The 144,179-nt window shown below is 40.2% G+C and overlaps 1 protein-coding gene across 2 annotated transcripts; it reads right to left on the bottom strand.

The window, feature by feature from the left end:
• Positions 1 to 57,780: 57,780 nt before the first annotated feature.
• LOC126251668 (calcium-independent phospholipase A2-gamma-like) lies at positions 57,781 to 138,265 on the bottom strand. 2 transcript variants are annotated; one of them, XM_049952239.1, is made up of 9 exons: positions 137,825 to 138,265; positions 136,858 to 137,263; positions 110,782 to 110,919; positions 108,966 to 109,120; positions 103,821 to 103,939; positions 103,536 to 103,741; positions 97,468 to 97,659; positions 84,067 to 84,268; positions 57,781 to 59,070 (listed from the first exon to the last, which is right to left on the bottom strand). In XM_049952239.1, the coding sequence occupies exons 1-9, from the start codon at positions 137,878 to 137,880 to the stop codon at positions 58,814 to 58,816; spliced, it is 1,731 nt and encodes a 576-aa protein (XP_049808196.1). In that variant the 5' UTR covers positions 137,881 to 138,265; the 3' UTR covers positions 57,781 to 58,813. The 2 variants fall into 2 exon arrangements, with proteins under 2 accessions (XP_049808196.1, XP_049808197.1); XM_049952240.1 differs by lacking the exon at positions 137,825 to 138,265 and adding an exon at positions 137,442 to 137,719.
• Positions 138,266 to 144,179: the final 5,914 nt, after the last annotated feature.

Genomic DNA, 144,179 nt, shown 5'->3' with positions numbered 1-144,179 from the left:
CAGACGATAAATATCAGCAACGATAAAAAAATATACCACTAGTATAAATAATACAGAACGAACATTAATTTCTCTGTCTTCTTCTTGGAGTTACGGGAGTAAGATTGTACATGCTAACGTAGTCTTCTTTTGTCATGGTCAATAGATGTACGCCATTACGTACTCATTTTTAAAAAAGGTGTGTATTGTAGCTAAGTTAACGTATTTGAATGTTTTGAATAGAGTTATTTAATGGAACCTTGCATTATTATTTGTAGTAGCTTGCTTAGAGTATTATCCCATCCTTTTAAGACATTTTCAGTTATTTAAATATTATCCGTGGTGCAGAGCTGCGCTACGAACGAACGAGCCGCTGCCGCGGCGCATTCAAACTGCATTAAAAGAAATCGATCATACCGCAAAGAAGCGGGAAGGTAATAGTGAAATAAAATCATCTCTTTCTGCTTCCGGACTTGCAGAGCAGAGCAGCAGATTTTATGATGTGTTTTGCAGGTTGACGCGGGCTGCTGATAATATATTGCTAACAGTACAAAAGAGATAATTTACCTTCGTAACATAATAGGAATTTTGCTGTGCTTAGTTCTGGTCTGGCAAACCTTATAGTGAAAACGTATTTTTCTCCGACAATAGTCTCATGTTCTTGTGCTAGTCGTGGTAATTATTGGTGTTTTACTCTTAACAAAAATCCACTGCAAAATTTTGATGTTGAACAATCTTCGTGAACTGTAACATCAGTATTTCATAACAAAGTAATTTTCATTTCCAATAGCTATAAAGTAGGGAAGATACGTTGACCTTTATAGTGAGTTACAGTAACGGAAAATGTTCCTTTAATAGAAAGCCAGATACAGAACAATAAGAATCCAATATATTCTGTTTGTTGAAAATTAATGATTATAAAGAAATTCAAGGCACAGCATTACTGAAAGGTATTTCGCGGCTCTTTTCGTATATGCGTTATTACGCAAATAATAATAGTAATAATCATAATAATAAAACAAAACAAAATAAATAGTAAAGAGTAGTTACGAGTCGCGAAAGTGACTAGGAAGGAGGTTGTTCTGGAATCTGTCGAGCATTGTGGATGGTAGTGTTCAGTAGCAGTAAGGCCATGGGCATTAGACATGTTAGTGTAAAGGGAGGTTGTGTCAATAGTGATGATCAGGGCGCCGTGAGGTAAAGGAACATGAACTGTGGAGAGTTGGTGGAGGAAATGATTCAAATCTTTTATATTTGAGGGCAGATTGTGGGTAATAGGCCGAAGCTCTTGGACTATGACAGCAAAGATTCTCTCAGTGGAGGCACAGCAACTGGCCACAATGGGACATCCTGGGTGGTTGGGTTTATAGACTTTAGGAAGTGTGTAGAAGGTAAGAGTGTGGGGAGTGGTAAGGGTGAGGAGGGAGGAGGGTTCCAGAAAGAGTTTGTGGGACTGACCTAAGGATTTGAAGAGAGACTGGAGATCCTGCTGGATTTATCGAATGGGGTCACTGTGGCAGCATTTGTAGTTGGATGAATCTGACAGTTGGCAGAGTCATTCTGGCAGATAATCCTTGTGGTTCAAAACAACTGTGGTGGAGCCTTTGTCAGAAGGTACGACTGTAAAGTAGGATGTAAGATTAGTTTGTACATTGAGGGATCTGTGGAATGATGTTAAGCTGGGTTCCATGTTAAGAAATGCTGGAAAGTTCACAGAGGTTAATTGGGGGCAGTGGGGTGGATCACAGTTGGATGGAGTAATGAACTGAGTCAGGCAGGGGTCAACATTGGTCTTTCATTGAGTCTGATTGATAGGGTTGGTGGCGAAAAAGTGTTTCCATTGTAGGAGCTGTAGAAGGAGAGGTCTTTAACAAGTCCTGCATGGCTGAATTTGGGGGGGGGGGGGGGGGAGGCTTTGGGAATGACTTAAACTTCTGTGGTGCTATGGCTTTTGGAGGAACGGTTCATGACTGTGCTTCAGGTCTGTTTAGGTTCTGGATTTTGTATGGTGAGAGGAAATGTTAGGATGGGGCAAGTGTAGGAGGTACGCAAGAAAGCGTTTGACAGCTATGAGGGCACATGGGGGAGGTTTGGAGGTTGTTGTAGAGGTGTGCATGTGGGAACTCTCCCTGCAATATATCCTGCATTCCTGTAATCCTCCTGACCTCAACCTTCTATAGCCATTGTTCTTACCAATCTAGCCCTTTACTTTTTCTGATTCCTGCACTACACAGCCCTCTGTTCCAGCAACGTACCCTCAGTCTTTTTAAATCTGTCATTGTCCGCTACCCCTCTGCCCCCCCCCCTCCTCCCCCGTCCACCATCTAACCTGCCAAGTGCACGTAGCTGCCCTACCCTCTCTCCATCATTCCTGTATGCTCCCACATGCAGCACTTTACCGTCCATCACCCCTACCCTGCAGTCTCTCTCCCTCCCAGTGCCTTTCTCCTCCTTACCCCCATCATGCAGCTGCCTCTCCCATCATGCGCTGCTGCTTGCAATCTGCAGTCATGTTTGTGTATGAGTTGCATTTTGTGTGTGTGTGTGTGTGTGTGTGTGGATGTGGATGTACACACCCGTTTTGTCTATTTTTGATGAGGGCCATGCTGGTGCTGGCTGAAAGCTCACTTTCTGACAGTATTTTTGTTGTGCCTATCTGTGGCTCTGCATCTCCACTGTATGGTGAGTAGCAACTATCCTTTTCATAATATTGTTACACCAGTGTCCAAAATTAAAGCAACAAACTGCTATTTCTCCATCCTGTGTTTATTTCATGATATAATTGTACAAACTGTCAACAGATGTCCATACAGTCATGTTTTGCATGGAAGATGGCTATCCAGTCAATGGAGAACCACACCAGCGATAACGTCAGGGCACCTACCAAACGGAGTAGTGTTTGCTGAGTAGTCCCACATCAACCATCACTGTGTACACAGTCACAGATGGCACAGTATGGCACAGGGAAGATGCTTACCAGACTCTCTGTGGTGAAGGGCCATAGGAAGAATGGAAGCAGAACAGCCAGAAACTGATGTCGCCCGATGTCTTAATGTGAATCATTCTGTTGTTTCTTGAATGTGGTGACAGTTTAAAAAGACCAAAACTATATCATGAAAACCAGGGCGGGGCTGACCACATGTGATATCAAAAGAGAGAAACATTATTTGGCTGTAAGGGCTCAACAGTACCATCGAAGTACTGCATGGGAACTAACATCTGACATCTCAGCATCCACTGAACATGTTGTACCAAGGCAAACAGTGTACAGAAAGCTTCGGCAGAGTGGCCTTTATTGTCAGAGGCCTGCTGTATGTATCTGTCTGACGTGTCTTCACAGCAGGGAACGTCTAGAGTGGAGTCGTCAACATGCCACCTGACGGTCGAACAGTGGGTCAATGTTCTTTCAAGATGGGTTCTGATTTGGTCTGGAGAATGATTCTCCATGGATTTGCATTTGGAGGGAATGTGGAACATGATTTTGGGACCAAAACATCGTGGAAAGAGACCAATATTGAGGAGGATTCCTAATGGTGTGGGCAGGGTTTATGTGGACCACTGGAACATCTCTTCCTGACATTGTCTGGGTGAATCGGCAAAGTTTAACTGCTATCAGGTATCATGATGAGGTCTTGGGACATCAAGCGCAGTTGTTGTGAGATGCTGTGAGCCCAGACTTTGTATTGATGGACGTAATGCTCGACCTCATAGAGCACAAGTGGTTGATATTTTCAAGGAAATGGAAGGTAATGCATGCATGACGGGGCCTGCTGCTCTCCCAATCTGAATCCTATAGAGTATGTCCAGGATGCTTCACATCAGCATCCACCAACCATTCTCCAAGATTTGATTGCAGCTTTGCAAGAAGAATGGGCAGCATTGCCTCAACAAGAGATTGACTACATCATTCAGGGCATGCACCATCGTTTTCAGGCCTGTATTGCTGCCAGATACTGTCACATCCCATACTGAGCGCATTAGTCAGTTTTCAGAATGTGTGTGCAAATTTGTGAAGTTGGGAAAAAATGAACATTTTTGTTTGCCATTATGCATGTTGCAGTTGTTTGTTGTTGTTGTGGTCTTCAGTCCAGAGACTGGTTTGATGCAGCTCTCCATGCTACTCTATCCTGTGCGAGCTTCTTCATCTCCCAGTACCTACTGCAACCTACATCCTTCTGAATCTGCTTAGTGTATTCATCTCTTGGTCTTCCTCTACAACTTTTACCCTCCACACTGCCCTCCAGTACTAAATTCATGATCTCTTGATGCCTCATAACATGACCTACCAACCAATCCTTTCTTTTAGTCATGTTGTGCCACAAATTTCTCTTCTCCCCCATTCCATTCAGTACCTCCTCATTAGTTATGTGATCTACCAATATAATCTTCAGCATTCTTCCATAGCACCACATTTCGAAAGCTTCTATTCTCTTCTTGTCCAAACTATTTACCGTTCATGTTTCACTTCCATACATGGCTACACTCCAGACAAATACTTTCAGAAACGACTTCCTGCCACTAAAATCTATATTCGGTGTTAACAAATTTCTCTTCTTCATAAATGCTTTCCTTGCCATTGCCAGTTTACATTTTATAACCTCTCTACTTCGACCATCATCAATTATTTTGCTCCTCTTACTTTTAGTATCTCATTTCCTAATCTAATTCCCTCCGCATCACCTGATGTAATTCGACTACATTCCATTACCCTCATTTTGCTTTTGTCGATGTTCAACTTATATCCTCCTTTCAAGACACTGTCCATTTCGTTCAGCTGCTCTTCCAGGTTCTTTGCTGTCTCTGACAGAATTACAATAATCATCGGCAAACCACAAAGTTTTTATTTCTTTTCCATGGATTTTAATTCCTGCTCCAAATTTTTCCTTTGTTTCCTTTACTGATTTCTCAATATACAGATTGAATAACATTGGGCATAGGCTACAACCCTGTCTCACTTTGTTCCCAACCACTGCTTCCTTTTCATGCCCCTCGAGTCTTTATAATTTCCATCTGGTTTCTGTACAAATTGTAAATAGCCTTTCGCTCCCTGTATTTGACCCCTACCACCTTCAGAATTTGAAAGAGAGTATTGTCAAAAGCTTTCTCTAAGTCTACAGATGCTAGAAATGTAGGTTTGCCTTTCCTTAATTTATTTTTCAAGACTGGTCGTAGGGTCAGTATTGCCTCATATGTTCCAACATTTCTACGAATCGAAACTGATCTTCCCCGAGGTCTGCTTCTACCAGTTTTTCCATTCATCTGTAAAGAATTCATGTTACTATTTTGCAGCCTTGATGTATTAAATTGATAGTTCTGTAATTTTCACATCTGTTAACACCTGCTTTCTTTGGGATTGGAATTATTACATTGTTCTTGAAGTCTGAGGGTAATTCGCCTGTCTCATACATCTTGCTCACCAGATGGTAGAGTTTTGTCAGGGCTGGCTCTCTCAAGGCCATCACTAGTTCTAATGGAATGTTGTCTACTCCTGGCACCTTGTTTCAAGTTAGGTGTTTCAGTGCTCTGTCAAACTCTTCACGCAGTTCATATCTTGTTTACATTTTGTATTCTTTACATGTGTCTACTTTACTTTCACCTGTTTACATTGTTTCATGGCAAAATAACTGCAACCTTGCAACATTTCCATTTGTTGCTTTAATTTTGGACACCAAAGTACGTTCCTCTTCACATTATTTTAGATCACTTTCACGTTTTTTTTAAATGCTTGGCTGATGAACAGAATGCCACTGACAACACACCTTCTTCACAAATGAAGCAAGGGAGATGAAAAAATAATAAAGAAAAAAAGGATCATGAAGTACATGGCAGAAGTCACTTCTCATTTTACCACATATCAGGGTTTCTTCATCTTCCATTTAAGTACAGAGTGGAAGTAGAAAGGCTGCTTTGGTAAACACCTCTATGTGCCAGTCAAATATCTAGCCTATACATTCAATACAGGAGCAGTGTACAAGAACTGTTTGTCTATTCCTTCTGTTAATAATGACTCTTGAATTTTCATTTGTGGGATAGCTGGTGTCTTCTCCAATGGAGACAACGAAGTGTTGAGTATAGATTTCTGATGAAAGCTAGCCCACATGTGCCAGTAAAGAGGATCCCACAGTAAATGTGCCAAGGAAATCAAATTCTCTTTTGGCAGTGGTGGGGCCTAAGGATGGCGGTAGTATGCCGTCAAAGCTAGTTGTGTGATAGAATGAAGACATTTGGAAGATATAGCTGTTGTGGTACTTTTTCTCATACATATCATCAGCAGAAGTTCCTTGTCCATGCAATAAGATGGACATTTGTAAAAGCTACCAATTGTTCCATGCAGATATTTATATGAGTTGACTAAACAGTATTGTAGTCATAGGATACTGTACTATGTTTCTTCACTCTGTGCAGTGTACAGTTATTTCTGAACATTTAATCAAAAGTAACAATCTTGCACCACTTTGAAATCTTATTAACATCTGATTGAATATTTGTGCAAACTTTTTTCAGAGAGTAGTCCATTACAGATGGATGAAAAATTTGCAAAGAATGCATTGTTACTATTAATATTGAGTGCTAGATTATTAATACATGTAAGCAGAATGGGTCCCAGCACACTTGCCTGGGGTCCGCCTGAAGCTACTTTCATATATCTAAAAACAAAGATGATTTGACTTACCAAACGAAAGCGCTGGCAGGTCGATAGACACACAAACAAACACAAACATACACACAAAATTCAAGCTTTCGCAACAAACTGTTGCCTCATCAGGAAAGAGGGAAGGAGAGGGAAACACGAAAGGATGTGGGTTTTAAGGGAGAGGGTAAGGAGTCATTCCAATCCCGGGAGCGGAAAGACTTACCTTAGGGGGAAAAAAGGACGGGTATACACTCGCGCACACACACACATATCCATCCACACATATACAGACACAAGCAGACATATTTAAAGACCAAGGTAAGTCTTTCCGCTCGCGGGATTGGAATTACTCCTTACCCTCTCCCTTAAAACCCACATCCTTTCGTCTTTCCCTCTCCTTCCCTCTTTCCTGATGAGGTAACAGTTTGTTGCGAAAGCTTGAATTTTGTGTGTATGTTTGTGTTTGTTTGTGTGTCTATCGACCTGCCAGCGCTTTCGTTTGGTAAGTCACATCATCTTTGTTTTTAGATATATTTTTCCCACGTGGAATGTTTCCCTCTATTATATGAAGCTACTTTCAGGTGTATTAACTCTCCACCCAATCCAATATGCTGTGATGTCCCTACCACGAAATCTTCAGTCCAGACTACATTTTTCATTTGATAACCAATATGATTGTAGTTTTGCTAATAAGCTTTTGAGTGGTTCGAAGTCAAATAAATAGAGCAGGTCATTACATTTGAGGGCAGAACATGTTCCAACAGCAGGATTTCATGGATACCGGACTGCAGATTTCTGGATTACTCTATTATCCTTGTTGTAGGCTGGTGTGACCACTGGACACCGTTTTCTGTGCAGGGTATCTAAGTATATTATAGTTAAGAGGGGCTAACTCAGCTGCCATTACCTTGTGTAATCTGACTTTTATTCCATTAGGTGAGGCCTGATCCAGTTTTTAGAATTTCAGCTGTTTCCAAACATCACAGACACTACTATCTATAACACTTTTCTTTGCAGTGGTGCAATAACTGATCTGGGGCAATACTCTCAGATCTTCCTTCACAAAGGAATGTTTGAAAACTGAGTTATCACTTTACCTTGAAAGACATCTTCTGCTGTCAGAAATGAAATGTTAGGCAGTAGTCTTACACATCATCCATGGCCTAAAAGGCCAGAAGTTTTAATTGAAGATGATGAAGAATTCAATATTTCATTGTGCCTCTTCATTTCAGTTCCGGTGTCATCTGTTCGTATTCAGCTAAATGAGTGCGTAGTGTAGGCTTAACTATACTTCCACTCGTTACATGAAACTAGAACCAAATTCCTAGCTGAAAAGATACTTTTTATTAACATCAGCAAAGGAAATGTTTATTAGCAGTCAGTTTCACGTTGGCACAAGCTGCGTGGTGGTTTGTTATACTTCACCTTTTGCACCAGTCACTTAAATAAATTACCACCTTAACACTCCTCTTATATGTATTGAATGTTGTTTACTGAATATTTGGTCACCATTAAGTATTATTAATCAGGGTCCAGCTACTCTGTGCCCTGAAACCATGTGCCTTCTTCCTCCAATTTGGCTTAGACTTTGCCTCCGTTCAGGCTGCAGATGAAGCTGCTGAAAATTAACTTCGCGTTCTAATTTACTCTACTACATAATTAAGAAGTGAGATGTAATTCACCTTCTCATATTATATTCAAAATTACAACTCAATACATGATAAATGAGGACACCTACAACCTCGTATAGTCTCTCTCTATACTATGTACATAACAGATCTTATATTCAGCTTGATAATTAATGATTACAATACATTTATTATCTTTGATATTTTGTGTTCTTGGATTTTGTGGAGGTCTTTCTTCCACAACATCCACTCCATGGAATTCCTATTTCCACCTCAGCAGGTAGGATCATCTGACTGCTACCCACTTCCATACAGTCACTGGATCATTAGCTCTGGTATCAGCACCCAGGATTTAAAACATCTGCCAACAGTGGGGTGCTCATCACTCATCAGCTACTCTCAGTCACAAACATCTTTTCTCTGACACATGTATTTAAACACGTCATAACTCCCATTCAAGGAATTGGATGTCTCACGTCATAACTCTCATTCAAGGAATCGGATTTCTCACAACACACCTCACAGCCAAAGTGTTATGTCCCAACCTCACCTGGGCCTCAGGCTAAGCTACAAATCAAAACCAAATTTTTCGCATTCACATTTGGTTGCCTTGTCAATTCACAAGCTGTTATTGTCCAACCTAACCTACACTTCATATTAGGCTACAGATAGTCTGTTGTCACAACCGGGATTTTAGTGTTCCAATCCCTACTCACAATTTCGTGGTACTATCGAATGGGGTGACTTAGGACACTTTTTGTGATTCTTTTAGCTTTTCTCAGGAATCATACAATGTGTGAAAAGAATATGTATATTGAAATGTAGGAATGTAGGTCTGTGTCAGTAGATTACAGTGTGGACCTCTTTTTCATTTGGCGACTGGCAAGAAGGGAGGGGGGGGGGGGGGGGAGCACCAAGTCATGTGACTTGGGATACACATTTATTTTATTCAGAATACTATATTTACCCTATCAAATGAGTGATGTGTGACAGTGAAAGGATTTTTTTTTTTTTTTTTTTTTAAGTTTTAAATATTTGACACAAATTTTACTGCTCTTTATTGTGGGAGAATCAAAAGTACTGAAAAGTTAAAAAAGAAGCATAAGAAGTAGTGTCATGCTATTTATTAGGTAGTATAATATAAAAATATTTTCCACCTATAACCAGACTTTGTTCATATAAATTGGCTCCACTCTTCACTTTCACTTGGAATCGTCAGTAAGATTGGTTTTATCATAACTAAATTTTGCTGAAATTCAGGCACACTTCTTTTGATACTAATACTCCATCACTTTGATAAAATTTGCTTGTGACATTTTACAAATGATACAATCCAGTCCTGCCTTGGCAATGGTTATTAAATTTTTTTCTGTCTTCTGTTTCTGTTTCACAATTATTCTAACATCTGTCAAAGTCAATGAAAAACCCCACTCACTTCCAGTTACCAAATCTTTTACTGTAATGTTCCTCATTAGATCTGAGAGAAGTTTTGCCATCAGATTTCTTGGGTAGAGAATTTTCTGATGATACCCATCTCTGAAGACAGTCTAATGTTTTTGACGGTGATTTAAAGCGAGAAGTAGATGTACAAATTTCCCACTTCTTTTATACGAGGTGACTTACTTGAGATTCGCAGACGATCTTCAGTGCTGGCTGCTGGAAAACTCCCTTGACTTCATCTCCGTACAATCATGCTAGGTATGGGAATGTTTAAGCCTCTCTCTCTACATGTGAAATAAGTAGATACGTGAAATTTACTTTTAGTTAACCAATGGTATATTTGAACTCCATACAGAATAAAATTACTTTTCACATACATATATGACTTCCAGTAAGTCACTTGCTCTGTCCAACATCAGAAACAAATATAATTACATTTATAAAAGAGTTGGCTTAATAACCATGACTCTACTTCACATGAACCATAAAAAAGGTCATGCCTCTAACAAGGCTGGATTAAGAATTTTCAAGATTACTTTTTCAACTGTTCTTCTATGTCTACTTCTACATCTATCTCTACATCTACATGGTTACTCTGCAGTTCAGACTTAAGTGCCTGGCAGAGGGTTCATCGAACCATTTTCACTACTTCTCTACCATACCACTCTCGAATGGCACGTGGGAATAAGGAACACCTAAATATTTCTGTTCGAGCTCTGATTTCTCTTACTTTATTATGATGATCATTTCTCCCTATGCAGGTGGGTGTCAACAAAATATTTTCACATTTGAAAGAGAAAGTTGATGATTGAAATTTCGTAAATGGATCTCGCTACAAAGAAAACTGCCCTTGTTTCAGTGACTGCCACCCCAACTCATGTATCATACCAGTGACACTCTCTCCCCTATTGTGCAATAACACGAAATGAGCTGCCATTCTTTGCACTTTTTCAGTGTCCCCCGTCAATCCTACCTGATAAGGATCCCATACTGTGCAGCAATATTCCAGCAGAGGGCGGACAAGTGTAATGTAGGCTGTCTCTTTAGTGGGTTTGTCGCATCTTCTAAGTGTTCTGCCAACAGAGTGCAGTCTTTGTTTTGCCTTCCCCACAATATTATCTATGTGGTCTTTCCAATTTAAGTTACTCATAATTGTAATTCCTAGGTATTTAGTCTTTCACATAGCAATAGTCAATGACACAGTAGGCTCAGAGCTGCATAAAAACTCCATGGTTCTTTCTCTAAAACGTTTACATGATGCGCAGTAGGTAGGATTTTACTATCCCACACTTGTATCTAGAATATCATGTGTTTGAGACGGTAGAAGGCTGAGTGGTTCTAGAATTTACACAGAAATTCTCGAATCACTACATATCCCCCCTTAGATTGAGCACGCGATATTTTATACATAATCATTATGCAAGTTATATCATCCATAATAACATTTCATATCTTAACAATAAACATTTTTATATAGGTTTATATACATCTCTCTCCTTTCTATAACAACAATCTTTCTGTTATTGTTTCTCTATTCTTTTCTTATTTTACTTTAATATTAAGACATGAGCATTCACTTGAGGTTTTAGTCAGCTTTTCTAATATTTAGGAATTGTGAGGATTTTTTCTCTTTTCTTTGTTTTCTTTTTCATTTAAAAACTTCAGGTGTTTATGACGCATGAGTAATCTATTTTCCATTCCTATCTTTTCGCACAACCTTTTTCCTAGTATGTACTATTTTCATTAGTTGTAGCTTGGAGTAACTCTGGGTGAAATAAAAGTGTTCTTTTCACACCCATTTACTTCTACAAAACGTAATAATGCTAATCATTCATAGAATTTATACTTTCCATTATGATTCTTATAAAATTTGTGACTTTTGTAACAATACTGTCCCCTTCTCCTAGGATCAGCACCTATTCCTTACTTGTGGGTTGACCTTAAGAGAGCACTTCCTCTTTCCATTTGGTAGGTACGCCCCTTGCAAAACATCCCTGTTTTTTTAGGCCAAAGGTCGTACTATCTCCACATAGGTATGCCTGCCCTTTATACTTAGTGAATGCTGGGTATGCCCCCCTTATCCTTTCTGACTAGGCCTCACAGTTCATTACATTAGTATACATTTCTATGTATAACATAATTAAGTATTTTCTGGTAAAGATATAAATCTATCTTAAGCTTCACATTTATTCTTTAATACATCATTTACACCCTAGAGTCCTCCTCTACTTATCAACTTCTATACTTTCTATAGATACTATGTCAACATGTACTATTCATGTCCTACTGTCCTTCAATTTGTTAGAGTATTTATTATACTGACATTTCTTATTTTACCCCCATTTTCCACTAAAACACTTGGCGGTACTCATATCATGACAGGCTTTCTAGTCTGTAATTGTATGTTTGTGTCTAAGGGTATACTTGTGTATATGCAGATGTGTGTTCATGTAGTCTGATTCTTCGGCCTTCTTAACTAAAGATAAGATGTAGGTTATTAGAAACCATGGAAATAAGGAAGGACTTCAACAATAGAAGTTTATGGTTATGGAAATAGGGAAAAAATAGACAGGTGCTCAAATGAGAAGTAAGAAAGGAAAAAATAGATATGCATGCTAGATCGAAGAAGAGAAAGAAGATAGCCCCAAAGACAGGAAACCCTTCCCCCCTCCCCCCTTTCCCCAGAATCCCTACTTCTCAGGTACGTGAGTGAAATGCTGAAGGAGGTTTGGTGCTAAATAGTCTCCAACTGAACAGTATTGTCCCATCTCACCATCGAGGTCCCCGAAGGAAATCCTAGCAAGCCTATGGATACGGCAAATGATGAAGAGTGAGGCACACTTGTGTATGAGGGTTGTTTGAAAGGTGTACTGTGTGTTTTGTATTAGTCATGATTTATCTGTTTGTGTAAATCATGCTCTTATCTACAATACCCACCCCTTTCAAAATTTATACAAACCCTCCCATCTATATAACATCTCATACCAGGTATAAAATACTCTATACAAAATAGAAAAGCTATAAATTTTGGTATCACCATTGCTTAACTAGTCACATCATATTATATTATCCATAAATATAATAATTTATTCGGCTTATGTTGTCTAGATATCACTTCTTTTCAGTGATTTTCTTAAGTTGTTCTCTGTTTTATAGTCATATTCTGTTTTCTAAATAATAAGACTCTAGGATAGTTTTAGATTTTAAAGAATAGATGACAAAATAATTTAAGATTTTAAAGGAATTCAGTGCAGAAAGACTATTTTGGAAGAAACACTGAAAACAACTCGGGATCCGCCCATTAACTCAATGTTAACGTCCCTGGGGGTATACAATTTTACATCTTTTATATTTTATTTCCCCTGCTCTGATCCAGTTGTGGGATCTACTAAAAATAATGTCTTAGGATGGACCACCGTTTATACCCAGTATGGTCCCTCATATTTTTGGAAAAACTTCTGGGTCTCTTTCTTCAGAGTCAAGCTTTGAAGGTGTTTTATAAGGACAGGGCATCAACTTGGTACTGAGATTCTACCGCTTTTTCGTTATGCATACTTACTCTTTGTTGCACTTTCTCAACTAAATTCTTAGAAACTATTTCTAATTCACTTCATAATTGACACCCGGTTGTTCAAGCCAACTAAAATATTTAATTAGAGGTTCTCCTATAAAAGGTTTGTCTATAACTTCTAAAGGTGTCATCCCAGTTGATAAATGGGGTAACTCATTTTTTGTTGCCCACGAAATATGTTTTTCATGGCAGTAAGAATGACATAATTTTACAATTTCCTTCATTACTCATTCACACGGGTTTGACGATGGGTTATACTTGTACATTAACACTTGTCAAATACCTTCCCATGCTAGGAATTCTCTAAATTCATTACTGACAAATTGTGGTCCATTATCCATAATAAACCGTTATTGATTTACCTACTTCTAGGAAGTATTGTTGTAAGCAATGTATAACTGTTTGTGTAATTGCTTTTTTAATGGGATATAGTTTAATATATTTTTACCGGCATTCTATGAAAACCAAAATATATGATACTCCTCGCTTTCCTTGTGGAATTGGTCCAAAAAAGTCTGCCATTGCTGTGGGGTTATGTAATGACTTAGGAATAATAGGATACATTTTGTATTTCACATGAATATTATCCTCTTTTACTTTCTGGCAGATTTGACGGGTTCTAATCAAAGATTCTATTCTATGACCTAGCTTCTTGAAATAATAAAACTTATTCATATGGGATATACATTTTTTGATTCCAAAGCGTCCATACCCTGTGTGAACATACCATACAAGTTCGTCTTCCATTACCTACGGAATACATAAATGCCAATGCTGTGGTGTTACGCTGTCTCTCCAAAACAAGCTACGATTTATAATTTTTCATTTTCCTAATTGATTAGGAGTAAATGAGTTCTGGATACACACAGAAAATATTTCTGTGAAATAGGGATCATGACAGATATTTTCTGTTATTCTTTGAGCCATTTCCTTTACTCTGATGATCGGATATTCTGCTGACATAAAATTAATAGCAAAAATAATCCCAGATCCTTCGACACGTTTCAATTCTTCCATTCCTATGGGTAGCCTAGACAAAACATCAGGTACAATATTTTCAGAACCTTTTACATGTTGTATCTTAATATCGTACTCCTGTAGGAAAAGCATTAGCCTACTGTTCAGTAATTGACTACTCATCAGAAAGAATAAAGCTTGATGATCTGCATAAATATGTATTTCTGATCCCCATACTAATGTTTGAAACTTTTGAATACGCCACACAATAGCCAATAATTCCTTTTCAGTAGCTGTGTAATTTAGTTTGTGATTATTTAGGGTATGGCTAACAAAAGCTATGGTTCTGTGTTCTACAATACTCGGATCCCGTTCTCCTTGGAAAAGTTTGGCAGCAATACTGTAATCAGAGGCATCTGTCGAAATTTTAAATGGTTTGCCCATAACTATATGATGTAATATGGGTGCCTCAATAAGTGCTCTTTTAACGTTTTAAAATGCATCATTTGCACCTTGATCCCAAGTCCATGGTACTCCCTTCTTTAATAAACATAAAATTCTTGGGTCATTTAACTCTTGCCCTCATACATATCATTGATAGTATCCAGCCATACCTATAAATCCTTTTAATTATCTTACATTTCTGGGGTGCGGACATTCTTTGATAGCTTTTATGCTTTCAGGGTCTGGTCTAATTCCCTCTACCCCTCGAATATGCCCCAAGAACTTAAGTTCTTGGTACTCAAAAAACGATTTTGACAGCTTCACTGTAATATCTTTCTCTTTAAATTTTTTCAGAGTCTTGCATAAAGTTAGACAATGTTCTTCCCAAGTAGCTGATATTATTAGGATTTCACCTACATACATTATCAAATCCTTCAATAAGTCTCTTCCTAGTGCTTCATCTAATGCACGTATAAATACAGACATAGAGATATTAAGTCCAAATGGCAATACGTTGAAATGATATGATTTTCCATCAAATAAAAAGGCTGTATATTTTTTGTATTCTGGATGTAATTTTATCTGCCAATATTCCGTAGTCAAATCCATCATGCTAAAGAATGTTGCCTTTTCAAATTTGGACAACAATTCGTCGATATTAATTGGTCAGTCTCTCTCTGTCTCTATACATCAATTCAATGTATGAGTGTCTAAGACTAACTATACACCGCCTGTAGCTTTCTTTACCACAACCAGAAGATTATTCATCACACTCAAACTTCTTTCTATAATATTATTATCAATCATTTTGTTAATCTCATTCCAAACTGCTTCCTTCAAACTCAGTGGTATTGGATATGGTTTGCAAAAGAATGGAGTGTCATCTTCGATTATGAACTTACAGGATACAGTTGCTGATGTTACCTGGACAGAAAACAGTACTTCATACTGCATTAAAATTTTATATAAATCTTGCCTTTGTTGATCGGTTAATACCTGGGATTCATTGACTTTGTCTAATATTTTAAAAAATATGTTAGTAACTACAAAAAGTTACATAGAAGGGTAATTAATCTAGCAAAAGTATTAAGTAATGATAGACTAATCAGGAAGTCAGACAATAAATCAAGTATCACATGGGAAATTGTTAAAAGAGAAATAGGAAAAAGCTCTAAAGACCAGGATATTGAACTTAAATCTAGTGATAACATTGAAATAAACGAGGAAGTCTTGCCCAATTGCATTAACAACTACTTTCTAAGTGTACCTGATAAATTAAGGAAGGGCTTTACCAAAGAAGAGAAAACAACAGCACCAAAAGTAGTCAGTAGCATAATAAGTCCCACTAATAAATATGAAATATTGAAAGTAATTAACAGTATGAAACACAAAATGTCTGCAGAACTGGATGAAGTGCCAATGACAATAATAAAAAAAGCCGCCTCACAAATCTTGGAACCACTGGTACATATTGCCAGTTTATCATTCAATGAATGTATGTTACCCCAAAGGCTGAGAATTTCTAAGGTTAAACCATTATTCAAAAATGGGGATACACATAAGATAGAAAACTATAGACCTATATCCCTCCTTCCATCTTTTTTAAACATTTTTGAAAAACTGATGAAAATTAGACTCATAAGATACTTCGACACTTTCAATCTTCTAAACTGTAATCAACATGGTTTTCATACAGGTCACAGCACAGAAACAGCTATACAAGGCCTATATGGAAGAAATTCTTAGAAATTTAGACAATAACAAATGTGTAACAGGAATCAACCTAGATGTTTTCAAGGCCTGCGATACAGTAGATCATCAAATTCTCCTTGACAAACTGGAAGCAATGGGCATCAGAGGAATTGCGAGGAAATGGTTTGAATCCCATCTCCAAGATAGAACTCATGTTGTGGAACTCGCCTCATCTCAGAATAAGCAAAAAATAAAGTGGGCATCTGATGCTAAGAAAGTGGCAGTAGGTGTCCCTCAGGGTAGTGTCCTTGGTCCCCTATTATTCCTAATCTATATAAACGACATTGAAAGGATCAACAGATCATCAAAAATTATGTTATTTTCAGATGATACACGTATAATTATAAGTGATGACAGCAAATCCTTATTCACTACAGCTGAAAAAGTTCTGAAGAGTGTGCAACAGTGGTTTTACGCTAATAAGTTAACACTCAAGTTAAATAAAACAAATTACATTCTGTATGGTAAAGTAAATGACAAGGATGATCACCATTTATCATTGAGTAATCATGAAATAGAGAAAGTCTGGTCTACAAAATTTATGGGCATGTACATTGATCAGCACTTGAGCTGGAAAGACCATGTCACATACCTATCCAAAAACTCAATTCAGCATGTTTTGCACTGAGAAAAATTTTTAGAGTTTGCAGTGCAGAGTGTACAAGATTAGTATATACGGCTTATTTCGATTCTATTATATTCTGTGGAATAATATTCTGGGGTGCAACTAAATGTCGCTTGAGAGAGGTTTTTAAATTACAGGAAAGGGCCATTGGAATTATTACACACAGCACTCTACAAACACACTGCAAGCCCTTGTTCATGCAGCTAAACAAACTTGAGTAGTTTACGTGTAAATTCAGATCTTCATTACTACAATACACATATCTATAAGAATCTGCATGTAGAAAGAACAAGAAACACAAAAACTCCAAAACATGTGAGCCACTATGGAATAAAGCTTTATAATGCTCTGTCACTCTGCATCAGGGGTACAGAAAATGAAGGAAAATTTAACTCAGAATTAAAAAAGGTATCTGATAAATAAATGTTTTTATAGCATAGAGGAATATTTTGAATCCTTAAATCACTAACTGATAGTTGCATTGTCAATAGCAAGTTGTTCTCATTGTCAGTTCTATGTCTCGTTTATATTCTTTTAACTCTAAATTGTGTGTAATATGTGTTTTCCAAAATGTACTAAATATATATAAATTCATCACATATGGTACATGTTAAAAAATCATGTAAAAGAACAACCCATTAATTCAATGTTTTAATTTTCAACATATTATATAATGTTAATTTTATGTGTCTGATAGAAATTTGTAATTTTCTGCTGTGCATATTCTGGACAGTATTATGACAATTCCTATATCATGTACATGATGCAAAGGATGATGATAAATGAAATGAAATGAAATATCAGTTTGATGTGTTCCTTGGGCCACATTATCGATCTTTGTTGACAATTGTGCTGTAGCTGTTAATCGTAGACACTGAAACTCAGTTGTTTGTTTTCAAATGTAACTATCTGTCACTAATGGTGTCCAACATCTACTGTCCCCTCTACCAAAGTTTTGTGAAAGTTTAAGGTGACTTTAAACTCTAATAACCAATCTAAGCCAAACAATACACCTCTATTAATATTATCAACTATTAATAGTGTTTGATGAAATAATATATTTCCAATACTGCAGTTCACTTGAGTTTCATATTTCACAAGTTTACATTTGTTCCTGTTATACCGACTATGTACAGTCCAGTCACTGGCAATAACAGTAAGTGCTGTTTATTCTGCAGCGAGTTAAAAAATGTGTTTGAGATGAGTGATACCTCACTTCCCAAATCTATAAATATGTTGACCTCAGAAGTTTCCACTGTCCCTGCTATTATAGGCTGTGGGTTATTAGTGGCTAAGCTTGGTTCTTCAAGTAGCAACCATTCCGTTGTGGGTATTCTGTGTGTAAAATTAACATACTTATATGGAATAAGGCCTCCTAATGTATCTCTATGACCTGGGCCCCAGCCATGGATCCAGGTCGAACAACGTTTTCCTCATTACTACCAATTACAGGTTGGTTACCAAAACGAGATACTACTTTCCCATTTTGTGTTCTTAGGTTACTCGGTACAAATTCTTAAGAATTTACTGGCTCCAAATTTGAGTGCGGATTCTTTTTTTGATAATTGCCATTACAACTTTTCTTATTGCTCTGATGTACTTTTGCTATTAAAAATTTAGCACAGCATTGGGGTATCGAAAACAAAAGGGAAGCTTGCGCAGAGCAGAACCAATGAAATGCTGCCAAATCTGTGCCACCTTTTTGAATCCAAACAGCATGTACGAAAACTCAAACAAGCCAAAAGGTAATTATAACCATCTTTGGAATGACGTCTATGGCTTAGTATCTGTAAGTAATATATTTCTGACAGTTTATAACACTGAAGACTGAAGCACCCGATAATGAACGAGAGAATCTCTTATATTCAATATAGGATACCAGTCAGGAATGGTTCGAACATTGAGGACTCTGTAATCTCCACTTATCTAAACTGTACAGTCTTTTTTCTGAACCAAATAAGCTGTGGAAGCCCATGTGCTGTTGGAAAGATCTATGATTCCCTTTGTTAACAATTCATCTATGGCAGCTTTCAGTACCTGTGACTTGTTAGAGGACAGTCACTGTGCCTTGTAAAAGATGGGAGGTCCTATTGTAATTTCAGTTCTATGCACTGTATCTCTCTTAATGTCATGGGTGGTAAGAGGTTGAGAAGCACTAAAAATACATGTATGAGAGTCTCCATTCCTGAGTGTATTATCTCTAAGCTGTGGGTGTGTTGTTGATGCAGAGGGAAGTTTGTTGTAGAGCGTAGACAGCATCACCCATGATTATATCAGCTGAATGACCCAGTATTGGACGGTTTGCAAAGCTTCTCTTTGAAAACAGCATGTGCTCTCATCACCTTTAGGATCCACCAGGTCTAAATCCAATAAAGCCTGTGTGAGCAACCCATCAACATATCTAAATTCATTGTCATCCTCGCAATTGTTAATGAAGTTTCCTAACCTCATCTGTAGGTTCCTCGTGTTTCCTCAAATTCCAATGAGGATGAAGTCCTCTAATGACAGTTAATGTTGCTAATATATGAAGTTTTTAATGATGAAACTGATGTTTAATGTCTGCCAGTCTGATGCATTCTTCGCTCAGTATCTCTTGCAATCCAAGACATTTCCTTTTGGTGCCCATGTGTAGTTTATTAGCTGCACCCAATTGATCATTAAGTGAGGACTGTAACTGCTGTAGCTTGCACACAGGGGATGTAAATGCTTCTGCAAGTTGTAGAACAGTCCTAAACAAGGTCTCCTGATCATACTCTGATACTATCACTGTCTGTTGAAGAGCACTCCTTTTTTCTAAAATGACACAAGTGAAAATAGTTCCCAAAACTGCCCCTAACAGGGCCTCATTCACATCTGCTTGCATGGGGGTCCACATAAGAGTCTGACCATTTCCAACGTCAATGTTGCGTACAGAAGAGCCATAAGTTGCAATAATCAAACGATTTGCCACCTTCACTTGAGGTGAGAGATCTGCAGCATGAGGAAGGGTAATGGTGTTTCGAATCTTGCTGATCTCAGAATCTGGATCAACAAAAAAATATTGGTTGGTACTAGTACTTAAATTAGAGACGAATTTTGTGGACAGATGTTGGTTCAAATGTCTCTAAGCACTATGGGACGTAACATCTAGGGTCATCAGTCCCCTAGACTTAGAACTACTTAAACCTAACTAACCTAAGGACATCACACACATCCATGCCCGAGGCAGGATTCGAACCTGCAACTGTAGCAGCAGCGCGGTTCCAGACTGAAGTCAGATGTTGGAAGTGAACTAGTTTGATTCACATGGTTGGAGTTTTGGCTTACTTTCATAATATCACAAACTCTGATGCCTGATGGAGATCATGAGTGGCATTTTGGTGCTTCCGTGGAGCAGAGTACTTAATGTGCGGCAGCTCTGAATCGCGTGTGGAACCAGCACCATCGGGCAATCTATTGGTACTGGTAGCACTCTGAATGGTGAGTGGTGATGGTTGGTTTGTTTTTGTCCACTGATTGTGCTGCATCTAAGTTGTCAGGGTCACCTATGTGTGGTGGGAGCAGTGGAAGTCTTGAGATGCCTTCAGTCCTGCTCAGCCACTGCCCACTGTGATGAACATCAAGATGGCTTAGACAGCTCTGTAGGTATCATGTCATGAAACACGGGATGCAGTCTGCTGTGCTTGGTAGTTGCCTGCTATGTTGAAGCACAATATGGCTGCCGAGAACACATTCCATTCGTGACTGCTGGGTCGCAAGAGTATTCGTCTTGCAACATGAAAACATTGTCTACCATCTGTAATTTAGCCTCTGGTGTGAGTCCTCCATTACACATTAAGAGCATTTGAACCTCTTGAGGCAGTATACTTGCTCATTGGCTTGCTGAGTATTGTTTGATATTAATGTAGGATCCATCAGAATTCGTTGATGGCACCAAAACTGTGAGGGTGTCTGTCCACTCCTGTGCTCCGAGATTTGTTGCTCATGTGACTTGCACAGTCTTTGAAGTAATGCTATCTTGTCTGTCTCAGATTTGTTAAAAGCAGGTGGTGATAACATAACATCACGGATAACAAAAGAATACTCTCGTATGTGACACAGTAATGCAGAGTATTCTGCTGTATCCTCAATAATGTTGGGAATGGAGAACACCAAATTTACAATGGTGAACCAGGTTTGTGGTTTCAGTGACACATGCTGATCAGCAAAAACATTGCTGGAAAAGTGTGCATTTGGCACTAACTGAGTTGATCTGGTGCTACCGTTGGGCATAACCCTATCAGTCAGCCATGATGAGGTAAAAAACCCGGAAATCTTCTGGTGTGGTTCAGCCAGCCAAGCTCCACCTTGGGTAAGAATGGATTCATCACTTTCAAAACCAGAGCACAAGCTCATGCTGAATTGAATGAAATGTCCTGTAGCGCACAGAGGTATCAGTCTTTGTTGCTTCTCTGTCACAGGTTAGTCAATCATATCCATGGGAGGCAATACAGAATGTCACCATTAAGGCTGTACATAAAATATCATATTTCTTCCAAAAAATATTGATATATATTTGCAATATGCAATATATTGTTATCAAAATGGTAATATTGAGTACCGATATTTTTATTTTATATTATATATTTATTCACAATTTTTGGTAAATATTTGACATTGTTCTTCTGAAATTGTAGTAGAACATAATTTTACTTTTGCTGTGTGATGGAGTCTTACTACTTTTTGAGTTTTCATCATTTCCAATCTTTCTCTTTGACTGTGTGAATCAAGTACATGTGGCACAAAGAAAGTAGTCCAATTGCACTGGAGTGTGACAGTGTGAATGGTATAAGAAGATTTCTGATGTGAACAAATAGTACACCAGTTGTGTTGAAAAACAATTTTTAACATAACTAGTGTGCTGTTTCTTTACAGTGGCATTCTTAAAAAACAGTTATCGAAAATGATGAACAAAAATCTAAATGATGACGAGAGTGGTCTTCGCATAGGGTGGAGACGTGTTAGGGGAAATGCTAACATAATTGGCACTTGGCTGTACCAACAGAAACAACAGCATTTAGCTTCACCATGCAATTTTGGCACTGTAGTTGCTAGGTCACTGGCATTGACAGAAATGAAAAAAAACAGGGAAGTTGACATAAAGTGTTCCAGACAAGCCCAATATGTGACAAAACCGTATGATGGACCCACTGAATGGCTTTTATTGTCCACTTACATGTGATTACCATTGGTAACAAAGTGGTTATTGCCAAGCATGAACGTGTATCATGTTCCTTTAAATTATTGCTCTAAGGGGAGTAGGCAGGCTGCTAGCTTGTTGATGTACAGAATATCTAATAATAAATCAATACTTAAATGTACAGCACTAAAAGTGGTAGTATATTTAAAGTGTGCAGCTGATATTTTTATAGGCTGGTACATCGATATGTTTTTGGTTGATATATTGATCCTTTTTTTCGATATATTGAGAGCCAATAATGACTTTATTTTTAGATATCGATATATCGGATTCCCGATATTTTTAAAAATATCAACAGTCCTAGTCACCATATGGACTCTACATATCCATTTACATTTGTGAGAAGAAGGTTGTAGCCACTTTCACTAGCAGCTTCATACTTGAGTGGCTCCATATTTGTAGTACTATGCAATCTGTGAGAAGCACAATCAAAAATGGTGAAAGGTCCCAATAACCTTTGATGGTGATATCCATTGTCTCAGTGGGAAGGTAGTGCTGCCTGTTTTGTGAGTTCATAGAAAATATATTGTTGTCATGAGTCATGAATGTGGGAACTATGCAGATAGTGTCACCGTGAAGCGTACCTCTTTATTAATACAAATCCACACAAAAAATACAAGACTTCAGTCATAAGAGTGTACAGCAAGACAACAATGAAACAGGAATACAAAGACAATAACCAATACAAAGACACACACTTGTGCAGTGTTGTACATGTCAAGTCCATACGTCTATATCAATTTCAGGGTTCAACACCACCATACACTCTTTAGTCAGCAAAATGTAATGTTTCTGCACAATCAACAACATGTCTCAAGTGACCCCAACTTTACAGTGAATTTGAAAGTTAATATTTCCAATACATAACATGAGTCCAAAATTCTTTCGTTGTTTAGAGGTCATTGAAGACGTAAGAGAAGTTATAATTTAAAAATAAACCATGTTTACACCCTTAAATCACAACAATTAGTGGTCACTCCTATTTCACTAGCATTTTTTGCAAATTTTCTGACCATTTTTTAAATATTTTAAGATAGTACTTACATTGATAATAAATTATATCCTTTAATTTGAGGGCATCAACAGGCTATCAAGTAAATATTGCTCAAGTTGCAAAATGTAATTATCGCCACCCATTGTTGCCAGCACAAAACAAAACAAAACACTACTAAACTGTTGCAAGTTACCCTGCCATCTCAAGTCTCTCCTTTGATGGTACTTTATCAATATGGATTGATGGACTGACTGATTTTTATTTGGTCCCATTTGATCATGTTATGTAAAAAGAGTACTTGTAATATATGACAGGTCAACTTAACCTAATATCTTAAAATATTTGACCTACATGTTACAATATAAAGCATCAAATTGACAATACATACATACATGCATACAAACAAACAATGCATACATATTTCTCTTGATCAACATTTAGATCTTAAAGTCAATAACATACTACAATATCTTCAAGTGATTACAGCACATATACACAAGTAATAATAGCATTCCTATTCTTTACACATATACTCCTTTACACTATAAAATTCTTTTTCAATTAAGTAATGCTTTAGAAGTCTTTTGACTAATACTGTCTTGCAGGGTTGCCAACTTATAAAAAATATTGGGGGGGGGGGGGGGGTGCATACTGGGGGTCTTGCCCTGGGCAATTTTCTAAATTTTAAGTGAAAAATGATATGGTCCTACTCAAGTCTGGATTATCGTTAAGTAGGACTGGGAGTGGTTAATTCTCAGACCTGTTGTGACCAAACACATGATTTAAACAGTACATATGTGCATAAAACTAGAAAAATGTAATCAACCAAGCAACAAGCCCAGAATACTACAACTGATGGCTGTAAGCTATCAGGTAAATCTGCTGCAGGTAAGACTATTAGATGCCCAGAATTATTTTACTTTTTAAATATTAACAGACATAGATAAAGAACTACAACAAGATAAACATTGAAGCAACAAGTAGCAGGTGTTACTATCTCACTGACAACCAGATCTGCTGCGACCCAACAATCACAGAACAATGACATATTTGGTAATAACAGTAATTTCAACTGTATGCTCATTGAACACTAAACGTCACTCTGTCGAAGGGTTCCTCTTGTTGCTTGCCATTAAACAAATTGTCATTCAATGGTGCATTTTAACAACAACAGGAAAATTTGGGGAACACTATGAGAAGGCCACGACATGAATCCCCAAGATGCGAACTTGCAGATCAAGTTGACAATATACCATTTAATGGTGAACACACACCCGCAACCACAGGCAAATTCAAACTGTCAAATGGTGAGCATCACTCTACCAGGAAGCAAATCAATCCCAATCCCGAAACGTGGCCATCCACGCAAGCCACCTGCCACCAACTGCCCACACACTAGTACGTCCTCTATCTCCGAAAGCCACCAGCGATCGCACGCTAAGCACAATGACCCCCTCTGGTGATGCGCCACAGGAAGGAGAGCACGGCTCAATCTCCTCCTCCAAAGATGAAGTGGGAGGGGGGTTCTGATGTTAGAAACTTCCTTATTCTGTATAAGAAATAGTGGTAAATAATAATAGTGATGCTGTCACTGTTCGTTGGTATTATATACTGGCAAAGTGCAACCTAACACTAGATTGCTATCCTGTGTGGCCATTTCTCAGTATGACTTGAAAAGAGAGAGAGATTATTAATTGATCACCGATGAGTCAGTTCTCGACTGTTTTCAGGAGATGTATGAATTGATTGTGCGAAGGGGTTTTCTTGATTGACCTTTTGACCCAGATTGCCTTCATACAATCAGAATCTTTGATGAAAATACCTAAGGGACCTATTTGAATATGAAAATGGAAATGAAAGCAAATTAGTGGAATTTCGCAAGAAAAAGATTAACAGATTGGAAATTGAACACATTAGTGGTCTCCCAAATACAATTGAGACACCGCGATAAAGAGTGAACCTGTAACAAAGCTCATATACATTTGAATATCATTTTTGGTTAGTAAAAGAAAAGAATACAAAGAAATTTACTACAGCATAAAATATTAATATATTTTGAACAAATTAGCTTTAAACTTCTAGACATTGACAAATACACAATAAATTCATGACTTACATCTGATATTTATTTTGTACATGGCACAGTCCAATAATTGTTGCTCTGTCAGTCCATTCCTTCTTAAAATTAAATGTCCTTGCGTGTACGTAAGTACATTATATCTTCACCTGAGTTATCGAAATGTTTGTTCATCGTTTCACATAACTTTTACACAAAATAAAAATACAACTTGTGGCAATGCTATGTAGTACGTCTTAACATGTCAGTGACCAAAAGTACAAGGTATAATGAAGTCTCTATAATATTTCTTAACAAGCGATAGATTGTTCTTTCCTCTGTTTCGCAGCTTCTTGCTATCAAGTGCTGCGGCAATGATTTTAAATATCTGCACCCAGCAGGTCATAGTGTTTATTTAGGGTATTTAAATGCTGGACGCATGTTTTGGTATAGGTGCACATTTAAAAAAAAAATATTTCATTTCTTTACTTTCACGCTGTGATGCTTAGCATTTTTACGAACTACAGCTCGTTGGCTGTCCTTTTCTTTTATGACAAATATCTCATATGTGAAGTATCTGAAATCCAATAATATTACAGGGGGAATGGCAGCTTACGCTTTAATTTGACTAACATGCACCTGAATGAACCTATTGTTAGCAAGGTTTTTAACCAGGAAGTTGACCGGACCCAATCGCTTGCAGACCTGGAACGGACCAATAAAACGGGGGGCTAACTTACCAACACTAGGTGCTCCCCTGGTTACACGGGCATTAAAGTTAGATACAAAAACCCGATCCCCTACCCTTATTCAGACCAGGACCCTACCACGGTTATAGTGCTGAGCTTGTTAGAGGTGTGCTCGCTTAATATTGCACCTAGTATTCTCCCAATTGTACTTAATTTGATGCGGATCCAAATTTGCTGGTAAGATGTCTTCGATATTCCACAGATTGGCTAGGGGAGTATTAATTGGTTACGGAAGCATGCAGGAGGCGTGGGTAGCAGCGGAAGCCTCATGCTGAGCAGTGTTTAAAGCAAGATTGAGCCATGGCAATGAAGAATCCCACTTGCTCTGCGCGTTGGAATGATAAATAATTAAGGCTGCCTTTAGGTTCCAGTTAACACGCTCAGCAAATGAAGGCTGTGGATAGTAAGGTGTGGAGGTAACATGTTTGATGGCATTATTAAAGCAGAACCTGTGAAACCCTTCTGAAATAAAGCCAGGTGCATTGTTGTTAACCAGGGTCTTAGGGGGACCAAAGAGGGTAAAAACTTTAGTAAGATGGTTAATGGTGCTGCACGTCATAATCTCACTGCGCGAGGGAGGAACCATGTGAAGTGGCTAAAGGCATCCACGATGACCGTAATATAGCAGTTCCCATTCTTGGTCCTGGGTAAGGGTCCCACATGATTGATGAAGACCTTATCCATGGGGTAAGTTCTCGGTCGGATTGCAATAATCCATGATGAATGTTATTTCCTGGTTTCCCAATTTTACAGGCCTCACATTGCTTAACTAATCGACAGACATCCTTATACATCACGGGCCAGGTGACATGCTGGCACATTTTGGCAACTGTTTTGGCCACCCCTAATGTCCGCCTAGGAGTGAAGTATGAAAATACTTAAAGGTGGGCTGAACAGCACTCTGGGGCAAGCAACTCCTAACCTTATTGGACCTGCCGAACCACCGACATAGGACTCCTCTGTGTAAGATACAACATTGGACCTCCTCCCCGTTCAACATGGCCGCCTAATAGGCCCCAAGATGGGCTCCTGCGACTGTTGCTCTTTGAGGTTAACAAATAGTTCAGGGATCTCAGACAGGACAGTTCCAATGAGGATAGCATTCTAGCAGGCGTCCTTTTTAATATCTTCCCCTTTCTCCTCAAACATGCAACTCAGCGCATCGGTGACGTGGTTCTCGGCCCCTTTAATATGATGAATCTTAATAGGAAAGGCCGATATGCATATTGCCCACCTAGCAATACGCCCAGGTTTTCTGGCCCTGGCTAATACCCAGCTTATTGCCTGGTTATCCGTCTCAAGGTCGAACTCCCTATGCTCAAGATGGAATTTAAACTTCTCGAGAGCGAACAAAACAGCCAGAGCTTCACATTCGTACATAGAGTACTTCAATTCAACCTTGGACAGACACCTAGAGGTGAAGGCAACAGGGTGTCCATCCCCTTCAATTTGCTGCAGGAGGACGGCAGCAATGCCGGTGCTTGATGTGTCGGTCTGGACAATGAATCGGTGATTGAAATCAGGGATGACCAAGACTGGGGGGTTGGTGAGGGCAATTTTCAGGGCATCAAAGGCGGCTTGTTGGCTCTCTCCCCAAATAAAGCTCACCCCTTTCTTGTGTAAGTTGTTAAGTGGGGCAGCCAGCTGAGCGAAATTCAGCACAAACTTCCTGAAATAATTGGTCATCCCGATGAAACATTCAACGCGCGGTGGGCGGGGAAAAATTTCTAAGACTGGTGGTCCACTCCTGATCGATGCAGATTCCTTCATGAGAAACCAAATGCCTGAGAAAGGAAATGTGTTCTCTGGCCAAGGTGATCTTGGATGGTTTAACTGTTGGACCAGCACCCTGCAATCTCTCCAGAATGGATTCCAAATGATTTAAATGTTCATCAACAGTCTTACTGTAGATGACAGCATCATCCAAATAATTATAAAGGAATTCAAACTTGATATCACCAAATACACCGTCCAACAGTGGCTCCAGTCGACAATCTGAACGGCCCTCGGTTAAATTCAAAAAGATTCCAGTCGGTACAAAACCTGGTAGCCTTTTTGGATTCTTCCACCAATGGAATCTGATGGTATGGCTGATTCAAGTCAGGGACGGTAAAATACCTAGTGCTGGCAAACCAGGTGAAGTGGTTATGAAGGTCAGGAAGGGGAATGGACTCCAGAACCAGCTTCTGGTTAAGTTGCCGGCAGTCGACAACAGACCAGTATTCTTATCTCTGAGCCTTTGGGATTAAGAACATTGGGGAAGTGTAAGGGGAGGTAGATGCTCTGATAAACCCATCACACAACATAGCTTCGACCTTCTGGCATAGGATCCGCATTTTAAGAGTGGATACCCGATAGGGGGCTTGGCACAACAGGACCTCATCAACCAAGTGAATTCTATACTCTATCCTACTGGTTATTCCCAATCTGTCGGTAAGAACGTCAGGATAACATTGGAGCACCTCGAACAATTGTTGAGCTTTGGGCCTCTGGAGGTCACTGAGCTGAAACTCAGATTTAACCTTGTTGACCAGCAAGGGACACTGCTGACTAATCTCACAGAAACAAAACCCTATTTTCTGGTCATGGCAAAATTTAAAGAAAAACGTCCTGATGTTGATGTCAAGGATAAGTCCAGTGTGGTGAATAAAATTGCAGCCAAGAAACAGGGTAACAGGAAATTTTCTCACCAAGAGTAGCTGTACCAGCCAGGAAAATCCCACCACAGACAACTTGATCCGAACTTCTCCTGCCAGAGGCAGCCTTTGTCCGTTAACTGTTCGACACCTCTGAAAAGTGGGAGATGGGGGTGGCAACTTACAGATCCTATGAAATTCAAGATACCAGTCCAGATCGAGCAGGGACACAGCACTTCCGGAGTCGAGGAGACCACAAACGGGCTCCTGATTGAGTAGAGCACAGACAAAGGGAAGTTTTGAGGAATTTATTGTTCTGACATGAGCACAGCCTTTCAGTAACCTAGGACAAAGGTCCCCCCACCCCCGTTTCCTCTGGCGCCATCGACCTCTTTTGGCCCCACACTGCTCGGGGCAACTCCTGACGAGATGGGTGTCAGATCCGCACCTGAAACACCTCCGATGAGGCAATTGTGCTAGCTCAGAAGAAAATTCAGGTGCCCTGATTGCGGCACTACTAAGGCCTCTCTGCTCATCAGCAACCCTAAGGGCCTCTATAGAGGTAGCCATCTCAGATAAGTGGGAGTAGGTAGCAGGCTTCCCAGTGAACTGAGCCCTTGATCGATCCTCAGGTTTCATCCCCTGCAGAATAACCTCCACACTACACTGTTTGGCAACCTCCATACTTAAGGCACATTCAGCAGTATGAACTCAGTCGATATATTGTACTAACAGTTCAGATGGTCTCTGAACGCGCCAATAATACTGGTGCTCCAATTTTTTGTGGGTGTGCAGTGAAAGTTTAGATGTAATAATAGTCCACTGGAGGTAGTCAAGGGTAGGTCGTTCTCGCAGTACTTACAAGAAGATCCCAGACAGGATCCCCACACTTAGCGGATACAACAAACACAAAATGGTAGCTTCCGGCACCCCTAAAGCCTCAGCATGTAACTGGAGACACATTGTAACGCTACCGCCCTTTAACTGACGTGCGTTAGCTGTATAAAGCCTGTACTGTAATAAGTTCATGGGCTTCACCTTATAACCAAGGATTTTAGTACATAAATTGACCGCGTGTACCTAATAGAAGCAAGATCGGACTTGTAATCAGTCAATAACTACAGTGATTCATCAAGCATATGTAAAGTATAATTGCTCGTTCGCATGGACAAGAAGTATACACAGTAGATGCTACCTATAATTAATGATTCGATCGCCAGCCTACTTAGGCAATGAGTGAGCTTTTCCTTGTACAAGTGGGTGCATGTACAAGCATAGTAACACGTAGTAATGATGTGTTATATGGCAAAGTTTGGACCCGGAAAAATCCACTGAACTAAAGCTTTCTCTTTTTGTACTAATTTGGACGAGCTAAATTCACACAACACCACACAGCAATGATTATTACGAACTGCATTTCGTATATTGATCAGACTGAGATTGGGCATAGATTTTCCTAGAGTGCACAGTTTTGAAAACACACATACAATGTCACTATTGAAATTGGGAAAACAACACTAATACACTTAGGTTCAATAAAGGACTTAAATTTACAGGTCAAATATTATCAGCACATTTCAAGGTTTGAAAGAATGAACAAGAGGAGGGGGGGGGGGGGACCCTGAAACTGTTATGGTCGTTATACTGAAACTGTTAAGTACTAAAAGGCAAATTAACACTCAAATTTATCAATCAATGGATAACTACTCTTTTGTCTTACTTCTGAATAATTTAACTGTCATTAGTTCTGTCTCAAGTTAATTAAATAGCATCGCTAACTCAATTCAAAAAACTCTCTTTCAGTTTAGTCATACTTTTGTCTTTTACCAACATTTGCAATAATTCACAGAACTTTTAAATTTCTTTATAGCAAAAGTTTGACTGCTGATAATTCTCATTTACACTAATTATAAACTTTCAGTTCAGGATACTCGGGTTGCACAATACGAGGTAAGGATCCTGTCTAGGTCAGTGATCAGGATGAGTCATGGCTAAAGCAATTCTGGTAAAAGTCACGTTATTATTGAACAGTTAGAAACATTTTCGACACTGGTCCACACAGATACACTTCTAAAGATGAAATAAATGTTTGACCTGTGCAAGTCGGTGCGGCGGTTGGCGGGCAGCGAGATAGCGGGCAGCACGGCACACATACAAGCACGGCTAAGGCTCACACTACATCGGCACTTTCCATCTTCTTAGCGTCGTAATCTTTCCAATTTTGTGCCTCAGAATATAGCCATGCCAAGTAGTCGTCGGAATCGGTTCATCCGAGGCTCAATGGAATCCACTTTTCCTGGGTAGCCGCCTCGGTACATTACGTGTTCCTCTGACCGATTCACAACTCCGACTGTTACTGATGCTCGCCTCCGACTGACTACTGAGCCCGTTGTGCCGAACCGCGCCCAGTGTGCGTTTTCCCGCGCTCGCCTGCCTCCACCTTTTCCTGCTCCCCTACAGGTAGGGTATTCACCACAGGTTTTCTACTACACATATCCTAATGCATTACCTACGTATGGACCAAGTGTTTAAATTACAATTTCCACATTTTACAATAGTTTTAACATTAAGTACACTTTCTTTTGATTATCACATCATTTGAAATCTAACATAATTAATAATATTCATTTCAAAAGTTACTCACAGTTTCTTTAACATCACGAAAAGAGCAAGAAATTAAATCAACCATTTTTCACACTAATTTAGAGAAATTCATAAAGAAAAAAATTATTATATGTACAGTTGTCGTTACACATGCCCCTGTTTCCAGAAAATTTTGCTTAAGTCCAAATTTTATGGGAACACTTAATCTTACAATTATACAGTGGTTCTGAATCTTTACTTAAATGTCCAAAAGGTTTACACTACATATGTCCTTCTACTCCCTGTATATAAGTTTACACTCTTTTAACACTTCCAGAATAATTATTTATCATTTACTCAAGTGCCTTTTGCACAGTCCAACTTCTCATCATAACATTACTAAAATAGTAATTTAATTAATTCTTCTAATTTTCTCAAAGAAATAATTTAAATTTTGGAATACAAACATTTAACTACAAAAACAATTGCATATTTTGTACACACTATAAGATAATTTGTCGCTGCTTGCTTTGAATAGCAGTCCATTTCCTTATTTACTAAACAAAATACACACACATATATTCAAAAAAATTAACTACACATATTTGCTGCCTATTGTGCGGATTTGGGCAATCCTTTTCACTTCATATTATCACATCTCCTGGATCATATTTACAATTTTCCATTGACTATTTATCTGCCCTCATTGGTATTTGGCAGTCCTTCATATCATGGTTCATACACTGCCCATTTTCATTTTTGACAGTCCCATCTTTTATCTGGCTGATAGCATTTATCCTTTCATTTCAGTCCCTTTCTCCATTTATTTTTACAGTTACAGTACAATTGGTAATCTGAAACTCACATAACTACATTAGCACACTTTCAAGGGTATACAGACATTTACAAATATTAGTTATATTTAGAATAACTTGGGTTCAGCATAAGATACAGCACAATTACTAGTTTCTAGGAACATACAGTTTCAGGTCCACAATATTTCTTACACCTAAAGGTCTTTTGGATTTTGGGTAGATTAGGTAGTAAGCATTGTCGTGTGGAATATTCTGTATTATATATGGTCCATTATAAATATATTTAAATTTGGAAATTTCATGGTTTAGTTCACTAGACTTTTCGTGGGTTTTTAAAAGAACATAATCTCCAATTTTAAATTTTGAAACTTTTAAATTTTTATTGTGTCTTTTAGATCTAGATTCAGCTTTTTGCTTTGCCCTTTTTATCACCAATTCTTTCTTTTGATCCAATCCCAAATTTGTACAAGGTGGAATCTCTAGATTTTCTTCAATTAAACTTTTACTACTTCTGTGTAACAAAATTTCTTCCGGTGGAAATCCTGTAGTTTCATGATGTAATGTGTTCATGACATTCTCAAAATCCGATATAAATCTCTCCCAGGCTCTATGATTGTGACTGCAGTATGTTCTACACAATCTCCCGATTTCTCGCATGTACCTTTCAACCGGGTTGCTTGCAGGATGGTAGGCGGCAATATATTTAACCTCCACACCAACTTTCTCCATTCCCTCCTTCCAAATTTTGGATATGAACTGGGGTCCATTGTCAGATAGTACTGCTTTGGGTTTCCCGATGGTCCTGAAGTATTCGACCATCCTACTAAATACAGCTTCTGCTGTTGCCTTTTTCAAGGGGTATAATTTCACAAATTTTGAAAATACTTCCAAATTCACCAAAATATATGCACAATTTCCCGAAGTCTTTGGGAGGGGACCATATAAATCCACCGATAATAAGTCTAGGGTGTCTTCAGGCAACGTACTTTGCATTTGTCCCCTACTAGTTTTGTTCGGCACTTTGGCCTTTTGGCAGACATCACATGACTTAATTCGTTCCTTTACCTTCTTACTCATATTACCAGTAATCACTATTACATTATTCAATTTATCTGAACACTTCTTTGGCCCACTATGCCCCAATGCTAAATGAAAATAGTCTATGACCTCGGTATCAAACTGGTGTGGCCAACATACTCTCCATTCCTCAGTGGCTAAATCTTTCCTCCTATATAAAATGCCTCTAAAGATTTTGTAGTACTTCTTAATTTGAGGATACTGCACACTGTCAAATTTTACCTTCACTGATTTCCAGGTTGAATCCTCATTCTGATGGTATCTCATATTTTTACATATCTGCTCAATTTTCCTCTTTCCTGAAACCTCATTCATATACCTTATCTGAAAAGTACCCTCTTCCCCATTTTCATTTGGCACTTCACTCATACCATTAGGCAATCGAGATAAAGCATCTGCCACATAATTCTCAGTACCTTTGACATAATAAATTTCGTAATCAAATTGTTGTAGGTATAAAGCCCAACGAGTTAGCCTACCATTTAGTAAACGGCAATATTTAAGAAAAGTTAAAGCTTTGTGGTCAGTATGTATGATGAGTTTATGGCCCCACAGATAATTTCTAAATTTCTTTAGCCCCCATATAATGGCTAAAGCTTCCTTTTCCGAAATAGTGTAGTTTCTCTCATATTTCGTTAGAGTTCTACTTGCAAATGCGATAGTTCTGTGTTCGATTTCTTCGTCATTACAGATTTCTTGGAAAATTTCTATACCAATTCCATAAGCACTGCTGTCAGTACTCATATGGAAAGGTTCTGAGAGTATGGGGTGATGCAAAATACTGTCATTCAAAAGTTCGTTTTTTAATTTTTCGAAATCCCTCATACACCCTTCAGTCCACACAAAAGCACTATTTTTCTTAAGCAGATTATTCAAATGAGGACTATTAAAAACTTGTCCCTTGACGAATTTTCTATAGAATCCACATAAACCTAAAAAGGCTTTCAACTGTTTTCTATTTCTAGGAGCTGGACATCCTGATATTGCACTTAACTTTTCTGGATCCTTTCCAATGCCATTTGTAGTAATAATGTGCCCCAGAAACTTTATTTTCGATTTTACAAATTCACTTTTCTTCCACTTAAGTGTCATGCCCCCTGCTTGCAGAGCAACAAAAACTTTCCGCAATAACTCGCAATGCTCTTGCCATGTTTCTGTAGCAATTAGTAAATCGTCTACATAAATGGTTAGCCGGGAACTTAGTTCTCTCCCTAACACAAAGTCCAGGGCCCTAATAAATACTGCCACAGATGTGCTAAGCCCAAATGGCACTACTTTATACTGATAGCATTTCCCGGCGAATAGAAAAGCGGTATATTTACGGGATTCTTTACTCAATGGGATTTGCCAGTATCCGGCGGTCATGTCCAGACTGGTTAAATATTTCACGTTATAAAATTTTTGGAGCATTTCGTCCAGATTTTCAGGTCTGTCAATTTCCTTCTTTACAATTTTGTTCAAAGTCCTGGCGTCGATAACAACTCTCACTCCCCCATCCCTTTTGTTCACTATGATAAGGGGACTATTATACTCGCTGCTACTTTGTTCGATTACCCCCCACTCTATCATTTTATCTATTTCCACTTGAACAGCCTGCCTCTTTGATATGGGTATCGAAAATGGTCTTACGAAGAAAGGTTTATGCTCTACGGTCTCAATCTGGTATTCAAAATTCTTAACTAGGCCAGGTTTGTCCGAAAATACGGGGCTATTACTATCTAAAATTTCAAGCAATTCTGCTTTCTGTTCGGGAGATATTCCCTCTAAATTTTCCACCATTCCCTTAAATTCATGCCCCTGCTGGTCACTCTCATTTAATATTCTCTGGACATGGTACACCTCATACTTGTTTGTCAACCCATCATTCCCTTGATCGATCTCCAACAACAAAGAATCGATTTCTGAATCAAACACTTTCCCACTTTCCTCAAAATTTAATTCCACATTCCTAAATGTACTATTAATTTTGATCACTCCCTGGCTACAATCAATAATAACCTTTTCTTTATCCAACCAATCTATCCCCAAAATCATTTCAGTACTCAATTCTGGCACAACCAAAAAATCGTGTTCAAAGTTCTGTCCTTTTATACTAAATTCAACCAAAATCTGGTTCTTTACCGGCTTACTAGCCTTACCAGTTGCACCAACAATTTTTACACCTGTCACTGACATAATTACTAGCCCAGGCTTATCACAAATGTGTTCGAAAAATGACTGAGAAATTGCACTTATCTGAGACCCAGTATCAAGAAGTACTTGCAATTTCACGTTATAAATTTCAACTGGTATTATAGTTTGTCTAACCGTCGCATGTTTTTCATTATCGTGGTCTTCCTTGAGCAAATCCGGGTCGACGATAACATCGTCCCAAGATATGCTTTTCACATTCACCTTGCATATATCTGGCGGTTTCTTGGGTTCCGGAAGTTCAAAGTTATTAATAACCTGAACTCTCTGCGAAATAAACCCTGAGTCGTCTGGTGGTTCTTTCTTTCTCTGTTCTGTTTCAACGTCTGGATTTTGTTTTGATACGTTGTCATCGTTAGGTACAATATCGACATTAATTGCATCCCATTTACTTTCACTGATTTTCTCATACCCTCTTTCAGTAAAAGTATATTTACTTTCGTCTACACCTAAAAATTCATCTTCACTAGAATCACCACTACTTTCTCCCTCAACATCAGATTCACTTAAGTACGCTACTTTTGCACAATAGGGAGAGTTAGTACATTCATTTTCGTCCGTATTTGCATACCTTTCATCATCCGAACTATCGTCGGAATCCGACCATTCCGGATCGCTTTCAGGTTCTAACATAAAAGCTTTTCTGAGACAGGCACTAAGTTCCTCCTCTGTATTGTCGTCAGGCTTGGATTTCAATTCAATCTCCTCTTTTGGCAATACGGCCTCATCCTCAGCTTTATTCACTTCCACTGTGACTTCATATTCGGTGTAATCCTCGTGGACTTTGATTACTTTCAGGTAATCATCTGCCCCTTCTCCACGGTGCCTCTCGGTAGCAGCTTGTATCATTGGTGGACTGTTAGCAGAAATTATTTCTTCGTCAATGCTGAGGATTTCATCCTCCAAATCCTTCCTATCCTTAATCTGCATCCTATTGGCGGCACGCGTACTTTGTGCGGCGCTATTTATTCTCTCCTCTTCCAATTCGGGCCACCTCACCTTATCGACGTCCCTATCATTTCCTTTCCTATTAACTACCTTCTTCGCCTCATACTCCTTAAAATCCTCCCACTCACATTGCTTTAGGCCCTTGTACAGATTATCGATCTGCACACGCCAATCAGTTACTTCTGCTAATTCATCCTCGCCTTTAATTTCATTGCAAACACTGCTAACCGCATCTCTCTGTGTATTCACAGTTTCCTTTATCGTTTCCTTTGCCATGGAATTATTACTCGTAAAGTTTTCATTAGCTCTGACGGCTATGTTCGTATCTACTGCTGCCGTATTTCTAGCGGCTTCTTTCCTAACAGATGTTCTGCTAGGCTGGGCCGTTGCCCTCTGATACTCCACTCGCCTGTTAACCTGTAGCGTTCTGTGCGGCAGAAATGACTCATTCTGGCTCGCAGCTGACGCTTGTTTCATCACCACACGCCGCGGTGTTCCATTCCTGTCCCTAGCCTGTCTCATTACATTACGGACGGTCCAGTATCTTTTTTCAAATCGGGGCCGGTATGTATTGTCCGCTTCCGTTTGGCCCGCAACGTTCGCGGAAATTAGTTTCCCGCGTCGTTATTATTTTGCGCGGTATACTCTCTACCGCGACCTGAATAATTTCCTCTACCTCTTCCTCTGCCTCTTCCTCTTTGTATCACATTGACGCGAAATCCATCGCCGTCATTTCGTTCGTCATTATTACGATTATTATGATGACCAAAATTTTGATAATTGGCACGACTTTCGCGCCAATGGTCTTCGTCTTTGACCCTTTCTAGAAATGCTTGGAAGCTACGATGATTGCTTCCTACGTATCTCTTTGAATCTTCTGGAAGCTTTTTGTATAGCTCCCAGATAATTTCTGAATCTGATCTTCTACCTCTTAAGTGTGTCAATTTTCGGTACCAATGCTCGCAGAAATCTTTCAAAGAATTTCTGCCCCTGTTATCATGAAGCTTGGCCATGATAAATTCGCGCCATAAATGATCCTGCTTTTGTTTGGACCAATTTTCTTCCGTAAATCTCTGCCTAAATTCTTCGAACGTCATTCGTTCGGTATTTAAATTTATTCCCCAGCGCTTAGCATCACCTGCTAAGGCGCTAATTACAACATTTATCTTTTCCTGATCAGACAAGTGCTCAGGAAATACTCTCTCACAATTTTTGATAAAATCTAACGGATGCCACCCGTTATGTTTCTTGGCTGGATCGAAGCGTTCCTCGCCTTCTAACAGCTTCGTAATCGGTGTGCCATTACAGACAACACCAGGCCTATCTTTAATTTTATTCTCAAGGTCAAAAATTTTGCCTTGAATTTTCGAAGAATTTTGTTCACATTCGGTAACTCTCTCGCCTAAATCTTTTTCAGTGTCTGAAACTGCCCTTTTCAACTGTGAAATTCCTTGTTGACATTCGTTTACGATCTCAGTTTTGAGACCGAAAACTTTTTCGTCTACTTTTGTTTCTACCTGGGGCTCTACTTTGTCTTGTATGTTGAGAATTTCAACATCGAACCTACTGTTAATGTTAACAATTTCCCCCTGCATAGTGTCCATATTTTTGTTAATGGTGTCAATTTCAAATTTCATAGTATTTACCACAGAACTTAAATTACCCACCTTTTGTTCTACCTGTTCTATTTGTTTACTAATTTTAATTCCCTGTCCTTCAACCTGTGCTTTAATCCGATCCACCTGTTTTTTGAGCTGCTCGTCAACGTGTGTTTTAAGCTGTTCGTTCTGTGTTTTAAGCTGCTCGTCAACGTGTGTTTTAAGCTGATTAACCTGATTGCCGACTTGTTTTTGAAGCTGATCATTCTGTGTTTTGATCTGCTCGCTCTGTCCTGCAATTTGTTTAGTTAATTGTTCAAATAAATCGTTCATGCTTAAAATGTTCACACTGTTTTGTTCTATGGAATCGGTGTGTTCCGATCCTACTTCAAAAGTTTCTTTCGGTTCTTTCTTTATCTGTGGTGACTCAAACATGTCAGTGGATTCATTCACATACCCACTATCATCTACAAAGTCACCCTCTACTTCCTGTTTCATTCCTTGCTGCGTTCGAGGCGATCTCGCCATTTCAATCTGTTCGTTAACGTGTTCGTGGTATTGTATGTACGCCAATTGTCTTCTGCTAATGCCATCTGTTATCTGGCCGTGTAAACTCCGGCTACTGCCAGCCGCATTCTCCATTTCGCTCGGCGCATCCTCCCTGCCTACATTCCCGTCCATATCGAATGCCAACTACAACACACTGTCGTACTTGACGTTCACTGCAGTTTACTTTACTGACTTTTATTGCTATTCGTGCCACTGAACTTCCACTGATCGATCTTTACGTTAATTTGTAACCGACAACAACTGGAAGTCCTGTCACCGGGAAGCCACGTGTAACGCTACCGCCCTTTAACTGACGTGCGTTAGCTGTATAAAGCCTGTACTGTAATAAGTTCACGGGCTTCACCTTATAACCAAGGATTTTAGTACATAAATTGACCGCGTGTACCTAATAGAAGCAAGATCGGACTTGTAATCAGTCAATAACTACAGTGATTCATCAAGCATATGTAAAGTATAATTGCTCGTTCGCATGGACAAGAAGTATACACAGTAGATGCTACCTATAATTAATGATTCGATCGCCAGCCTACTTAGGCAATGAGTGAGCTTTTCCTTGTACAAGTGGGTGCATGTACAAGCATAGTAACACGTAGTAATGATGTGTTATATGGCAAAGTTTGGACCCGGAAAAATCCACTGAACTAAAGCTTTCTCTTTTTGTACTAATTTGGACGAGCTAAATTCACACAACACCACACAGCAATGATTATTACGAACTGCATTTCGTATATTGATCAGACTGAGATTGGGCATAGATTTTCCTAGAGTGCACAGTTTTGAAAACACACATACAATGTCACTATTGAAATTGGGAAAACAACACTAATACACTTAGGTTCAATAAAGGACTTAAATTTACAGGTCAAATATTATCAGCACATTTCAAGGTTTGAAAGAATGAACAAGAGGAGGGGGGGGGGACCCTGAAACTGTTATGGTCGTTATACTGAAACTGTTAAGTACTAAAAGGCAAATTAACACTCAAATTTATCAATCAATGGATAACTACTCTTTTGTCTTACTTCTGAATAATTTAACTGTCATTAGTTCTGTCTCAAGTTAATTAAATAGCATCGCTAACTCAATTCAAAAAACTCTCTTTCAGTTTAGTCATACTTTTGTCTTTTACCAACATTTGCAATAATTCACAGAACTTTTAAATTTCTTTATAGCAAAAGTTTGACTGCTGATAATTCTCATTTACACTAATTATAAACTTTCAGTTCAGGATACTCGGGTTGCACAATACGAGGTAAGGATCCTGTCTAGGTCAGTGATCAGGATGAGTCATGGCTAAAGCAATTCTGGTAAAAGTCACGTTATTATTGAACAGTTAGAAACATTTTCGACACTGGTCCACACAGATACACTTCTAAAGATGAAATAAATGTTTGACCTGTGCAAGTCGGTGCGGCGGTTGGCGGGCAGCGAGATAGCGGGCAGCACGGCACACATACAAGCACGGCTAAGGCTCACACTACATCGGCACTTTCCATCTTCTTAGCATCGTAATCTTTCCAATTTTGTGCCTCAGAATATAGCCATGCCAAGTAGTCGTCGGAATCGGTTCATCCGAGGCTCAATGGAATCCACTTTTCCTGGGTAGCCGCCTCGGTACATTACGTGTTCCTCTGACCGATTCACAACTCCGACTGTTACTGATGCTCGCCTCCGACTGACTACTGAGCCCGTTGTGCCGAACCGCGCCCAGTGTGTGTTTTCCCGCGCTCGCCTGCCTCCACCTTTTCCTGCTCCCCTACAGGTAGGGTATTCACCACAGGTTTTCTACTACACATATCCTAATGCATTACCTACGTATGGACCAAGTGTTTAAATTACAATTTCCACATTTTACAATAGTTTTAACATTAAGTACACTTTCTTTTGATTATCACATCATTTGAAATCTAACATAATTAATAATATTCATTTCAAAAGTTACTCACAGTTTCTTTAACATCACGAAAAGAGCAAGAAATTAAATCAACCATTTTTCACACTAATTTAGAGAAATTCATAAAGAAAAAAATTATTATATGTACAGTTGTCGTTACAACATGACCAACCAGATAAAATGTTGAATTTTGTCAATACTGTCAATGGCGAGCTGGGTGACATATCGGAGCAAATGCATGACTGGTTTGGGCAATATGGAAAATTGTACCGTCACCTCTCCCTCTGGTACACCTGCATAACTTCGAATTCTTCCTCTATCCCAGTAGTACTGGCTTTGGCTTGTAACTGAGTAATTCTGCTAGCTAAATCATCTCTCTCTTCCATGGATTGCTTATCGGTTTGCATGGAGCTAAGATCACCTGATCTAGCCTGCCAGTGACAAAGTTAGGCCTGAGTTCTTGCCCTTTGTTTAGGAGTGACTTGAGTACTCACCAAAAAATTCAAGCTCTGCTCAAGCTGGTCAACAGCTTGCTCAATCAAAGGTATGACTTGGTCAACCTTCCCCAGGATGTCAGGAGAAATGACAATTGGCTCGTCTAATGTAGCCCGCAACCTATTAACTAACTCGGTTACGGTCCCCTGGGTTGTCTGTTGACGAATGGTGAGCTCATAATGCAGATAGTCAATTTTTAAGTAGGACAACCCTGGACAGCTCCTGGCGGCCACACTCGTATGAAACCCAACATGCTCCACTCGTAACCTGGAAAAAACCACGCTCTGCTACCATTAATTAGGTCCTACTCTAGTCTGGATTTATTGTTAAGTAGGACTGGGAGTGGGAGGGCTAGGCCAAGTTCCAGGGGATCAAGCAATACAGGCTCCGACAGAGATAGCGAGTGGTGCGCCTCTGAATAAGCAACTCTTTCAATGCAAATACATGCCAAAATTACAGGGTACAATATCACGGTTGGGTGCAGAACATCAGAAACCAATGTCGGCCCTGCAATGATCAGAAATACCGACGTTTCTCGTCTTCCCAAGCCTTAGGTTGTAAGAATGTATATAAAAGGATATACCAAAATTATGGTCACTACGCAATCAAACCAACTTGTCACTCAACATCTTTGCCTCTGTACTTCCGCCTCAACTGACGTCTCTGCCCAAACTCTTTGCCTTTACATATGTCTGCCCGTGTCTGTGTGTGTGTGTGTGTGTGTGTGTGTGTGTGTATACCCATCCTTTTTTCCCCATAAGGTAAGTCTTTCCGCTCCCGGGATTGGAATGACTCCTTACCCTCTCCCTTAAAACCCACATCCTTTCGTCTTTCCCTCTCCTTCCCTCTTTCCTGATGAGGTTTGTTGCGAAAGCTTGAATTTTGTGTGTATGTTTGTGTTTGTTTGTGTGTCTGTCGACCTGCCAGCACTTTCATTTGGTAAGTCACATCATGAAAGAAAGTGATGAGACTTACCAAACAAAAGCGCTGGCAGGTCGATAGACACACAAAGAAACACAAACACACACACAAAATTCTAGCTTTCGCAACAAACGGTTGCTTCGTCAGGAAAGAGGGAAGGAGAGGGAAAGATGAAAGGAAGTGGGTTTTAAGGGAGAGGGTAAGGAGTCATTCCAATCCCGGGAGCGGAAAGACTTACCTTAGGGGGAAAAAAGGACGGGTATACACTCGCACACACACACATATCCATCCGCATATACACAGACACAAGCAGACATTTGTAAAGGCTTTGCCTTTACAAATGTCTGCTTGTGTCTGTGTATACCCGTCCTAGCTTTCGCAACCAACGGTTGCTTCGTCAGGAAAGAGGGAAGGAGAGGGAAAGATGAAAGGATGTGGGTTTTAAGGGAGAGGGTAAGGAGTCATTCCAATCCCGGGAGCGGAAAGACTTACCTTGGGGGAAAAAAGGACAGGTATACACTCGCACACACACACATATCCATCCGCACATACACAGATGCTGTGACTTACCAAACGAGAAAGCGTTGGTAGATAGACACAATAAAAAACACACACACAAATTTCAAGCTTTCGCAACCCACAGTTGCTTCATCAGGAAAGAGGGAAGGAGAGGGAAAGACGAAAGGATGCGGGTTTTAAGGGAGAGGGTAAGGAGTCATTCCAATTCCGGGTGCGGAAAGACTTACCTTTAGGGGAAAAAAGGGACAGGTATACACACACACATACAGACACGGGCAGACATATGTAAAGGCAAAGAGTTTGGGCAGAGATGTCAGTTGATGCGGAAGTACAGAGGCAAAGATGTTGAGTGACAAGTGATGTACGAGGGGCGGCTGCTAATTTCAAGTTGCCGCCCTTCGTATATCACTTGTCACTCAACAACATTTTTGCCTCTGTACTTCCGCCTCAACTGACATCTCTGCCCAAACTCTTTGCCTTTACATATGTCTGCCCGTGTGTGTGTGTGTGTGTGTGTGTGTGTGTGTGTGTGTGTGTGTGCGTGCGTGCGTGCGTGTGTGTGTACCTGTCCCTTTTTCCCCCTAAGGTAAGTCTTTCTGCACCCGGGATTGGAATGACTCCTTACCCTCTCCCTTAAAACCCACATCCTTTCGTCTTTCCCTCTCCCTCCCTCTTTCCTGATGATGAAGCAACCGTGGGCTGCGAAAGCTTGAAATTTGTGTGTGTGTTTGTGTGTTTTTTATTGTGTCTATCTACCAGCACTTTCTCGTTTGGTAAGTCACAGCATCTTTGTTTTTTAATATATTTTTTCCCATGTGGAATGTTTCTTTGTACGCAGATTTCTACCATGGCATGTATTGGTTAGAAAAATGCATCGATGATGACTGATATCAGTCAAAATCAATTTGCAACAAGATAAATAAATTATGTTTCTGTGGCTGGTTGATACATTCTTTATAATTTTATACTCCACAGTTGCTGCACAGAAAGGGAACCTCGTCAGGCCCCATGGAGTCAGCACCTGTGCTGTCTTGTAGACTCTGAAGACGATGCTTTACCATTTGTGCACCTGAGTATCAAGAACCTTCTTTAGCAGGTCCCAGTCTGTGTGGCATACTTCTCACCCATCATTATTTCTTGTGTCATATAACTGACCATCTGCATTTATTTCTAGTAGTGTACTGGTTTAATGAAATTATTGACCTGTATACATACATGGATGGAAACATCAATATCTTTAGATTATGGAATTCTACATGTGTCTCTGTTTTTTATTCAAGATAGTTCTAATGGCCTGTTTTTGCAAAACAAAAATTCCTTTCATATTATTGTTGCTGGCGTTTCCACAAACAGTTACTCCATATTGTAAGTACATTTCAAATAGAACATGGTACACTGTACACAGATGTTTTCTGTTAGCATACTGAGGAACCTGTTTCATGATAAATACTACAGTGCTTAATTTACAATAAATATTGTCTATATTTTGTCTCCATTGATGCTTATTATCAACTGTAATTCCCAAACATTTTATAAAGGTAACATCTCCAAGTTTTGTTTCATCTATGAATATATCTATGTGTCTTCCTTTTCTCTATTTGTGATCACCAAGGACATTGTCTTTTTTAGATTTCATATCAGAACTAAGTATAAAGTTGGAAATAGCAATAGAGTCTATGGAAAATTGCAAGAAAGGTGGACTGTTATGGTTCTGATAGTGTTTCAATGTACCTTATCAGGAATCAATCTGAGGATCGTCTTATAAATTGCAGCAAATGAAAAGAGTTGAAAAGGATGACAGTTACAGTCTTTTTAGCTAACCAATCAATTTGTTTATTTTATTTTGGTGCTGTGGCATCTGATGTAGATATATGACAGGTCAGTAGACAATAAAGAGTTAAACATTACTAATACATAATAGCATTAATACAATGTCCACCCCCGGTAGCTGAATGATCAGTGTGACGGATTGTCAATCCTCTGGGCCCGGGTTCGATTCCCGGCTGGGTCGGGGAATTTTCTCCGCCCAGGGACTGGGTGTTGTGCTGTCATCATCATCATCATCATCATCATCCTATCATCCTCATCGACTGCAGGTCACCGAAGTGGCGTCAAATTGAAAGATCAGCACCTGTCGAACAGCCTGCCCGACAGGGGGGCCCTAGCCATACGGTTAAATAAATAAAATTAATACAATTACACAATGATTACTGTAGGCAGTTCACAGTTTAAGGTTAGATATATATCACAACAATAATACAATTTATCTTGTTTAATATTTTAGGCATTTCACAGTATTGAATTAGGTATGTGTGCTTGTCAAACAGCAGATACTTAATCAGTGTACTTTGGATAAATAAAACTGACACTATGATAATTATTATACAAAATACATGGTCACAATATGATGGAAATTTTAAGTTTTACAAATTCGTCTTAATTGGTAGAGGAATTTGGTTACAGAGAAAACAACTATAGACAGGCACAGAAGGTTTAGAATCTTTAGTTCAAGAAAAGAATGACTACATGAGCTCCGTCTGCTTCTGATGGTACATTTTTGGTTTTTGAGTATAGGTTGACCACAGAATGTGATACCCCAGAGTATTATTCCATACATGATCGCACACTGCAAATGTGCATGTTACATCTGTATCACTGTTTCTCTGTTAAAGCTTATGTTCAGTAACTGTAGCATATAACAGAGAGATGACTAATTAGCTTCTAGAGACTGGACATGTATTCCATTTTAAATGATTCTGCAGATATATACCTAAGAGTTCCATACTCAGGCAATTTTAAGCTTTTGTTATTTGTTATTAACGATTTGTCATTTGTTTCCTTTTGATGGCACATGTGAAAGTTCATGGCCATAGTGTTAGTGTTGTGACTTGGCAAGACAGCCAAGCCACTATGAGATAGCCGAAAGGGCACGCTTTTAAGCTCGCGCAGGCTGGCGTGAGGTCTGGAACAGTTAAAGGAATAGAGACTAGCAAAACAGGTACGTACCTTCTGGAAAACTTAACTTTAATCCATAATTGGTGAACATCGGTCTGACGGTACATGCATCACAAGATAAATAGCAAATGATAATGGCGCCTTGCTAGGTCGTAGCAAATGACGTAGCTGAAGGCTATGCTAACTATCGTCTCGGCAAATGAGAGCGTAATTTGTCAGTGAACCATCGCGAGCAAAGTCGGCTGTACAACTGGGGCGAGTGCTAGGAAGTCTCTCTAGACCTGCTGTGTGGCGGCGCTCGGTCTGCAATCACTGATAGTGGCGACACGTGGGTCCGACGTATACTACCGGACCGCGGCCAATTTAAAGGCTACCACCTAGCAAGTGTGGTGTCTGGCGGTGACACCACAGTTAGTTTTTAACACATGCACACACACACACACACACACACACACACACACACACACACACAAAACAAAGTGTGTTAGTTCTGTTTAGCCCTTTCACTGAGTACTGCTGTCAGCTGTAAATACAGTTTTCTGTTTGGCATGAGTAAGAGAAAGAGGATTGGCATTAACATAGATCCTTGCAGCTCACCATATTTTATCAAAGAGTTTTCTGATGAATATGTTGTCCTTTTTATCTTTCCAGTGGTTGTGTCTTCTTTAAGAACAACTTTTTGTTTCTGGTTAGTAAAATATGATCTAACTGAATAATCTGAAATACCTTTACTCCCCTCACACACTTTGGACAGGCCCAAAAATATTTCAGTAGCTGTTTCCAATTCATTTATAGCTTTTAGATCTCACGCTGACCACCACTGTACATTAACATTGTAATGAGACAGTCATAAATACGTTTGAAGTGTTTTAATGATTTAGCTGTTCCTAAGAATAATAAATATATTTGGTGGAAACACGCCATAAATCAGACAACAAGCTTTTTAACTTCATATTTATTGCTCTAGAGATGTGTCATAAATGTCTTTCCTCCAAAGAGAGAGAAAACTTCAAAATGATATGATTCTCTGCAAAGAGACTGTCATTGAATTTGTTGTTGTTGTTGTGGTCTTCAGTCCTGAGACTGGCTTGATGCAGCTCTCCATGCTGCTCTATCCTTTGCAAGCTTCTTCATCTCCCAGTACTTACTGCAACCTATGCCCGTCTGAATCTGCTTAGTGTATTCATCTCTTGGTCTCCCTCTACGATTTTTACCCTCCAGTACTAAATTAGTGATCCCTTGATGCCTCAGAACATGTCCTACCAACCAATCCCTTCTTCTAGTCAAGTTGTGCCACAAACTCCTCTTCTCCCCAATTCTATTCAATACCTCCACATTAGTTATGTGATCTACCCATCTAATCTTCAGCATTCTTCTGTAGCACCACATTTCGAAAGCTTGTATTCTCTTCTTGTCTAAACTATTTATCGTCCATGTTTCACTTCCATACATGGCTACACTCCATACAAATACTTTCAGAAACGACTTCCTGACACTTAACTCTATATTCGATGTTAACAAATTTCTTTTCTTCAGAAACGCTTTCCTTGCCATTGCCAGTCTACTTTTTATATCCTCTCTAGTTCAACCATCATCAGTTATTTTGCTCCCCAAATAGCAAAACTCCTTTACTACTTTAAGTGTCTCATTTCCTAATCTAATGCCCTCAGTATCACCTGACTTAATTCAACTACATTCCATTATCCTCGTTTTGCTTTTGTTGATGTTCATCTTATACCCTCATTTCAAGACACTGTCCATTCCATTCAACTGCTCTCCAAGTCCTTTGCTGTCTCTGACAGAATTATAGTGTCATCGGCGAACCTCAAAGTTTTTATTTCTTCTCCATGGATTTTAATACCTACTCCAAACTTTTCTTTTGTTTCCTTTACTGCTTGCTCAATATACAGATTGAATAGCATCAGGGAGAGGCTACAACCCTGTCTCACTCCCTTCCCAACCACTGCTTCCCTTTCATGTCCCTCAACTCTTATAACTGCCATCTGCTTTCTGTACAAATTGTAAATAGCCTTTGGCTCACTGTATTTTACCCCTGCCACCTTCAGAATTTGACAGAGAGTATTCCAGTCAACATTGTCAAAAGCTTTCTCTACGTCTACAAATGCTAAAAACGTAGATTTGCCTTTCCTTAATCTTTCTTCTAAGATAAGTCGTAGGGTCAGTATTGCTTCACGTGTTCCAACATTTCTACGGAATCCAAACTGATCTTCCCCAAGATCGGCTTCTACCAGTTTTTCCATTTGTCTGTAAAGAATTTGCATTAGTATTTTGCAGCTGTGACTTATTAAACTGATAGTTCAGTAATTTTCACATCTGTCAACACCTGCTTTCTTTGGGATTGGAATTATTATATTCTTCTTGAAGTCTGAGGGAATTTTGCCTGTCTCATACATCTTGCTCACCACATGGTAGAGTTTTGTCAGAACTGGCTCTCCCAAGGCTGTCAGTAGTTCTAATGGAATGTTGTTGACTCCTGGGGCCTTGTTTCGACTTAGGTCTTTCAGTGCTCTGTCAAACTCTTCACACAATATCATATCTCCCATTTCATCTTCATCTACATCCTCTTCCATTTCCATAATATTGTCCTCAAGAACATTGCCCCTGTATAGACCCTCTATAATCTATATACTCCTTCCACCTTTCTGCTTTCCCTTCTTTGCTTAGAACTGGGTTTCCATCTGAGCTCTTGATATTCATACAAGTAGTTCTCTTTTCTCCAAAGGTCTCTATAATTTTCCTGTAGGCAGTATCTATCTTACCCCTCATGAGATAAGCCTCTACATCCTTACATTTGTCCTCTAGCCATCCCTGCTTAGCCATTTTGCACTTCCAGTCGATCTCATTTTTGAGACGTTTGTATTCCTTTTTGCCTGCTTCACTTACTGCATTTTTGTATTTTCTTCTTTCATCAATTAAATTCAGTATCTCTTCTGTTACCCAAGAATTTCTACTAGCTCTCGTCTTTTTACCTACTTGATCCTCTGCCGCCTTCACTATTTCATTCCTCAGAGCTACCCATTCTTCTTCTACTGTATTTCTTTCCCCCATTCCTGTCAATTTGTCCCTTATGTTCTCCCTGAAACTCTGTACAACCTCTGGTTTAGTCAGTTTATCCAGGTCCCATCTCTTTAAATTCCCACCTTTTTGCAGTTTCTTCAGTTTTAATCTACAGTTCATAACCACTAAATTGTGGTCAGAGTCCACATCTGCCCCTGGAAATGTCTTACAGTTTAAAACCTGGTTCCTAAATCTCTGTCTTACCATTATATAATCTATCTGAAACCTTCTAGTATCTCCAGGATTCTTCCATGTATACAACCTTCTTTCATGATTCTTGAACCAAGTGTTAGCTATGATTAAGTTATGCTCTGTGCAAAATTCTACCAGGCAGCTTCCTCTTTCATTTCTTAGCCCCAATCCATATTCACCTACTACGTTTCCTTCTCTTCCTTTTCCTACTGTCGAATTCCAGTCACCCATGACTATTCAATTACCGTCTCCCTTCACTACCTGAATAATTTCTTTTATCTCATCATACGTTTCATCAATTTCTTCATCATCTGCAAAGGTATTTGGCTTATAAACTTGTACTACTCTAGTAGGCCTGGGCTTCGTGTCTATCTTGGCCACAATAATGTGTTCACTATGCTGTTTGCAGTAGCTTACCCGCACTCCTATTTTTTTTATTCATTATTAAACCTACTCCTGCATTACCCCTATTTGATTTGAATGTATCTTAGGCAAAACTGAGGCCATTCTGCTGACAGCATGTGAATGGGATTTATGTTTTGAAACATTTTTTGTTATCTGTGGAGGTGCCTTACAACAGGTTGGCTTGCTGCCTAATTATACAGCAGAGACAAAAGCAGCTCACGTTGGCTCTACTTTTGTCAAATCTCTGCTACCACTTATGTCTCTTGTTCTGTGTGCACATTGGGATCTTTGTTATTATTAGATTAACTAGTACTACTTAGCCTACTTAGCTGAATAGTTATCCAGTCAGATCACAGGCCCGATGATGACATGTTACTGGCTTATCATGGAGTGTTCCTATGTGCAGTCACTGTTCAATGGCTCCATAACTGTGACTCAAGCACAGTCACTTTGTTGCCCTTGATTGCCATTCTCCACAAAGGCAGTTTCCAAAATGAGTGCTGAGTGTTGACCCTTGACCATATTTTTTCGGGAACAACCAGTTTTTATCATCATCTCCGAGCTAACACAATGCTTTTGGTATCCGTCTTATGTCCATGTTATTGCTGACATTGTGCCTTATGGCTACAGATCTTTCCCTCGTGGATATTGAGACTGTGTAACTTTTTCAAAACTAGGATATCACTTTGCTTGAGTGGACAGTGCATCCACTGCCACCTGCTTCGCTGACAATTTTCGTCACCTTCCCACATTACACTTATATTAGTTTATGCAGCCATGACAACTGACAAAATCAAAAACAGTTTAATACAATCGTTAAAGTTACTTAATTGGATAGATAAAAAATTTACTCATCAAATGGTGACAGAACACACACATAAAAGACTGTTGTAATTGGCAATCTTTTGGAGCCAGTGGCTCCTTCTTCAGGCAGAAGGGTTTAAAGGGAAGGAAGAAAGGTGAAGGAAAAGGACTGGAGAGGTCTAGGAAAAGGGGTATATTTCAGGAAAATCATCCAGAACTGTGGGTCACTGGAGACTTACCATAAGGGATGAGAATGAAGACTGATTGTTGGGGACTGCAGTGGACGATATTTGATAACCTGAGAGCTCAACGGTGGAAGGCAGGGTAATATGCAAGACAGGGCTTACTGCTAAAACATTTTGCATGATTTAACAAGAGTGAAAAGCTATGTGCATTATATTTAACAGAGTTGGGAGAGTGGCAGTAAAAATAAACAGGAACGACAATGAAAGAAGTAGAAAACTAAAATGGACTGAAGCAAAGATAGTTACAGTGAAGAAATCCTGAGACAGAAGAAATTAATGTAAATTATGGCCAGGTGGGTGAATGGACCTCATTTCAGGGCATCTTTACCATATGGATTCATGGCGAGGCTGACCTGCTAAAATTCCTGGAATCTCTGAATTCCTTCTCCCAATTATATTTCACATGGTCCTATTCCGAATCCCATGCCACTTTCCTTGATGTTGGTCTCTTCCTCACCAAAGGCGAGCTACACACTTCTGTCCACATTAAACCTACCAACAAACATTACATTCTGACAGCTGCCATCTTTTCCATGTAAAACGTTCCCTCCTATGCAGCCTTAGCATCCGAAGCAAACGTATTTTTTCAGATGCTGAACTGCACAGATGGGAACTAGCACTACAACATGTCCTTGGTTCTCACCACCAACCAATATATAAAATCTAAGCATGATAATGAGAGATTACTGATGGCATGTGACAATGTATCCCATGAATAAACACTTAAATGACTTGAACTCTATAAAATACAATCAAGTAGGTAAATTTCTTTGGATATGGACTAGAGTTAGGGTGCATTGTGTGCTACATCAACAGAACACAACTACAATGTATGACATAGATAAAAATGGTACTTTCTTAGTTCACATTTATGTGTGTGTGTGTGTGTGTGTGTGTGTGTGTGTGTGTGTGTGTGTGTGTGTGTGTGTGCTGGAAGGTAGTGGAATTCCCCTTATTATTTGCCTGTCTTTCTGCATTACACATTAACTGAGATACAGGTGAATGCTCAGCCCAAAGCTTGGTTTGGCAATGGATTGCTTTACTAAGCATGGTTCTATTGGAAGTGGTATGATCTTGCCTTCTTTCAACATTGAAATTAACTTACCCAATAGAGGTGAAAGAAGCAATAAGTGGCTGATGAAATCCTATGACTTATTAGAGATCGAACCCCAGAGACCTAAGAATTTGTAGTCTGACAGTGTGCTACCATACCACACTCATTAAATACAGAGTATGACAATGTATATGATGCTGATCACTACTCACTAAACAGAATAAGTGCTTAGCAGCAGACAGTCCAGAAGAAAAGGCTAGTTGTTAACAATATGAAATCGTATAGCTGAAGACTAATGCATGGAAAATCCTAGACAGCTTTTATCCAGTGGTGGAAGTCCAATGAATGATGATAAAACAGTGCATTCGGTATTCCACAGCAGCCTCAGTGCCAAGGCTGATTTTCTAAAGGCAGAAATGTATTATATTCTCCATTCCAGGAAATTAAAGTGGAGCAAAGTCCATTCCAGGCAATTAAAGTGGAGTAAATAATATATATATATATATATATATATATATATATATATATATATATATATATATGTCTTTTTGTTTTGTATTAAAATTAGCAAATCACAATTTGGATTCTCTTTGTATGTTCACAATTTAAAATACATTTCATAACTGAACTGTGTTAAATTTGCTGAAGCAGATACTGCAAAGCAAGCTGCCAAAAAGATTTAAAAATAAGTGAATAAATTTAGAAGCTTTTCATACTATGTGTTAAATGTTTCCATCTACTGTGAAATAGCTGTCAACTCTCAAATTAGTAAAAGTTCAAAAAACACTTAATGTTCATTTTTACGACTACACTTCTGAACTGGACATTGGTAGGTGCAACCTCCTGAGATGGGGACGGAAGATCTTACATCAATGCCAATGGAAAATGGAAATGCCGTGAGGCTAGGGCCTTCCGTTGGGTAGACAGTTCGCCTGGTGCAAGTCTTTTGAGTTGACGCCACTTCGGCGACTTGCGTGTCAATGGGGATGAAATGATGATGATGATGATAAGGACAACACAACACCCAGTCCCTGAGAGGAGAAAACCTCTGATCCAGCTGGGAATCAAACCCGGGCCATTAGGTATGACATTCTGTTGCACTGACCACTCAGCTACCAGGGGCGGACATCACTGCTAATGCTATAGAGTGAGTGAGTAAGTTAGACCACCTGATGTTGCTTGCTTATGTGAGCAACTGACAAGCATTTGTTACTCAAGATAGTGGGGACCCTGATCTTGCTCAATTCTCTTCACAAAGCTCAAACTATATCAGTTCAATAAACAAACCATTTTCATTACTTATTAAAGTTTTGGGAGTTCGGTGTCTATATTATTTACAGAAATCTTTCAAAACTGAAGCATTCACTCCTCTTTTGGGCTCAGTAGTTCGTTAAATACAGGGAAGCACAGAAACTGCACCTAAGTGGACACAACAAAAAATTAGTCCCTCCCAAGAGGCACCACATCTATATAATGAAACACAGCCTCTAACCTTGTAATGGCCACAGTTCAGTGAGGAAGGGGTTGGGTTGTTTTGGGGGAAGAGACCAAACAGCGAGGTCATCGGATTATTGAAGGATGGGGAAGGAAGTCGGCCGTGCCCTTTCAAAGGAACCATCCCAGCATTTGCCTGGAGCGATTTAGGGAAATCACGGAAAACCTAAATCAGGATGGCCGGACACGGGATTGAACCGTCGTCCTCCCGAATGCGAGTCCAGTGTGCTACCACTGCGCCACCTCGCTCGGTCAGTGTGGAAGAGTGCCCACAAGTTTCTTTATGTATGCTGTATCCATATGAAGCCATTAATTGATGATAAGATACCCTACAGCTACCAAACTGCAAGGATGGTGATTACTAGAGCACTTGCCCATGAAAGGCAAAGGTCCCAAGTTCGAATCTCAGTCCGGCACACAGTCTTAATCTGCCAGAAAGTTTCATATCAGTGCACACTCTGCTGCAGAGTGAAAATCTCATTCTGGAAACATCCCCCAGGTTGTGGCTAAGCCATGTCTCTGCAATGTCCTTTCTTTCGGGAGTGCTAGTTCTGCAAGGTTCGCAGGAGAGCTTCTGTAAAGTTTGGAAGGTTGGAGACAAGGTACTGGTAGAAGTAAAGCTGTGAGGATGGGGCGTAAGGTATGCTTGGGTAGCTCAGATGGTAGAGCACTTGCCCGCAAAAGGCAAAGGTCCCGAATTCGAGTCTCAGTCCAGCACACAATTTTAATCTGCCAAGAAGTTACATGGTGATTACTATGGTTCACCAGCTGTTTCAAACTGCCCCTAACATTTTCTGTTTGGTTAAGATTAGGTGATTAGTGGACCAATCAAAAGGGTGCCAGATTGTTAATAAAAAAAGAAACATATATGTGCAGCCCTGTGAACATGGATGCTGTTATTTTGGAAGGCAAGAGTGTCCAGACCATATTCACTGCGAAGAAGAGGAAAGGGAAACACTTGGTCATAAAAATTAAAAAACTAACATCCTAGTTCTTGTCCACAGAAACCTAAATGATTAGATCCAAGTCACTGTATGAAAAACACTGGAAAACACCACAAAACTACCTGCAGTCTTAACTACACACTTTTTACAGCAGGCTGCTGGTGAACTCGACAGTTTTCATCATTTGAAAAAAGGCAAAATCTAGACTTTTCAGATCGGATGCCTTCCATCAGCTAACGTCAAATTTTTGTTGTTTGGCTCACTGAAAACTGCAAAAAATGGCCTTCTCAAAGATACCAAATTCCAAATGTCAATTGGATGCAACTCTCTTCACTACGCTCACTCGGGAATGGTTGAATTGAACCCAAACAGATAGACAGCAGCAATTCCTGCTGGGTTTGAAAAGGATTGTACTGTGACCACTGTCTCCAGTACCCACTATTAGGATCTCTTTGTAACTACTATTCTTATACTGTGTTACACAGCAAAGAATGATACACTATTGCTTGTAGACAGTGTAAAATCAGGATGGATACTCCAACAAATTGGGCAACTACAGTACACTTGCAGTATGACCAAATCCAAACAACAGCTCCTTTTTGTTGCTCATCATGTCTCCACACTTTATTGTGCCGATTCCATACAATTTACTGGCATATTCACAACACTTCAGTGCCACAACTTGTGACCACCCAGTAACAGTTCTACACTATCTACAGTGCTCCATAGTGACCAGTGTAAATTAATTAAAGGAGCAACTAATAATATTTATCCTGTGAACTTGTATCTACACTCTGCAAATCACTGTTTAGTTCATGGTTGAGGGTACTTCTGTGTTACCATATATTGAGGTTTCTTCCTGTGCCACTGATATATGGAATGCAGGAAGAATGACCACATTAATGACTCTGTGCATGTTGTAACCAGTAAGGTCTCGTCTTTGTGGTTCCTACGGGAGTTAAAGAATGGCATTATGGAATCACCAAAACCTTCTGTAACAAACATTTATCAAACGAAAAATAGTTTAAGGTAAGCGACCATCTTCAAGTCAAAGAAATGTTATGTATTGCTGTAGTGATTCCTAGATTACTCACTTTGTACTAGTTCTTGAAACTTGGTGAGTTGTTTTTCTCCATCCACATCTGTCATGGTACAATTGGCATCTATTTTTAAGTGTATGCCAGTTCAGGTCTTCAGCACTTCCATAACTTTTCCATAACCTAAAAACCTCTCTCTCTCATGCTGCCCTTTTATGTATATGTCCAATACCGCCTTTGTCGTATTTGATATGGGTCCCATACAACTAAGCAATGTTCTTGAATGCGCTGCAAGTGTCTTTTGTATGTATATTTCTTTGTAGACTGAGTGAATTTTCACAGTACCCAACCAATGAACCAAAGTCTGTTATCCACTTTACACACAACTGAAGCAATGTGAATATTCCACTTCATATCATCACATATTTAAAACCTAGACAATGAAAAATTTAGGATGGAATAACGAGAATGCTATGAAAAGGATAGAATGCTTCACCATCCAGAGGAGATGTTGATTCTTCCCACACTCCATATTTCAATAGCAAAACTTCAATAGATGGTAACAGGAAGTAACCTCAACCATGCTCTTGACAGTGATTTTCAGAGTGTAAAAGTTCACTGGATAAATATTAGTTGCACAACAAAAAGATGGCTAAACATTTGAGCTTTTGCCAAAACGCCTTTCTTCTAAAGTACAAAACACATTCACACAAGCACCACTGTCTCTGGCTGCTAAGGCCAGACTGTGTACAGCCAACTGCACCAAATGGTCAAAGCAATCCCCTCAAAACCAACAAACCCTGCCTTGCAGACCTACCGTATCTACCACACCCTCAGAAACTCACTCCCACCACCATACAGAATCTACAACCTAACAGACCAGACCACAAACACAGTCGTAAACCTTTCCTCCAAAAGACTTAGTTTCACAGAAGTACAGTATCACTCCTTCCCAAACACCTTGCCTTTTGCCCATTCATACACAGATTCTCCCATCAGGTGCAATTGGCTGTATGCTGTCTGGCCACAATGGAGAGACACTGATCACACATTTGAGGACCTTTTGACCAAAACCTCAAATGTATAGCTGCCTTTTTGTTGTGCCTGTTTGCAACTCAGTGTCTTCCCTAAATGGAGCATAGATCTCTATCCTTTTCATAATGCATACTTGCATATTAATATTACAAATGTGAAAGTAACTATGTCTGTTACACTTTCATGGCTAAACCGCTGAACCAATTCTGACAGAATTCGGTATGAAAATAGCTTGAATGCTGAGAAAGAAGATTGGCTACTTTAGAAAGTGTGTAGTACAACGTATTTATTGATCTGAAGAATATAATGTGAAATATAGAACAATAACTACTCTTTGAAAAAGCTATGTACTCTTTGTCTTTTGAACTTCATCATACCTGTGAAAATACTTTTATTCTTCGATATGTTGTACATAATATAATACAACATAACAAATACAATGTTTATACAATCCTCTAATCTGTTTACTCCATACTAATATCAGTCACAAAACTGTCACATTTTAGCCACTGAGCATCATGCATCTTTTATAAATCATTTATTGTGTTCAAACTTGTGTGAACAGCTCATGGTCACATGGTTAGGACTGCTGTTTCACAATCATGTGTTCCCAGGTTCAATTCCCGCCCAGTTCAGTTTTTCTTTCTGCTTGCTTCTGGACATGTGTGTTGTCCTCATCATTTTATTATCACTGATGTGCAAGTCACTGTTGTGGTGTCAAATAAAAAGACTTGCACCAAACTCCTGAACATCCGAACTGGGGACTCCCAGCCAATAAAGCCATAACCAAATTTCATTTCATTTTACTGATACGCAAGCACAGCTGTGAGCAACATCTAGAATACAATGCTTATAGAATCCTCAATGTGTTTAATCTATGCCGGTCCATAATTCCATACTAATATTATAAATACCAAAGGTTTCTTTGGAAAGTTTTATCTGTATGAGTATTGTTACCATTTTTAAATATGGTATACACGAGTGGCATGCACACGACACTGGTTTGATGGTCGGCATCTCAGTGTCTATAGATTACTCTGTGACATGGTAAATCCAATGTTACTGTGTGCGTGGTTTATGATATTGAATGCCTACACCACATGGCATAGCTGGAGAGTTTTAGTGGAGATAGAACAACAAAATCACATGGTAATCCCAAGAACCACATTTAAAACTATTACTATAAACCTCACAAACATCTCATTTAACACATAGTTCAAAGAGAGCTCAAGTTTGCAAAAGTTAATCAGCTCAATCAATCTTCAGAGCAATGTCTGCCAAAACTCGGCTGCCGAACATCAGATGGCCTTAAGAGCTACAAAGGCATTAGATCAGTCACAAGCCTGTCACATTTTAGATGCATCTCTTACAGCTTCCAAGATGCATGAAGACTCACAACAATGGCACCATTTAAAGGCTGTATGACTAACAGAGAGTCATACCTTTACATGTGGAAAGTGAGAAGTTTTTAGTGAGACTGCATCTGATTACGATCTATTAACTGACTGTGTTAATCATAAATTAGCCATCAGAGGGGGATAGGTCAAAAAATGTAGGCACCATAATGCATTAAAATGGAAGGGAGAAATGGCATATATTGCTCTGGTGGCCAATTCTTACATCCAGTACTAGGTGAGCCAGAGAAACCACTAAGACGTTTATTTCTGCATGAATGTAATGAATCAAGACATTTTTTAAATATAGTTAGAAAATATAATTCATGCTTTCAGATCCAACAAACAGCAAAACATTATGTAACTGCATACCGGTACTGCACACATTTTTTGTACATACATCTCTACACTACTACGAGGGTTGGAACTTAAATAGAGGCAACTATTTATTCACAACCGATACAAAAGGGTTACATGTTTGCACCTGTTACTGTCCTTCAAAGTAGTCACCAGCATTGTGTAGAATCTGTTGCCAGTGATGGGGAAGGCGTAGTATACCGTTAGCAGAGCCTGTTCTGTTGATGGTGCATATGGAGCAGTCTAAAGTTATGGTGTTTCTCATGTACAACTGTGATGCCAAATCCCATACCATGATGTTTCTGGATAGCTTACTTTGTGTACTTGATGGCAGCAGCTTATACAGATGTGGACTTTTATCTGCCACAGACTAGACAGTAAGGTTCATTGGTTACAGCTAGTGCATGAAGAAAATGTTGCTCAGTGAAACTCAAATTATACAACTGGACTGTATTACCACACAGGAACAGAAATCAAAACACAAAGAATAAAATCTCTTTCATATATTTATTGCATTATAAAAAAATACATTGCACTAAAAATCAGCTGCCCTTTGGTATGAAATACTGCTCAGTGGTTATGGAAAAGCTATCTTTATATTTGTAAATGTTTATATACATATGGATTACTGTTTATCACAAAAGAACAAATTAAAATAATGCCATATTGAAATTTTATCATACATGTACAAGGTGCACAGACTATCCAACTGCTACAGAACTAGCTGCTCACATCAGACATAATATTTTAACTTTCAATCACACACCAAGTTCCATTCCAACAGGTATTAACATTCAGTATACTCATATTACGGAATACAAGTTTCTTATTAAGTATTCACAAACATATACTTCAGCTTTTGCCATGAAAAGCTAGCTTACTCAGTGACAGACAGACAGACTTTGAAGCATACATAAATGTAAATTATTTTAGATATCAGAAACACTCAAAAGATTGTTCATTCTATGGAACTGAACCATGTCAGACACAACACAAAAATGTATCACAGAAATGAAATGACACTGTAACAGCAAGAGACAGAGCTGTCTGTTAAATCTTTTCGATCAGTTGGAAAATTGTAGTAATACTTGTTCTTAACAGTTTTATTTTCCTTCAAAGTTTTTTTTAAGTAGCTCTGAACTGACCATATAAATTTAGTTCTATGCAGAATACTTTAGGACTTATTCTGATTAAGACAACAAATGTCAACTGAGGCACTGCATGCCTCTATGGCGAACATTGAAATAGTAATAAAATAAGGCATAAAAACCACAACTATAAAAAGAAGGCTGGCATATGTGATACTTTAATTACTGACACAATATGCGTACGTCAGGATATACGTGCAGCCAAAAAAAGTGAACATTTAATTAACTAAGTCATAATGGCAAAAATAAAAAAATTAAATGCCTAAGGTGGAACACTAATTTGAAATAGCTAAATACATTCAAAGTGGGAAACATTAATTTGATCATGTTCACTACCTGAGATATAATCACATATTCCATGGAATTTCTTGGATACTGTTACTTGATACCTAATAATTCTCTTTTTAAATTAATCCAATCTTGACACCATTGCCCAAATGTTTTTGCTGCCACAAGTGCCTTAGCTGCCTCCTGGAATGTCTCTTCATTTCGTCGAAAATACATCTCTGCATCCATTTCCAACTGTGCTATTTTTGCTGGATTTATTTCAGCCATAGAGACCATTTCTGTTAAATATGGATTGAATCTATAATACACATTTCCCGGCAGAAGATCATTCAGCATTGTGTGAACCGCTGAAAAGGAAAGGGATGAGAGTAAATACTTGTTCAAACTTGTGATAACAACTGAAAAATATAAGCTACAACTTTATAAACATTTTCAAATATTAATAAGAATGTACATGTGCTTTGAATTTTATGAGTCTCTTTCTTTTAGTTTCTTTAAATATGCCAGTTTATTTAAAAAATAGTGTAGAGAAATTATCAGCCAGTTCAGTTGAAGAAAATGAGCAGTCGAAGAAGAGAGGGAACTCTCCAACTAATTCAATGGAATCATAAATAATCACTGAAAAATACATCTCTGTTTTGTAGGAAAGAATTCTATTTTGTATCCCTCTCCTGCATCCAGTTTCCCAATATGCACAAAGCTTGTTGAATCATTTAATTTGACACTGTTTTATGTAGAAGCTACATACCATATTGCAGTCCATGTTTATAAATTTGTCAATGCAGAGATCTGAGTGCTCTACTGCAATGAGCTAAATGTTCTATGGATTACTGACATCACAGCAGGCGCATCAGGCCGAAAAAATTCCTTGATACACTTGTTATAGTACTGGAGTGTATATCTGAAGTATCAGTAACTGGTTACTAATTGTATGGAAGCACTGTAACAAATGTGTATGAAAAGGCCGTATGCAGAATCAAGGTTTTTTTGGGGGGTCTTGGTGCTCAGTTCCTATTTCACCAAGGAAAATGGGGTAAAAAGTTTTTTGTTTAGACCAGCCCAGTGGCCATTTGTATAGCCGTTGGAACATTTGCCTTCCTGTAGCTATGTTATAGTACATTAGGCAACAGTTGAATGACAAACCAAACCTGGCACCCAGGAAAATTGAGTGAACTGCTTAATTCTTTTTGCAAAAGATTTTAATTGGGCTGAAATTAAAAGTTCAGCTAAGGGCACCATTTTTATGTGCCCCATTCAGATTTTACATACAAAAACAGTCACCACTAAATAACTCTGGACTGAAGCAAGACTGATGGTTCAAATTTGAATTTGGTCCATCAGTGTATCAAACCTTGGGTTAAAGTAAGTTTTAACCATTTGAAAAAAATCTTGCTGTGTTTGGATTTATGTTCAAAAACACATTTTTCAGGAGGTTTTTGAAGTGCGTCACCTCTATACCTTAAACTTATATGAATCAGTTTAAACATTGCACGAAAATAGATAAATGGATTAAGTCAAAATGAAATTTTTTCATCCAATAATCTTTATCCATTGTCAAGATATGACAGTTTAAATTCTAACTAAATGTAGCATGCAAAATTCGTTCTTGTGTGAACTGAATGCACAGAAGCAGGTTAAAGTTAATCAAATACATGACAGATTCATTCTGACAATAAAATTAAAAACTAGCTTTCAAAAATCTAGCTTCATTCAGATTTTACACGAAAAAACATGTTTTCTATGAGTATTTTTACATGCACCACTTCTAGGTTTCAAACTTGTGCAAAACGGTTCAAATTTTGTAAGAAGATAGACAAATACATGTAATTAATTGTCTCCATGTTATTTCCTGAAAGCTTTATCTGTTGCCATGATACAGAGGTCAAAAGTTGCACATAAAATCCAGTTTTACACAAATTGCACATGCTGAGACAGTTTACGGTGTTACAGCTGATGATAAAAAATATATTTTTACAGTAACTGTAAGAATCATTTGCCAAAAATCTTTCATCATTCAAGTTTTACATGCTAAAACTCATGTTTGCACATGAAATTGTGTTTTGTAGAAAACCACTGCATTTTAAGCACTGCATTGGATATAATTTTAAAAACTGGTTATTACAGTTGATTATCATTTAGTTGCTTATACATTACATTTAACAGTGGCTTCAAATCATCAGAAAATCTTTGGACATGCAAAACAATGCATGTAACAAACCAGAAGTATACACAGCCCTGTACAAAATGATACACTGTTTCATCGAGCATGCAGAAAATTAAAAAAAAGCCAAATTTACTATAAAAATATTTTTCAGAGGAAAAGATCACCTTATTTCTGAGGAATAGAAAATATTTTACTGTATTTTCTCCCGAAACTACTACATTATCTTGTAGAAAATTTATTTTCAGGCAAAACAAGCTTATGTTAACCAATTTTTGTACAGGACTGACATATCATGCATGCACTGTTTCACAGTTCTTCTGCTTATTTCAGCCAATCATACTCGTACTTAACTGGGACTGTTTTTTGCAACATTTTGTGACAAAATTTTCACACGAGTTTTTCTAATGGCAGTTTCTTAATTTTCATTTTTTATCGTGACAAGAATTATAAGATAAGAGATAATAACAAGATTTATGCTTTTTTCAATAGTTTATTATTTGTTGCACAAATCATTCAGCTTGCAATATAGTAATCTTTTATGTAAGTTCATCTATGTATGTGATTGTGTAGTAAGTTTATCTACATAATGTAAACTATTTTGCCATTATTTTGTGCACTGTATTAAGTATTTATGGTTATTTTTTGTACAAGGGCTATTCAGAAAGTAGGGAATGTTTTAGCATTAAAAAAACTAAATACAAGAAATACATTTTATATATACATCTGAAAGAGCGACTGACATACTACTATTTCACATAGTCACCAAACACATTGAGGCACTTATCATAGCGGTGGACAAGCTTTGAAAGACCTTCATCATAAAATTCAGCCGCCTCAGACTTCAGCCAGTGAGTCGCGCCCACCTAAAGTTCTCCATCGTCATCAAAGCATTGCATTGCAAGCCAGTTCTTCATCTTGGGAAACAAGCGGAAGTTGTTTGGTGCAAGATCAGGGTTGTAGGGCAGATGAGGGAAAATTTCCCATTTGAATGAATTAAGGAGTTCATTAGTGCGGTTTGCCATGTGAGGTCAGGCATTGTCGTGCAAGAAAAAAATTTTGGACATCAGCTTTCCTCAGTGTTTGTTTTTAACTGCTCTTCTAAGGCTGTGCAAAGTTTGACAGTACCGCGTAGAATTTATGGTTGCTCCACTTTCAAGAAAATCAATAAGAAGCACACCTTGCCTATCCCAAAACACTGTCGCCATTAACTTCCTTGCTGACAAGGTTTGCAAACATTTTCTTGGTTTTTGGGTGGGACAACATTTTCTTGGTTTTTGGGTGGGATCTTGTGTGCCCCCACTTGGTGGATTGTAATTTTGTCTCGCAATTGACATGTTTCATTCAAGCCTGATCACTGGTTATGATTCAATCCAGTAATGAATCACCATGTTTGTGGTAGGCCTCCAGAAATGTCAACGTTGGCCCATTCACTGTTCTTTATGGTACTCTATAAGGAGAAAGAAAACTGGCGTTCTACGGATCGGAGCGTGGAATGTCAGATCCCTTAATCGGGCAGGTAGGTTAGAATATTTAAAAAGGGAAACGGATAGGTTAAAGTTAGATATAGTGGGAATTAGTGAAGTTTGGTGGCAGGAGGAACAAGACTTTTGGTCAGGTGAATACAGGATTATAAATACAAAATCAAATAGGGGTAATGCAGGAGTAGGTTTAATAATGAATAAAAAATAGGAGTGCGGGTAAGCTACTACAAACAGCATAGTGAACGCATTATTGTGGCCAAGATAGACACGAAGCCCATGCCTACTACAGTAGTACAAGTTCATATACCAACTAGCTGTGCAGATGATGAAGAAATTGAAGAAATATATGATGAGATAAAAGAAATTATTCAGATAGTGAAGGGAGACGATAATTTAATAGTCAAAGGTGACTGGAACTCGAGAGTAGGAAAAGGGAGAGAAGAAAACATAGTGGGTTAATATGGATTGGGGAGAGAAATGAAAGAGGAAGCCGTCTGGTAGAATTTTGCACAGAGTATAACTTAATTATAGCTAACACTTGGTTCAAGAATCTTAAAAGGAGGTTGTATACATGGAAGAATCCTGGAGATACTAGAAGGTTTCAGATAGATTATATAATGGTAAGACAGAGATTTAGGAACCAGGTTTTAATTAAGACATTTCCAGGGGCAGATGTGGACTCTGACCACAATTTAGTGGTTATGAACTGTAGATTAAAACTGAAGAAACTGCAAAAAGGTGGGAATTTAAAGAGATGGGACCTGGATAAACTGACTAAACCAGAGGTTGTACAGAGTTTCAGGGAGAGCATAAGGGACCAATTAACAGGAATGGGGGAAAGAAATACAGTAGAAGAAGAATGGGTAGCTTTGAGGAATGAAATAGTGAAGGCAGCAGAGGATCAAGTAGGTAAAAAGACAAGAGCTAGTAGAAATCCTTGGGTAACAGAAGAGATACTGAATTTAATTGATGAAAGGAGAAAATACAAAAATGCAGTAAGTGAAGCAGGCAAAAAGGAATACAAACATCGCAATAATGAGATCGACTGGAAGTGCAAAATGGCTAAACAGGGATGGCTGGAGGTCAAATGTAAGGATATAGAGGCTTATCTCACTAGGGGTAAGATAGATACTGCGTACAGGAAAATTTAGAGAGACCTTTGGAGAAAAGAGAACCACTTGTATGAATATCAAGAGCCCAGATGGAAACCCAGTTCTAAGCAAAGAAGGGAAAGCAGAAAGGTGGAAGGAGTATATAGATTATAGAGGGTCTATACAGGGGCAATGTTCTTGAGGACAATATTATGGAAATGGAAGAGGATGTAGAAGAAGATGAAATGGGAGATACGATACTGCGTGAAGAGTTTGACAGAGCACTGAAAGGCCTGAGTCGAAACAACATTCCATTAGAACTACTGACGGCCTTGGGAGAGCCAGTCCTAACAAAACTCTACCATCTGGTGAGCAAGATGTATGAGACAGGTGAAATACCCTCAGACTTCAAGAAGAATATAATAATTCTAACCCCAAAGAAAATTCTTTACAGCGAATGGAAAAACTGGTAGAAGCCGACCTCGGGGAAGATCAGTTTGGATTCCGTAGAAATATTGGAAGTAGAGGTGTACAAATTCCCCTTGCAGACTGCTTGCCCCTAGCTCCTCTGCAACCATTCATGCAGGTCAGCCTGCCGTGACGTAAACACAAGAGTGAGCGTGTACTGAGGCATGGTGGGTAATGCGGCTGATTCAGGCTCCCGCAAGCCCGGGCTACCTGGGTTCCTGCAGGCCTGCCAACCTTCACGGGACCCGCTCAGCTTGCTGGGCCTGACAACAGGTTGCGCTGTCAAGCTACCGTGACTAGAGTAGCCAGGTAGGTAGCCCGTAGTTCATTTATCGCAACGATGGGGGCAGAACGATAAATAGGTCGAACTTTAGTGAGATTGAAAAAAAATGGACAACTGGCCAATACATTCTGGTAACGAAACAGAGCACAAGTGCCGCATGGGAAACGTTTTCGTGTGCTTATGGGGCCACTTCAAATAAACCGGTAGGTGTGTCTCAATGTAAACTATGTAAAAAACTCTTAAGTACTTATTTGGGAACCTCGAGTATGTTACGACGTGTGTGCAAATTTGACAAGCAGTTCCCTCACTTCGTAAACATCTTGAAAGAGGACAAATATTTAGTGGCCGACAAGTGTGTTGAAATGTGTGCTAAGGACTTGAGACCATTTAGCAGTATAGAGGGAGAAGGATTTTTTAATTTAGGGCAGACACTGATCGACATAGGTAAAAAATATGTCTCAGTTGATATTAAAAATATTATGCCTTCCCGAGTGACAGTAGCTAGGAAAGTTCAAACCTTAGCTGATAACATGCGCAGCAAAATGCTCCCAGATATAGTGCATGCGATTCGTTCTGGTATATGTACCAGTACAATTGATCTATGGACAGACAATTACAAAGGGGTGCATTACATTTCCGTGACAATGTATTACATAAATTCAGACTGACGTTTGAATAAATATGTACTGGTGTGCTCTGCGTTTCCTGACTGCCCAAAAACTGGCTCGAATATTCGAAACCAGTTGGAAGATCGCTTACAAACTATGGGTGTTTCTCGTGAAGACATTGCCAAAATTACATTTGTCACAGACCAGGGCAGTAACATTGTCAAAGCTCTCAAAATATGTCAGCGTCTTCCTTGCATGGCTCATAGTATAAACACAGTCTTGAAACATGTTCTGAGCGAACAGTTTTTGAAAGAAAATGTTTCAAATATATTAGCCATTCTTAGTACAATGCTGGCTACAGTTCTCTACTTCAAGAGAAGAGGTCTCTGTGTGAGACTGAACTCATCTTTAAAGCAGTGGGTTTCAACTCATTGGAATAGTTATTTTGACATGCTTGTATCAGTCCATTCTCAGATTGATTCAGTGAAGGCTGTCTTACATAACGAAGGTGCCTCTGATATGGTGCTGGGTTATGACCACCATATAACTGGCCAGCTTATAGCATTTCTTAAGCCACAGTTGATCTAGAGGGTGACAAGGAGCCAACCCTACATTTAGTTCTACCGTGGTTTTATGCCTTAAAAGCTTACTGTACTGTACGGGATAACGATGAAGAGGTTTGTAATGTTATTCCATCTGAATATTATAGAACCACTTGTGAAATATGTATGTTGATAAAATGTATTTTCAGGACATGAAACCTTTGAAACAAGCCGCCGGTGCCTTCCTAGAACAGAAAATGTGCGTTAGTATGTTGCATAAAAATGCAACGTTTATGGTGCCTAACTACCGCATGTTAAGAAAGTTAACCGAGGATGAAAAAATTGATGTTTACCAAGGAGCACGACAGATGTGTGTTGAAGGTAAGCTCCAAAGATAATGCATATATTCTTCATCTACATGTACATGGGTCCTCTGCAAGTCACACGCAAGTGCTTGGTTGAGGGTTCATCGAACCACTTTCACCTTATTTGTCTCCTATTCTCGATTTTCGCACGGGATAAAACACCTACATCTCTCCGTCTGAGCGCTGCTTTTTTGTATTTTATTCTGATGATCATTTCTTCCAATGTAGATGGGACTCAACAATGTATCTTAGAATTCGGTGGTGTAAGTTGGTGATCAAAATTTCATACATAAATTGAGCCACTTCAAAAAATTTCCGCGACACTCTTTCCCCTGTTTCACGATAATACCAAACGAGCTGCCCTTCTTTAGACTCTTTCGACCTCCTCCATCAATCGCACCAGAAAGGCTCTCCAACTGTGTAGCAATGCTCCAAAAGAGTGTTTTGCCATTAAAACACCTACAACATTTTCTGTGTGTCCATTCCTATTCAAGTAGGTCGTTACTGTAATCAGAGATATTAATTAGAATCTACAGCCTTTAGATTTGACTGGTTGATCTTGTAAACGAAGTTTAACGGACATAGTGTAGTACACACACAGATAACCTCGCTCTTTTCATTATTTATTGCCAACTGCTAATTTTCACACAAAAATATATATCTTATTTAAATCATCCTGCAGTTAGTTTTGATCTTCTGGTGACTTTACTGGACGATAAATGATAGCATCATCTAAAAACTATTATAATTTCAACTATGTGTAGTACGATCTTCACATTATTCTGCAAATATTAATTGGAACCTGTATAGTTTCAGTACAAGTGCCCAATCACAGCACCCAAGAAACAAATCCAGGACCGTACAAAATGGCGAAATTTGAGGACTGGGCAGAAGAGTCTCCTCTCCTACATGATGAAGTCAGCAGATACTTGCAAGAACACTGTGTGAACGAGGGAGATATTCTACAGTGGTGGAAAAATAACTCCCAACAACTTCCCCGACTTGTGTGTGTGTGTGGCAAGAAAAATATTAAATATACCAGCCACTAGTGCCTCTAGTGAGAGATGTTTTAGTTGCGCTGGAACCCTACTTAGTGAAAAACGATCACATATTAATGCAGACAGACATAATGATCTCGTCATAATTAATTCAAACACTAATCAGCAGACGCATTAAAAATACAGTAGAACATTAAACGGGAAACTATGTGTTTGAGTGCAAATTTACTAATTAAGAGTGCAGATTTCTTTCTTGTGCTTTCTGGGCGTCAATTTCTGAGATAGAAATTTTGTAATGCATACAGTTCATTTTTATTTTAGACTAAACTTTTTGATTTCAATCCTCCCAGGTGACATTTATTATTGTTTGTAAACCATTTTCTGTTACTTGTGTTTGCAAAAGTAGCCAAATTTTTAGGAGTATCTGGTTTGGCCTAAGTAATACTTTCAGGGAAACTGAAGGAAAATTTGTAAATATTTTATATTGAAAAGTGTTCTGCAAAATAAAATATTCATTTTTGGATTAAGGCAATACACATTATGAGTTTAAATTACAATTTATTTTGTTGAGTTCCACACACATCGCAAAATGTATTTTTATTCCTGTTTTTATATATTAAGGGGAAGCCCACAAGCAGGGTCAAGATGTTGAAGACCTAGACACTAGAAATGTTTTTAAAATGAAGAGCGTCTTTTTCCACGAATGTATTGTAGTAGGAATATAATGGAAACTCTGAGCCACTCTCCACAGCTTCTACGTCTGCGTCAGGAGGGTTCAGACTCGTCATTTAGGTCTTGTGTTATGAGGGTCTACAGTCGTCGTTTAGGTTTGCATCATGCACGTAAACACTCGTCGTCTAAGTCTGCATCATGAGGGTCCGAACTATGGTCATTCATAACGCAGACCTAGACTACAAGTGTGGACTCTCATGACGCAAATGTAGACGCCGCGAGAAATTGTTTAGAGTCGCCATTTTATTCCCTGTACTATAGTTTTTAGACGAACTGGATATGAAACAAGTGCTTCGATTTTGTTAAAATGCATTTTGGCAATTTAGAATGATTTTGCCAACTTCGAATGAATTCGCAGAACCAGTAAAATACATCCTGGAAAAGGAGTTAAATATTTGTATAACTGGTGTCATACTTGGCTGAAACATACTAAAGTTAAAGAATCTAGACTTCCAAAATCTTAATTTGGTTCTCATTGCAGTACAGTGGTTATCAGGGGCGTAGATAATTTATTCTTCTGGGGAGGGGACCAATCTTCTTTTTGGGGGGTGGAGGTTCACTCTGCTTGCTACACAAACCTGTTTGAGATGTGATGTGATGGTGGTTCGAATTGAGAATGTCCAGTATTTGTGAAGTCTCGAAGAAGTCCTTTTATATTTGACAACTAGCTGAAAACTTGGTGTTTGTCTGGGCATTTATTTATTCCATACTCTCGTAGTCCATCTTCCCTCCCCTATTTTCTCTCTATCCATTTATTCCTCTCCCACTATCTCTCTGTTCACCTCCCCCCCCTCCCCATCCCTTGGCCCATCTCCCCCACCCTCTATCCTTCTCCTCGTCCTCTCTCTGTTGGACTCCGCCACCTCAGTTCACCTCCTCTTCACATATTTATGAAAACTCATATATATCTGTCAACTTTTGTGGTGATAAGTGAAGCAGTGTCAAAGTTTATTGCTAGGTAGCATTTATTGTAATACATTTTGATACGCAGCATTGATAGTTTTGTTTTCTGGTGCGTAAACAAATGATGTTGAAGGTGTCCTGACAGGGGAAGATGCGACATACAATTGGCCATGTGAAAAACATGATTTTCAAGATTGAAGCCACAAACATATAACGACTGCCCTTGCGATTTATCTATCAACATGGCAAATGCAAGCTGCACTGGAAATTATAACCGTTTAAAGTCGAATAGCATGTCGGTCGGAATCATAGTGATACGTGGAATCAAACCGTCTTCACCTTTGTACTTTCCTTTTAAAATTGTGGCTTCGATTACGTTGTTCTTTAATTTCTTCACCGCAAGCCGGGTACCATTACAAAGACGTGGCTGGTTTACCTTTCGCAACATAATGATTGCCCATTCGACTTAATTGCATATTTGGAGGCGGTAATCCGGGCAAATCCAGCGAATTTAAAAATTCCGTAGGATAGTTCACTGCATCATCTTGGTTAGTAACGGAATAAACCGACTTTCATGTCATCATTTCGCCAGGTATCATATTTTGAACCTGAAAATTCATTTCGTTAACATCAAGGTTTTTTGCAGCCAATATAACACGTTCGCTCAATCAACCAAAAATTGTTTGCAACTGTTAAACGACATTTGCTGTGTATGTATATATATAATGGAGGTAAACATTCCATGTAGGAAAAATATATCTAAAAACACAGATGATGTGACTTACCGAACGAAAGTGCTGGCAGGTCGATAGACACACAAACAAACACAAACATACTCACAAAATTCAAGCTTTCGCAACAAACTGTTGCCTCATCAGGAAAGAGGGCAGGAGAGGGAAAGACGAAAGGATGTGGGTTTTAAGGGAGAGGGTAAGGAGTCATTCCAATCCCAGGAGCGGAAAGACTTACCTTAGGGGGAAAAAAGGAAAAAAGGACAGGTATACACTCACGCACACACACACATATCCAACCACACATACACAGACACAAGCAGACATGTCAGCTGAAATGTCTGCTTGTGTCTGTGTATGTGCGGATGGGTGTGTGTGTGTGTGTGTGTGTGTGTGTGTGTGTGTGTGTGCGCGCGCGCGCGCGCGCGCGCGAGCGCGCGCGCGAGTGTATACCTGTCCTTTTTTCCTTTTTTCCCCCTAAGGTAAGTCTTTCCGCTCCTGGGATTGGAATGACTCCTTACCCTCTCCCTTAAAACCCCCATCCTTTCGTCTTTCCCTCTCCTTCTCTCTTTCCTGATGAGGCAACAGTTTGTTGCGAAAGCTTGACTTTTGTGTGTTTGTTTGTGTGTCTATCAACCTGCCAGCACTTTCGTTCGGTAAGTCACATCATCTGTGTTTTTAGATGTATGTATAGACACACACACACACACACACACACACACACACACACACACACGGAAATATTCAAAAACCTTCTCCATGGAAACATGCGTACATGAGCCAACTTTCATGGTAATGCGCAAACGATGTCAAAATCGTTTGTAAGGGACTCTATTCCATGCACTATCCGAAATATTATGTAGACAGTGATGCTCCTCTTGATGATCAAGTGTGCAAAATTTCTTCAAGATCGGAATATAACTGTAGGTTGGTGTAGAAGTGTTTAAGTTAAGTACCCTCCACCATGCACCATTCAGAATTTTAAGAAGACAGCGCCCTTCATTCTGCTTTGAATATCAAGTGTGCCAAATTTCATCAAGACCGGAATAAAAACGTACATTTTGTCGAATTCCGTTAGGTAAAGTAACCTCTGCCATGCACCCTACGAAATTTTATGTAGACAGTGACCTTCCTCTTGGTTTCAAGGTATAGTGTGCAAAATTTCATCAAGATTGTATGCAATACAGACACACGGACACAATGAAAACGCACTTTCAGTTTTTCTCAAATTTTCCAATTTTTCGATCGATTTTCCAAAAATTTTATTTCATAAAAACCTTGTCCTGAGAATTACAAACTCAGAAAAAAAAATTTAGCTGAACTGGTCCAGCCATTCTTGAGTTTTACAAACCCAGAAAAACAAATTTAGCCGAACTGGTCCAGCCATTCTTGAGTTTTATGCTTATCAACACATATGGCATTTCATTTTTATTTACATAGATAGTAAGCCCAAAATATACGCGTAAAGGAAGAATGTACAAATAAAACCCAATAGTTTTTGACCTGAAATTAATATATACATATAATGTTGGGGTTTGTCTTTTGGTGCCTAGGTAAAATAGAACTTTTAATTAACGTTCATAATACGACAATGACGCGCGCAGACTAAACGGCTGTGTAGCGCAGCTCAGCAGTAATATGGGCAGGCAAGCAAGTTTCCCGCAGCTTGCCCGGGTTGGGTTCTGCCTGGCTTGGCTGGGAGTGAAGCAGCCTGCCCGTTCTGTTGACAACGCGCAGCGGCCTGCCCACCGGGCAAGCATGGGTGGGTTAAAAGCGGAACATGTACACCACTAATTGGAACATGTGAGGCAATACTGACCTTACGACTTATCTTAGAAGAAAGATTGAGGAAAGGCAAACCTACAATTCTAGCATTTGTAGACTTGGAGACAGCTTTTGACAATGTTGACTGGAATACTCTCTTTCAAATTCTGAAGGTGGCAGGGGTAAAATAAAGGGAGCGAGAGGCTATTTACAATTTGTACAGAAACCAGATGGCAGTTATAAGAGTTGAGGGACAAGAAAGAGAAGCAGTGGTTGGGAAGGGAGTGAGACAGGATTGTAACCTAACCCTGATGCTATTCAATCTGTATATTGAACAAGCAGTAAAGGAAACAAAACAAAAATTCGGAGTAGGTATTAAAATCCATGGAGAAGAAATAAAAATTTTAAGGTTCGCCGATGACATTGTAATTCTGTCAGAGACAGCAAAGGACTTGGAAGAGTAGTTGTACGGAATGGACACTGTCTTGAAAGGAGGATATAAGATGAACATCAACAAAAGCAAAATGAGGATAATGGAATGTAGTTGAATTAAGTCGGGTGATGCTGAGGGAAATAGATTAGGAAATGAGACACTTAAAGTAGTAAAGGAGTTTTCCTATTTGGGGAGCAAAATAACTCATGATGGTGGAAGTAGAGAGGATATAAAATGTAGACTGGCAATGGCAAGGAAAGTGTTTGTGAAGAAGAGAAATTTGTTAACATCGAGTATAGATTTAAGTGTTTAAGTGTCAGTAAATTGTTTCTGAAAGTATTTGTCTGGAGTGTAGCCATGTATGGAAGTGAAACATGAACGATACATAGTTTTGACAAGAAGAGAATAGAATCTTTCGAAATATGGTGCTACAGAAGAATGCTGTAGATCAGATGGGTAGATCACATAACTAATGAGGAGGTATTGAATAGAATTGGGGAGAAGAGGAGTTTGTGGCACAACTTGACAAGAAGAGGGTCCGGTTGGTAAGACAGGTTCTGAGGCATCAAGGGATCACAAATTTAGCATTGGAGGGCAGATGGAGGGGGGGGGGGGGGGGGAGATGAATTCACTAAGCAGATTCAGAAGGATATGGGTTGCAGTAAGTACTAGGAGACGAAGAAGCTTGCACGGGATAGAGTAGCATGGAGAGCTGCATCAAACCAGTCTCAGGACTGAAGACCACAACAACAACAACAGCAACAACAACAACAGCAACAACAACAATAAGCATTTTGGCCACCCATCATGCACAAAATTTGTGGTAGCCTAGCTTTTGAGTGACAATTCCAAACAACAAAGTCCTTGAAACTTGTGAAAAAGAAAGCAAAAGCTCCGTTATTGTGAAGCGATGGTTTTCACGAATCGTTTCAACAAACTTCAGCGACAAGATCATCAGTCACAATGCTTAGGCATCCACTCTTCTCTTCATCATGAACATTGGTTCAGCCATTTTTAAACCGAATGCACCATTTCCAGATGGAATATTCACTCATTACGTTGTTTCCATACACTTCGCACAGTTCATGATAAATTTCTATAGGTTTTAGATTTTTTGCCAACAAAAACCGCACCTCACAACTGGCGGGATTTTCGATTGCAGCACACATTTCAAATTTGAATATCTAAAAAACCAGACGCACAGAGACGTTCTCACTGTCATGGATGGATGCCAACTGAGTTGCCGAGCATGCACATACAAAAATATACACGATCAGCCCATGCCTAGTGGCATCAGATGGAAACATTCCCTACTTTCTGAACAGTCCTCGTATATCTGTGTATAGTGTCTCATGCATATATGAATAAAATGAGTGTAACTATAAAACGACAAAATAAAAAATAATAGAAATATGGTAGGGTGCAATCGATGTTGATGTAGCATTCTCAACACCGACGTTTTTGAGATTCCCGATTCTCGCGCATTTTTGAGATTCCCGATTCTCGCGCAAATTTGTCTGCTACTGATGTGCGGATTAGCCGCGACAGCAGCTAAAACACCTACTTGGGCATCATCATTTGTTGCAGGTCGTGGTTGACGTTTCACATGTGGCTGAACACTTCCTGTTACCTTAAATAACATAACTATCTGGTGAACGGTGTGGACACTTGGATGATGTCATCCAGGATACCGAGCAGCAGACATAGCACACGCTCGTTGGGCATTTTGATCACAATAGCCAAACATCAACACGATATCGACCTTTTCCGTAATTGGTAAACGGTCCATTTTAACACGGGTAATGTATCACGAAGCAAATACCGTCCACACTGGCGGAATGTTACATGATACCACATACTTATACATTTGTGACTATTACAGCGCCATCTATCACAAAGCGAAAAAAGTGGTCCAACTAAAACATTCATATTTCTTTATGTACTACACGAATATGTAATAAAAATGGGGGTTACTATTTAAAAAAAATGCAGTTGATATACGTTTGACCTATGGCAGCGCCATCTAGCGGGCCAACCATTGCACCATCTGGTTTACCCCTTCAAGCTAGGCAAGTTTCGTTCTTTGTAGTTTTTTCGTTTGACGCTTATATAGTGAGATATTTGGCCTGGTCACAATCAGTAGACCACCCTGTATATCAGTGTTGTATGAGAACTTGTATACACAATAGGAGTTTATGCACTGGTAGTATTTAATGCTATTTTCTCCATTTTTTCACTAAATAGTAAAATTTTAAGTAGAGCCATAGCTTATTGTTGTGGCTTGTTGCCTAGTTTGTAGTTTCTTGTGTGTCCCTCTCACTTGCGCCGCATGAGTCAAATGTCACATGATTGTTCAAACAAGCTTGATACTGTATTGAACACTGCAGCATATTTGGAAAACTCGAGCCCATTCGTACACGAGTATCGTTTGCCCAGCCCTAGATTAAGTGATGAACTATGAACTAGTTACTACAACAATATAATGTCCTCCTTAGAAATTGACAATTTTGTGAAACACAGGAGGAAATGACATTAAGTTCTATCAACTTACAAATTTAGTTGTGTCTGAAATGACTGCAATAAATGTTCATATACATGTACAGATACCATATAAATACATCTATGCCGTTTTTTAAGTAAAGGTAACATTCAAAGGAGAAAATCTTTTCCTTCAAAAACCATTACTTGATTCTGAATCTGCATTAAATTTTATTTAGTTATGGAGAAATTAATGGTTTACCAGGTAGGTTTCAAATGAGAAATTTGGTTGGTGTACACATTAGAATATTGCATAAAATCATTACCAGCTTTTAATCAGCTTTAGAAAAAGAGAATGACATTTGGATGAAACAATAAGGAATACTAATCCAGAATGAAATGTTTAACAAATGAACTAAAATGTATTAAGCTGACTGTAATTTTTGTCACTAGAATAAATTGCAGCAGAAAGACCTGTCGTGGAGATAGTACAAACAGATGTCACTAGATTTTGGAATGAGCAAAAGATCAATAATTGCACTGAATAGTGATTGCGACTTTTATTCATGTACTAGTTGCTCTTTGTAAATATGACCTGCACCCTAGAAGATAATCCCATTCCTTGTTTCACTGTTGTGCAAGCACAGCATTGCAGAAAGTTGGAGGGGAGGCAGCTTGGCTGAGAAATATGAGGGCCCTGGGACTGTTGAACAGGCAGAAATTTTAATGTGCAGCCAACCAAGGGAATGTATACTGTGTGCTTTGGCTTTTTATGAACATCTACCAAGTTTAAATTGCAATTTTCCTGAATCCATATGCACTAGGAATCAAATCGACTTCAAAATTGGACAAATACTCAACAATAGCATGCATGTTTGCAGGAGATGCTGAAGTCTAGATGGGGGCCAGTGACATACTTATGTGTTTTCGTACAGCAATGTTGTCAATGCTCACCACGATGTATGACGGTAACGATTTGGGGTGTGTCAGCTGCTAGTTCTAAACAGCCAATGGGAGAGTGGCAGGCAAATGGTATGTCTGGAAGCAAGACACACTTAACATTCTCACATCAGTTCAGAGGCGAAATCTGCTGTGTGTTCAGGAAAAAAAAAAAAAAACAGCTACATTTTCAGTTCCCGCAATAACCACAACTTCAGGAATCGCAATTTATTTGGAAGAAATGGCCAAATATTTGTGACAATGGAGATATAACTTTCACAGCTGTCCTGTTAGGATGATAATTAAAAACAAAGATACCACAGATGACAGGCAAAGTAAACAAAAAAAGGCAGTACAGGTAGAAAAAAATGTTAAAAATTCTTTTTGTTATTTTATTTCTCCTTGTATTATAAAAAATATAAATTAACAAATGGCATAAATTTAGAGTAGGTGTAATGTTAACTTTTTTGGACAGATCCCTTAAATCAATAAAAGTTTGTAACTTTGATTAGCCAGAATATGTTAAAAATAATTTTTTCACAATGAGACCCTTAAAGAAAAGGAGGAGGGGTTGCCTTATATTCAGGGTCGTTTTATACTTAGGTAGATACAGTAATAAAGTTAGTAGGTTATTAACCACCAGCAATACCACCACCTTGACAGCTGCCACCCATTCCATACCAAGAAGTCCCTTCCTTACAGCCTAGCCACCCATACGGTCATCACATTAGCAGTAACGAGCTGTCCCTCTCGAAATATACCAAGGGTCTCACTGAAGCCCTCATAGACCATAATTATCGTCCCAGCCTTGTGCAAAAACAAATCTCCCGTGCCTTATCTCCCCAGTCTCCCACCACCTCCGAAAGTCTCACTGTCTGGCCACAGTGGAGCATTCCCCTCATAACTCAGTACCACCCAGAACTGGAGCAACTGAATTACATTCTCCACCAGGGTTTTGATTACCTCTCGTCCCTGAAATGAGAAATATGCTGCCCACTAACTTTACCATTCCTCCCACAGTTGTATTCCTCAGTCCACTGAACCTACATAATATACTCATCCATCCATACACAACCCCTACCTTGTGGTCATATCTCTGTAATAGTCCTAGATGCAACAACTGTCCCACACATCCTCCCACTACCACCTACTCCACCCTGGTCACAAACATCAGCTATCCCATCAAATGCAGGGCTACCTGTGAAATGGTACATGTGATCTACAAGCTCAGCTGCAACCACTGTGCTGCATTCTATGTGGGCATGACAACCGACAAGCCGTCTGTCTGCATGAATGTCCACCGAAAAACTGTGGCCAAGCAACAAGTGGACCACCCTGTTGCTAAGCATCCTTCATTTCAATGACTGCTTCACCAGCTGTGCCACATGGATACTTCCCACTAACACCAGCTTTTCTGAATTGTGCGATTGGGAAATTTCCCTGCAATATATCCTAGTGCGATTGGGAACTTTCCCTGCAATATATCCTACATTCCCAAAACCATCCTGGCCTCAACTTCATTAGTCACTGACCTCACCCACACAGCCGCTTCCCTGATCTCATTCCAGCACTACAGAGCCATCATTCCACTGTTGCACCCATTCTTTTTACTTCTCTCCTTTTCCGATCCCTCCCCCCCCCCCCCCCCCACACACTTCTCCACTAGCTTCAGGCATACCTCCCAATTGCACACAGCTGCTTTACCCTCTCTCCACCTCATCCCTGCACGCTCCCCAGCACCCAACAGTGCTTTACTGCCCCCCCCCCCCCCCACTGTCATTCCCCCTCCCTGCCCCAGCATCCTCCTTAACCCCATCCAGTCGCCACTCCTATCGTGCATGGATGCTGCACAGCTCGCAGTGTGGCCAGAGATGGCAGTCGTGTGTGTGTTGCATTTGCATGAGTGTGTTTGCATGTCTGTTGCCTATCTTTATGAAGGTCATACTGGCCGAAAGCTAATTTGTGACAGTCTTTGGGTTGCGCCCATTTGAAACTCAGCATCTATGCTATATGGCAAGTGGCAACTTTCCTTTACATAATATAATAACTGTTGCTGATGATGGTGGAATCTCAAGCAAAAAAGCAACATTTATTTTAAAAATAAACAAATATATTCCATGGAAATCAATCAGGTCTATGCTCACATTCTGATGCTCCACAGAAGTTTCAGTCCTATCCAAAGGCCTCACCCTTAGCCCTGCACCCAAATTTAACCATGCTGAACTTGTCAAGGACCCACTCTCCTTCTCCCGGTCCCTGCAATAGTACTATCCCGAAGTGGAACAACTGAACCACATTCTTCACCAGTGCTTTGATTACTTATCATTATGCTCTGAAATGAGGGATGTCCTACCCAAGATATTTTCCACGACTGGTGCTCCGTCGCCCATCCAACATCAGGTGCAAAGCCTGCCAAATCCACCCACCAGCACTTCCTATTCCAGTACTGTCACAAGTTTATCCTACCCTATCAGGGATCAGGCCACCTGTGAAAGCAGCCATGTCATTTACCAGCATTGTTGTAATCATTGTACAACTTTCTATATTGGTACGAATACCAACCAGCTGTCCACCAGGATGAACGGCCACCGCAAATTGTGGCCAAGAACAAAGTAGACCACCCTGTGGCACAACATGCAGCTGAACATGGCATACTTGATTTCAATGGCTGCTTCATTATCTGAGTCATTCTCTGCTCCTGAAGTTCCTGAACTTAGGGTAATATACTGTTCCCGCACCCTCCATCCAACAGTTCCATGCCCTCTGTCCACCACCTCTTCCATATTCTCATCTCCCAATGTTGCCCTCTGCCAAAACACCCACCCATCTTGCACCCCACTCTCCTATTTTTCTCTGTTTTACTCACCTCCCTGCCCCACAGCCTCCTGTTGCTGAACCTGTTAGCAGAGTTGTCCCTGCACACTCCGTCTGACAGCGCTCCTCTCTCTACCCCCTGCCCCCCATACACTGCTATCCCTTCCGCATATGACAGCTGCATTCTGGTCTGACCTGCCACAGTTGACTGTGCATCAGGTGTGCTTGCTTGTGGGAATGAGTGGTGTGTGTTTCTTTTTCTGATGAAGGCTGTGGCCAAAAGCTTAGGCGTATGTGTCTTTTAATTATGTCTGTCTGTAACTTAACATGTCATCTTTATGGTAAGTAGCAATCTATCCTTTGCTTACATGTTTAATACGAGGGCGGTTCAGAAAGTAACCTCCGATTGGTCACAGTGCAGGTTGTGGGGGGAGTAGCAACGCCATCTGTGCGTTCACGCACTCAACAGGTCAGTCGGCATCAAGCCGTGGTCGAGTGAACGTCGTACCTGCGCTAGTTTAGTTTCTGTGGCAGTTTGAAATGTGTGCTGCAATAGAAAACCCCACCAAATGTGAAGTGCGTGCTGTCATAAGGTTTTTTACAGCCAAAGGATATTCTGCAGCAGCTATTCATCGTGAGCTTTGTGCCGTGTACGGACCAAGAGTTATGAGTGAAGGAGTTGTCCGTGAATGGGTACGTTTATTTAAAAGTGGACGAGAAAACGTTCATGATGAAGAGAGCAGTGGTAGACCATCATTGGTGACTGACGACCTCGTTCAGACAGTTGATGCAAAAGTTCGTGAAAATCGACGTTTCTCAATGTCGGAGTTGTCTACTGGTTTTCCACAGATTTCTAAGACTCTCTTGTACGAGATAGTGACAGCAAGATTGGGTTACCGTAAGTTCTGTGCACGACGATGGGTGCCCAAAATTCTTACCGACCACCACAAAACTCAAAGAATGGCCTCGGCATTAGACTTTCTGTCACGTTATAAGAACGAAGGAGAACCATTGTTAAACAGAATCGTGACCGGTGACGAAACCCGGATTAAGTACGTGAACCCTGAGACAAAAGAACAATCAAAGATGTGGGCACATTCAAATTCGCCTACCAAACCAAGAAAAGCCTCGCAAGATTTTTCTGCCAGAAAACTGATGGCAACGGTGTTTTGGGATGCCAAAGGGGTGTTGTTGGTTGAATTCATGGAACGTGGTACGACCATTAATCAAGACGTGTACTGTGAAACAATAAAAAAGTTACGACGGGCTATACAGAACAAACGCCGTGGTATGCTGACTTCCGGTATCGTTTTTTTGCACGATAACGCCCGTCCTCACTCTGCTCGCAGAACAACGGCCCTTCTTGAGTCCTTCAAGTGGGACGTTATCAACCATCCACCTTACAGCCCAGACCTGGCGCCAAGTGATTATCACCTCTTCATGCATTTGAAGAAATGGCTCGGGTCACAGCGGTTTGATGACGACGAAGAGCTCAAAGATGCGGTCACAGGCTGGCTCCAGGCACAAGCGGGTGATTTTTATGCAGAAGGAATTTCAAAGTTTGTGAAGAGATACAATAAGTGCCTCAATCGCTATGGAGACTATGTAGAAAAATAGTGCAAAGATGTAGTTGTAAGATGTATATATTAAAATATTTTTATTTAACTTGGTGTATTTTTTTAAATCAACCGGAGGTTACTTTCTGAACGGCCCTCGTATTATGAAAAGGGTGAGTTGCAGACAGGCACAACAAAAAGACAACTAAACAAGTGAGCTTTAACCCAAAAGCCCTTCATCCAACCGCCCCCCCCCCCTCACACACACACACACACACACACACACAAAGCTGAGCATTTGTAAAAACTACTCCCAGGCCCTTGGACTGAAGTGGGCCAAATTTGATAAACTAACTCCTGCTAGGATCAACATTTTGGGGTGGGGGAGGGTTCATAATAGGTAGGTTGGAGCTTAAATAGTGGCAACACTGCTGTGGAGACACTAGGCAATGGAATTTACTATTGTCACTGATAGCACATGTTGACATACCTACCTTACCTCCGAGCAAATGGACTCGCTTGTCCCGTCACCGGCATGTGCACCATCGAGGGAAAAACAGTCACTTGTGAATGAGCGGTCTAATGTAACGGTGTCACTATGTTATACGACTGTGATGGTGTTATCCTAACACATTACGTTCCTCCATGGCAGACCGTCAATGCCCGCTATTACTGTTCATTTTTGGAGCATCACCTGCGACCAGCTTTGCGAAAGAAGTGGTGACACTTTCTGCGCAACCCACCCATCATTTTGCACGACAACGCGTGGGCGCATACAGTGCAAGCTGTGGTTGCTCTGTCTGGTCAATGGGACTGGGAAGTACTGTACCATCCACCATACTCCCCGTGACTTTGATTTGATTTGATTCCGAACATGAAGGACCAACTTTGTGGCATTTGCTTCAGAACTGTTCCAGAGATTCGACAGGCAGTAGACCGCTCCATTCACACAATAAACAGAACAGGCTCTGCTAACAGCATAGTATGCCTTCCACATCGCTGGCAATGGGTTCTACTCAACGCTGGTGACTACTTTGAAGGACAGTAACAAGTGCAAACATGTAACACTTTTGTATTGGTTGTGAACAAATAGCTGCCATTATTTAAGTTTCAACCCTCGTATTCCAGCTCTAGTATTTATGGATGTACAGACGTGCATGTTTTTAAGCCCGTGGCATATAGTTGCTCTGAATGATAGGTGTGTTGCATAGGAATAGCATCAACCTGCCTTATCAACCTGCTTTGCAGGGCAGCCTACACATCATGGGACACACAGTGTTTCCAAACCCTTGATGTATAGGCTGTGCTGCACAAGAAGCATGTTGGGGGAGTACACCAGCCTGCTTTACTGACGTCTTTTACAGGGTCTACACATGTGGATGTGAGTGGTCATGCCAAGGAGGAAGGTTGAGATGGATAGAGGACATGATTTGAGAGGAGCGAATGAGGGGCTGATCTATGGGGAAGAGGGGGCAGGCAGTGATCAGTAGGGATAGTTGGGGCAGGAGGAGATACAAAAATGAAGGAGGGGAAGGACGACACACACACACACACACACACACACACAGAGAGAGAGAGAGAGAGAGAGAGAGAGAGAGAGAGAGAGAGGAGGAGCTGAGACATAGGAGGAAGAGATGGATAGGTAAGGAGGTGAGGAGGTAATTGGCAAAGAGAGAGGGTACGTGGAGAGGGACCAAAAGATGTGCGAATTATAAGTGACACACATGTACAGAGGCAAAGAAACAGGGAAAATGCTAGTATCCACTAAAATTATTACCAACCACATAGAAACTAAATATTATTATAATCTAGCAAAGGTCTGTGCATGCTTTAGATGCAGGTATCACACAATGGACCACTTTCAAAGTCATGGGCAAAATCATGGAAGGAAACAAAATATTATGAATAAATGCTTTTTTCTTAAATACATACATTTTGAGAAAAGTTTTCACTCAGTTTCAAGCAAATCTGTACTGGCACCATAGGGAAAGAAGGCATCAATTCATTCTAAGTTATCACATTGAGGAATGAATGCATATAAGGTACAGCTTCTACATATTTCATCTGAATAGTGGGAAATTCAGAACTGAGGAGAGTCCAGCGAAGTGATTCCATACCACCAAATATGTTCTCAACAGTCTCTGACAACATTTTCAGATCCTCAAACCAGGCAAATGAAGAAGGAAACACGTTAATTAAACACATCCGAATCACTCTCAGTTTGCTGAGTACACTATACTTTTACCCTATGACAAACATAGCCTTTCATAACAATATAGAGCAAGTTTGTAAGTAGGACAAAGACTCAGTTATAATAATATTAAAGTAAAGAACAATATATTCACTGAAGAGGAAATAATACAAAATTAATAATCATAGAACCAGCTGATCAGCTTTTGTATTTAGGACAGCTGAAGAAAATGATGGGATGGACAGCAAAAGAAACAATTAGAAAAGTTAAAATAGCGTGGAATGGTTTAGGTAAACAAAACACATTTTTCCAAAACGTAGCTTCCAACATTTCTACATGGGAAGTTTGCAGTCAGTGTGTACTATCTGTTTTGACCAACAACAATGAGGCAATGGTCTTTATGAGACAGGAAAAGTAATCAATTGAACAGAGAAAAGACTGGACTGCATGGCAAAATTGTGACTAATGATAATTAAACAGAGGTACGCAGAACTTGTAATGAGCTGAATAGGTGGAAGGTGGACCACGAAATTTCTTTGCTCAGTCCAAAGCGATAAGAAAACACTGTAATGATACCCTTTCCTTTTCATAATTGTTATTCCATTTTGGATTTTCAATTGTTTGATTTAATCTAATTGAAGGTGGATTAATAGCATTAGAAAAACATGAAGGAGCAACATAAATACATCTCTAGCTGCTGCTGCTGATGATGATGGTGATAAATGTTAGCACAATTTTGTTCCCTAATTTTGTAATAATGTGATATCTGTGAGATTCTTTTTTGTTCTGGGCAGCTGTTCATGACTTTTCTGAAAGACAGGAACTATCTGCACTATTTTCTAATCACATGGAATGCTGCTTTGTTTCAGTAACCTGAAGTAGAAGAGGGACCATGTCTTCTGCATATTCAAAGCAAACTGACAGTTATTCAAGTGGGTCCAGTGACCTTCCTTTATCAAGTGACTCCAGCTGTTTTCCCATCTCTCTCTCATGTATTTCTGTCTCTCGAGAATCTGTCATTTCTTTGACCATGCAGCACCCAAGAGTGTTTGGGCCAAACTCGTCTTCAAACATATACTTAAAGATGTATAAAAAGTGATCTGTCAACTAGAACTTTCACTGCCTATGTGCAAATAAGTATTAATTTTTAACAGTATTTAACACAGAACTACCAGAACAAGCCGTTCCACATCAAATGAGTAATCTTGAAATTCAAAGTGATATAAATAGAATGTCTGGAACTAACTATAATTTATGGCAATGGAAATATCATAGCCCAAACGTAAATAATGATTTGGAAAACAGATCACAGCTGGTCTCAGGCACACAATATAATCAACATTCAGAGGCAATTTATGTGCCTATTAATGACTTCACATTTAAAGTGAAGGTAAATAGTAAATTATTATGGATAATACAGAGGCACCTTTTTGATTTTACTTCTACTACGGCTTGTACACACTGATCTTAAAAAATCTGTGCTAATGTACAAAAATGTGTGCAACTACCTGCTGTACATGAACTGTTGTGCTAACAATAAGTCCCAGTTTTTATAATTTTTACTAACAAAATATATTCAAAACATTGTGGGGAAACTCAATCTCTCTACGTTGAATAGAGGGTGGTAAAAAGAAACACATGAAGTATCAATTACTTCAATGTTCAAATACTGTTCTATGGTTACATAAAAATGGCATAGATCCCAAACTATTCTTATAGTGCCCATGTATCCCACTAACAGAGCTGTATGGGTGTGACCTCAGATAGATATATAAACAGTCAATACTCATTAGCATAGGAGGATAAATCGAAACTGCAATAATAATCTTTGTTTATCAAACATTAACTTGGTGAATAAAATCTTCCACACTGGCAGTTAAAATACTTTTATAAAAAGTCACTATCTGCTTGGCATCAATCAATTAAAAGTCACTGACTGTTTTGCATCAATAGAGATGCATCTTCAGATGATAGGTTTTTTAAACAGTCGTGTCACAAAGTGACTGCTTACAGCCAAGTCCTATCATTCATAGATAAAAGCAGATAGAACTTGGCTCTAAGCAATCACTTTGTCATGACATGAGTGTTTTAAAAAAAACTATCACCTGAAGCTGCATCTCTATTGATGCAAAACAGTCAGTGACTTTTAATAAAGTATTTTAACAGCTAGTGTGGAAGATTTTATTTACCAAATAGAATTTTGGCTGCAGTTGTCCAACTTTTTAAATAATGTAAACACTAACTTGTTCTATAAATCTTCGACTCCAACTGCCTCATGGAACTATGAATATGTAGACACTGTTAAATTTATCTTACATCACAAGATCAGAGGTGTAAGCATTTGTTAAATTCTCATATTGGAAAGAAGAGGAAAGGAAGTTCAATACTCAGCAGTGACCATTTCCCTGTCCAATACTAATCATTTTGTCTTTAAAATAGGTTCTCCCTCTTCTCTCTGTTGTTATAATTATGAACATGTTGGAAGGATAAGTCTCTCTTCTTTCTTCATGTTATCTCTTAAAAAGAGGAGAAATGAACGATGGACGCAATAGCTAAAAATATCTTTTGGGTCCCTTACTTCTCCTCTACCAGTTACTCTGATGCTGCAAAAAGGTGTTAGTCATCTTTCTTTCTGGATTAAGATACTGCCAATTATTGTGTAACTAAAGCATAATTGAGACTACAATGACCAACCATAAATACCTTTCTACAATTTTACAGTAACATTCTCTTAAAAATGTGCATGTTATTGTATAACCCAAGTAACAATACAGCAGAAAATAAATATGCACTGTTACAAACCTTCAGTGTCTGTAGCACTGTCTAGAATTTTCAAGAACTTTGTTTTCCATGATGATGACAATGATTCCTCTTGAATTCCTATAACTGGTTGACAACGGCCAGTACCAAAAGAAATTATGCACTGAATAGGAGAGCCAGGCCACAGGTGTCGTGCCTCATGGACAGCCACAGCACATGGATTATTTACGAGAATACCACCATCCTAAAAGTAATGCATATATTTATTAGAGTATTTAGAGTAGAAATGTAATGACATAATGGAAAAAAGCACAAGTAGCAGAAATGGCCAGTCAACTAGTAAGAAAATTTTATGTAATCACATTGTAGTTCTCATGCTTGTTCTGGGGTACTTCAAGATAGATCTGAGTGAAAATAAGTAATATCCTAAATAACATCAATATTTCTTGTTTATGTTATAATAATAGAAGAGACAGGATGTAAATGAAAAAAAAAATGACAAATAAGAATTACTGCAGACGACTACACAAATTCAACTGACTGAGGCACATAGTCATAGGTAATTGTAAAATTTTTTTTCAAAGCTTTAAAAGACTTTGTGAGTGGTTAGCAAGGCTATGGCTGATGAGTACTGGAGTAAAAAGAGTGACGCCTAGGAAGAGGTAAGATATTGTTGGCCAGGTAGGACATGTGGAAGGATGAAGAAAGTTTCCTATCAAGCATAAGCCCCAAGAATTTCACAGGTTCAGTGAATGGAAGTGCAACAGGCCCAAGATGTAAAGACAATGGAAGAAACTCATTCCCCCACCAGAAATTCGTACAAATTGTTTTGTCAGTGGAAAAGCAAAAGCCATTGTCGATGCTTCATGAATAAAGACAATCAAGACATCACTGAAGGTGCCGCTCAAGGAGACAAGTTCATGAAGAACCGCAATAGACTGCAATGTTGTCAATTAAAAGGGAACCGAAGATGCCTGGCACGAGACAATCCATAACAGAGTAAAATGTAAATGTCGTGTGACTAGGGCCTCACTTCAGGCAGACGGTTCGCAGGGTGCAAGTCTTTTGATTTGACGCCACTTCGGCAACTTGTGCATCGACGGGGATGAAATGATGATGACTAGGACAACACAACACCCAGTCCCTGAGCTGAGAAAATCTCCGACCCAGCCTGGAATCGAACCCGGGCCCTTAGGATTGACATTCTGTCGCGCTGACCACTCAGCTACCAGGGGCGTACACCATAACAGAGTTAATGGCTACAGCAAAGAGGACGATGCTCAGGATGGAGCGTTGAGGCACCCTCTTTTCCTGGATAAAGGTGTTCAACAAGGCTGAAACTCTGCTTTTAAAAATTCCTGAAGGAACTGGGACAGGCAATCTCAGAAGCCCAAAGTGTGTAGAGTAGGATACCAGTCCTGCAGCAGGTGTTGTAAGCTTTCTCCAAATCAAGAAACATGGCCACAGCCTGGTATTTTCACAGAAAACTGTTCATGAAATGGGTTGACAAAGTGAAGAGATGGTCAACTGCAGAATGGCATACACAAAATCCACACTGTGCAGTGGGTAGTAGATTGTGAGACTTGAGCCACCATGAATCATACATTCTCACCTTTCAAACACAACTGGTGAGAGAAATAGGGTGGTAGCTAGAAGCAAAGTGTTTGTCCTTACTGAGGTTTGGTATGAGTATGACAGTGGCTGCACACCAATGTCTGGCAAATGTGCCATCTGCACAAATGCGATTGTACATACGACGGAGAATGTGTTTGCCTGCAAAAGAAAGGTGCTGCAACATCTGAAAGTGAATATCGTCTGGCCCTGGGGTGGTGGAAGATCAGGATGAGGTGAGAGGATGGTCAAGTTCCCTCATAGTAAGGGCGGCATCATAGCATTCATGATATGAGAGGAGCAGGATACCACCCGAGCCTCCTTCACTTGTTTTTGAGGGAGGAAGACAGGGTGATGGTAGGTGGAGTATGAAATCTTCCAGAATAGATGCCCAAGGTGTTGGAGATAGCAACAGGATCCACAATGACATCATCTGCTATAGTCAGGCTGGAAATCAGGGAATAAACCTTGGTCCCAGAGAACCAAAAGAGGTTGCCCCACACAACAGAAGAGAGAGTGAGACTGTTAAAACGACTAGTAAAGGAAATCTAGTAAGCTTTTTTGGTATACCAAACAATGCATCAACACTGCATGTGCAACTGTTTATAATGAATACAGTTTGCCATCACAGGATGATGGTTAAAAATGCGGAGAGCATGTCTCCATATGGGAATCACACCTTGGTTCACCTCAGTCCACAAGGAGACCGGGACACGGTGTGGTGAAGTAGTAGTGTGAAGTGCAGAACATTCTCCGGTGGTAAGAACAATGTTCATAAGGTACTTTACCTGGTCATCACAACTGAGAAAATGTTTGTCAAAGGCCCCTGGTAGAAATAAGGTCTCCAGTCACCCTTAGAAAGTTGCCAACTGGGTTTACATGCAGGTGGATTGAGAGTCACCAAACGGATAGCACAATGGAAATGTCTGCTTGAGTACATGTCAGAGAAAACAGACCACTCTAGACAACGGGCAAGCTGGGCAGTGCAGAATAAGAGGTCCTGATGGGAATAGGTGTGCATGGAGTATGAATGGAACATGGGTGCTCCAGTGTTAAGATAGATGAGGTTGAGCAGGTTAAGATCTGTCAAGAGGGAACACCTCTCAGACAGGTCCTTGAAGAGTACCAAAGGGGATGATGGGCATTAAAGTCACCGAACAGCAAAAAGGGGTGAGGGAGCCGACCAGTAAGCTGGAGTCAGTCTGACGTGGTGACAGCTAATGAAGGAAGGATGTAGACATTATAAAGACAATTAGTGAAACGAGGAAGAAAAATGAGGACTGCAACAGCTTGCAGCCAAGTGTTCAAATAGTCTGATAGTTTGGCTATGGATGAGCGGCATGACCCCCTGCCCCCCCTCCCCCACGAGATGGAAGTTGTCGCGAGGATACAATTTTGTTTCTTGGAGGAACAACCAGGCATTGCAATTCCAAGAGTAGCCTTAATTCCTCCTTGTTGGATCTAATGCCATGAATGTTCCACTGGAGAAGAGTCATAATGGGGAATGGGGAGGAGGGGACAAATGAAGGGCAATCATTTTGGTGGCTGCTGAGTGTCAGTCTTCGAAGATTCACTGCTACAGGACACCAGAGGCTGGAGGATCCTGCTCCATGAAATCTATGTAAGTTTCAGCATTCTCCCTGGGTCAGCCTGCAGGCTCTATGGCAAAAAATTGGGGTAGTGTGCACCAGCAAAATGGAGATCAGCTGGGTGAGAGTATCACATGGCGCCACTGTTCAAGAGGATCTCCAAGTCGGGGAATGAGAGAACCGTTTGTCTTTGTTTGATTTCTTAGAGCCTTTATGACTGGCAGACAAGGACTCAGACATTTGTTGGTTGGAGGGACGTAAAAAGTTTCCGCGGGAGTGTTTCTTTTGTCCTTTATAGCCTGCCAGTAGTGTAGCAGGTGATTTCAATGGTAAGGGCAAAGATTTGGTGGCTTGTCGTGCAGCTGCAGGAGGAGACTGAATGTTACTATGATACTGGGCGATTTCAGAACTGCAATACTGAATTGGTAATCGCAAGTCTGTGTGGCCGTGTCCCTCATGGAGTGTGGCATAGCAAGGATGGTACTATAATTGTCGAATGGTAAAAAGCAGGGCTTTTGACTGGCCAACAACTTGTGTGTGACAGGGTAGGGTACTTTTTCCTTCACCCAGATCTCCTGGATGGCCCACTTATTACAACTGAATCGCTTATTTCAGAAGGGCCCTATATCCATCTGACATTGTTTTGAGAGAAGTGGAAAAAACTGTTTTAATATTTTACGGGGCATTTTCTTAACTGTTTGCAGTGACCATCTGAGATATGCGACTATGAACAATTATCTTCATTTATTCTGTACTCAAATACTGTATGCATTTATTGACCAGAGCTGAATATTTCTCTTTGACATGTGGATTTTCAGAAATAAGTGAGACATAAAAATCTTAAAACCTTTACAGCACACAAAAAAAACTGTCAATAAATATATAAGTAAATGTTAGAGACAATGTTTAAAGAATTCACAATATCTGCTTATGAAAACAAATTGTTAATCAATAATGAATATCACGAATAACACATCATCTGTGTCCAGTGCTCCCACAGCAGTTGGCCATGACGAACAGTATTTCAGAATTCTAGGATGTGTTCTTCTTGCACTATGTAAGCAGCCAACTTCTTTACACCTATCATCATCTTCGCATTGGCAGGAATGTAGTCATCTGAGTAGGCTTGAACAGCTGGGAAGTTGACACTGGATCAAGAAACTCCAGGTAGTCATAATCTGAATGGGTATTTAAACCACTGATCATACTGCAGGCTGTTAGAGACCCAAATACCTCATCGCTGATGACAAAAATGATGAAATGTTTAAACACTGAATGCTACTTTCAAGTCCCTTTGTGATGTAACTGTCTCTAGAGAATGAGTTGTCATCCTCTTGTAAAGTCCCATCCACCATAACTTGAAGTCAACAATTTCATCTGTTGAGACAACCTTTATGGAGAATTGTCTTCTTGTACTAGATGATATAATCAGTCCAACATAATCCACAACAGTTTATACTCTGTCAGTTCTTTGCAGTGATCTCTTGATTGTGCCAAAAGCTCTATCAGACGGTAAGACTGAGTGTCCCCTGATAAGAAAGAATACCTCTATTGTCTGAAATTTTCCAGCACCCACAAACGCTTGACACATTCTTATTAAACAAATGATTTTTGTTTAGTGCTAAACAGTTATCACAAAACAGATGTATAATTTTTATGTCTTTGGGATGCATGTGGTGATATGGTAATACAAGAAAGTGTGCACTTCATTAAGACCTTTGTGGGTAATGAAATGCCATATTGTCTTTCAGACTGTGAATGCCAAAAACATTAACTGTCAACTACCAGAGATAAAATAGGTCTTGAACAGGTACTCTTGGCAGATGAAGATTCTGCACGAAGTCAAATCTCAGACTTGAAATATGTTTATTTTCTTTACAAAGCCTTTCACTTACATTGAAAGTAGTATAAAATTTCTTGACTCTTCTCTCGTGCACCATTAAATCGCACACAGCAGTCCATCAAGACACCTCATTGAAACTTATGTTCACCATTAATTGCTCAAATTCACAACACGCATCTACCTGTGGTCTGCCGAAATGAAGGTCAAAATCCTGGTTAAATATTTTCACATAGTAGTCATATTTGATTGGAGAAAGGGAATTCACTTCTTTGAAAAGCTCATACGTGATCTTTCTATTCGGTCAGCACTAAGTAAAGGTAGGCTTTACCGGCACAATGAGACCCCTTCATCAGAAATGATGGTATGTGCTCATCAACTTTGGCAATTTCAAGTACTGATATTGAATTACCGCTTATACATCATACTTTCCTCATACATCTTTAGGGCTTCTTCCAAGAAGAAGCAGATGTCTTATTCTTCTCACTCTCTTTTCACCAACTGCAAAAAAGGTTAGAAATTCTTCTCTGCAAATTTGGATACAGTTTGTTCCCACCATACAATGGTATTTGAAAGAATTTGCTTTTGCATTTCTTCCTTCTCTTGGTCTAAGTTATTTTACTTTAATGCCAGTATTAGGCTCTGAAGGTAAAGATCTTGTTCATCTTTACTATTAAGATCCAGAACATGTCTGAGCCTTGATAATTGATCATCTAGACCAATGGATTCAAAACACTTAGAACTGCATGTTCAAGGCTGTCCGAAAGATTTTGCTAATATTAGCTTACCTCAATAATCATTATGCTTCAGTCCCTTTAGTTTAGCTGTTTTGATTACATTTCGTTCATAATGCTCAGGATAACGTACAACTTTCCTCCCCCTTTCCTTATGGAAAGGTTCAACTGCACAATCAGATTCTCTCATATTGATAGAATATAAGATACTATGAGGAAACAGTATCACATCCTACTGCTTGCTCTACAACAATGACTTTGAGACAAACTATAGATGGATTACCTATATCATTCTCCTGCCTTTTCTGACAATCACAGCATCTCACTAACATACATTGAGTTATTGTTCAAAAGTGTTGAGTGCAAAAACGTCCTATGTTCTGCACATAGGGCTCTTTTGAAATTAATGAGAATTTCTCCACTGTATATTGCAGCTATCTGATAAAATGTGGAGGTCCTTTCCACACTCGATGAGTCAACCCCTAAAGAACACAAAAATGTAAATAGCTCAAAAGTCATAAAAGCTGAGTTAGGGTCCTTCTGAAATATAGGATTCAATTGTTACAGCAGGGAGAAGAAGGTGGGCAATCCCCCTCGTGAGCATCTCTACCACAACACATTTGGCTGTGTTTTGACAGGACATGCAAGTGTGCTTATAATGTTGACACAGGTAGCAATGCATCAGGTTTGGAATGTATGGTTGAAGTGTGGTGACTTCATAACCTGCCTTAATCTTCGATGGAAACACTACTCGATCAAATGTGAGAAAAAGAGTGCGTGTAGGCACTAAGTTTGTATCAGTCTTTTTCATCACTCGACGGACTGCAGTGGCGCCCCGATCAGAGATATAATTTTGGATTTCCCCCCCTGGTCAGGCCAAGGAGCAGCCGAGTGTAACACCATGCAAAGAATTCAGCATACGACAGGCCTGGACACAAACACGACAATCTTGGAGGTGCAAAGCTGTAAGCAGTTCTTGGGCTTCAAAATTACAATTGGTCTCCAGAAGCAAAATCGCAATAAGTAAGCAAGAGCAGGGTTCCACAGGGTCTGCAATGGCACCAACACCTTTCTGAATAATAAACAGAGTAACTATAGCAAAAGACCGACCTCCGACCTCCAACCTCCTCCAGTACATGACACCACGAGGAACCGAGGTGCAACTGGGACAATTGTTAAAGTTTTAGCCTCATTCTGTTTATGTTTAGCAGATGTTGACTGAGATGAAAATGATTGGCTCACTGTGAAAAAATCCCCATGATTGCCAGCATCTTCAATGCCATGCTCCTGCCAACTGGGGGCCACCATCAGAAAAGGGGGGGGGGGGGGGGGGGTCATCCGCCTTTAGGTGATTGTTCACACCTCAAGTCACACCTCCCAAAATCCAGACAGAGGGACCATTGGCAATTGGGAAGGTAACAGTTCAGGCAGTCACCCCTCCCTGGCCTAGCCTGGCCTGTACCAGGGAGTATGAGAGAACCCTACCTGTTGACCCGGGGTTGGGGATTACACATAACTTATCACCTGTTACATGTTATACACATGGGCTGGTCTTCAGGAGTACTTAGGTAGGAAGAAAAATCAAAGAGAGACCTCAAACGGCAAAACAGAGGAAGGGGAAGAGATGGAGAAGAAAGAAGTAGACGAGAGGCACTGTTCTGATGCCGGGCTGCCAAAACTTCAGAATGCATTCTCAAAAATATCGAAGACACATTCACCAGAGGGGGGGGGGGGGGGGGGAGTAGGGGACGATTAGTAGGAGGATGGACACACATCATGCATTAGGCTGGGGACCAGTGGTAGCCAAGCATGAACTCACTAAAGAGTGGTGAGCCCCATGGGAAGTGCCTAAGATTTGCAATAAGCAACTGTGGATTGAATTTACAGATCATCATGCAGTTCCTTGCATAGATGCAAGAAGTAATCTAACTAGCATATGCTTATATGCATTTATTAATTTACTGAGTTAGAGTGAACTAGCAGTGGCTATGTCTGCTTCATGAAAGAGAGAGTATACAGTCATCAATATAAGGTGACAAGGCAAAAGGAAGTCTGAACTATTTTTCAGGTAAAATCTCTCATTATCATGACAATATTAAATAAAACAGATATTATCTAAAGTGATGCATAAGAAATCCACAAATCTTGTGCAGGAGTAAATTAATGAAATGGGAATAACTTTCATATGCGATTATCCAAATAAATAGCAAACATAAAATTGCACACATGTTAAGAGTGTGATTATTTAATACAAAAGATAGTCCACTAGCACAGTGAAATATATTAGCTACAGAAAAAGAAATAAAGTAAAACAGAATGTAATTTCAAAATAAAATTGTTGAAATGGAAAGCAAAGTTCTTGCTGATTCTGGAAAAAAAGTTTAAGTATATGGAGATGATTACAGTTGTGTGCAGAGAAGTGTCAATTGATATTTTAAATGCTGTGATTTATATGTAGTAAAACTATCATAGACAATCTGTATAATAAATATAGAAGAAGGTTTCTGTAAACCAGACTCCAATTAATAAAAGCAGAAGTGAAAATTAGGGGGACTGGTATTGGAATAGAAGAGCTACGTTCTCATATACTTTATTAGTTACGACCCAAAGGGCCATTAAATGTAAATAATTTGATGGTAATTAAAAACACTATGTTCCAAGTTGCTGTAATTAGTTTAGGATGGTTTACATAACATCTTTCATCTTACCAGGGGCATATGAAGTGCGAGATGACTTTTTAGGATGACATGTCCCACTTCCAAGCTTCCATGACAACAAACATGTTTGTGACATTTATTAGGAAGTAAGTGTCGGGATATTCAACTGTAGGGGAGGGGGGTATTATTATTACATGTGCATATGGAAAACATCTTAAACCCATCTCTTCTGCAAGATGGGATGTCAAGTGAGGGTCACCACCTGCTGTGTGGGGCCACGTGTTTCTTGGTGTCATACTCTGAAGACATTTAGAAGACAAGGAGAAAGAGAGGAAAGGTCATGGCTACAATAAACACCACGACAAATGACTGTCCAATTGGCTTATGTAAAGAGAAACTTCTTGTCATTATCTTGTACAAGCTACGTATGTACAAGAATTGCCACCCCAATTAGTGTACAAGATTGTGTGTTTGTAAAACAAAGTGTGAATACAGAAAGTTCAAAGTTCAGTTGTTTATGTAATTCATGTAGCTTGGAGGATGCTCTCTTTCAGCAACCATTCACACAGAATGGGTGGTAGTCCTGTGGAGACTGCTGGACTACAGATATGCGGCACTGACTAGCAGGTTCACCTCAGTAAACATTACGAAAGATGACCACATGAATTTTTTAAAAATAAATCTACTGATATCACACATACAAGGGTTACAGATCACACACAGGAAATGTAACACTGATGCCATACAAAAAACCACTGATGTTCATTTCCACTAGTGGTCAATTCTGAATTGCGTAGTGGTGAGAATTCTTAGTAACAACGAAATTAAGCACGTGGGCTTCTGCAGCCTGTGGCGAGCTTACTGAAATCCTCATCACTTAAAAAACTTAAAATGCTAAAATAACTGACATTTCAGCCATGTCACAATGGCCTTCCTCAGAGCACAGACAAATTTAGCTGAAGGAAGGTGCTCCAATGTATTGTGTTTCCAAGGTCGTCATAAGATCACCACTGTCAATATTCTTAGATTTTATTGGGTCTAAATACAAACAGTAAGTGCCAGTAGATAGGGAGGGGATATAAGGCATACTAGGCATGGGTTACATGGCACACTGGTAATTGGTAGCCCACTACAAACTGGTGATAAGCTTATATGGACCGTGTGTTCCAACTGTTAGTTGCAGTAAAGCAGTGCCCGTTCTGTACATTTTGCTTGCTTAGTCAGTTGTACTAGTGTCTGGTGAGACACTGCTATGCGATCGTACTGTATGTCATTCTGAGAATTGCTCACAACCAGAACAATGAAAGCCTTTGGCTATTCTCTCTAATGACGGTAAGCTGCTTCAGTATTTCAACTGCCTCTCTCATTTTGTGAGTACATGTCCATCACATTGATGCTGAAATCAAAAGGCCATGAAAAAGTAAGAATACTGCAAAAAGTGAAACATCCAAACATAACACTATACTGGAAGAAAGAGTCACCACAGAATATCCTGGGAAGAATCACTCAATGATTATCCAGGCTGATAGATACGCTCACTTGCAGAGAACACAGGTGAAATCTGACTGAAGATAGTTAACTAAGACTCTTAAGATAATTGACTAAGAAACGAGCCTTAATTGAAGACTCTAGAATTTATCATGACACAGCCAGAGGACTGATTATTGAAGTCTCTGAGCAATAATTTGAGGAATATTTAAATCCATAAGGAAAGCTATACAGGGTGTTACAAAAAGGTATGGCCAAACTTTCAGGAAACATTCCTCACACACAAAGAAAGAAAATATGTTATGTGGACACGTGTCCGGAAATGCTTACTTTCCATGTTAGAGCTCATTTTAGTACTTCTCTTCAAATCACATTAATCATGGAATGGAAACACACAGCAACAGAACGTACCAGTGTGACTTCAAGCACTTTGTTACAGGAAATGTTCAAAATGTCCTCCATTAGTGAGGATACATGCATCCACCCTCCGTCGCATGGAATCCCTGATGCGCTGATGCAGCCCTGGAGAATGGCGTATAATATCACAGCCGTCCACAATACGAGCACAAAGAGTCTCTACATTTGGTACCGGGGTTGCTTAGACAAGAGCTTTCAAATGCCCCCATAAATGAAAGTCAAGAGGGTTGAAGTCAGGAGAGCATGGAGGCCATGGAATTAGTCCGCCTCTACCAATCCATTGGTCACCGAGTCTGTTGTTGAGAAGCGTATGAACACTTCAACTGAAATGTGCAGGAGCTCCATCGTGCATGCACCACATGTTGTGTCGTACTTGTAAAGGCACATGTTCTAGCAGCACAGGTAGAGTATCCTGTATGAAATCATGATAACGTGCTCCATTGAGCGTAGGTGGAAGAACTAAAATGAGCTCTAACATGGAAATTAAGCGTTTCCGGACACATGTCCACATAACATCTTTTCTTTATTTGTGAGGAATGTTTCCTGAAAGTTTGGCCGTACCTTTTTGTAACACCCTGTATGCTTAGGCCTATAGCTGATGGGATCAAATCAGCTACATACAATCTGGTGAAGTGTATGGTCAGAAAACTATGTCACCTTGTGGAACACACAGAATATGCAGAAACATATGTGAACACTGTAGATAACATATTCACAATTAGTACATAAGTACAGAAAATTAACTTAATGGTCAGCTTTGACACAAAATCTTTCACCAAAATATGAGGCTATTAACATTCTTCATGCAGGAGTACCCACTGATTTTGTACCTGATGCAATTACATTTGTCATCAACTTATTTCACCTAGTGTCATAAATATTTTGAACAAATGGCTAGAGTGACAATGGAATCCACTCTCTGTTCAACAGCAGTGCGTATCTTCATGGAAACTTACAAACAAATTACATTAATCTCCAGTTAGTCCAAAAGATACTTTGTGACAATATTATACAATGTGTGGACTGCTACTCACCATATAGTGGAGATGTTGAGTTACAAACAGGCACAATGAAAAGACTGCTAACCAAGTGAGCTTTCAGTCAAGAAGGCCCTCGTCTAAAGTACACACACACACACACACACACACACACACACACACACACACACACAGGAAAAAAAATCATGCAAGCACAAACATATGACCACTGTCTCTGGCCACTGAGGCCAGAGACAGTGGTCACATCTGAGTTACGTTTGCACGAATGTGTGCGTGTGTTGTCTACACGAGTCACAACATATCTTTTCAGTCACAACATATCTTTTCAAACAATGGAAAGTCCAGGATGGAAAAGTGACAGTATTATGAAAAGGGTAGAGTGATACTCACCATATAATGGAGATGCTGAGTCGCAGACAGGTACAACAAAAAGACAGCTTAGCAGTGTGAGCTTTCAGCCAAAAAGGCCTTTGTTGAAAGTAGACAGCACATGCACATATCATTCATACAAGTGAACTCAGACGTGACCACTGGGGCCAGAAACAGGGGTCGTGTGTGTGTGTTTTGTGCCTGCATGATTTGTGTGTGTGTGTGTGTGTGTGTGTGTGTGTGTGTGTGTTTGTCCACTTTCGACGAAGCCCTTTTTCGCCGAACATTCAACATCTCCACTATATGGAAAGTAGCACACTATCCTTCTCATAAAACATTATTAAATTCTGGATTTTCCATTGTTTGAAAAGATATGATGTGATGTGATTAACGTGACTCACTTGAAAAAATGAAACAAAAATGAAAAAGTTCACAGCAGAAAAACATGAATATCTGACCGCTGGGTTGGAAAAGGATGAGCCAGCCAATATGCAACACACTAAAACTTCCAATTAAAACTTTCGACTGGAGCTGGCATAAAACAAAATTTTAAAAGCTTTCTCTCACCTGTGTCATTCTCGTTAAAACAAACTGATGTTTACTACTTGCAGTGTTTGTGTTTTACAATGTACTATGCAATGTCCTTCAAACATGCATGCATGACAGACATGGCAAACAGTATTTACATGCCTAAGACTGGCCACAACGAAAGTAATAAAGTCTCTCCTTGTACAGGAGTCACAGCAATAGCGTCAGTGCAGGACATATACACTCGCTGACATGTAGAGATTTGGGTCAGTCCTGGAGGTGTGATTGGATTGCTGAAGTGGTTAAGGTGAACGCTCATGTAAAGCAGGGAAATCCGGGTTTGGGAGAGTCCTGGGCCAGCACAAATTTTCATTTGTCACAAATAAATTGTGCAGCTGAAGTCTAATAGTATTCACAATTCTGAATATGTTTATTCCAAAATTACTTATTTCTACAGCTGCCCCGTTGTGAAACCATAATGTAAAGTCCATTAAAATGTGGCTACAACATCACGGAAACATTTACAAGTTGTTGACACCTCTTTGCTAAATAGTTACAGTCTCAACAGAAACACTGAAATGAGTGAAAAGGGAGCTGAAGAAGAAGTGGATGTTATTGCAAATAATGGATTCCTCCCATCCCTTCCTTCCTTCACTGCCAGCTTACAGTCAGTGTTATCAGTGCAAGCACACCACAGAGTAACTATACAGTATCTATAAGTGACTTCTCATGAAGTTTTAGGTGAAAAGACTATCATGCAACTCGTTCAACTATTCATCTTTTGTGCAGATATTTGATGTACCAGTGCTTTAGTTGTTGCTACAGTTAAGTCTAATGAACATGGGCTGAGAATGCATCCAGGCTGGCTATCCCAGTTAGTTTTGTTCACTTCAATAGAACGAACTGTCATCCAACTTCTATCTGAACAAGTGTGTGTTATAAATGTTGCAATGAGACAATGCCAACTATTTGCATTCCATAATTTTATGAATTTCTGCAATGGAAACAACAAGCTCAACTAACGTGTAAACTAAGTTGTGTGTTTACCAGGTAAGACTCGCCTTAGTATTTCAATAATATGTGAAAACCAGTGTACATCACAAGCAGTAGTTAGCCTAACTACAGAATATGCACACAAGGTATCACTTATAATCAAAGAAGGTAAGAAAAACAGTAAATGCATTACTGGACATTAATATTTGTGGTGTTCACCTGATGTAAATATTCTCCTAGTTTAAACTCCTCAAAGTAAGATGGTGCTGCTGCAGATGCTCTGACTGCCTCCCACAATGCATGTTTGTAACCTCCTGTATACTGTGAAATTATTCCATATGGCAGAGAATAATTTCTAAATATAAAGGCTTGTACTCGTGGTTGATTAACAATAGCAGAGACGACAGCAATCTAGAAAAAATGTAAAAGATGACATTACCAATAGTTACAGATAACAAATAAATAAATTCAAGGTAAATGGGGTGCACTCTTTGATTTAAATGCAACCTTGCATCTCCTGTGACTCAGCTGAAGGCATAAAGTGGGAAAGTGAAAGGAAGATTATGGTTTAACAGCTAACAAAAGGGTAATTAGACCTGAATAGAAGTTCAGTTTGTGGAAGGACGGGGAAGGACATTACCTTAAGCCCTTTTGGGAAAACACACAACACAGTTGAACCCCAGCCCTCTGAAACATGCAGAGAAGTAAAGGTGATGGTAAGCAGGGTGGGGTGACATGGATGCAAAAATTACCGACACCTAACATCAAAAATCTATCATAATTCTTCATATGACAGCCAAAAATGCTACAACAATTTTGCTGAAAATTCTACGGTAAAAAGAACACAGCACGTCTAAAACTACCATTAACTATTGTTTTAGATACGTCATTTTGAATGTACAGTGTACCTTCAGCCAGCTAGATAAAAAATAATAACCCATTTATTTTACTTTTTCAACGCAACTCCCAATATATTCAGCCTTCTGATATTTCGAAAACAATCAAAGCACTTCTTCCAAGTGGTTCTGGCACCACTTTTCTTCTGTAGAAAACTACTGTCCCACCAGTAGAATCTTCACTTATGCAAACATGGCGCAGTCCTTTCATCAAAATTATGACCATACTGAGAGTGCCCAAGAACTTCGAATCCTACGACAGCTAAACCATCCAAAGAAAATTTTAAGTCAATACGTTGCAGCACTGCCTTTATGAAATCCATATGTTATGATATTGGAAGTCACTGTTAGACTTTCTACCTTTAAGTAAAAACTCAACACAACACATTTCAAAATACTCTTACAGTGAGTAAGAGTAAGAATAGAAAACATCCTCTTGTACATAAATTGAGATTTTTCAGACTGCACCAGATGAGCCCCAACCTACAAATACTTGTTTTTTATTCTGTGATTTAATTCCAATATTATATCAGTACAGCCAGTCTTATTCATCAGCAACAATGTTCTGTGTTTGTTTCTTATATTGGAACATTTCCTTTCATATGTTTCCCTATCATTCTATAACAATGCTGTGTATTTGTTTCTTATTTTGGAACCTTTCCTGCCATCTGTTTCTACATCATGGAACACAATATCAGCAATGATGAAATCATCTATATTTTTGTGTGTTCTCTCTGTACTGTACAAATTAAAGATGCTGTCAGAACTAATGATTATTCTATCTGGTTACATCCCTCATGCACCATGGACCTTGCCGTTGGTGGGATGGCTTGTGTGCCTCAGCAATACAGATAGCCATACTGTAGGAGCCTTTGCGGTAGATGCTGGGGCAACAGTCTGGATGACTGACTGATCTGGACTTGCAATATCAAGCAAAACAACATTGCTGTGCCGGTATTGCGAATGGCTGAAAGTAGGGGAAACTACAGCTGTAATGTTTCCTGATGACATGGAGCTCTTCTGTGTGGTTAAATGACGATGGCATCCTCTCTTGGGTAAAACACTCCAGAAGTAAAATAGTCTCCCGTTCAGATCTCTGGGTAGGGACTACTCAGGAGGATGTTGGCATCAAGAGAAACAAAACTGGCATTATGGATCACAGCATGGAATGTTAGATCCTTTAATTGGGCAGGTTAGTTAGAAAATTTAGAAAGGGAAACGGATAGGTTGGTTGGTTGGATTAAAAGAGGGGGAAAGGGACCAAACTACAAGGTCAACAGTCCCTTGTTCTGAATAAAAGAATGCCAGAAGTGTGAGAATAAAACAAATGAGACTCACAACTCCGAACGGAATGAGAGGAAAAATCACAAGAATGGTGAAAGGCAACAAACATGTAAATGGACAAAAGGGGACAAGAAAATCACAGAAACACAAGAAACGGGATGAAAAGATTAAAACAACAAAGTAAATTACCATGGCTGGCTGACCATGAGGATAAAAAAGTCAGCCACTCTGCAACACATTAAAACCTCCACCCTAGAAGCACTAGGGTGGAGGACACAGAGGGACAAAGGACAAACCCACCCTCACGAATAAAACGTAAAACTAAATCAGCCGATGAGGCGTTGTCAGATAAAATTAGCGGAAATGAGTCCGGTAACCCAAGATTTCATATCTGTGCACTCAACGTGGGGCAGTGCACCAGAACATGAGCCACTGTCAACCGGGCACCGCACCGACAATCAGGTGCGTCTTCATGGCGCAGGAGGTAACCGTGGGTCGCCCAAGTGTGGCCAATGTGGAGCCGGCAGAGGACAACTGATTCCCTGCGAGTGGCCTGCATGGAAAACTTCCACAGATTCATAGTCTCCTTAATGGCATGCAGTTTGTTGTGTGTCCTGTTATGCCATTCCGTCTCCCAAACCCAAAAAACCCTACGGCATAAGTCAGAACGCAGGTCAGGTTCAGAGATGCCCATCTCCAGAAGCGGTTTCCACGTAGCCTGTTCGGCCAGCCTGTTGGCAAGTTCATTGCCTGGGATGTCGACGAGTCGTGGGGTCCACACAAACACCACTGAACGACGGGACCAGTCCAGGGTATAGATGGACTCCTGAATGGACGCTACCAAAGGATGGCGAGGGTAGCACTGCTTGATAGCTTGTAGGCTGCTCAAGGAGTTAGTACACAGATGAAACGACTCCCCAGGGCATGAACGGATGTGCTCAAGAGCAGGAGATGTAGCTACCAGCTCTGCAGTGAATACACTGCAGCCATCAGGCAAGGAATGCTGTTCAATAATGGCCTCTGTGGACATAGGCGAAGCCAACATGACAATCAGCCATCGGTGTAAACCATTTGAGAGCAACGCAACATGTCAAGAATCGAGAGGAAGTGACAGCGGAGAGTGGCAGGAGTAACTGAGTCCTTAGAGTCATGCAAAAGGTCCAGATGAATCTGCGGCCTAGGTGTACACCATGGAGCTGTATGCAGATGGACCTGGATGGGAGGTGGTAAAGGGAAGGACTACAGTTCAGACAGAAGGGATCACACACGAACCGCAGTCATTAGCCCTGACCTGGGCCGCTGATGTGGGGAGATGAACTGCCGTGGGTGGAAAAAGGAGACAGTAATTCGGATGCTAGAAGAACTATGAGTGTGTGCAGTGTAACTGGCGAGCAATTGTGCACGTCGGATCTGCAATGTTGGGACTCTGGCCTCCACCGGGACACTGGTCACCAGACTCATTCTAAAATCTCCCTTCGCTAGGCGATCGCCACAGTGGTACACTGGGTAGAGTACATGCAACGCTGAGGGCGCCACCGAACCATAAACCAGACTACCATAGTCAAGGCACAATTGAACAAGGGCTCTGTAGAGCTGCAGCAGAGTAGAGCGATCTGCAACCCAGTTGGTGCTGCTCAGGCAATGGACGGCATTGAGGTGCTGCCAGCACTTCCGCTTAAGCTGACGAAGCTGAGGAGCCAAGTCAATCGGGCATCGAAAACCAGTCCTAAGAATCGATATGTCTCCATTACAGTGAGTGGATCATCATGAAGGTAAAGTTCTGGTTCTGGATGAACGGTACGATGCCGACAGAAGTACATGACACACGACTTAGTGGCCGAAAACTAGAAGCCGTGGGCAAGAGCCCATGACTGCACCTCATGGATGGCTCCCTGTAGGTGCCACTCAGCAACACCAGTACTGGTGGAGCAGTACGAAATGCAGGAATCGTCTGCATACGGAGAGGGTGAGATGGACGGCCCTACAGCTGCTGCTAGTCCATCAACGGCCACTAAAGATAGTGATACACTCAATACAGAGCGCTGTGGAAGCCCATTCTCCTGGATATGGGAGGAACTATTGGAGGCACCAACTTGGACACTGGAAGTACAGAGTGACAGGAAATTCTGGATAAAAATCGGGAGTGGGCCTCCGAGACCCACCCGCATAATGTGGCAAGGATATGATGTCACCAGGTGGTGTCATACACTTTGCATGGATCAAAAAAGGCAGCAACCAGGTCTTGGCATCTGGAAAAGGCTGTTCAGATGGCAGACTCTAGAGACATGAGATTATCAGTGGTAGAGCGACCCTGGCAGAAGCCACCCTGACATGGAGCCAGTAGGCCACGTGACTCCATGACTCAACCCAATCGCCTACGCACCATACATTCCAGCAGCTTACAAAGAACATTGGTGAGGCTGATGGGCTGATAGCTATCCACATCAAGCAGGTTTGTATCGGGTTTGAGCACTGGGATGATGGTGCTCTCCTGCCATTGTGATGAAAAGACGCCATCACACCAGATCCTGTTGAAGATGACAAGGAGATGGTGCTTGTAGTCAGACGAAAGATGTTTAATCATCTGACTGTGAATCCGATCTGGCCCATGAGCTGTGTTGGGGCAATGTGCAAGGGCACTGAGGAGCTCCCACTCTGTAAATGGGGTGTTACAGGGTTCACTGTGGCATATAGTGAACAAGAGGACTTCCCTTTCCATCCACCATTTGAGGGTGTGAAAGGCTAGGGGATAGTTTCCGACACAGAGGCTCGAACACAGTGCTCAGGAAACTGCTCGGCAATCGCATTTGCATTGCTACATAGCACACCATTGATGGTAACGCCAGGGACAACTGTTGGGGTCTGGTACCCAAAAAGACGTCTGATCTTCGTCCAGACTCGGGAAGCTGACGTATGGCACCCATTCCTCGACACATACCTCTCCCAACACTCCTGTTTCCGTTGTTTTATAAGCTGGTATACACGGGCACATAGCCGCTTAAAGGCTATCAGATGCTCTAGGGAAGGGTGTCGCTTATGAGGCTGTAGAGTTCGTCGACACACTAAAGAGCGAGGGATCGCGTTTTCTGCTGCAGAAACGATCGTGGTAGTGACCTGCTCAACCATGGTTGGTTGGTTGGTTGGTTGGTTTGAGGGATAAAGGGACCAAACTACAGGGTCATCAGTCCCTTGTGTAGTGTAACATTGCACTACAATACTTTTTTATACATTACATTTGACTGTACAATACATACAGAAGCCTACTACAACAAGCTCTAAGCAGGTAAGCAGGCAGCGTGTTACACAGGAAAAGCATGTAACAAGGCATCAGATTATAAAATACAAATTTTTAAATGTCTCTCTTAAATTGTATATGAGCTTGACAAGTTATGCCACATTATGCCTATTGGATTGTTTGGTTCTGAAACTGCATTACTGATATGTGTCATACTGGTACATTACAAAAATATGTCTACTACAAGAGGAATGAGGATCTAAAGTAACACTATCATGTATAAACTATACCACTGCTAGCAATGCATAGCTATCTTAGTCTGGCTTTGGGTGCTCTTGAAGTAGTTTTTGTCCTTATAAAATTCAGATAAGAGACAAGATGGAACAAAATGGAATTCTGCATTGTGAAATCATAAGAACTGAAAACAAAGTGATCAAAAAAGGACAATTGTAGACTCATATGGCCTCCACTGATACACACTACTTTATTAATTATCTTGTGTTGCACTGGTATGCAAGAAGTTGGAATTTACACTATATTTAATAAAACTCAATGGCTTCAGCTTACAATTTTATAACGAAAATTATAGAAAGCCAATCATCTCTTCTTATTTTCCCTTTCCTTATGTTATTAGTTTAAAATTGCTCCTCTCACACTTGACAAGACTTTCACTCTGAAATCTGAAATTTATATTTAGTTTTTAAGGAGAATAACATGCAAATCCTATTCGACAGGGACACTAAGATATGAAAATAAAAAGAAACAACATTAATAAATTTTGAACATTCAATTTATTTAGAATTTTTATTTTTCTTATCAATTTATTTAGAATTTTTATTTTTCTTATAAAGCCACATTAATCTTCTACATACCTTTGGACAATTGGGACTTCTTGAGGTCTTTATAAGCTGTGTATCTCCAATATAATTTTTCAGCAGTTTCTCCCACAACTCAGTACTGTAATAGGAGTGAGACCATACTAAGCTGCTGGTTCCCCAAATAGGATTTTGAGTAAAGATTTCTGTACTTAGTTCTTTATAAAGTGTGGATACTTCATCTAATGGTTTTCTTTGGGCACCTAAAATCAAGAAAAAGCCATTAATAACTGTAGAAGCAAGTGCAAAAACACATCAAAAAGTCTTATCTTGTATACATACCAACAACACAAGCTAGTATAGCACCTGTACTGACACCACAGACGAAGTCAAACAATTCATATACACTTTTCCCAGTAAGTTCTTCCAGTTTCTTGAGCATCTCTATCACAACAACACCTCTGAAAAAAGGGGTACAAGATCATTAGTGGGGCTTCAATTATGTCAAGTGTAAAATTAATCTTTCCATCTCTGACGTAAATGGGTACATATAAACCTGTAATAACTATAATCATTTATGCTATTTGTTGAAAATTGAGACAATGAGCCTTTGGCTGTGTGAAATACAGGTTAATTCATACGAAAAAAGCAATCAGAGCAAGCAGCTACAGTTAACAATGCGCTGTTAGCAGTTTCAAACTGACAAGTTCATCATTACACAGTAGTTAAATGTGTAGTGGCAGACCACATGAAGTCCTTAAACAGAGACGGGCATAATTCATATAGATTTCTGTCTACATAACGATTCCAATAAATACACTATTCAAGAAATTTTATCCACAAATAAATTGTTGGCGGAAAAAAGGTTTTTCTATCACTGTCACTACAAATAATTATTTGTTATTTATTGTTCAGAACTTAACTAGTAAATAAAGTAGAATACCACCACATTTTCTTCCTTAACTTGAAAAGAACTGGGTCACTTATAACCAGCTTTTGTTCCTGCAGTTCAGTTTAGTTTCTGTTTGATGCTTTATTAAGGCTTTGTAAGGAAGTGTGCATTGGTAGCTTAGTGGGTAATTTCTTGGCTACTAAGTTAATGGCCTGGGTTCAATACCACCCCCCGTTGGTTTCGGGACCACTTCTTTTCCCTCTAACAATGGGGAAAATGTTCCTTTATAGGTTCCCCCGTAACCGGCTGGGTAAGTCAGTTCTGAGCTTTCAGGAAAGCAATGTCATACCAACTCCAACAGAACATGCCAAATAAAGCACTGCATTGTTCAAACCAACCTTTGGGTCAGGCACAGCTTTATTTGCTTTACAGCGTAACAAACATAATGTAACAATCCTTCACGGTGACTAAACAGTTCACACTACCAGGGCAGCCCAATTCAACTGACACTGCTCTTGCCAATGCTTTCATCTCTCCCGCTCCTGCTAGGTAGGTAAAGATGAGAACGCGCCAACAAACTCTGATCTGCAATACCTACCTCAATTGCACGAACATTGCTAACACTACCAAATATGGTTGTCTCATTGATACAATTACACAATTATCTTGTATTTGTAGTGCTATAAAATGAGGAAACAAAGTAAGGACTCAGTATTTGCTAGCTACTACCACCAACATGCTTTAAATCTAACTTCTCCTAAAACAGTATTAGCCAAAGTTGATTGCAAACCTACACGAAAATGTCACAATTTGTGGAATACTATTGGGTGTCCAAACTCATCCAAGATAGTTAAAATTATGTAAGGACTAACTCAGAGTAAGCTCTGAGCTGCAATCCTTAATAGTTTCTTGATCCGACAAAAATCTGTGTAATTACGTAAGGCTTTGTGACTGATAAATTTCATAAGAGACACTGAATCTGACTACATACTGCAGCACACAGGCAACTTTCTATTAAGAAAGAGTCAACTGATGATTTGTAGACTTTTTTTGCCTTTCTACACCAAATGGTTTCAGCAGAAACTTATCCACAATTTCAAAGCCAGTAGTTCACCTATATCACTGTCCATTATCAAGGGGAGGTTTACAATAAGCTACAGACACATAACAGCCAAAGAAATCTCAAAGAACTCAGGTGAAGCTTTTCAAATTAGGTTCTGACAGGAAAAGAAAATGAATTTTTCGATTCTGTGTGGGATTTGGAATGTGAAGCTGATATGGAGTCACTACAAAGTCATTCACCAAAAATTTTTACCATATAAGATTATAAAATTTAAAGCCTTATATCTTTATGCTGAAATAAAGACTACCTCTTTTGTATGTGAGGAATGTATTTTTCTATATGCCTAAATGAAAAGTATTCCAAAATCAAATAAACTTTCTGCCAATACGGCTGGGTGGGTGGGTGGGGGGGTGGGGGGGTGGGGGGGGGGGGGGGGAGTTAATCTGAAAACTAATTTAAAAGCGACAAGAGGTAGATTATTATATAAATTACTAAAAATTGGAGCAATAAAAGCCATTGAATTTCAAATTTGTTTATTACTCTTAACGTATTTTGTTTATAGATGGCCAACAAATGTTTTTATTATCAGAAATGAATAATATTTCAAATAAATATTTTTATCTGAATTCATGTACAATAATTTTTATCTGTCTTTGTTACTCAGCATTCGAATAACTTTTGCCCAACTCTGTCCATAAGATTGTTGAGATGATGGACATCTGATACAAACAAATACTGGGTGATCAAAAAGTCAGTATAAATTTGAAAACTGAATAAATCACGGAATAATGTAGACAGAGAGGTACAAATTGACACACATGGTTGGAATGACATGGGGTTTTATTAGAACCACAAAAATACAAAAGTACAAAAAATGTCCGACAGATGGCACTTCATCTGATCAGAATAGCAATAATTAGCATAACAAAGTAAGACAAAGCAAAGATGATGATGTTTACAGGAAATGCTCAATATGTCCACCATCATTCCTCAACAATAGCTGTAGTCGAGGAATAATGTTGTGAACAGCACTGTAAAGCATGTCCGGAGTTATGGAGAGGCATTGGCGTCGGATGTTGTCTTTCAGCATCCCTAGAGATGTCGGCCGATCACGATACACTTGTGACTTCAGGTAACCCCAAAGCCAATAATCGCACGGACTGAAGTCCAGGGACATGGGAGGCCAAGCATGACGAAAGTGGCGGCTGAGCACACGATCATCACCAAATGACACGCGCAAGAGATCTTTCACGCATCTAGCAATATGGGGTGGAGCGCCATCCTGCATAAACATTGTACGTTCCAGCAGGTGTTTATCAGCCAGGCTGGAGATGATGCGATTCTGTAGCATATCAGCGTACCTCTCACCCGTCACGGTAGCAGTTACAAAACCAGAATCACACATTTCCTTGAAGAAAAAAGTCCCGATAACGGCAGATGTGGTAAATCCAACCCATACCGTGACTTTCTCATCGTGCAATGGAGTTTCCACGACAGTTCTAGGATTTTCGGTAGCCCAAATTCTGCAGTTGTGGGAGTTGACAGACCCTCGCGTGCGTTAAATGAGCTTTGTCGGTCCACAACACGTTACTCAACCAATTGTCTTCTTCCGCCATCTTTTGAAATGCCCACACTGCAAATGCCCTCCGCTTCACTAAATCACCAGGTAACAGTTCATGATGCCGATGGATTTTGTACGGATAGCATCAGAGGGTGCGCCTAAGTGCCAACCAAACAGTAGTGAATGGAATGCTGGTGCGACGTGTGACTGCACGAGCGCTGACTTCCCCGTGCATAGACGAACCCACTACAGTCTCCATTTCTTCCTGAACTGTCTCAGCAGCCTTGTGCTCGGTCGGCCACTATGGGGTATATCGTCTAAACAACCCGTCGCTTCAAACTTTGAAATCATTCTCGCCACAGCTGCATTTGTCAACGGACCTTTACCTGTTCGAATACCCTTCCTATGGCGATAGGATTGTAATGCAGAACTAGCACATTCCCCATTCTGATAATACAGCTTCACTAAAAGCTGTCGTTTCAGGCAACATCAACATGCTGCGACTGCTGGCGCATCTGATTCTCTCTTTCATTACAGCTCCTTTTATACATGCGCAGTCACTGACGTTTTGCTGTCCAGCGCCATCTGTCGGACATTTTGTGAACTTTGTTTTTTGTTTGGTTCTAATAAAACACCATGTCATTCCAAGCATGTGTGTCAAGTTTTACCTCTCTATTTACATTATTCAGTGGTTTATTAAGTTTTCAAATTTATACTGACTTTTTGATCACCCGGTACATAATATTCTGCATGTAGTTTAGTGCCAGAGAAGCTGAGTGCAAGATAGGCATCATGTCTGGTAACTCTAGAAAAAATGAACTTGAGGAATGATATACTAAAAATTTGTTTGAAACAACTGAAGCAAAATCGGCAGTGTTTTTAGTATTACGTGACTGCAGGTGAAATGAAGATCCATCATTATAACTCTGAAACAAAATTTCTGTAAAGCAGTGAGTCGGGAGAGGCATTGGAGCACAAAAAAATAAATAAATAAATAAATAAATAAATAAATAAAAATGCAAAAACCATTTTATCAATTGAAAACGTGATGGTGAAAATTTTTTGAAACTCATAGTGTATCATCTTGTTGACTATTTCTAAAATGTCAACATAGTTAGTGGCTCCTATTATGCAAAATTGACAGAATGAAGCAGAAACTATGAACATTAATTATCATGAAAGAGCTCATCTAACAGAATGATGCACCTGATCACAAACTGACCGTTGATATGGTAAATGTTCAAGGTACGTGTACTGCAGTTTACACACACATTTCAGTTTGCTTCCCCCCCCCTTCAAGACAAACCTATTTATGGTAAAATTTACAAATTTCATAAACTGTACCAACTATAATAGATGTATGCATACAAATGTTGAACGATTCATGGCACATGGTGGCAATGGCTTTCCACAATTGGCCAGTATGTCTCAATTACACTCAACCAGAGAATGGAGAAGTTATATTGCAACTCGCTAGTCGTCAGGTGTTCCACTTCAAAATATTTAGTAGATGTTGAGCACCGTGTACACAAAAATAAATTGAAAACTGTTTCTGTTTCAAGAGAAGGGAACACACACAAAAATGCAAATGGCAGATAAAGTTCTTACCACAAGTGACTCGCCAGTTCTATACACAGGGACAGTGTCATACTTGTTATGAAACAATATAAACTAAGACATAGTTGCATGTTTGCTGCTATTTTGCTATACAAAATACATAATTACAGTGAAGTGTGGGCAGCATAAAACAACTTCACATGAATTCCTTCAACTTTACAAGAACTTTCAGAACACACTATAGTTGTCACACACTAACAGATGAAAGTCACTAATGACACAAACATCCTATTTCTGCGGCTCCAGTCCCAGAAATTTGATTCTTTATATATAAATCACACCGAACTTCGTAAATATCCTTCTCTTAGTGACAAAAGTACAAGAAATATATAGCAAATGTGTGAAAAACATTACCTTATACCTCCACCGTCAATTGATAAAATCCTGATTCCTCGACCAGGTGGTGGATCGACATAGCCCAAAATTGAAAGAGCTTCACGAACTGTGGCAAGCGTGTTTTCATCTCTAGTTTGTGCACGAAGACGTAACAGGGTTCCAATACCTCCTTCCTAAGTAAAATATGTTTTATTAGATGTCATACAAATAGAAGACAGTTAATGAAGTTTGCTGTTTATACAACATTACTGTTATATGATTCCTTCGGAAGTGCTACATTTCCAAGTATTAAGCAGATGAAGGGCAGATTGGTGGTTAAGCAGAGGTCTAGTCTGCAAATGCACAGGTTTTCGGTTTAATCTTTTGTCGGTCACTGTATATTTTTCCTACTACTTAATACTTTATTTCTGGCAAAGATTTGTATGTGTGACATGTGTCGAATCACACTGTGGTACATAGTTCACATTAAACTGTAGGTCCCCCTGCAACTGGCTGGGTACATCAGTTTAAAAGTCAAGGGATAGAAAGAGCACATTAACTCCAATAGGACCTTGCCTAATGAAAAACTGCAGTGTTCAAACCAACCTTTTGGTTATGCTGAAAATTTACAGCCTAGATCATCTATAAATGCAATACTATTTTAGACAGTGTTATGAAAACAGTTGTGTATATATATGTGTGTGTGTGTGTGTGTGTGTGTGTGTGTGTGTGTGTGTGTAATTCTGATGAAACTTCCTGGCAGATTAAAACTGTGTGCCCGACCGAGACTCGAACTCGGGACCTTTGCCTTTCGCGGCCAAGTGCTCTACCATCTGAGCTACCGAAGCACGACTCACGCCCGGTACTCACAGCTTTACTTCTGCCAGTATCTCGTCTCCTACCTTCCAAACTTTACAGAAGCTCTTCTGCAAACCTTGCAGAACTAGCACTCCTGAAAGAAAGGATAAAGCGGAGACATGGCTTAGCCACAGCCTGGGGGATGTTTGCCCGCGAAAGGCAAAGGTCCCGAGTTCGAGTCTCGGTCGGGCACACAGTTTTAATCTGCCAGGAAGTTTCATATCAGCGCACACTCCGCTGCAAAGTGAAAATCTCATTCTGGAAATTCTGATGAAGACGCATTTGGCCAAAACCTTTGTTTGACAGTTTTTTCTGTTGTGCCTATATGCGACTCAGCATCTCCACTATATAGTAAGTAGGAACTTTCCTTTTAATAATATTGTTACATTACATCCTGGATTTTCCATTGTTCAATATTATTCTAGACAATTCATAAATTACCTGTTCTCTAACAAATAGCTGATAACATTCCTGAACTGAATCCTCGCTGACTTTATCTTTTCCAATTAGTGTTTTTCACTTTTTGAGTCAGAACTTAACAATATACATGTAACTCGATTCCCCCCCCCCCCCCCCTTTTGTGTGAATGTGGACTGTATTATTTTCACTAAAACACAGAGTATACAAACATGCAATCTATAAAGCCATCCTGAAGACTGGCTATACTAACTCTTGACAAATGTTAGTGAAGGAGTAGACTTATGAACAACTTCACACAATCATAGACTACATTATTGAAGGTGAATTTTCAACAGTCTTAGGTGAACACTATGCTCTTGAGTATTTTTAGGCATGTAATAATATCATACATCAACTTATATTAACAACACCAAAGCGCATGGTTGATTTACAAGAAGTTATAAATGGTGTCAAATTCAGCACGAGGTTTTATAAAATGTAGTCCTCATGAATTTGTAAAGCCTTCTGTATTGAAGTACAAAAATTCACAAATTAGAAAAAAAAGAACAGAGAGAGAGAGAGAGAGAGAGAGAATTACCTTTATAACAAGATGCTTGGCCTCTGGGTACTGATTTAAATGGTTTGTCAAATCTTCGAGTCGTTTATGTCTCGATAGCTCACTTTCGGCTGCGCTTATTGATGCAATCACATGTTTTGTTCTAGATCTCAGGCTTGGCTGCAAACAGAATTTGAAATTCTGGTTGAAGCAAATGATTTTCGAAAATCAGAAGCAAAATGCCCCAAATATATGGACAGAAAAGAATATAAGATACAAAAATAATAAATTACTGTACAGATAGTTAAGCGTTCGTAAGCTTGGAATGACGTGTGCCTGTTTACAAAGTTAGATGGAATATGGTGAACATTGAGGAGGTAGAAAGTAATAAAGTGATGGAAAAATCACTAAATATTTTTAAATCCAGAAACTCCAATAATTATGTATATGTGTATGAGTAGTGTATATTCAACAAGGATATCTGTAAGTCATTTCACACATCCAACAACATTCATTCATGGAACATTAAAACATATAACGGTTGTAATAGGAAAGGGTATTTAAATTATACAAATGGAAAAACAACAGCTTTTCTCATAGTATTTGTATATATGTATATCTCCTTTTTTTTCTCATCCGAACCCCTTTACTATGTCACACGGACAGGGGGGGGGGGCAGGGGGGGGGGGGGGAGTGTTCACATTTTACTTAATGATTGTGCAGTTATTTATGCCAATGGTACAGGCAAATATATGACACAAACTTACAGCCTGCCATTTAACCAACAAACTGTATCAAACAAGACAACCTAGATACATGAAGGACAGAAAAAACAAAGGAATATAATAATTTAAAGAAAAAGCTGTAGTAAGGCAAAGACAAATGAGCAATTATACAACTTCTTTAATGTTTATCCCTAATGGAGGTGGGGCCAGTATCCTTTCACTTTGAAAATGGGAAACTATGAAATAAAAGAAATGCACAAAGGAAAATACTGGTAAAGATAAAAGAAAGAAAAAGTTAGAACATAGGAATCTGCATAAAACAGGTAGAAAGACAAACATATCTGCACATAAATTGTCTGTCTGATAGCAAATATTCAGTCTCCTTTTACAATATTAACACTAAAAAAATTTTGCAAGGAGGACCATGGCAGCTGGGATAACTTACTAAAGAACACAGCCTCTGTCACAACACCCTTTTCATCCTCTGTTGTTGTTTTATTATTTTTCCTCTTTCTACTGTTTGCCATTAACTTTGACTTTTCTGCATTTTCCCATTTTCTTTCTGTATGGTATGTTGTCTTCCATATATTTAGTTGTCAAATAGGTTTTATGAACATACACACTGTCTGAAACAACTCGCTTGTGCAGCTATTTTGTTATGATCAACATTTCATTTCTTGTTCCACAAAAACTTTTTTTGTTTATATTAAATGCAATACATTCTTGTCCTAAAACCTCTGTAGTAAATAAACACAGTGTCACAGATTGAAATGAAAACTTTATTTCTACTTTCCACAGCCAGTACATACTCTATAAATTGAGCAATTACAGTACACCTCACAAAATGATGTGAAATTTCAGTCAGTTGCAACTTTTCCAGGATGTTTACAGACTCCACAGAAAATCAATTGTTAAGCAAGCAAAACTATCAACATAACAAGAAAGGATGACAAATAATATGATGGACACGCTTTCCAGACACCACGCACACTGAACCGCTGCTCGACCAATCCCTTATTCTGCTCTGATGAAGCAACGCCCCCCAGCCGTGCTCTTGGCAGCCGGCTTGTGCCACATCACTTGGCTCGCATCATCGCCTGGTGCATTTTGTTGGGGTATGCGTGAACAGCATAATTCTTACTACGCATTCATTGTCAGTGTTCTGTCATGATTCCTTTGACAAGCGGAATGCTACTGCATTTTTCTGCCCTACCTTCCCAAGCTGCTCCCCTCGTGGTACTTCTACTGACTACTGATGCCGGACGCCTGGTTTGTCCTCCCAGTATCAACAATTGGAATACTGTGTGGAGTGGAGTGTAAATAGCACAGCAAAGTGCAGTGCGGGCCAGGAGTACCAAGTGGGTTTATTGCTAGTACACGTCCGGCTGTTTTGGCATACCCTTTGCCACCAAGCATGCCATTGAAGTGGGTTTTTGTGACAGATAAGGCTGAACAAAGGCTGTAAGCCACTCAAGATCTGCCCTGTCCAGAGACTTCAATCCGAGCAAGGGCCTTCCTTAATTAAGTGGTATTAATTCATTGAATTTTACTGTAGTCATTATCTTTACGAATAATACCTTGGAACCAGCCCTTAAGGCTCTTCCAAAATATCCCAGTATTTGTTGTCATTTTCCTTAATCAGCACACCTTTTAGGCACATAGCCCCTTACAAGTACAGGAAGGAACTTAAATCGTACATTCCTTGGCGACCTCCTCTAAACCAAAGTGCCGAGTCTCACTATCAAAACACTGGCTTTTCTTTTTTATTATTCCGATTAGCACACCCCACGTGGTCATGAAATCAGTTCCCATTAGGTCGGCCGGATGCATCCAGCTCGCATCCCCACCCGCCCCTTGCCTTCTGCACACCTCCTGCACCCCTCCACACACACTATCCCTCCACATGCATCACCTCCCCCCTCCCCCCACACCCCTCCACGCATGCCCTCCCTTAACATGCACCACTGCTCCCCTCCTGCACCTCTCCCTGCTCCCCTCCACATACACCGTGCCCCCGCATGACCTGCTCTTCAGCTATTCACCGCACCCCCAAGAAAAGGAAACTCAACACTCAAACCATCGCTGACCACTATCCAGTCCCACTCCTCCGCATCTACAACAATGCTATCTTGGAAGCTACTGTCTTTAGTTGAGATAGACTGTGGTAAACCCTACACACAAATCTCAGCTGCCTCAGCGGACATTGAGAAAACAGCCATAATCACACATTTCAATCTGTTCAAGAGTGTATTCATCACATTCAGTGTCCGCAACATTCGGCGTCTACAATGCTGAAGAAACATAGCGAATTTTGGACAACATCCTCCAGGGAGCACCAAGGTGTTTAACCTACATAGATGATATCATCTACTCCAGAGATCCTATTGAACATCCAACACCTGCTCGAAATTTTTTGCTCAACATGGCAAAATGTTTTTTCTGGGTGAGCGAGATCAAATGCCTCAGGCACTTAGTCTCTGCTGCCATTTCCCACTCCCTCCTCGAGACAGTACAAGCAGTAGCATACCTTCCACACCCTATTACATTCAAAGGCCTCAGAAGTTTCATGGTCACGGTCAACTTTTTCCGCTGCCATCTTAAGGACACTGCTGCCAGCCAAGAGTACCTTATCACAGCACTCTGTTGCGATAAAAACAAAGGAAACAAGCTGGTCAGTTGGCCACAGGCCATGATCAAGAGCTTCAGAAAAACAAAACAGGACCTCACCAATGTGGCTCTGTGTTGTCCCCCATCCACCCTAATGGCCCCCTCACAATAGTGGCAGATGTGAGCCATACGGCTATTGGGGCCATCCTGCAACAATACATGGACAATGTCTGGCAATCGATCACCTTGTTTTCGTCCAAGCTATCCAACACACAGTGCCGCTGGACCGTATATGACAGTGAGCTGTTCGCAGTCCACAAAGCCATCTGCTATTTCCGAGCTTCAGTCGAGTATGCGTCTTTACGATCTTCACAGACCACTGCCCACTGCACCTTGACAATTTAGGCTACATAGTAACATTGCAGCAGATTGCCTTAGCCGCTCTTGTGTCATCACCAACCCTTACACTACAATGAGCTGGCCACTGCTCAAAGACGGGGACCCGGAACTAGCCCACTCCCTTCAAAATGCAGACTTGGGCCTCAACTTCCAGCTAAAATCCGTACCCAGCTCTGATCATAACATCTGGTGTGACATCCTTATGGATCCTTCACAGCCTGACAGTTCCGACGATCTCCCCCACCCTTTCTTCCCTCCTGCCTCCCAAAAACGAGTATTTGACATTGTCCACGGCCTCACACACCCAGGCATCCACACTTCTGCCACTCTCATGAAACAATGCTTTGTCTTGCCGGGCATCCAGTGTGACTGCAGAAACTGGGCCTGTGTCACATGACAACACACAAAGGTCGGACACTGTGTTCACATTCACTCCCCTGCATCCGCCTGCCCCCCCCCCCCCCCCCTCCACTGGTTCACGCACGTTCATCTCAACATTGTTGTTCCACTATCCTCCTCCAATGGATATCGATATCTGCTGGCAACTGTATATCCGACATTTCAGCTGAAACTGTGGCTGCAGCCTTTGTTTGAAACTGGGTGTCCCGTTTTGATTGCCCACGTGTCATCACTAAAGACTGCGAGTGCCCATTCACCTTGGCCCTCTTCCACTCAAACAGCTACCTGAGGCTCCAGTTTCCACCATACCACCAGCTACCACCATGCAGCTAACAGCACTGTGGAGCGGTTCCACAGTACACTTAAAGCAGCCCTCACAAATTATTCTTCTGAATGGTCCACTGGCCTGCCCACAGTATGCCTAGGCCTGCGGATTGCACACAAAACTGGCCTGGGAACTTCTGCTACCGGACTGGTACAAGGATAGTCCCTCGCCATTCCTGGTGATTTTGTGGAAGCGATGCTGCTCCCACCTAACAGTAGCATCCCAGGTTTTGTGCAGCAGCTCCAGGGCTTCGTGGCCCAGCTGCAACCAACACCTCCACACCATCATAGTGAGCCTTCATCCACCATGACGTCACAGCATGCACAAACATCATGCTTTGGCTGGAAGCTTACCAGCAAGCGCTCTGCCCTCAGTATTTGGGCCCGCACTTGGTGTTTGTACATGGAGACAAGACATTCTCCATTTGCCTGAATGGGGTCACAGCTGCCCCCATAGACAGGCCCAAGCTGGCCTACATCCTAGAGCCCCCTCCAGCCAGTGAGAACAGCACCATCGAGGTGGAGTTGCCACCACCTGCCACCAGTCCCAGTCACAGCACCATCAACACTACACCGAATACTATGCAGGCCAACAAGGTCCCCTCCGATGTTCCTGATGTGCCACTGACCGACGCCAGGCGCCCCAATGCTGTGTCTGACACACCACCAGCCAATACCACCTCTAGCCCACCGCCAACTGACTATATGACTGAGACACTCCCCAGTGCCTAGGATCCTTATGTCGCCACTGCACTACCCTGTGTGTGTGTGTGTGTGTGTGTGTGTGTGTGTGTGTGTGTGTTGGGGCTTACGGGCACTCAACATCGAGATCAAGGTCATCAGTGCCCTGACACACATTAAAAGAAACAAATGTGGACAAACTTAGTAAAATGGAAGCATAAACGCAAAGAAAGTGGGAAAAGATGCAAAATGCTGTATAAGAAAATAAAATGTGAGGAAAACGAGAAAGGTGCGTCAAGGATGCCACAGGAAATTGTCACTGGCTGGCCACTTATGTAAAATATGGGCAAGCCAGTCTTCCTGTGAACAAATTAAGACTCTCTCACTAAAATCTTGGTAAAAATATTGGACAAGTCACAGAACTTTAAAACTTTAACCACATTTGTTTGAGTATTTCCTAAAAGAGATGGCATATCCGCCGTTAAGTCAGCCGCGGCCCGCTGGTCAGAAAATAAAATGCAGTCCAATAAAACGTGGTACACAGTGACCTGGATGCCACAAGTACCACACATTGGAAGGTCTTCTCGCCGGAGCAGGAAGCCATGCGTCATTGGACTGTGGCCTATCCGAAGACAAGTGAGGAGAACCTCATCCTGTCTATGGGGCTGAAAAGAAGTACCTCACTTGCATTGTGGGCTTGACTAAATGGAGCTTATTGTCAGTCATTTCCAACCACTCGTCCTCCCACCGACACATGACTCGTGAGCTCAATAGTGTGGTGAGTGCGTGCAGGGGGATGGCACACTGAAATACTAGCAGATCAAGACAGGCCTCCTTGGCTGTGGGACCTGCCCTTTTGTTCCCAGCAATGCCAACATGCCCTGAAACCCAGCAGAAAACCACCTCCTTCCCCAAAAGCTGTAGTTGGAGGAGGGCGTCCTGGATGTTCTGGACTATTTTATCTGCTGGATACAAATGTTACAATGAGTGAAGGGCACTTAGTGAATCGGAACAGACAAGAAATTTAGGATGGGAAGAGCATCTCATCTGCTCCAGTGCCATCAAGATCGCAGAAAATTATGCATCAAAGACAGTAAATACTTGAGGCAGTCTGACCTTGAGGACACGATCTGTAAAAACAACAGAGCAACCAACAGAATCCTCCTGTTTCGACCCATCTGTAAAAACGGCTACATAGTCTTGGTGCTTGGATAAAATGGCAGAAAACGTTGCATTAAAAACGGTGGCAGGAGTGCAATCTCTCTTGTAACGCACCAAATCTAAAATCACTCTGGGACTCTCTAGTTACAATGGTGGCAGGCGGTTAAAACCCTGGATTTGGGGCTGTACGGGCTCCACACCAAAGGACTCCAGCACATGTTGCACACGGATCCCTAATGGCATTGTGGCTTGTGGATGGTTGGAAAAAAGGCACTCCAAAAGCGGATGAGCAACAATATGGTGAGCGGGTGAATTGGAGCTGCAAGAAACTTACAAGCATGCTGCACCAACAGGAGCTGACACCGGATGGTAAGTGGCAGTTCTCCCACCTCAGCACAGAGGCTGGTATGGGACTAGTCCGATAAGCGCCCATGGCCAGTCGAATCCCCGCATGGTGGACAGCGTCAAGGATCCGCAAATAAGAGTGCCTCGCTGACCCATACACCGTGCACCCGTAGTACAGCTGCGAATTCACGAAAGCCCGATAAAACTGAAGAAGACGCGCCCTGTCTGCTCCCCAAGATATGTGGCTAAGGCACTTGAGGATATTCAGTGCCTTCAGGGTTCTGGCTTTCAAGTCTCGCAGGTGTGGCAACCATGACAAATAAGCCCACAAACCGCACTGTGTCTCTAAAATGTAGGATAGTGTCCCCTATGTGCAAGACAGGCAAATTAAAAGTATGACGAGAATGATTAAAATGAACACACACACACACACACACACACACACACACACACACACACACACACACACACACTTATTGGCAGAAAACTGAAAACTCGTCTTTTGCAGCCCACTCCTCTAACGGCTGCACTGTTAGTTGCAACTGTCAGCTCACCATTGCAACACTGGATGAGGAACATAAAACAGCCAAGTCATCCACAAATAAGGAGCACTGTACTGGACTCCTTACCGTAGATGTTATACTGTTGATGGCTATAGCAAAGAGGGTAACACTTAAAACACTGCCCTGGGGGACACCATTCTCCTGCTCAAATCGATCAGAAAGTGTGTGACCAACTCGGGTCCGAAAAAACCGCTGAGACTGGAAAGACCGAATGAAAATGGGGAGGTGGCCACAAAAGCCCCATTGATGCAGTTGTGCGAGAATACTGTGTCTCCTAGTAGTATCGTAAGGCTTACTAATATCAAAGAATATGCCAACACAGTGATGCTGACTGAGGAAAGCCTGCTGAATAGCCACTTCTAGGAGGGTCAGGTTGTCAACAGTGGACTGAAACTTTCGGAATTGAATGACAAGTTATATCAATTAACTGATGGAGCAGCTATGGGTAGCCTCTTATCTCCCATAGTTGCTAGTTAATTTATGGAGGACTTTGAGGATAGAGCATTGAGGACAGCAGTCTTAAAACCAACATGTTTCTGGAGATACAATGACAAAATCATTTTAATATGACCACATGGAGCTGCCATCCATAACTATTATTGGAACATTTTAATTCCCTTCAATCCTACCAATAAGTCTACAATGGAAATGGAGCTTAATTGGATGCTCCCATTTGTGGACGTTCTTGTCCACAAACAAAACAACGGTAATCTGGGGCATTGTATTCACCACAAATCTATGCATACTGACTGCTATCCAAGATGTGACAAACTGTTACCCATCATATCAATGCAGAGGAGTTACTACAATGCTGATGCAAACAGTGTATACCATATTTGATAAAGGAAGCTTACCTGAATACTTAAGTCTATATTTAAAAGGAATGTATACTCTGAGATGCATACCACTCATGCTTTGGAGTTCAAACCATCACCGTAAGTACATCAAAATGAACCTATGTCAGTCGCTTCCCTACAAACATGCTCAGAGCATATCATTCAAAACAGGGAGCATTTTAAGAAGTTTTAATATCAAGAAGGGGTTCTGTCTGGCAGCCAAGATTAGAATTCAATTGGGTTATATTAAAAACGATCTGTGACTAAGGAAGACTGGTGTTTATGATTCCATTCTGCTGTGATAAAGCATTCACTGGTCAGACTATTCATACTGCTGAGGACAAGTGTGCAGAACATAACCGCCATGCTAGCTTACAACAATCTGAAAGGTCTGTGGTGGCAGGGCATTGCTTAGCTGAGACACATGCAATAATAAGACACAGGTGGCTGCTATCACTTCCCATTACCAGGACTCTGTTCTCACAAAATGAACCGAAATTAGGTTAGCTGATAATCTTATTAATAGGGACGAGGGCAATCATTTGAGCAAGTTGTCGAACCTTGTGTTGATATGCATTAAAACATGACAGTCTTTGATTTAATCAACATCACCACTGCCAGCACTGCTCTTGCTCTTTGCAGTGGGGGCAGCACTCACAGCACTTGGAACATGTACGAAATAGTCTTTGCTGGCCTTTAAAGGGGCATAGCATGGCATCGGTGCAATGCCATTCAGCAAAAGCAGCATCTCACCTCAAAACAGTGGCCAGTTGGGCTCTCAAAATATAGTACTGACATGACTGCAAACCCAAGAAGAGTATCAAAAGTTATTTTGCCAGGAAAACCTACAAAGGAGTGCCTTCTCCCTTCGGATGCCAGGTCATCTCTGAGATGGCTCTGCCATCTCTCCCTTACAGAGGGAAAGGCTGCTGAATCCTCTGGATACCATATATGCTACAGCCACCAACCATACAGTATGTTGCAGGTTGCCACAGCTCCGGTGTGCACATGATACTTTCTTTGGGGATTAGATGAAAACAGTCTGTATCAACAGACACATACCGAGTCGTTTTCAACCAAACGTCCAGTAGCTGCTATGGTATAGTGTGATGCCAGCCTTGCTTCCACTAATGATGCTTCCACTGTGGCATTACCTCACTTCCATGAGTTATTTGCCTCCCTTGGTTTCCTTCTGCCAGTCAAGTATTTAGGTCACCGCCTGACTGCTCTACAGGCTTAAGCCATCTGTGCCTAGCAGCTCATCAACTGGAGTTCACACTACCATGCCAACAAGCAGTATCTCACCACAGCATTCATCAACTTCATTCATCCTTGAGCACCCTATCACTCACTGCCGCCTGTGGCCTTACAGACCTCATTAGTGTATGAACATTTCAGTGCAACTGTCAGTGACTCACTTTTCAGCCTGCACCAAGTAGTGTGCCGCATATCCCAACAAACTGTGTTCTTGTATTCCGTTCATTAGACTTAATAACACACAATATTCCTTCACTACCTGGGCACTTCAATCACAGCATGTTCTTCCCCTAAGTCATGAACACTACACAAAGAATCCCAGGAAATCAAATATTACTCGAGACAGATTTCTTTCAGTTCATAATGTTAACATTACCAAACTCAAGTTTCATTTTACATCTGAAGAGCCTGCAGACCAGACACATCCTTACCTTGCAGAATGCTTCACAGAACTTCTGACACTTCCCAGATCCATAAATTTCCATAAATTTAAGCTATTAGGTCATATAGGGTAATTGAAAGCAAGGAGGCTTATTAGTGATGAGGAGTTCACATGGAAATATAATTCAAGGAAAAATTGATGTCCTTTGTGAGAGAAGAAAATTTTATCTCATCAACATATGTGGTTCAAAAATAATACCTTCTGTAGTACTTTCTGATAATCACTGAAGTAAATACAATGGAACATGATGTTACCAGATAATTTATGCATCTTTCACGACTTTTGTCATCATTTCATTGGTCCAAATGAGAGGATGTTTGCCCAGTTGCCAATCCCCATGTACTTGCTGTTGATGAATGTCCAGAAACATCAGATGGAAGAACTTACCAATTTTCAGAGGTGTGAATGTGCCCAGGAGAAAAAATTATAGTTTTCCATTTTGCAAAAATGTAATAATAGTAATAATAATAATAATAATAATTTCTAGTACTATCCCTTTCCCTTTATGTGACATTCAATGTAATGGTGAACAATATTTTTCTGCAAAATAAAGTATAAAAAGGTATTCATTTTTTCCTGACTTGATAGTTTTACTTACAGTTATGAATACTTTTGTCTATAATCCTTATACTTTATAATGCATTACCACCAAATTTCAAATAGTTTATATGATAAAAATAGTATGTTATTTTCAAAATGTTAGCCAATGTCATTTTGTGCCATTACGTGTGGAAATAGTTATTTCAGACAGTGAACTTCAATTTGCATTTAGAAATGCTAGTGCTGTGTGCCAGGCTTTTATTGCCTTGAATTGACCATATAGGATGCAACAGAGAACAATACAGATCATTTTCCCTTCTAGTACAGTATTCTTTGGTACTTGTTAGTCTCAAACTTAAACAATTGTTGAAAATAAATTTCATCAACAAATAAGTGTGCACATCAACCAATAAATAAAATGTGGTTGTAAAAAGTCCTAAATGTTTGAACAAATGCCTTCAAAATATTTGTGTGGGAACGTCATACATAAATTTAGTTATTCTCTTTTGTGTATGGCCTATACAAACAGTTACTCCAAAATATTGCCCCATAGGACATTAAGAAAAATGGAAAAACAAAAATACTAACTTCCTGATTTTTATGTTGCTCAGATGCCTATAATTCTTTCAGAAAAAGTAGCTGAATCTAAGCAATGTAGCATGGCAGCTAGTAGGGACCTGTAAGATACTCCAGTGAAAACTGGAAACTGTTACACCCAGGCATTTGTACGAGCTGACCAATTACAACTATGACTCATTGACACTGTAGTCACTGCATACAAAGTTTTTTGTCATTTTGTGAAGTGCAAAATTTTACACTGTGAACATTTAAAGCAAGATGCCAAGCCTCACACCAGTTTGAAACATGATCTGACTGGATATTTTTGCAACAATGCAAGGAAAAGATGGTGTGCTACTACCCATAAAGATGACATTTTAAGTAGCAGACAGGCACAATTAAAAGACACTTACACATTAGCTTTTGGCTGGCCACAGCCTTCATCAGAAAGAGACAAAGAAACACACACTATTCAGTCACACAAATAAGCATACCTCAGGCACACGTGACTACCAACTCCGGCAGCTCGGACCAGTCTGTGCTTGTCTGCAACTTAATGTTCATCCTTAATGTAAGTAGAAACCTATCTTTTTCCTTACATTGTAGACATCCCAACCTGGAGTTTCTATTGCTGGATATTTGTGCAGTTCTTTCACACAGTACTTCAACACAGACAACTGAATCATATGCAAAAAGTTTGATGTTACCATTAATATTGTTCTGAACAATCATTACATATAACAAGAACAGCAATGATCCCAAGGCACTTCCATGCAACCTAAAGTTACTTATACATCTGTGCATGATTCTCCACCTAAGATAACATGCTGTGTCCTTCCCACCAAGAAATCCTTAATACAATTACAAATTTTGTTTAACATCCCATATGGTTGCAATTTCATTAACACTTACAGCACGGCGCTCGTACGCCATATGGGCGCGGCCACCCTGACGTTGACGACGGCGCCCGTATACCGTATGGGCGAGCCTTTATTTGGCTCCGTAAGCGCGTTTAGTGCGTCTCCGAAGCAGTTTCGTTAACTAATGTGAAGGTATTTCATTCTTCTTCCGCAAGTGGCAAGCACTTATCGGCTATCTCATCCTGGGAGCGGCTGTGAGCACTGCAAAGACGAAGTTACCTGCAGTTCATTCACAGGTGTTTAAGATCGTAAAAATATCGCGCAGCAAGTTGACGGAGGCAGAGATCTTAGATATTCTTTATGGAGATGCAGGATCTGAAATTGACAATTCTGACAAATGGGATTCGTACTCTCCAGACGAAAGTACAAGTGATGATTCAGGTATGTATATGTCTCAATTGTTCATAAAGTGAAGAGTTCATTATGGTACCGCATTTTGTAGTGTGAGTAATGTTCATTACTTCACTTGCATTTAGTACCTTTTAGTACCAATCTTAGCATTATTTTTTTTTTCTATGCAGACAATGGTACAGACCATCAGTCACCATCTGTGGTACCTGGTCGTGTGTGGCTCACTGAGCACAAAGAGCAAGATTGGTCGGAACTAGACGATCAGCCGGATTTCCAGGAAGTAGTCGGCGTAGCATAGCATTTTTCAGATGCCACTGAGGAGCTTCGATATTTTAGTTATTTCTTTGAAGACGACCTTATTCGGCTCATCAAAAGTGAAATGAATCTGTACGCTGGTAATGTTATTACGACAATGAAACGCAAAGGTAGCCTGAAAATAAACTCTGGCATAAGTGGTCTGCAGTAAAATTGCAAGAGATTTACTGGTCTCTTACTATTATTTTGCATATGTGCGTCATCAAATTGCCGAAAATCAGTGATTATTGGTCAACAGACCCGTTTCCACAGACAGGATTTGCGAGTAAATTGTTGAGTCACTACCGATTTTGCGCTACATTGTCGGTGTTACACTTGAATGACAATGTTACGTTCATTAGCAGAGGCGAAGAAAAGCACGACCCACTTCACAAAGTGAGGCCTTTTTTTTATTTCTTTGTGAATGAAAGCAAAATTACTTTTCATCCAGGCATGAATCTGACAATAGATGAGGCAATGTGTACCTTTCGTGGTAGAACAAGCTTCAGAGTATACATGAAACTCAATGAATATGGAATAAAATTGTATGCTCTCTGTGATTCATCAACTGCTTATATGCTAAACTGTGATGTATATACAGGTTCTGCAGGCAGTGTTGACAACAGTATCCAGGAGGGCCTTGTAAAAAGGTTGTGTACACAGTACTTTGGCAAAGGACACTGCATTTATATGGACAGGTACTACACCAGTCCATCTCTTTTGGACATGTTGTGGGAAAATAAAGCTCTTGGAGTGGGAACTGTAATGAAAAGCAGGAAAGGTTTGCGACGAATATTCAGAACACTAAAACAAAAAAAGATAGTTTTTCAAAGGAAACACCATCTCTTGGCAGTGAAGTGGAAGTTAAAACGAGATGTTTTTTGTCTTTCCACAAAGCATAGGTCTACCAGCACTAGTATTCATGTTAGGGCCAAAGGTGGAATAGCATAAATTGTACAGCCAGACGTTATTATTGATTACAACAAGAATAAAGCTGGGGTTGACAGAGCAGATCAGTTCTCCAGCTATTATCCGTTTGCCTGAAAAACTTTGTGGTGGTGGTAAAAGCTGTTTTTCCACTTGTTTATCGTGTCAACTGTCAACAGTTTTATTTTATATAAAGAACACTAGGAAGAATGTATCCCTAGTAGACTTTATTCACAGAGTGGGGAAGAAATTGGCAGCGAAGGGTGGAAATATTTTTCAGCAACAAGCCGCTTCATCCTCACAAACTGAGAGGACATTTGCAAGGCACTTTCCAGAGAAGGTACCACCCACTGCAAACAAGGTGAATACTACTAGGTATTGCAAAGTATGTTCAGACAGGGGGAAGAAAGAGACGGGTAAGAGCATCAGGAAGGAAAGTAGATGGTGGTGCAAGGACTGTGGCGTTGGAGTTTGCGTCCCACAGTGTTTCCAGGATTTTCCCACAAAGGCTAACTACATCTGCACTATTAAAATACTCTTGTTTATAGGTACCTGCAGTTAGACAGTCCAGTGATATTTTGTTTTAAATTTAGATAAAGTAATAATGGCATTACGCAAGAGAGAGATCATGTAAAACTTTTTTATCCACTATATTTCTGTGTTTTCTTTTTTTAATTATAACACTCATTTGTATTTTATATTGTAAAATAAACTCACATTCATGTAAAGCTCTTCCTTTTCCTTTTAAATGATGCAAGAACCATATTCCTATCATTTTTCTGTTCTTTGCAATCTAATTTCAAACATCCATTAAATATGCTAGTTCACAGCCAATTGCCGGGTGTAAAGAGGGCAGTGTTGAAAGTGTTAATATTACGAGGCAGCCAAATGGAAACAAGACAGATGGAAAGAAACTACATTAACTATTTATCATTTCAAAACTAATCACCAAAAAAGGTTAATATGTCTACCCCACTGTGAGACAAGATAGTCAATGACTTCAGGGAAAAATGACTTCGGTAGCCTGTATGATTGTACCCAGACAGGCCCTACTTCATTCAAAATGAACTGACAGCTATGAATGTCTTTCCTCATGGCTCCAAAACTATGGAAATCACATGGAGAAAGTTCAAAACTGTATGGGGGATGCATAAAGGCTTCCCAACTGAAACGTCTGTAGCACAGTCAAAATGTGGATGGACCAAGGCCATTTCTATTACACTGAAGAAGTTTCACTCTGAAGCTTGACCCATGATTGTCAGATTGTCAAGTGGAAAAAGTGAAGCCTGATTTCATGCAATTGATAGTTTTGAAATCCATGCTGGATGGCACTGAGGAGGTCATTCTGTTGATAATGTTAAATAGGCCTATTGGCCATCCAGCCAGTTTCCTTTTAATTTCACTGTTTCTCCGGATTAAATTCTACTTTTTATACAATTAACGGATGTCATGGAATATTATGACTGTCACAGCCTTCGCACTCTGCAGTAACTGAGTAGGTAGTTGCTTTCACAACACTTCCATCCATTCAAGAAGTTCTCTTCCAGACAGTCTTACACGTTTTCATACAAAAGGGGAAGTAAAGGAAGTCAACAAGGAAGTCAACAAGGAAGTCAGCAACTATAGGCTAATTACCACTTCTGGTCTCTTCAAAAAAATTGAAAATGTTACCAAAAAAAAAAATGTTGTTTACATAAGTAAATGTAACTTTTCCACAAACTTACAGTTAGACAGCAGGAACAGCTAATAAGTTCTTTTTAGCTAGTATGAAGCACTGGGAGCTTCTGTGTAGATCACAGAATACAGCTGAATAAATTACTGCAATACAGTAGAAGGGAAAAATCACAAACTTTTCTGACAAATTTATGTAGTTGACGGACTGTAATTTAGAGTTTCCTTAGGGTTTGTTTGTTTGTTTTGTTTTAGTGTGCAAAAACAACTAGGGTCATATGCGCCCACGTCAGAACTGTAGAATATGAAGATAGAGGAGTTAAAAATGACTACACGTTAATCCCAAACAACAGAAGAGAAGACAGCTAAAAAGACGGATGTGGAGAAAAGTCTATAAAATACGCTATAGAGAAACGGAGGTCCTGAACTAAAAATTAAATGGCTGCCATATTGTTACGACAAATAAAAAGTAAAATGCGGTTGACAGCCTGCGTGACATTTGCAAAAACTGCCGATAATTCAGATGGCAAACACAAACAAGAAATGCATTCTGTCAGGAAATGGCGGACTGTCAAAGGTTGGACGCAACGAGTACAAAGTGGCGGAAGAGAATCACTTAACAAATGGAGATGGCTAAAAAGACAGTGCCTGATACGCAACTTAGCTAAAATGATCTCCTCATAGTGAGACGGCCACGAGGAGGTTGTCCAAGCCGCTGGGAGAGGCTTAATAACCTGGAACTTGTTCCCATGAAGTGAGGGCCAACTGTGATGCCAAAGTGTCATCACTTGTTGACATACAACACCACAGAGATCAGCCTTGGCAGCAGCGTGAGTGGCCTCGTTTCCTGTCAGACTGACATGACCACGAACCCACATAAATATTACAGTGATTCCATCAAGAGTGAGCAAGTGACAGCTTTCTTGGACCCGTTGCAATAACAGATAGATGGCATACAGCACACAGAGTCTTTGAAGGGCACTGAGAGAGTCAGAGCTGATGACGCAGTTAAAAAGCCTGTGTCGTCGGAAGTACTGTGTGGCCTGATACAGGGTGAAGTGCTCTGCTGTAGATACTGAACAGTGTTCCAGAAACCAATACCAAAAAACATCAGTGCCAATGATGAAGGCACACCCGACACCACGGTCAGCCCAAGAGCCATCAGTGTACACAAAGGTACTATCGTGAAGTTCCGTGCAAACGTCGTGAAACTGAAGATGATAGAGTGAGGCTGGAGTAGTGTCCTTAGGGAGTGAATGAAGGCCAAGGTGAACATGGGCCGCTGCACGAAGTGAAGGTGGTGAAGGGTTTACACCCACTGGGAAAGTTGCACGTAGCATGAAGTTAAGCTGCCGGAGCAAGAGCCACAAGCAAACTCCATGGGGTAACAGAGAAGAGGGACACGCCCAATACTGGCGATCAAAGCAGGTGTCAAAGGAGGAGGCATAGGATGGGTGGCAACACGTACCAGACAAATGGCATGCATATCTGCTGAGGATAAAGTCACAACGGTAGGACAGTGGTAGTTTAGCAGCTTCTGTAGACAGACACTCAACCGGGCTAGTGGGAGGCACCAGTGGCCAAATGGATGCCACAACGGTGGATACTACTGAGAAAGCGTAAGAGTGACAGACGTGCAAATGTATGAATGGAGCACCCGTAGTCTAGTTTCAAACGGACAAGGGACTGGCACAAACAGAAAAGGGTCGTTCGATCTACTCCCCAGGAAGCACCATTGAGGACACACAGGACATTAAGGGACTGCGTACAGCGGGCTGCCACGTAAGACACTTGGGAGGACCAAGAAAGTTTCCTATCAAGGAGGAGCTCCAGGAAATTCGTAGTTTCAATGAATGGAACAGCAACAGGGCCAAGACATAAACACAGTGGCAGAAACCAACTGCATTGCCAGAAATTCATACAAATGGTTTTGACAGTGAAAAACTGAAAGCATTGCCGATGCTCCATGAGCAAACCGATCAAGACATTGGTGAAGACGGCACTCAATCAGACAAGTCCACGGAGAACTGCCGTAGATGGCAAAATCGTCAACGAAAAGGAAGCTGGAGATGTACAGCGGGAGACAGGCCATTATAGGGTTAATGGCGATAGCAAAGAGGACGACGCTCAAGGCACACTGTTTTCCTATATAACGGTGTCCAGCACGGCAGAACCCATACGTACCTTGAAAACTTGGTCTTTTAAGAATTCCTAAAGGAAACAAGGCATGCGGCCTCGGAAGCCTGTCCTCCAGCAGGTGTCATAGGCTTTCTCCAAATCGAAAAACATGGCCACAATCTGGGATTTCTGCAGAAAACCATTCATTATATGGGTGGACAAAGTGACAAGATGATCAACTGCAGAGGGTTGGGTTGTTTTGGGGAAGGAGACCAGACAGCGAGGTCATCGGTCTCATCGGATTAGGGAAGGACGGGGAAGGAAGTCAGCCGTGCCCTTTGAAAGTAACCATCCCGGCATTTGCCTGGAGCGATTTAGGGAAATCACAGAAAACCTAAATCAGGATGGCCGGACGCGGGATTGAACCGTCATCCTCCCGAATGTGAGTCCAGTGTTTAACCACTGCGCCACCTCGCTCGGTGTCAACTGCAGAATGGCGCATTCAAAATCCACACTGTGTAGTGGTTAGCAAATTACGATACTCTAGCCACCATACCAACCGGGCATGAATCACATGTTCCATCATCTTCCAAACACAGTTGGTAAGAGAAATAGGCCGGTAGTTAGAAGAAAGACCTTTGTCCCTACCAGGCTTAGCTATGGGTATGACACTGGCTTCATGCTAGAGTCTGGGAAACGTGCCCTCTGTCCAGAAGCGGTTGTACTTATTAAGCAGAAAGTATTTGCCTGCAAGAGAAAGGTGCTCAACACCTGAATGTGAACACGTCTGGCCCTAGGGCGGAGGATAGGGATTAAGTGAGGGCACGATCTAGCTCCCTCACTGTAAAAGCAGCACGACTGTGAACAGAGAAGGGTATCGCCCGAGCCTCTTCCACTTGTTTCCAATGGAGAAAGGCATGGTGATAGTGGGAGGAGCTCAAAATGTCCACAAAACAGCGGTCCAAGGTGTTGGAAATAGCAATAGGGTCCACGATGACATTGTCTGCGCCTGTCAGGCTGGAAATTTGAGAATGGATCTTTGTCCCAGAGAGCCGTCATACAAAGGAAGTGGGAGTGGAACTGTTAAAAGACTTAGTGAATGAAATCCAGCTAGTTTTTTTGCTATTCGGAAGAACACGACGTTACTGTGCACGCAACTATTTATAATGAATGCATTCTGCCATCATAGGATGATGGTTAAAAATGCAGAGAGCACATCTCCACGCATGAATTGCGTCGTGGCACACCTCTGACCAGGACATGGCGTAGTAAAGAGGAAGTGCGAGGAATGGAACGTTCTGCGGCAGTAAAGGATAATGTATTTAAGATTTTTACCTGGTCATCACAACCAAGGAAATGTTGTTCATCGAAGGTCGTCAGGGAGGAGTAAAGCCTCCAGTCAGCCATAGTAAGCTGCTATTTGGGTGTGCACATAGGTGGGGTAGGTATCAGCAAATGGGCAGCACACGGGAAATGATCGCTGACGTACCTATCAGAGAGAACGGGCCACTCAACACATGGGCAAGCTCGGCAGTGCAAAAGGATAGGTCCATAGGGGAAAAGGTACATGTGGAGTCTGAAATGAACATGAGTGCTTCTGGGTTAAGACAGTTGAGGTTAAGTAAACTGAGGTGGTCAACCAAGAGGGCACCTTTCGGATAGGTTCTGGGAGAACATCAAAGGGGATGGTGCCTGTTAAAGTCACCAAGCAGCACAAAGGGGTGACTTAGCTGCCCAATAAGCCAGAGGAAGTCTGGCCTGGTGACATCGAAAGACAGAGGGATGTAAATAGTACAACGGGAAAAATCAAGTGAGGAAGGAAAAGGCAAACTGCAACAGCTTGAAGGTAGGTAGTCAGGAAGATGGATTGACTATGATCATCATTCTGTATGAGAAGCATGACTCCCCCATGAGCCATCTTCAGGGGGAAGGTCAAAAATTCTGTTCATGTACTGTTGTAAAGATGTTATGTTGTAATGATGTAATATTAATAAAAAATAAAAAAAATTAAAAAAAAAAGAAAAGAAAAGAAAACGTGTCCTTCGGGTGCATAATTTTTGGAAGTCAGGATTGCGTTCGCTCCAACCTGACAAATTCTTAAAAAAAAAAAAAAAACAGATCGGCAAGAAGTGCAAGAGATGCAATTTTGTTTCCTGAAGGCAGAGAACAAGTGGACACTGTGATTTTAAGAGCAGTCATAAATCCTCTTTGTTGGATCGAAGACTGCAGAAGTTCCATTGGAGAGTCATGATGAGGAAAACATGAAGCGGTGTCACCTCGGCGACTGCCAAGTGCCAGCTTTCAAAGACTCGCTGCTACATGGCACAGAGGCGGGAGGATCCTGCTCCATGAGGTCAACAGAAGCATCGGCATTCTTGTGTTGGCCTGCAGAGTCCAGGGCAAAAAACGGTTGGTGGTATGGACCAGTGACACCGAGGTCGGCTGGGCGAGGGTATCATATGGCGACACCATCAAAGAGGATCTTCGAGTCAGCAAAGGAGAAGACTGTTTACTTTTGTTTGACTTCTTGGAGCCTTTCCAGTTGGCAGAGGAAGACTCAGACGATGATGGCTGGAGGGACATATAAATATTAATGTACTTTACCATTAATTCTAGACACATGAGCAGCGGTCACTACTGACTTTAAAATTTTAATCTTTCTTGGACATCTACTTATTGTCCACCCCCCGGTAGCTGAATGGTCAGCGTGACGGATTGTCAATCCTATGGGCCTAGGTTCGATTCACCGGCTGGGTCAGGGAATTTTCTCTGCCCACCGATTGGGTCTTGTTCTGTCATCATCATCATCATCATCATCAGCATCATCATCATCCTATCATCCTCATTGACTTTAGGTCACTGAAGTATCGTCAAATTGAAAGACCGGCACCCAGCGAATGGTGTGCCCGAAGGGGAGGGCGGAGGGAGGGCACCCCACCCCCACCCCCCCCCCCCCTTGCCATACGATTAAATAAAATCTACTTATTCCCATGTTCTGTAGCCCCGCCCATTGTTGTCCTTTTTATATATATATATAAACTCTTTGCCTTTACAAATGTCTGCTTGTGTCTGTGTATATGCGGATGGATATGTGTGTGTGTGTGTGCGCGCGAGTGTATACCCGTCCTTTTTTCCCCCCTAAGGTAAGTCTTTCCGCTCCCGGGATTGGAATGACTCCTTACCCTCTCCCTTAAAACCCACTTCCTTTCATCTTTCCCTCTCCTTCCCTCTTTCCTGACGAAGCAACTGTTTGTTGCGAAAGCTAGAATTTTGTGTGTATGTTTGTGTTTGTTTGTGTGTCTATCGACCTGCCAGCGCTTTTGTTTGGTAAGTCTCATCACTTTCTTTCTTTTTAGATATATTTTTTCCACGTGGAATGTTTCCCTCTGTTATATATATAGACAGAGATTCAGGAACCACGTTTTAAATTGTAAGACATTTCCAGAGGCAGATGTGGACTCTGATCTGCAAAAAGGTGAGAATTTAAGGAGATGGGACCTGGATAAACTGAAAGAACCAGAGGTTGTAGAGAGCTTCAGGGAGAGCATTAGGGAACGATTGACAAGAATGGGGGAAAGAAATACAATAGAAGAAGAATGGGTAGCTCTGAGAGATGAAATAGTGAAGGTAGCAGAGGGTCAAGTAGGTAAAAAGACGAGGGCTACTAGAAATCCTTGGATAACAGAAGATATATTGAATTTAATTGATGAAAGGAGAAAATATAAAAATGCAGTAAATGAAGCAAGCAAAAAGTAATACGTCTCAAAAATGAGATTGACAGGAAGTGCAAAATGGTTAAGCAGGGATGGCTAGAGCACAAATGTAAGGATGTAGAGCATTATCTCACGAGGGGTAAGATAGATACTGCCTACACGAAAATTAAAGAGACCTTTGGAGAAAAGAGAACCACTTGCATGAATATCAAGAGCTCAGATGGAAACCCAGTTCTAAGCAAAGAAGGGAAAGCAGAAAGGTGGAAGGAGTATATAGAGGGTCTATACAAGGACGATATACTTGAGGACAATATTATGGAAATGGAAGAGAATGTAGATGACGAGGAAATAGGGGATATGGTACTGTGTGAAGAGTTTGACAGAGCACTGAAAGACCTAAGATGAAACAAGGCCCCAGGAGTAGACAACATTCCATTAGAACTACTGACAGCCTTGGGAGAGCCAGGCCTAATTAAACTCTACCATCTAGTGAGCAAGATGTATGAGACAGGCGAAATACCCTCAGACTTCAAGAAGAATATAATAATCGCAATCCCAAAGAAAGCAGGTGTTGACAGATGTGAAAATTACCGAACTATCAGTTTAATAAGCTACAGCTGCAAAATACTAATACGAATTCTTTACAGACGAATGGAAAAACTGGTAGAAGCTGACCTCGGAGATGATCAGTTTGGATTCCGTAGAAATGTTGGAACACGTGAGGCAGTACTGACCCTACGACATATCTTAGAAAATAGATTAAGGAAAGGCAAACCTACGTTTCTAGCATTTGTAGACTTAGAGAAAGCGTTTACAATGTTGACTGGAATACTCTCTTTCAAATTCTGAAGGTGGCAGGGGTAAAATACAGGGAGTGAAAGGCTATTTACAATTTGTACGGGAACCAGATGGCAGTTATAAGAGTCGAGGGACATGAAAGGGAAGCAGTGGTTGGGAAGGGAGTGAGACAGGGTTGTAGCCTATCCCCGATGTTATTCAATCTGTATATTGAGCAAGCAGTAAAGGAAACAAAAGAAAAATTCAGAGGAGGAATTAAAATCCATGGAGAAGAAACAAAAACATTGATGTTCACCGATGACATTGTAATTCTGTCAGAGACAGCAAAGGATTTGGAAGAGCAGTTGAACGGAATGGACAGTGTCTTGAAAGGAGGATATAAGATGAACATCAACAGAAGCAAGAAGAGGATAATGGAATGCAGTTGAATGAAATCAGGTGATGCTTAGGGTATTAGATAAGGAAATGAGATGCTTAAAGTAGTAAATGAGTTTTGCTGTTTGGGGAGCAAAATAACTGATGATGGTCAAAGTAGAGAGGATAAAAAATGTAGACTGGCAATGGCAAGGAATGCGTTTCTGAAGAGAAGAAATTTGTTAACATCGAGTACAGATTTAAGTGTCAGGAAGTGGTTTCTGAAAGTATTTGTATGGAGTGTAGCCATTTATGGAAGTGAAACGTGGACAATAAATAGTTTATACAAGAAGAGAATAGAAGCATTCGCGATGTGGTGCTACAAAAGAATGCTGAAGATTAGATGGGTACATCACATAACTAATGAGGAGGTATTGAATAGAATTGGGGAGAAGAGGAGTTTGTGGCACAACTTGACAAGAAGAAGGAACCGGTTGGTAGGACATGTTCTGAGGCATCAAGGGATCACAAATTTAGCATTGGAGGGCAGCGTGGAGTGTAAAAATCTTAGAGGGAGACCAAGAGATGAATACACTAAGCAGATTCAGAAGGATGTAGGCTGCAGTAGGTATTGGGAGATGATGAAGCTTGCACAGGATAGAGTAGCATGGAGAGCTGCATCAAACCAGTCTCTGGACTGAAGACCACAACAACATTTTTCCAGATATAATTTTTTCAGCACAGGTTCATTCAAAATTCAGTATTCTAGGTTTAAAAGTCCCTCTCAGTGTTATTTCTGAATTTAAATATAGTTTTCTTCCAAAGAGTTCTTTTTTTTTAAAAAATTGGTAGTATGCGATACAGGCGTTAGTCTAAAAAAATGTCAAAAAACCCATCAACCCATACTTTGACATATGAGAAATAATATTCTCTGTATGTTTTGGTAAATTTTCTCACATTATATCTTTTTTTTTGTCAGCGCTGCAAGAATCATTTTACTCTCAATAATGTTATGATTATATTATTACTCAGTTTATTTACCAACTTAACATCTATAAGCTTTATATAATCACATGGTACAATATGACACTGTTACAATTGTGTAGAAAGTAAATGAGAGTAAACATGAACTTCTGACTGCCATGTGCCAGATCTCATGCTCAGCTCTCTAGCTTTCATAGTAGTGAGATATTACCTTCACTCTGAGAAGACATAGTAACTGATTTAACAGCACATATCACTCCCCCCCCCCCTCCTGCATTCCACTCACTTTTTGCAAATTAGGCATTCCCCTGCCCCCCCCCCCTCCGCCTAAAGGGCTATGATTTTGTGCTTGTTTAATATGGGGTATGGGTTAACAACACAGACAAATTTTGCTATTTTTTTATTTCAAATTCTTGATATTTGATCAATTACAAATTATTTTGTTGTGCTGATGCCTTTAGTGGGTGTCCTCCTAAGAATCAATAATCAGTTTCACTTTAAATACAACCTCACTTAAAATATAGCCTTATAACCTAAGTTCTCTAGTTAATTCTCACACTAGAATTACAAAGGAAAGCAGCACACAGACATTTGTATGTGAAACAGGATATTTTTAATTATGTGTATATTGATAAGAACATGAATGTTATAGATAGGCTGATATGTGGTCAGGCAGTGAGTTGTCTCCATGTTCTGCAGATCACTATTGCAATCAACATCTACAGCCACACTCTACAAACCACTGTCAAGTGCATGGATGTGGGTATTTCCCGTGGCATCAGTTACACCATTTGATCAAAAGTATCCAGATACCCCTACATAATGTGGAATTGACCACTAGATGCCTTGAGAGGTGGACCCACCAGTATAAAAGGAGGCTAGAAGTATTGTGGTATCAGTCGAAAAGCACTAGTAGAATGGGTTGGTCACATGAGTTCAGTGACTTTGAAGTCGAGGAAGACACGTCTGAAAGTGTCCCCAGCAGATTCAAGCAAAAGCAAACAATGCACACAGCCCATATTAAGCTCGATTAACAGGCACCTGGATATTTTGATCAGATAGTATATTTAAGATTCTTTCTGTTCCATTCATGTATGGAGTGCATGAAGAACGACTGTTTGCATGCTCCAATGGCTGCTGCAATTAGTTTAATCTTCTCCTTACAAACGCTACGGGAGCGATGCACAGACTTGCTATGATTCACAGTTCATTGTGAATCACTGTATGAAGAAGATGTGGCTTAAGACAATCATCAATCATCACACTACCATATTATCCACCAGGTATGTGAATAATAATTCTAAAACTGTCCCATTCTAAATCATATCAAGATATAACAGTTGTGATCTGCATAATGTGCAAATAATTGAATAATTAAATAACTGAATAACCAAATAATTACACATTATTATGAAGCAGAATGTGAGCACTTGTATCTGATAGAGGAGAGATCCTTGTAGCAGTGTATGTGCTAATGTTTCACACTTTTTGTTGCATTCACTTTAAAAGTTGGCTCTGGCTCTTACAGTACTTACAAAACTTTCACATTAGTGAAAAAACAACTGTAATTTTAGTTAGTCACTGTACTTTGCTGACAGCGAACTTTACTAGGGAGTACATGTACTGTGAAGTTTGTGTTCTGTTCTTAATAAATATCAATAACCTTCAGGACAGTTTAAGACATGGAGAAAAAGTTCTATTTGCTGATGGCTGCAACATTGTAATTACTGATAAAACACCAGAACTCCTAACAGGGAAGACAAATGACACCCTCAATGATGTTTGTGTGTGGGCTGTATATACAAAATTGACAATAAGCATAAGGAAAACAAACGGCATGCCTTTCAGCACAATCATGGGCAAATGACTATCACACTGAGCACAGATGATAAACCCACAAATTATGTAACAAACACTAAGTTGTTAGAGATGAACACTGATCCGACAAATAACATCCGGAATAATTACACAAAGATACTGGCAAAAAGAATGTCGTCAGCATGTTATGCTCTCTGGGTTCTAGCAGCAGCTAGTAACAGCCATTGTCTTGTGGTGATACACTGCTCCTACAAGCACTAAATTCTAAGATATGGGATTACTTTCTGGGGATCAAATACAGAAACATTGACATAGTTTCAAACTGTAATAAATCAGCTGTGAGAATAATATTTTGGAACAGTAACTGGGCTCATTGTAAAGAACTATTTTAAAAACTGGGTATCCTTAATGCACCAAGTGAGTACATTATCAATTTGTTGTGTGTATCACAGAAAACATTAGTAAGTGTTTCACTAATAGTTTTATCCATAACCATGGAACAAAAGTCACTTTTGGATTTCACTTACAAAAACTCAAAACAAAGGTGTGTATTGAACTGCCCAAAGTGATGAAACAAATTACTTAAATACACTTGTTTGAAATGACAGCTAAATCATGCTTCAAAATCACAGCATACTACACAAAGATTATTTAGAGGACACCACCACCCTGTCATGTCCAGCTCTATAGTGCACAGATGGTAATGTCTTGTTCTCCTGAGCTCAACATCTCACTTTTCCAGACGGACTGATGTGACGACATGGAGATGTGCACATTCTTGGTGCTGGAATCACCAACAGGCATCCACAGTTTGTGCACTACAAAACTGTTTTTAGTATAAAATATTTTGTGCAAGTTATTTATGATCAAGAGAACAATGTACAGTAGGAACCAACTTAACGAAACAGTGCAGATTTGTTAAGACACTGATTTCCGATTTGGGAGAATAGTGTTTGCTGTGTCTGGCCATCCTGATTTAAGTTGCCTGTGATTTTCCTAAATCATTAAGGGATAATGCCATAACAGTTCCTGCAGTAAGGCCACAGCCAACCTCATGACCCATTTTCATAAACATACTCCTATGGTTCCATAGTGTTTATGTATAATAGGGTTATTTATTTTCATTGTAGCATGATGACAAATCTTCAGAGGGCAATAATATGATTTTAATTATTTTACAAAGTGTATGATGCAAACAAGCCAATCAAGAATCACTTACTAGTCTATGCTACACTCTATGCTACATTTAAGCAGTGGCTTTCAGGCTTTGTAACATATTCATGTTATTTACATACATCTGTGCTTATGAACACAGTGTTACTAATTGCCATACCTTTGACATTGCTTTATTGAATGATTTCCATTTTGGCAGCACTTCTTGTGACGAATCTGTAATTCGAATTTCATTTTGCTTTTTGTTCGGTCCCTCCAAAACATTTGCTAATTCCTGAGTACTGCTTTCCTTGGTGGTAACCTTCTGCAAACTCTGTGATATGGTCGACGTATCTTGTTTCTTCAGCTGATTTTGAAGTGATGGAATCTTCTGAAGAACTTTCGCCCATTCATTATTCAATACAAATAATAAACCTTTGTTAATGGGTGTCTTCGTTACAAAATCCTTCAGTTGATTAAGCAGTTTCCAATGATTTGTGGGCATGTCCTTAGAGGCTGATTCGAGCAGCTTTTCATTGTCAACTGATGTAGATCTTTCATGAATGGGGTTACGAGTGGCGTATTGTCTGGAAGAAAACAGGCAGTGTACCTGTGACCAATCGATATAACGTTAAATATTAAGAGAATAATGTCACCACTACGTAAATTTGACATGAGTATGGAAGTTACAGTTTTCTGCCTGGTAAACGTCATCTGCCGTATCCCAAAAACAATGTATAAGCTCTATTCTATCAATACATGTACCTTTAACCTAAATTAATTACGGTATTGTGAACAACTGACGAAAGCGAGGGGTTGGTTCACTATTAACACCTTCCTCAATTCGCTTACAATAAATTTGTTCGCCATGTTTGTTGCAGCAGACGACGTACATTCTCACTGTCAATCGTGACAGTGAGGCGCATATATCATCATCTTTCGTAGCACTAGTGACTGCTACGCCAAATTATTTAACCATACTTCACTAACTTCCGGAAGCACACGACTGTTATTAACTTTAATCATGTAAGCATTTCGCATTATCACGCTTCCCACAATTTCATGGGAGTAATTTCTTCAGCCCATATCTAAATATTGTTTATAACAGAGTAAATGGCTACTGATAGTTACTGCAGAAATACAAATACCTTTTTGACATACAGATGCACCGACTGCACCGAGGAATATTTTTGCTTAGAGACATCTTTACACTGTACGACTGAGCACAGCAACATCACTTATGCACTCATCGCAAGTTGTACACAAGTGCGCTTCATCCTCGCATTTATATTACTGCTCGCCCACCTTTACCTTTCTATTCGCAAACAATCACTGTAGCCAAAAATGTTCGCGTATAGGCCTTGAAACATGTTTACTACTGCAAATTCCGGGCATTCTTACTAAGAAATCGAAAGTCTTTCATTTAAAAGAGAAAAATGTGACGTTTTAACATCTTTCTTGAAATATTTTCTCGCAAAATTTTTCTTGATTAAGTTAATCATGTCTGCACGTGTACATGAAACGGTTTGTGTGTCCCTGTGTTATTTACGGTTACAACGTCACTCACTGACAGCGGATGGCGTGACTGTCTTCTGAAGGCTTGACCAATGAGAGAGCTCCATACGTCTACGTAGGTAGTATATCAAGAACAGGTTTTTCGCAGTGCTCGTAGTTTGTACACTCAGAACTACGCACAGCATTAGAAAATACGTAGAAGCTACGTGGATTCAAATGACCTCGCTTATCTCCACACACAGCCAAGGGCGGAAGAAAGAAAACATAACATTACACTTCGCCTGCCGTTAATAATGCTATTTGACCGCTTGTTGTTGCGACTGGGACGCACAAATTTCCCGACCAGCACAAGCTAATTATTCGGATACCAATGTCGTACGGAATGTGGCAATATCAGGCTCATAGCCTGGAAATACAGCAAAATTGCAGAAACAGGGAGGGTTTTATTCGTATCCCATCTCTAGCACCCAGTAGTACGTCTCGGTAAATTCATATCAGTCTCATGCGCAGACATTCAACTATCATCAATAGAATGCGATTATGACATATATGTTGCCCATCTCATACGTTTAGAATCAAAGATGTCGACTGGCCCAACTATCAATGTCACTTGGACGAAAAACTGGACTCAAACTGTGTAACAGCGAGGCGCATAGAATTATCCCCATAGCACAAGGAACTATATATGATTGGAAGAAAACTGGGTATCTTTCAATCTACCTTGCTGCTCACAGCTGGTTCAGGAGTTTACTGTGTAATAGCAGTATATGTGAAAGACGGAGATACTTACATGTGACATTTTGAACAAAACTATTCAAAAGGTGTATGTATGCTCGACTTGAAACTGCAACTGTCTGTGAACAAGCATGTGTAGCTTTGTCAGCTGTCCGATTTTCGCGGGATGTTCACTTTTTTTGGAGTGTCATGAAACGTCGGGGCGCCAAATACCCCGACTTTTAGGCACTACTAACAATTCTAAATATAATACGTATTCGCTCCAAAAATTGTCGAAACAGGAAGGTGTCGATGGCATATACGATACGCTAGGTGGTCACAATCAGCACACGAAGTAAGCAGACGCCTCATCGCATGCCCGACGGTACCTTTCGAAAACACACAGCTGCGTGGCTTCCATTGTCGTATTGTATCCCCCATGCTGCTGTTTTATGAACATGCTTCAACTTCTGCCCTCTTCTCACCCATTGACTGGCCGTGACTTTGTACCTCCATTCCATGGTGGTGACGGTCCCTCGCGTCCCCCCCACTTGTTTGTTACGTGTTTTCATTTGTACTGAAAAACAAATCGCGGGGAGCAGCTGACTTTTATGTGTGTGCATAACGCCGACGACGTTCTCAATTCGTTCAATAACTGGAAATACGAATGGTAAGTAATTTAGACAATAAGTGTGTATTTAGAAACTAGTAAATACAAACAATCTGAATGAAGTTACATGCTTGTTAGGTATATTTACTAACTACGCTAACAAGCGTAATCATCGACCTTGTAACCTGCCAAAATTTACGTGGCGTTTGTCATGAGACAAGGAGACAAATGTGACCCCAACTTATGCATCAATCAACAATAAGCAGATACTATTATGAATTAAAAGGTTTATGTAATTTCTTTGTGGCTTATTGATGTAAATTGTGACACAAAATTCTCGTAGATGAAAAGAAGGGAGAAAGATGCTGTGACCTGTTGGCGCGGGAGGTATCCAAAAAGGCCGAAACTCCGTGGAGGCGACGACTTACTATGAGCCTGCACCGGCAGCTGAAAGACATGCCGAGCGCCGTTTTTCACAATACTTCAGTTTTTAAGATTTTTAGAACCTAAAAGCCCGAAGTCTACTCGTCACAAAACGTAGAGGTCGATTGATCCCCCATTGCGTAATACAAGATGGAAGCTATCTGTGGCAGATTTGACGACAAAGTACAATGTTTTACATGAAATGTATTTGTATTTGTGAATACCGATAACCATCAGCTGCATAAAGGACGACAATGAATTGTGACGGACAGGGACTCGAACCAGAATTTCCCACTTGTCGTGAGCAGTCGCCTTATCAGTTGGCTATCAGAGCACAAATCTGCCGACATCAGGCGAGCAACTTTCGAGTAAAACGTATCCCCTACGCGGGAATATACATAATGGATGTACGAGTGCAGGTTGTAGACACTTGGCTGACGACATATGGAAGTTTGCGTCTGGCCATAACTTGTGTTCGGGTAGCCAAATGGTAAGCCGACCGCTCACCATAAGCGGGAAACCCGGGTTCGACTCTCAGTCGGGCACAAAGTTTCATTGCCGTCATTCCATTATGCTGCGGATAGTTATCGACATTCGCAACTGCAAATACATTTAACGTATTTCAAACGGCTGTAGTCGCCGCAGTGCTCGTTCCTTCGGACGTGCATGCATTTGCAAAGGAACAGTGCATCGTAAGTCGGCATTTGGCACTGCAATATCGTATATGTGAGTACAATGCTGATGCACGGAGAACTGTTTTCAAAGGCCATTGTTGAACATAGAGCTCCACATCACACGACCCCTAATGTTCCTATGTTGACCCGACGACATCGTCAATTATGATTGCAATTTGCACAGCATCACTGAGTTTTCACCGCGAATCAATAGAAACGTGTCGCCTGTTGGTCGAATGGATTGTTTTTCTTGTTACAGCTGGTCGACACTTGAGTCCTTACACGCCTTCATCCAGGCGAATGACTACACGAAGCATGTTCTTCGTCACACGTCGAGGCCACACACATTGTTGAGGAAATGTGGGCAGGAATGGGAGGGGGGGGGGGGAGACGGCAGGGTGCATGAACTTTGAGTTTTCGGGAGGCGGTTGCGAATGGACGTCACTGACCTGTGCAGTGAAGACACTAAGCCACTCACTTCTACCAGCAAGGACGCTTTCACACATGGGACCTGCGGATTCCAGACAAGTTCCCCAAGACATTTTCGGTTTTTATTTTGAACTGTACTTAATTCTAATAATCTAAAATGAGATGTAGGGTTTTATTTGAAATGCTGAGGTAGGTTGTAGTGTTTTTGTTCCAATTTAGAACTGACAATGGAAGTAAATGCAACTCTGAACCACTTTTCCATGAGAATTCTACAAGAAAAATTGAAACTAGTTAAAAAAGGTAGACCAAAGTCATGACCACCTAACCTAGTTTCATAGCATGAGGGCAAAAAAGAACATTATGCTAGACATTTTTTTCTGTTTCGCAATATGAAAATCTTGATTGGTTGACAGGTTCACCCGATTCAAATAAACCCTTCTGTTGGCCATGTTTGTTGTTTTCCAGAGAATAATTGGCTTGGAAGGTACATGGCTTTTCAGATTTAAGTCACCTGTCAGTTGGGCAACAAAGACATTCGAAATCACAAAATGACATTCAATCACTTTGGCAATTAAAAATGTTTGGAAAGGACAGAATTGGCATCTTATTAAATGTGCAGCACTGTAGTAACATTAGCCAACACAACGAACAAGTTAAATGGACAGGGAAAATTGTAAAATATTCTTCGATGCAGTGTGTTATTTAGCTAAACAAGAGCTGCTATTTTGGGGACATAATGAATCAGATGCTTCTATTAAGAAAGTAAATAATGCATAAAGGGAAAGTGAACTAAATATTTTGCTGATGTCAAGGAGACTAAACCATTAATAGTTTGTTTGCTCATGTTGAATGCATCGTTCAAGAATTTGCCACTGCAGAGAAGTTGGTTGGCCAGATGTATAATGGAGCATCAATAATGGATGGTCAGACACATCAGTAATAACGTTGTAACAAGACATCTGAAGGCTTTTCTCACTCACTGCTGAGTCCATGTATTAAATTTGGTTATGCAACAAAGTATATCTAACACAAAAAATTTAAAATATTTTTGTAAATTCTTCTTTCCTGTGTTTCATTGCTTTACAAACCACAAGCACTTCATCATCCAAACCACTGTGTCAACAGACCCATCCCTGCACAACACACTGCTATGTAACAGTGCTGGTTGTTGATGCAGCATCTCATGTTTGTAACACCCCAATTACAGAAAATCTAATAACCAACCCTTTGTTGTAAAAGAAGTAGGAAAATTAGTCATCCAGACAGTGACAGCACCTACTGAAGGCAAAATTTACAGTTGTGATAATTTGATCAACAGGAATGTCATGTGAATAATAATATTTATCACGAAATAGAGACTGAATGAAAGAATATGATAGAATACGCAACAAAAACATCAAAGAAAGAATTGCAAAATAATTAATAATGAAGATTAAAGCCAGATGGTAAATTGGGCAAAATGGAAATGTTAGCTTCAGATACTATCTAGTCGCTCTCTAATACTATCCCGATCGTAGCATGCATGTAAGCGCTACTAGATTGTTTTCAGCTAATCGGAAGTTTGAAAGTTTTGCGATATAGACTGAAGCATTATTCAGAAGTCATACTAAAGCAAAGTCATCTTTACTGTTAGCAAGACAACGGGATACGGAGGTTCGCGACGAAGTTAAATCGTGTGAGATGTGTGATGGGACTTATCCTCCACGATACTGAATAAGTACGAACATTGAAAAAGAAAGCTCGCCGAGAGAAAAAATTATTAGTCTCGAGTAGGTAACATACAAACGCCAACAAGAAGAATGTACAATTCCGCCGAGTTGTCAGAAGGATTACTGATGCAAACGGAAGCAATTCCCTGAGTGAGAAATCAGTTTGCGTGCTCAGCGTAGGGACAATTAATTACAAGGAACAGTAAAATTGGATTCAAACTTTAATTCTTCGTTTCGCCTACATAATTGAATAGACATTATCATGGGTATTAGTGAAAATTAATTGACTATTAGAATATTATGAAGTGAAAAGTGAATTCATGATTATTTAACAGTGAACAATCACCGATTTGTCCCAAGATTACGACGCATTCTGAACATTGCTTAAGTATATGTTATCTCTGAAATTACGTCGTGTAGTTATTGAACACGCGACGTAGCGACGTCTTGACAACGGAATAACAAATTATCAATTTAACATCCTCGCAGTTCCATAATGTGCCCATGACTTGGGTGATGGATTGAAGATTCAAAACTTTATATTATTAATATTCAACATTCATTATCTAACCGGGCATAATAAACAGAAGAACTACAGTTAGCCAGTTCTCGCAAGCTGAAAAGTCTGTCGCGGACTCACAACAAAAGAAAACCATGTGAGGAGTTTGTTTTTCTACTAGTTACAGGGTGCTGTTGTCGTGAGAGACGGACGCCGTTCCACGTCATACAGACTGGGGCAACCATCACCACCGAGTCGTGTCAACTCTAAGGAGACGCAGGCGCCACAGTACTTGGCGCCTACAACGCGGAGCTCGACGACGCCAAACGACACAACGTGCGGAGCTTGACGCCACGACGACTCCAACACGAGGGTCGACGCTTCGCGAGTACGAGACATCTGCAGACGGAGCGACGCAACGCGTCGGAGAACAGGAACAGAGCAGGACGTCGGTCGAGACAGCGACATCGGCTGCCGGTAGTGACGTAAGCGAGTCTGCAAGCAGACTACATACAGTAATCACTACTCAAAATAAGTGATTATTCAGGTACGGTAGATTTCGTTACTTTACCGAAATGGTAATTGTATCATTGTTCTGGTGTCAAGTAGATAGTAAATTTAGTATTGTGTGACAATGGTGGATATACACTCCTGGAAATGGAAAAAAGAACACATTGACACCGGTGTGTCAGACCCACCATACTTGCTCCGGACACTGCGAGAGGACTGTACAAGCAATGATCACACGCACGGCACAGCGGACACACCAGGAACCGCGGTGTTGGCCGTCGAATGGCGCTAGCTGCGCAGCATTTGTGCACCGCCGCCGTCAGTGTCAGCCAGTTTGCCGTGGCATACGGAGCTCCATCGCAGTCTTTAACACTGGTAGCATGCCGCGACAGCGTAGACGTGAACCGTATGTGCAGTTGA

This window comes from Schistocerca nitens, chromosome 4 (genome assembly GCF_023898315.1).
Source record: "Schistocerca nitens isolate TAMUIC-IGC-003100 chromosome 4, iqSchNite1.1, whole genome shotgun sequence".
Lineage (NCBI taxonomy): Eukaryota > Metazoa > Arthropoda > Insecta > Orthoptera > Acrididae > Schistocerca > Schistocerca nitens.
The sequence above is the reverse complement of the archived record's forward strand: the minus strand, read 5'-3'. Positions and strand labels throughout refer to the sequence as shown.

What these genes read in the sequence shown, in the direction of transcription:
- LOC126251668 (XM_049952239.1), bottom strand. Translation starts at nt 137,880, where the DNA reads ATGTCTCTAAGCAAAAATATTCCTCGGTGCAGTCGGTGCATCTGTATG. An exon ending in TCAATAAAGCAATGTCAAAG is followed by an intron (nt 110,920 to 136,857) that starts GTATGGCAATTA and finishes TTCTGTTTGCAG; the next exon opens with CCAAGCCTGAGATCTAGAAC. An exon ending in CCAAGCATCTTGTTATAAAG is followed by an intron (nt 109,121 to 110,781) that starts GTAATTCTCTCT and finishes TATTTTACTTAG; the next exon opens with GAAGGAGGTATTGGAACCCT.